General features: G+C 38.5%; 2 protein-coding genes across 8 annotated transcripts; one reads left to right on the top strand and one right to left on the bottom strand.

Annotated features, from left to right (window-relative positions):
* Positions 1-18,947: 18,947 nt before the first annotated feature.
* On the bottom strand, positions 18,948-94,363 carry nck2a (NCK adaptor protein 2a). Of its 5 annotated transcripts, XM_067410396.1 has the most exons (5): positions 81,498-81,739; positions 76,202-76,370; positions 36,339-36,580; positions 22,299-23,089; positions 18,950-20,718 (listed from the first exon to the last, which is right to left on the bottom strand). In XM_067410396.1, exons 3-5 carry the CDS (start codon positions 36,562-36,564, stop codon positions 20,524-20,526), a joined length of 1,212 nt encoding a protein of 403 aa, XP_067266497.1. In that variant the 5' UTR covers positions 36,565-36,580; positions 76,202-76,370; positions 81,498-81,739; the 3' UTR covers positions 18,950-20,523. The 5 variants fall into 5 exon arrangements, with proteins under 5 accessions (XP_067266499.1, XP_067266497.1, XP_067266498.1 ...); XM_067410397.1 differs by lacking the exon at positions 76,202-76,370; XM_067410395.1 differs by lacking the exon at positions 81,498-81,739 and having other exon boundaries at positions 76,202-78,005.
* Positions 94,364-117,368: 23,005 nt separating this feature from the next.
* On the top strand, positions 117,369-131,671 carry fhl2a (four and a half LIM domains 2a). Of its 3 annotated transcripts, none has more exons than XM_067410023.1 (6): positions 117,369-117,489; positions 124,153-124,329; positions 125,526-125,700; positions 127,723-127,892; positions 128,224-128,410; positions 130,896-131,631. In XM_067410023.1, exons 2-6 carry the CDS (start codon positions 124,174-124,176, stop codon positions 131,045-131,047), a joined length of 840 nt encoding a protein of 279 aa, XP_067266124.1. In that variant the 5' UTR covers positions 117,369-117,489; positions 124,153-124,173; the 3' UTR covers positions 131,048-131,631. The 3 variants fall into 3 exon arrangements, with proteins under 3 accessions (XP_067266124.1, XP_067266125.1, XP_067266126.1); XM_067410024.1 differs by lacking the exon at positions 117,369-117,489 and adding an exon at positions 121,759-121,917; XM_067410025.1 differs by lacking the exon at positions 117,369-117,489 and having other exon boundaries at positions 124,159-124,329; positions 130,896-131,671.
* The last annotated feature ends 2,609 nt before the right edge of the window (positions 131,672-134,280 follow it).

The following is a 134,280-nucleotide window of genomic DNA, read 5'->3' as shown; positions in this document are numbered from 1 at the left end:
CTGTCTGACAAATCATCCAGAGAGAAAACCTCGCCAATCACACATCTATTCAAACAGTGCATGTGAATGAGGATTGTGGATAGTTTTTTACATGGTGATCCAACCTTGAAAATCTAAAAGAAAACAAAAGAATATTCATGTTAGATGACAACCTATCCACAAAATAGGTGTGACAACTGTCCTGTACAGAATGGCAAAATCAGGGCATCAAAGTGGTAATCAGTGCATGGGCTAAAAGAGATTTTCAATACAGAATATGTGTGCAGGTGAGAAAGTGCAATCTCTAGACAATGAATAATTCAAACAAACAATAAGAAAAGAACAGGAATATTAAAGAAAGAAAAAGAAATCAGACAAATTTATTTAGCTGTAACAGTTGCCAAACGGTAAGTTTCATTGTTGTCGTTGCAACATATTGTTGCTTCCATTCTCGTTTTTAAGCCTGTTCACACCAAGAATGATAACCATTATAACTAAATGTTTTATCATTATAAATAAGATGGTAATGAGATGATAGATGAAAAATGCACAAAAACAAAGAAAAATACACTAGTGTTGTCACGATACCAAAATTTTGACTTCGATACGATACCCAACTTAAATATCACAATACCGATACTTAAACGATACTATGGCAAAAACCAAAAACAGCAGGAAAATTAAATAAATAACATAATTCAGAACTTCTTTCTTCACCAGTGTGCAGGCTGATAATTCTGGATTTGAGCTTCATTGGCATGAATTTACAGATTTAATATAATTTTTAATGTTTATTATTTTCATGCTCAAAAACTTCAAAACCATTCAAAGTTCCAAGTTCCTTTTAGGGTCCCTCTGCACTCTGAGTCACAGGGTCCCAGTCAGGGCCTGAGAGGCTATGGTGATGAGTCCTGGGAGTGTAGCTGTTACCATCATTTGAGAAAGGAGTGCCCTTATGAACAGGGAAAATAGAGGGGGCGAGTAAAGAAAGCCAAATGCTCACCCCCCTCATGATTATACAGTTCAGTGTTTCTCACAGCGAACAGGTGGCTTGATCTGTGACTTGTTGGTAGATACAGAAGCACAGATTTATGTAGTATCTTAGGAATTTTGGCAAAAACCAACAAAGGGAGGTTCTGAATTGGCTCCCTATTTAGGGAAGGTGTCTGTAGCTGATGGTGGACAAATGAACATCTTGGGGAAGTGGTCAACTGTATGTCAGATAGAGATGTTGGCTCTGGCCACAGATTTTTTAGTAGCCAATATATCCTTGCAGGAAATAATTTTGGGCTCTGATTTCCTGATGAAATTTGGTGCAGTAATTGACTTGAGTGCACAATGTTGTACCTTAATGGGAATGTGTCTGCCTTTACGTGTGGATAATGTAAATGATAAGACCAGGACTTGTATCAGTAAAGGAGGATATGATTGTCTCTCCAAGAAGTTAGGTTATAATTAATGGTAATGTTGAAGAGGTGGGGCTAGAGTGTAAAGAAGGGATGTTGGAAGGGTTGATAGATTGGTTACTGATGTCTTGGTGGCTCGTTTGTTATGTAGAGTGGAAAAAGAGGTGTTGCCACTAAGGTTCATTAATTTAACAAGTGATGGACTTACATTAAGAAGAGGGATGATATTGTAACCCTGTGTACTGGTGTTCAGATAGTAGATAGTGCAGTTACTACCCCAATATCACTCAAAGACTCTGGAGCAGCCATGGACAGCAGAAGTACTGTTGCAATATCTGGGGTTGCATAACAGGGATTTGGAACCAACATAAATACAAGTAATCCAAAAGTAACTATCTCTCTGTTTTTTAGTAAGGATGACACAGATCTAGGGCAGACCCATAAGCCTCCATCAAATTCACACGGCTGATGCGAAACCCATTAAAATGGCTCCTTGTTGGGTACCACTCCATCTGCAACATGAGGTGGTACACCATGTGAAGCAGATGCAGGAAAGTGGCATTATACGGCCATCATGCAGTCCTTGGGCCACCCCTGTTGTTCCGGTGAGAAAAAAGATGGCGGGTTGTAATTTTGTGTTGACTATTGAAAATTAAATGATGTCACTAGAAAGGATGTGTATCCCCTTCCAGGCTTCGATGGCGCATTAGATAGTCTAACCCACGTGCAGTGGTTTTTCTACTCTGGACTTGGCCAGTGGTTACTGGTAGGTGGAAGTGGACCCTAAAGATTGGCCCAAGACTGCATTTATAACAAGACAGGGGTTATTCAAATTTAATGTTCTTCCTTTTGGTTTATCCAATAGTTAGCTCCAATTTCCATTTTTATCCAGACTCCCAACACCTTTTCATCCAATGCAAGTGATTCTGGGATAAGGGCTCTTTTGTCACAGGAAGTAGTGGTCATGTTCACAAAGTATTTTAAACATGTCCTATTAGGGAAATTGTTATTGTTGCGAACACATAACTCTCTTCGGTGGTTACATAATTTTCAGGGGTGAAACAATTGACTGCCTTACAATATACGATTGTTCGTCAACCTGGTAAGGACCATACTAATGCAGATGCATTGTCAAGGTTGCCTGCTTATTTAGGGGATGCCATTGTTACCTATGATAGCCAGGTAGAAGTTAAAATAAGTTTGTGCTTTGGAACAGGGGGAGATATTGGATCAAGAAGTAAGTAGGGAGGAAGGAGAGAAGAGAAGAGAAGAGAGAATAATCTAACAATAGCCCAACATAGTGATTCAGAGCTGAGTTTGTTGTTAAAACTGAAGAATCAGGGAGGTAGTAGACGGGATATTATGAACTTTACTTATCCATCCTTTAAAAAGTATGCCTTGGTTTAGGAACAGATACAGGTCCAGGGGCAGAGGTTAGTGAGGGTGTTACCCTCCAAACTAGCTTTGAGTGCTGAGACTCAACTTATTATTCCACAGTCTATGGTGCCAGATATTTTAGGGCTGTTGCATAATACATCTACTGGAGCACATTGAGAGTGCAAAACTTACAAGGAAAGGTGGGAAATCATTTTTATTGGCCGGGTGAAGCATAAATGTCAGGAATGTTCTGAGTGTGCAGTTCATAAAGAGATTGGTCCAGCCCCCTGTGTCTCCCTTATTCCGTTTGAACGAGTTGCATTTGACATATAAGGTTCCCTTCCTAAGACCATTTAAAAACAAATATGTTTTGGTGGTAGGGGATTATCTGTGGACAGAGGCATATCCACTCCCTAACCAGGAAGCAAAAACAGTAGCCAGAGTTTTTGTAGAGGAGTGGGTTTATCGTTATGGAACCCCTATAAGCCTACAATCTGACGAAGGTTGGAATTTTGAACCAGATTTATTTGGGGAATTGTGCCGATTGCTATATATTTATAAGACAATGACATCTCCATACCAGCCTCAGTCAGAAGGTACGATTGAGAGGTTTAACCATACTGTGCTGTCTATGCTGTCTTTTTATGTAGATGATAATCAGCAGAACGGGGATGTCCTGCTGCCCTATGTGATGATGGCATATAGGAGTAGTGTTCATATGGGATTTTACCCCATTCTGTTTGGCCAAGAGATGGTTTTGCCCATTGATGTAATGATAGGTGTAGTTGGTCAGGAGAGTGTCACAACTGTGAATGAATATGTGGAGAGAGTAGCTGAAAGTCTTTCTACAGTGGTAGGAGCAGTGAAAAATCACCAGGCTAGAGCATCAGAACGTCAAAAGCGTTTTGATTTTAAAGCCAAATTTCATTATTATTCAGTGGGTGAGCTGGTGTGGTTAAAGAATAAGACCAGAAAAAAGGGTGTGAGTCCAAAACTGCAGAAATGGTTTGAGTCCATATAGAATTTTGGAAAGGGTATCTGTATTGAATACAGCCATGCATTCCTTCTATGGTTGCAGAGTCTTGGGGTAGCCATACTGGGAGCAGAGCAGATCAGGAGACTACGCCTAGCCAGACCACCTTGAGAAAAGAAAGGGGTCCACACTTTGGGTCTAGCTGGGTTTTCCGACAGTCATGGCCACCTCATCTTCCTGCGATAGATTCACATTCACCTGCTCTCTCCATGACCACTGAGAGGTCTCAGCCAGTGGTTTCACCTGCTCCAATTGGGTTGTCTGTTCCACCTGTGCCACCTTCTGTTGGGGGCCTACTTCTGTTGCAGCTCTCTGTTGAAGCTGAGGTTTCTCATTCTCCTGCTACAATTCCAATCATTGAGGTGCCTTGCTCCTCCTGTGTTTCCTGATACAGCTGGGGTGTCCCTCTTATCTGCTGCACCCACTGAATCTGAGGGGGCTTACAAGAGTGATTTGCCTGTGGCTGTGGCGCAGCTGTCTCCACCAGCCTTGTCTACAGTAGGACAAATGTCCCTGCCTTTGGACTCTGGGGCCCCGGAATTTACAAAAGGCCATAGTATAGAGGGGGGTCGACCTGTATGGACAAGAAAACCCACTGTGTGGTTTTAAGGATAATGTTGGAACTGCTTAGGGACTCGAGGACAAGCCGATGTAATGAACCTGAAGGGCACTGCATGACATCACCCATTGTGACAAACACAGGAGTAGCATGCTAGGTGAGCACACCTGTGGACAATAAATAATAATATGGTTTTAAAAGGGGGAGGGGACGACAAAGAAGGCTTCTTCTGATAATGTTTTGGTAAAGACACTGCAGTGTTCTTGGGTAAATAATAGGGGGTCATTTTGTGGAGTGTCGTCGGATACGAACAGGGACATCCAAAATTATTTTATTCATTCAATGATATGTGTATTGTCAGTTGTGCTCAGTTGCGTGTGATTATGTCCCTTTAAATGTGCTGGTTATCATGTATAGGACAAGGGATTTATTCTAAGAGGTTTCTAATGAAGTGTGCTGTGTATATGATATCTTACACAAAGTTTGAACGCTTATTGGGTTCCTTTTTAATGTGTCCACTGTAGAATGAAATTAAATAACCAGTGTATGTAATCAGGATACCAAAGAGTGAAAATGCCACAAGGCTGCTATTATTCTTAATACAGTTTATGTTCTTTGTTGATAAGTCTGCTCTTGAGCGTGCATTAATTGCTCCCTCTGGACCTTACCTGGTTATTTCATTTCATTCCACATTTATTTGTATAGATATTTTCACAATACATATAATTTCAAAACAGCTTTACAGAAAATGTACATCAACATTTCAATAGGGTAATCTGTTATCAGAGATGACTGTGTCCAACTTATGTAATTTCAGAATGTACATATGCATATCATGCAGTTAGCTAACAATGTACTAATTTAAGGCAGGAACAATGAGCTCAGTGAAGTAATGAATACATGTTAACAATGATTAGGATATACGGCAGAATTTGCATTGGTGCATGCTGGTCCAGAATTTGTGCCAACTCAAGTCCTTGCAGAGGTTGGGGTCATTTCTTCACAGATGTTGAGGCATCTGAAGTCTTCATAAGAAGCTGGATCCAAACTGGAGCTGATGTAGGCTACTCTCTAGTCACCTCGGGATGGTCATCCCGAGATAAAACAGAAAAGCAAATGGAGAATAATTAGCGTAGCTGCTGTTCATAACATCAAGCAAAGGTAGTCATGTGCATTTGATCTGATATAACTGGAGTACAATGATATGAGATGCATTATGCGAATGCTCGGCAAAAGAGATGAGTCTTTAATCTAGATTTAAACTGGGTGAGCGAGTCTGAGCCCCGAACATTATCAAGAAGATTCCAGAGTTTAGGAGTAAAATGTGAAAACAATCTCCCTCCTTTAGTGGACTTAGATATCCTAGGTAGCCTACTACTAGAAGCCCAGAGATTTGTGATCCTAAAGAGTGTGATGGATTGTATGGTGATAGAAGATTAGTTAAATACACAGGAGATAGACAAACATAGCTTACACAATCTTTGATCATATTCCAAATTAGGAAGTCATATTGCAGCCAAAGATAATTTATGACCAATGCAATGAATGAACCGTTCATGAGTGATTCATCACTCCCACCCATCCAATTGTCCAGTGCTGCTTATACAGAATTATACGTTATTAGATGTTTGAAACAATCACACAAAAAACAACTTTGTATTATCAATTTTTATTTTATAGTATGTATGCAGTTTACAGATGCAGAAAAGTGCCTAGATATTAAAAGTGTGTTATGTCATTACTGCTCATTATCACACTACAATACAAGATTACTTGTCAAATAAATAAATTAAATCATTTTAGTTCATGTGCAGAGATTGATACATGCAGTAAAAATGACTCCAATAATCCTGAAAATAGGTGGTTAGTTCACCCAATTAAAATTGTCATCATTTACTCACCTGTGAGTTTCTTTCTTCTGTTGAACATAAAAGAAGATATTTTGAAGAATGTTGGTAACCAAACCATTTCGGTGCCCGTTGACTTCAATTGTATGGATAAAAACAATGAGACATTTCTCAAAATATCTTCATTTATGTTCAACAGAAGAAAGTCATATTTGGAATGACATAGGGGTCAGTAAATGATGACAGAATTTTAATTTTTATGTATTAACCTTTAAGATAAATGTTAAAGTGTGCCCCCTAAAAGCACAAATGGCCCCTGCCACATATCATTAAGGCTGCATACTGCAAACAGTTTAACAGTACCACAAACTTCAGTTACAACAAATGTCACAGGATCTGCAGTATGTCAATAGATAGGATAAGCTGCAAAGATTCTGATAATAATTTAGATGTCTCCGAAGTTTCTGACATAAAAATGAATAAATATTCCACAAGCTGATGATAATGGATGTTGTTTAGATAAGAAGGTGCTTGACAGTGTCTAAGACAGATGAAATAGAAATAGGTTTAAAATTATGAAAAACGGGGTATACGGTCTGAAAAGACAGGCAAAGAGCATGGTTTTATTTTTCTGCTTTACTCTGCTGTCTGATAGTGACATCCACTGGTGAACTGCATACATGGCATGCATATTTTTAAACTGAAAGGACGTTCAGCGCCATTGCCTGTGCTTTCTTTTCTCATCATAACACCTGCTAATTGATACGCACACACACATATATAAGGCCAAATTGTGATGGCTAGACGACTGGGTCAGAGCATCTCCAAAATTGCAACTCTTGTGGGGTGTTCCCGGTCTGCAGTGGTCAGTATCTATCAAAAGTATCTATCAAAAGTGGTCCAAGGAAGGAACAGTGGTGAAACAGTGACGAACTACTGTAGCTCAAATTGCTCAAGAAGTTATTGCTGGTCCTGATAGAAAGAATATACAGTGCATCGCAGTTTGTTGCGTATGGGGCTGCATAGCCGCAGACCAGTCAGGATGCCCATGCTGACATCTGTCCACTGCCGAAACAGCCAACAGTGGGCACGTGAGCATCAGAACTGGACCACGGAGCAATGGAAGAAGGTGGCATGGTTTGATGAATCACGTTTTCTTTTACATCACATGGATGGCCGGGTGCGTGTGTGTTGCTTACCTGGGCAACACATGGCACCAGGATACATTATGGGAAGCCAGCGGAGGCAGCGTGATGCTTTGGGCAATGTTCTGCTGGGAAACCTTGGGTCCTGCCATCCATGTGGATGTTACTTTGACACGTACCACCTACCTAAGACCATGTACACCCTTTCATGGAAACGGTATTCCCTGGTGGCTGTGACCTCTTTCAGCAGGATAATACGCCCTCCCACAAAGCAAAAATGGTTCAGGAATGGTTTGAGGAGCACAACAACGAGTCTGAGGTGTTGACTTGGCCTCCAAATTCTAAATCCAATCCAATCGAGCATCTGTGGGATGTGCTGAACAAACACCTCGCAACTTACAGGACCTAAAGGATCTAAATTCAGCAATTACTCTTTACTTAGAAGACATGTTAGGGTTCTTCAGAAATATAATGTTCCAGCAAGTCTGCTTGATCAATTACCAAAGAAGCATGTCAAAATTATTCAAGAAAGTAAGATTTTCTTATCAAAGTGATAAAATGAGTTGAAAAAATTAGTACACCATCCTGAAAGTTACTAAATAAAACTAAATAATTTGTATCTGGTGTTTTTTTGTTGTTGTTGTTGTTTTTTTTAGCAACAGGTAAGTATGTTGAACCAAAACATTTAAAGAGAAGAAATTTCTTGACAATTAAAAGTGTTATATAGCCCACTAAATCATTCTCAGACTTAATGCTGACAACAATGGAACCACTTGGGAGAGAACTATCAGGAGACTTATTTCTTAGCACAAAAGAGGACAGTGGTACAAGAGGATAACCAAATCATTGTTTTAAGTGTGAAAATAGAGCAAAATTATTCATCATTAGCCTTCATTTTAAGCTTTCATTTAGTGATGAGGGATTTTTTTTGCTAGACAAAGAGCAGGAGAAATACCAAGCGAGTGTCTCAGAGCCAGCAAAAACTATGAAAATAGTGAATGTGTATCTCACAGAGTAAGATGCAGCCTGCAGAAGTGACATGCATGGTTGTTGTTCACACTGGAACTACCCAAGGCACAATAAAGTCAGTTAGCCATTTCCAAAGCCCATCTTTACAAAATATAGATTCTGGGAATCAATACTCTGGTCTCATGAGACCAAATCAATCATTTTGGATCTAACAGCATCCAAAATGTTATGGTGTTGCTAGAGGAGGAGTACAGTGAGAAGTGTCTGGTTCCCACAGTAAAGTTCAGTGGTAGTAAAGCTCTTATATAGGGATGCATGAGTGCTGAAGGAGTGAGGGAGATGTGCTTTATCAATTCTGTCATGAATTCCCACAACACTGTGTAATTTAATACACAAACTTGAAACGGAAGATGTTACCCTTTCCTCATTCCCTGCAGACTTTTTTTTTCAACATGACAATGATGATATGCATTCTCCCAAGGTGAAAAACCTTCTCTGGACATGTATTGCACTCAATCTTAACACTCTTCAGCACCTGTGGGGGATTCTGTAGAGACAAGTTGAGCAACACTCCCCATTGAAGAGCAGGTTATCGTCCAGGATTTAAACAGGACAGATGTGACAATTTGTCATGAACTTGTACACTCTGTGCCAAGAAGGGTCAGAGCAGTATTTTTAAAATGATGGAGGGCTTACTAAGTACAAAAATTTTATACATTCATTTAATTAAATCTAGAGTGTACTCATTTCAATTCATGAATTGTATTAATGGTCATTTAGAAAATACATCTTTACATATATATATATATATATATATATATATATATATATATATATATATATATATATATATATATATATATATATATATATATATATAAATTATGTCCTCAATACAGAACACAGTACCTCAATGCTGGATCTAAACGATTCATATATGCACCATAACTTTTTTTTTTTTTTTTTTTTTTTACTATGTACATACAGTGGAAAGAAGAATATAATAACATTGCTCAATAACATTCAGACAAATAGTTTTTTTTTTTTTTTTTAATCCGGCCATCTGCTCTGTGAAGGGTCAAGCTTAAGGGGTCATTCCTTGTATTCTGTGTCTTTGGGCTATTATAAAATATAGGAAATCTAACTCATTTTTTAAAATAAGTTTTTGATAGGGTGATGTAAAACATTTGAAAAATTTTGGTCAAGCTCTGCAAAATTAATTTAGTCATTTATTAAACAAAATAAATGAAATGGAAGATCAAAAAATGTCCACCCTATTAGGGACAAATGAAAAAGTGTTTCAAATACTTTTGATTCTAATTCATGGGCACATTTTAGACAACTCTTTGTCCCTTTAAAAGCAAATCAATTAATAAATTATAAGAAAATATAAATAATGTGTATGAATTACTTACTTTCTCACAAACGCATCATTTTACATTTTTCAATTTCAGATACAAATGACTAAAAGGCATTTTTGCTTACTTTTAAAGTACTGTATTATCGATACTACAGTAAATTTTTATTGTCACTTAATTATTAGTATGTTTTTTTGTTGATTTTATGAAATTATTCTAAAAAGACTGCATAACAGGGTGGGCAAGTGGCATAAAGGATGGACGATTTTCTGTCTCTCAAATACAACCAGTTACAGTACAGTCCAAAAGTTTGGAACCACTAAGATTTTTAATGTTTTTAAAAGAAGTTCCCTTTCAGTCGGTCACGTTTGACATACGTCAGTAGTGACCGACGAATTGGGATATCGCTTAGAGAGCCCTATCAGCTTCGTGTAAACTAAAACAAGCCAATGGAATTGGCGTGCGATATTTGCATAATGCGCACCGCCCCCGACAGGTGTATATAAATAGGAAGCAGATGCAATCGCACTCTTTCGCTTCGGAGCCATTCAGTGGTGTCCTGTTTAAGAAGACTGTTTTGTGTGAACTAAACTGCCTCGAAGAGGATTCACAGCAAGCCGTGTGTGCCGGTGTAACGGTGCTACAGCGAGGTCGCGAGCTCCCGAGGATCCGAGCTATAGCTCTCAACTGCTGTTTTCACAGCACACGCCTAGAGTGAAGTGTGTGTTGCGATTTGGGCCGGTTCCTCGGTGTGTCCAGGGAGTGGTGTACCTGGCACATCGCGTCACTCCCTGTGTGCTTCAGCACGAGCGAGTTGACTGTTTTCCCCTTCTAAAAGGGGACAGTATGTCATTTCGTCTGTGCGTTAATGGGTGCGGTCGTTCCCTGGTCCCTGCTGATGGGCACAATCGTTGCATCTCGTGTTTGGGCATTCTGCACGCTGAAGCAGCTTTTGTGGATGGTTCATGTTCCCATTGCGGGAACATGACTATCGCGGTGCTGAGGTCGAGACTCTCCTTCCTGAAGTCTCAGGAAGCAGGGGTCCCCTCCCCTGTGCCCCGTTCGACCGTTTTTTCCGGCCCGGGCCGGAATGACGGTTCGGCGGTGTATAGGAAGGGTGACCCGAGGATTACGGTCAGGGCTTCCCCGCCGAGCGGAAACGCTCCTCGGGCCCCTGCCGCCTCATCAGCACCGCAACCCATCGTGCCACCGTTGGTTTCCGCTGGGCCCTCTACGGACTGTCCAGCCGTTACCTTTGGTGCACCGGCGGCGGATCGGATGTCGATCGCTGCATCGGAAGGTGAGCCTGAGTCCTCGGGGGAGGAAGATTCGGACGCGCTGCCGCCCGGGACGGTAGCGTTGCCCGAGTCGGATCCCGAACTCACGGCTGTGCTCTCCCGGGCTGCCTTGTGCATCGGGCTTGAGTGGAACCCTCCACCCTGTCCCGGCCCATCTCGGTTGGACGATTGGTACTTGGGGGGGGTCGCGCTGGTCAAACCCAGCGTCCCGCCCCAATGCCTTTCTTCCCGGAAGTACACGATGAGGTGACCAGGTCTTGGCAAGCTCCGTATAGGGCTCGTACAGGGCTTGGTCCCTTGTCCACCTTCACCTCCCTGGACAGCGGGGAAGCCAGGGGATACGCGAGGATCCCGCCAGTCGAGCGGTCTGTTGCGATGCAGTTGTGTCCAACGGCCGCTGGCTGGCGCAGTGAGCCGCGTCTCCCGTCCCGGGCCTGTAAATTCTCAGCCGGTCTGACTGAGAAAGCTTACAGTGCCTGATGCCACACGATGGCCCTTTTGCAGGTCTATCAGGCAAAAGCGCTGTCGCAGATGCCCCAGGAAGGTCCTGACCAACAGCTGCTTGGGGAGCTGTGCGCTGCCACTGACCTTGCCCTCCGGGCAACGAAGGTGACAGCGCGTTCTGTTGGCCAGGCGATGTCTACTCTGGTAGTCCAGCAACGCCACCTCTGGCTGACCTTGGCAGACATGAGGGAGACCGACAAACATCGGTACCTGGATTCCCCCGTGTCTCCGGTCGGCCTTTTCGGCGACGCGGTGGAGAGCTGTGCCCAACAGTTCTCCGCTGCACAGAAGCAGGCTGAGGCTATCAGACATGTCATGCCACGGCGGTCCGCTGCTGCCTCCACCCAGCCGCCCGTGGCTCAGCCTCAGCCCGCTCGTCGCCGAGGGCCCCCGCCTGCGTCTTCCTCCGCCCCTGCTAAGTCGGCAAAGCAGCAGCCTACACCAGCCAAACAGCAGGGTGCCGGTCGCGGACGTGGTGCCCAGCCCGTCTCTGCCAAGCCAGGTGGCAAGCGGTCGGGGAAAACTCGGCCCTGAGACGGGCGACCTGGAGCGGAAGGTTCCTGCCCTTTGGGAGTGTATTCCATCTGCTCTCCCACCCCCGGAGGAGGGCCGGGGGGATTTTGTGGCGTCTGTCCATCTACCGCCGCTGGCTCTCCGGAGTCCAGCAGTACCCACTTTGCCACAAAAAGAGCAGTTTCCTCAAACTCCAGGTCACAAGAGGGCGCGTTTGCCAGTGTGCCAGGCCCCGCCTCGCCACTCGCAACCCCCTCCCATTCCGCCAGTAGGCGGCAGTGTGATGGCGCAGACCGCGTCCCGTGCGCCGTCTCCCATTCGCACTGCTGCCTCGCAGAGTCCGACCTCACTCCGGGCCGCTCCCATGCCGTCCGAGTCGGGTCCCTCTCTGCCTTGCTGCCCCACCCCCGGTGCGTCTGTGGTGCCTTTGGTCCCGCTGGCTCGGAGTCTGGAGGCGTGGATCACGCTTCCCAGCCCGTCCCGCTGGCTCATTCGCACCATCAGACTCGGCTATGCAATTCAGTTCGCCCGGCGTCCCCCGGTTTTCAGGGGTGTCCACTTCACTCATGTGTCGTTGGACAGTGCACCTGTTCTCCGGGCGGAGATTGCTGTCCTACTGGCGAAGGATGCAATCGAGCCGGTCCCTCCAGCCGATATGAAGTCGGGGTTCTACAGCCCCTACTTCATTGTACCGAAAAAGGGCGGTGGGCTACGGCCAATCCTGGACCGTCCCCAGGATTGGTTTGCAGCAACAGACCTGAAGGACGTGTACTTTCATGTCTCGATTCTGCCTCGACACAGACCCTTTCTAGAAAAAGAAAACCGGTCTGCGTTCGAGGGTCGGACATGTCAGTACAAAGTCCTACCCGACATGGTTTTAGCTCCCAGCCGGTTGGGTCTTCGGGTCAACTGGGACAAGAGCAAACTCGCCCCCGGGCAGAGGATCTCTTATCTCGGTCTCGAGCTAGACTCGGTCGCACGGACTGCGCGTCTCACCGAGGCGCGCGTCCAGTCGGTGTTGAACTGCCTGAGCTCACTCAAGCGCAGGACAGCGGCTCCACTGAAAGATTTTCAGAGGCTCCTGGGGCATATGGCATCTGCAGCCGCGGTCACGCCGCTCAGATTGCTTCATTTGAGACCGCTTCAACACTGGCTCCGCGGCCGGGTCCTGAGATGGGCTTGGCAGTGCGGCACGCTCCGTGTCCCCGTGACACCGAGCTGCCGTCGCACCCTTGTCTGGTGGTCGGACCCTTCGTTCCTGCGGGCCGGAGTACCCCTCGAACGAGTGTCCAGGCATGCTGTGGTCTCCACAGATGCCTCTGCCACGGGATGGGGGGCCACTTACAACGGGCATGCAGTGGCAGGTCTTTGGAAGGGGCCTCAGCTGCATTGGCATATCAATTGCCTCGAGTTGCTAGCGGTTCGTCTTGCGCTGGCCCGCTTCAAGAAGCTGTTGTCAGGCAAGCACGTTCTAGTCCGCTCAGACAGCACTGCAGCCGTTGCGTACATCAACCGTCAAGGTGGTCTACGCTTCCGTCGCATGTCGCAACTCGCCCGCCATCTCTTGTTGTGGAGTCAGAAGTATCTGAGGTCCCTTCGGGCCACTCGTGTCTCAGGTGTGCTCAACCGTGCAGCCGACGAGCTGTCACGGCAGCATCCACTTGCGGGCGAGTGGCGGCTCCACCCCCAGGCGGTCCAGCTGATTTGGCAGCATTTCGGCGAGGCCCAGGTAGACCTGTTTGCCTCCCCAGAAACTGCCCACTGCCAGTGGTTTTATTCCCTGACCGGCGGCACGCTCGGCACGGATGCCCTGGCACACAGCTGGCCCCCGGGTCTGCGCAAATATGCGTTTCCCCCAGTGAGCCTTCTCGCACAACTCCTGTGCAAGGTCAGGGAGGACGGGGAGCAGGTTCTGTTAGTGGCTCCGTACTGGCCCACTCGGACCTGGTTCTCAGACCTCATTCTCCTTGCGACAGCCCCTCCCTGGCCGATTCCTCTGAGGAAGGACCTCCTGACTCAGAGACGGGGCACCCTGTGGCACCCGCGTCCCGAACTATGGAACCTCCACGTGTGGTCCCTGGACGGGATGTGGAGGTTCTGAGTGATCTCCCGCAAGCGGTCGTAGACACCATCACTTCCGCTAGAGCTCCTTCCACTAGGAGTCTCTACGCATTGAAGTGGAACCTGTTCGTCGATGGTGCGCCTCTCGCCGAGAGGACCCCCGATCATGTTCGGTCAGATCCGTGCTTTCCTTCCTGCAAGATGGGTTGGAGCGAAGGCTGTCTCCCTCCACCCTCAAGGTGTATGTTGCCGATATCGCCGCACATCACCACGCAGTTGAGGGTAAGTCCCTGGGGAAACACGATCTGATCGTTAGGTTCCTGAGGGGGGCCAGGAGACTGAATCCTCCTTGCCCTTCCTCCGTACCCTCTTGGGATTTGACCCTGGTTCTCACAGCTCTCCGGGGTCATCCCTTTGAGCCTTTGCAATCAGTCGACCTGAAACTAATGTCTCTTAAGACGGTTCTTCTGGTTGCATTGGCTTCCCTGAAGAGGGTTGGGGATCTGCATGCATTTTCGGTCGACGAAACGTGCCTAGAATTCGGGCCCGGTGATTCTCACGTTATCCTGAGACCCCGGCCTGGATACGTGCCCAAGGTTCCTACCACTCCCTTCAGAGATCAGGTAGTGAACCTGCAAGCGCTGCCCTCGGAGGAGGCAGACCCAGCCCTAGCTTTGCTCTGTCCCGTCCGCGCTCTGCGCGTTTACGTGGACAGAACGCGAAGCTTCAGGACCTCAGATCAGCTCTTCATCTGTTACGGAGGCCAGCAGAAGGGAAAGGCTGTCTCCAAGCAGAGGATGGCCCACTGGATAGTGGGTGCCATCGCCTTGGCGTACAAATCCCAGGGCGTGCCTTGCCCGCTCGGGTTGAGAGCCCACTCCACCAGAGGGGTGGCCTCTTCCTGGGCGCTGGCTCATGGCGCCTCGCTGACAGATATCTGTAGAGCTGCGGGCTGGGCGACACCTAACACGTTCGCTAGGTTTTATAGCCTACGTGTAGAGCCAGTATCTTCACGTGTACTCGCATCCACTAGTCGGTAGACGTGTTGTACCCACTCTAAGTGTCGGCTTGCAATGCCATTCCCGCCACTGGCCGGATACGTGCATACTTTCACTCCAGTCGTGTTCCCCGCTTGGCGAACCCTGTCGAGTTCCTCCGCCTCCCCCTTCGGCTCGGACATTGCGGAGTGTCTGATGCCAGGCCTACATCCGTCGCTGACGCTGTCTGTTGGCTGGGGCCCATATGTCGTGACCCCTCTACGTGAGCGGTCCCATATGTGTAATTATCCACGGTTTAAAACTCCCTACGGGCCGAGTCCGTGTCTTTCCCTTAGCAGAGCCAGCTCTGTTGTCACCTGTCAGATGAGTCTCCCCCTACCAGGTGGAGCCATCCCAGGGACTCCATATGTGTACTGCCCCCCGGGCCAGTCCATATGTGTATTCCCACGTAAACTCCTCCCCCATTGGGTAGGTAGTGGTCTCCGCAGCGTCCCTTACGGGTTCGCTTCCCCAGTGTAGTCTAGTTTACTTAGTGGGTAGTGGTTAGACAGCAGTAGACTCTCTCGGTGTAAGCTCGCCCCCTTCACCGCCAGCCGGTGCTATGGGCGGCTGAGCTTGCGCTGGGCACTGGAAGGGGTTTCGTAACTGTGGCGCTTTAGTTGGGATCCCAATTCGTCGGTCACTACTGACGTACGTCGAACGTGACCGACTGAAAGGGAGCGTCTTGGTTACGTATGTAAACCCTCGTTCCCTGAAGGAGGGAACCGAGACGTACGTCCCGTCGCCACAGTTTCTGTACCCTCGCTGTAGCGCGGACACCAGTTGTCTCCTCAGCGAAAAACAGAGTGCGATTGCATCTGCTTCCTATTTATATACACCTGTCGGGGGCGGTGCGCATTATGCAAATATCGCATGCCAATTCCATTGGCTTGTTTTAGTTTACACGAAGCTGATAGGGCTCTCTAAGCGATATCCCAATTCGTCGGTCACTACTGACGTACGTCTCCGTTCCCTCCTTCAGGGAACGAGGGTTACATACGTAACCGAGACGTTTCGTCTGCTCACCAAGGCTACATTTATTTAATTAAAAATACAGTAAAAACAGTAATATTGTGAAATATTATTACAATTTAAAATAACTGTTTTCTATTTGAATATATTTCACAAAGTAATTTATTCCTGTGATGCAAAGCTGAATTTTCAGCATCATTACTCCAGTCTTCAGTGTCACATGATCCTTCAGAAATCATTCTAATATGCTGATTTGCTGCTCAAGAAACATTTAATGTGTACAATTGTACAAAATATTTGTGTACAATATTTTTTTTCAGGATTATTTGATTAATAGAAAGTTCAAAAGAACAGTGTTTATCTGAAATCTAATCTTTTGTAACATTATAAATGTCTTTACTGCCACTTTTGATTGATTTAATGCATCCTTGCTGAATAAAAGTATTCATTTCTTTAATTTCTTTTCAAAAAAATAAAAATAAAAATTCTTACTGACCCCAAACTTTTGACCGGTAGTGTATAATGCTACAGAAGCTTTGTATTTCAGATCAATGCTGTTCTTTAGAACTTTCTGTTCATCAAGGAATCCTGAAAAAAAAGTACACAACTGTTTTCAACATTGAAAATGATCATAAATGTTTATTGAGCAGCAAATCAGCATATTAGAATGATTTCTGAAGGATCATGTGACACTGAAGACTGGAGTAATGATGCTGAAAATTCAGCTTTGCATCACAGGAATAAATTACTTTGTCAAATATATTTAAATAGTACACAGTTATTTTAAATTGTAATAATATTTCACAATATTACTGTTTTTTACTGTATTTTTAATTAAATAAATGTAGCCTTGGTGAGCAGATGAAACTTCTTTTAAAAACATTAAAAATCTTAGTGGTTCCAAACATGGTGACCACCGACATGGTGGATTTCAGCGGGCAATTTGAGCATCCAGCAGTTCCTCTGTGCGTCATTACGTCACGTCCGTAAACAGAAAGGAAGAATGAGTCCGTCCAGGCTAGTCAGTTGTGAGGATGCTGCTTGTAGCGGATCATTTATAGCTTTTTCAAACAGCAGCTTAAATAATTAAACATATAATTTTGATGGCGGATTGTAACCCAGAAAGATCCAAATGACAATCATCAGTGACAACTGGAGATTCAGCCGTAGTCAAAAAGCAAAAGACTTTGGACTGTGGAGTGGCTACAGAAATTGAAATCTACAGGTAACGCTAATACACACATAGTCACACAATGCTGATGTTGTTAACATTAACAATTTGAGAACAATATAACAGCAATAATAATTTGCACGGTTTGGCATGATCCGAGCTAAGCGATCGTTAGATTTAATCATCATTGGCAGCATGATTTATTGTAAGCCTAATGCTTTTCCCCTCAGTTGGTCAGAACAAAATGTTACTTACTTGTTCAGATGATATTTTCCAGTGAAAATTCTTATATTGGTCATACTTTCAAGACGTAAAATCTGTGATTCTGAAGTTCAGTATCCACACCGGTGCGAGTGCGACACTGACAGCAAGCATTTAAGCCGCCTTTCCACTGCACACGACAAACGACAGCCGTTGGACCGGAAGTCATTCGTTTCCAATGGAGAGTAGTACGGGGGCTGCGTGAAGTTCCGATCATATGCGAATGCGGAAATTTCGGATCCGATTTGAGCTTCAGATGCGTTGAAATATTTGAACTTCTGCGGCTAGACCGTATGCGACCGGCCGACCGGATATGATGTACTCTAGTCAAAACGATGAGCACGAAGTTAGAATTACCAATATTTTAACACTTTAACGTTATTATATAAACACTATTTCTTTAAAATGGTGGTTATCAATAATTATGTAAAACAAAAAAAGATATTTTATGATTATTAAATAAATTTTTACGTTGAAGCTCTATAAAATCTACTAGTATGTTTTTATTTCAAATGTATTGAGGGTCATTTGCTTTGTATGGATATATTCATACATGCATTAACGTTACATTCATTAAAATCGTTCAGTTTACCATGGTGGTTGCTTGGGTTGGAATAAGCCGAGGGTAACGGTTGCTTCACTACCAATTTCTAAGTTCCGTGCGACTGCCGCTAGGGGGCGAAATGCGACAATCGGATGCGAATGTCGTGTGCAGTGGAAAGGCGGCTTAGATTCATCCGCGCTGACGAGCTGTGCCAAGGCACAACACACGCACCGATGACTATTCCGCATATGACTGCAATTGCAGGTTTCAAACAAGAGATGGCGACAAAGAGGAAAAATCGCGGACAGCAGCTTTAACAATCACTGTGTACACTTAGATTCCACTCTGTTAGTTTTTCTGACTTTACAGAGTGGACATTCTGCCCTAAGATCAAACACTGCACCATGCCTGATCAAAAAAAAAAAAAAAAAAAAAAAAAATTTTTTACATAGGCTAACATAGGTGTTTGTAATAAAGAACTGCATCTTTAAATTTGTAATTTTAAAACTATGATTTTTCTACTAACTTTTTTTTTTTTTTTCATTTTCCCTCAACAGAGTGGATATACTAAGGTTGACCACATCAAATTTGAAATATAAAATTGGTAAAACAGACAATTATTTTGAATTACTTGGGAAAGTAAATTATTTTTTCTAACTTTCATTTAAAGGGTAAGTAGTCAATAATAACAGGGTGGACAATAAATTAAGAGACAAGGTAAAAACTTTTATTATAATTGCTAAACTAAATTTAATCATTTAAAATAATTTATACATTAGAGAGAATATTTACTTGTCAGTATAATAAATGGAAATCACCTATAGTAAATGCTTTATTTATCATGAAATTGGGATACACAGGGAACATGGATACATATGGTGGTGCAAAATGCTGTAAAATGTCCCAAATTATTATTATTTTTCAACTTCATATGGTCTGAAAAGACTGGCAAGGAGCATTGTTTTAGTTTTCTGCTTTACTCTGCTTTCTGATAGTGACATCTACTGGTGAACTGCACACATGACATGCAGATTTTTAAACCATGAATTTATTATAATTTATTATCTATATATTCTCTGCACCATAAAAATCAGTATTGCTGGAAAAATTAGAAAAGAAAGCACAGGCAACCGCTGAACATCCTTTTACGTTATTCTGCAAAACTTTTATTGAACAAAAGTATTTCAATTCTCACCACACTGTCCTCAATACAGTACCATAATGCTGGATCTAAACGATTCATATATGCACCATATCTTTTTTCTTTTTTTAATATATATATATGTACATACAGTGGAAAGAGGAATTAAATAACATTGCTCAATAACATTCAGACAAATAGATTTTTTTTAAAAAAAATCTGAAAACCGCTTGACCAACACACTTATTGGTAAACATAGTAATTGACAAAAGTACAGAAATAAAATCATATTTTTGTTTTATTACTCTTGAATTAGTGTTCACAATCAACTATGTGTTACTGAGAGCAGAGAAGACATGTTGGTGAGGTGCAATAAGACATCAATAGTAGCAGAACTGGAAGTGGGTGGCACATTTGGTTGAAAGGACACACATTCAAACTCTCTTCTGGTCTACAGAAACTACTCTCTCTTAGAAGCTACAATCTCTTGGTTTATCCCTGTCTCCTTTGACACCTCTTATAACTGCGGCATTTATCTCCCTTTATGAAGAACCCTGATTCTGAAGAAACCCTGAAGTGACTCTGATCCAAGAGAAATACCTGTATGTTCGCATTGTAAGAGCAGAGAAGTCCAAACACTGCCTTCATGAATGCTGGACGGACTGTAGATGCAAGAACAGTGTCTTTAAAGGCTCAGAGGATGGGACAGCACCGCTTTATTTCAGGGTGAAACCTGACATTCGAACTATTGGTTTGGATTTGGATTCAACCAGTGTGAACACAAAGAAATGTTACGTGGCCGTTGGATGAGCACTACGAATGGAGACAAACCATCTGTTTGGAACCAAAATATTCTCCTCTGCTAATTCAGTACAAGACCTACAATTGTACATACTGTAATGCTTTTTTGGGCAAATAAATGTAAACCAATATAATGTGGGTTGAGGTTGTGGATTAACCAGCAATAGGAAGAGCAGAGGAACAGCTGTCCAAAGGCTGCAAGAGAGTTCTACAGATGTTGCTTAGTGAAGATGGCATTTTGTCTGTCTTTACTAAAACCTCCAAGGTGGCTGGAAATCGCTTAAAAAAAACAAACAAAACAGAACACATATCAAGGATGGAATCTCTTTTTAAAAGAATGATAAAGTTGCTACTGCTCCCTACTAGAGTGGAGGCGATGCAGGGCTCTGAAATGTCAAAGAGTCCTTGAAGTTGCTTGGGAAAGGAGCCTATATTCATCCTCTTTAGTAAAGTCAGTGGAGTGTGCAGGAAGAGAAAAAAAGAAAGACAAGTAGGAAACGGAGGTGCACGGGGGGGAGAGGTAATGTCCGTTGAAACAGTGGCAGATTCAGGCAAGGGGCTTGACAAGGTAGAGTTTGTCTCCTTGCTCACTGGTGAAGATGGGCGCTTTCTTGTAGTGCTCTACAAGCTCATCCATACTGCTAAAACGCCGCTGACCGATGCAGTACACTGCGTCCAGCAGCTGCACCTTGAAGTGCTTGTTCTTCCCAACAGCCTTCAGAGAAATGGAGAAATCACTGGGCTGGAAAACAACAGAGAGATATATTGGTGGGATTAATGTTGCCGCTGCTTTCCCATGCTTAAACACCAGATGGCAGCATTGATTAAAATGAAATAAGGCCACATCACTGCTGAAATAGGACAGGCAAGAGAACTTGATTCAAGATCTCATTAATGAAATAAAAATAACCAAGAGAGGGACATTTTGCTATATTGTACTATGGCATGATTTTAAAAATCTAACATGCAGAAAACTATGGCATATATTGAAAATTTTTGCAAAAACAGCTTTGTTAATTATAATTGGAGCGATTAAGTTTCTCTTGTTGCTACGATCCCCTCACATCTGGTTGCCAAGAAATATTGTAACTTGAAGCATGAATATTGAATTCAAATGACATTCAAATGACAAAGGCCACAGGTGTGTGCAATACAGTTGCAATCAACATTATTCAACCCCCTTAACCTGCAAGACATTTTGCTGCTGAGAACATTTTATGAAAACAATTCATCAAAGTCATCAGTAAACTATTATACAAAGTTTTTAATACACATTTGAGTAGTTCTGAGAATGTAAAGTTGATGAAAAAAAAAAAAAAAAAAAAAAAAAAAAAAATCAAACTGGCTCTAAACTTTCGACACCCTCCAATAAACACAAAATGTGACTTTTGGGAGGGTGAATAATTTTGTGCACGCAATTTTAGAGCCAGTTTGATTTTTTTCATATTTCATCAACTTTACATTCTCAGAACTACTCAAATGTGTATTGATAAATTTTGTATAATAGTTTACTGATGCCTTTGATGAATTGTTTTCATAAAATTTTGTTCTCAGCAGCAAAATATCTTGCAGGTTAAGGGGGTTGAATAATTTTGATTGCAACTATATATATATATATATATATATATATATATATATATATATATATATATATATATATAGTGTTACATATAGGGCAGATTTATTCATTTATTCATTTGTTATGATTAATTCATTTATTCATTTATTCATTTGTTATGATTAAATGTAATTATGATTAATGATTAATTGTATCTTTTCACAAAAAGTTTCAAAGAAAAAAATACAAGATTAGATTACCAGATACCAGATTATCAAACAGGGTATGCAATATTGTATAAACAGTTTTGGAATGAATTTTTAACTAAAAATATGTGTAATATGTACAATGAATATATTGTATTACATTATATATACTGTATGTAATATGTGATATGACATTTGTGCAAAATTTTGGTCATACTGTCCACCCCTACACAATTTGTCTTATGGTAAGTGAAAGTCTCGATGGAATTCAAAGAAGTTGCGCAAGTTTCATGGTTTATTCAGCACTGTCCAAATTGGTCTGTCGTCAAACAATACAGTCAGTGGGATGTGGGAATAAACTGATTCACTCTCCTGTGGGTCGACAAATAATTGGTTCACACCATGCGGTTCAATTGGCTAGAGTCTTTTTTTTTTTTACTTTGGTTTCCCATAAATTACAAAACTAAAAAAATAAGGCTGCATTACTATGAAAGGTTGTTCCAACAGGTAGTTTGGCATACAGATGTGAGCGAACTGTTCAAAATCGGTTGAACTTACCGATGACTCGCTGTCCCGTATCAGAAAGTCCCCTTCTGCTCCTCTCTCATTAAGCGCACACTCTGCTTGGTGCCGTGTCACGTTACCATAGTACCAATCCTTTCCAGCAAATTTGCCTGTACGTGAGGGCACTGTGTGACTGATGTGAGGCGAGCCATGACTTGACCCTAAGCTCTTTGCTACTGGTCCATCACTGAGCACTACCACATAGTTCTTGGGCACAAGGCCGACCATGCCGCGGCTGTTTTTACACCTCCACCACTCAGGGTCATTCTCTGGCTTTTCCAAAACCTCCATAGTCTCACCCTTCTCAAAGTTCAGTTCCTCCTCTGTAACTGAGCTGAAAGGGTACAGAGTCTGGACCACATGCAGAACGGAGCTCCCGGAGCCTCCTGGCCGGCCGTTGGCCATAGCCGCCCCTTGGCCCACCTTCAAAGACCGGAAGCCCCCCAACGTGTCACTAAAGACCCCGTCATGGTCTGCGTATCCCACCTCCTCTTGGACATAGTTGGATGGAAACCAACCAACACGGCCGGCATGGCTGCCCCTCCACCAGCCGTCACTGCACTTTTCCATGACGACCACCCTCTCCCCTTTAATGAGGTTGAGTTCATCTTCACGCTCAGCTGCATAAGAGAACTTCACCAGTGCGGGAATGTTCAGGTCATAGATCCGCTCGGCCCCGCCCCCTCCACCTCCTCCTGCGCTGCCATTGGATGGGTATTCTGCCTCTGTGCTGGGTGTGGGAGATGGATCACGAGCACTGGTCTTCCTTTTCGTTTTTCCCAGGCCTGAGAGGAATAGAAAGAGGCAGAACAGTAAGGAAGTGAAAATCTTGAAGAAAGCTGTCAAAACTAGGGGTGTAACGGTACACGTGTTCGTACCGAACCGTTTCGGTACAGGGCATATGTGTACCGAAGCATTACATTGCAACATTGTAGCCTAACCACTAATAATCGCAATAAGCTCTGCGTTTTGTTACTTTCGATAAGAAACAAAGTGTCTTCCTTCAAATTCTGTACACAAAAACACGAAATTCAAAGTGGACGCGATCATCTCTTGGAGTGGCATTTAATAGACAGAGCCGTAGATCACTGACAATCTACGCAATATCACGTTCATTATCGAAGGCGATTCATCTGTGATATGAACGCGATATTGTGTGGCTTGTCAGTGATCTACGGCTCTCTCTATTTGAAAGCAGGTGATGGCGATTTAGCGGTAATCAGGGAACCGGCTTTACTGACGAAATGCGCGTGACAATCGCATGCGATATATCGCCCAGCCCTAACCGTTACACCCCTATTCAAAACAGAAAAAAACCTAGTGATTCATTTGAGTCTAGGCAGATCATTGATATGATGATAAACAGATGATATGCCTTTCTATTGCAATGTACTTGCTGGTTGCAAACACAACAATAAACATTTAGTGTGACTAGAAAGACACTTAGTGAATGGTTCTTTCGAATTAATCGGTCACAAAGACAAAAAGAAAATTTATTGGTTGCCATTATTTGCCAATATGTTGGTGAAGCGAGTGGTGCAGAAATCACAGACTTCTTTAAATTCTTTACGATTTCCATTCCTACTCTCCAATGAACCGCAGACTGCCAAGTACCCTTAAGTTCCCTGATGTCTTAAAGCATTACATTTTCTCCTACTATAGAAAAATGCCGCCACTTCAGGGCAAATAGAAGCTGATCTACTCAAGACTAGGGATCTGACAGAGAAGGCTGTGTTAAAGGCCAAGGAAGAAAGTAAACACTTGAGTCCTTAGGGGTGCATTGGGAACCATGGAAGAAAAGAGAGATTAAGGATTACAGACATTCAAATTCAGCTTTAAAGAGAAATGAGATTACTATGATCTGGTTATCTAACATAGGAACCTAAGAAACAGACAATGGTTTGAGCACAGATCATAAAGACATACAAGTACACCACTATCACAAAAAATAAATAAATAAAATAAAATACAAAATAAAATAAAAGTGAAATCTTGTACAGATTATGCTTAATAACTACAGATAAATTGGTATGAAAATTTCATATTGATTATAGTGACAAATGATCACGGTTATTGATATTGTCACGGTATTTTTAAAATATGCTGGAAATATTCAAAAAGTACTGATACACACTGGAACATATTTCAAATATGGTTTTAATGAAAATTAAAATATGAAATGGTAATACTAAATGTCGGGAATTTTATTGTGGTTTATCGTCAAACCGGTAACTGTTTCATCCCTATTAATAACCAATGTGCAAGATTAAAATCTGGTGTTCTTTTATATAGGATAGAGTTGTCAAATGTACTGACTTCGGTTCCAATCAGTTCTGAAATTTTAAAAAAATTGAAGCTTTGAGCGCTGTTGAGCAGCTTCGTAAACACCTCTGATATGTCATCGGATATGTCTGTGATTGGCACAATGATCAATTCACAGGAGCGTTTGAAAGAGCAAGGAAGTGTTTGAATTTAAAAGAGTTTTGAAAGCGGGAACATTTGACATTTCAAAGCAGGCGTCTATCAGCGGACTGGTCCACGATAGACGCCCGCTATCAAACGCTCCAATGTGTATGTGTAAGCGCTTGGTGAAGAGCATCATTGATGACTATTTACAACGTTTTTGAAGCGTTGATCATTGAAGCCAATCACAGACATATCCGATGAGCGCGTCAATACAATGGCCAATCAGAGGTTTTTACGAATCCGTGCTCAAAGCATCACATTTTTTTAATTCCGGTACCGACGTGGTACCGAAGTCAGTACTTCTGACAAATCTAACATAGGAAAGGTCAAAAATTGTTCTAGCAAAACCAGACCAGTGCACATAGTAGTGTTGTCACGGTACCAAAATTCCAGTAGTCAGTACCGATACCATGAAAATTTTACGGTTCTCGGTACCAATTTCGGTACCACAGCAAAATCTGTTGGAATTATTTTTTAATTTATTATTTAATTTTTTGGTTTTTATTTATTTATTTATTTATTATTTTTATAAAATAATAAATAAATTATTATTTATTTATTATATTATTTATTATCATTTTCAGACTGTGTTAAATAGAAATTGACGTGCAAGCAAAAAGGTTTCTGCCTTACGGTGATAATAACTTTAGCACAGTAAAGAATGCGAATAGCCTATAATAGACCTAAATGCGAACGAAAGAAAGAAACGTTTATAATTCCATGCATGAGTGAAGATTTGGGAAAATAAACAGAGATTCCATGTTCAATGGAATATTGTTATATTCTCTGCTAATCGGGTGACCAGATCGCGATTCGCAAAACAGAATACAAAGCTTAAATTTATGGACTTACATCTCTCTCTCTCATTCGGCATTAACCAAAATGTTTCCATGGCTGCGATGTCACATTTAATTGCTAACCTATTATTTCTTCTGTAAACACAGCTTTGTGCTTCACTCGTGTCATATTTACATAAATACTGCCACAGTCCTATCAGTGGGTACCGAATATACTCGGATTCTCGGTACTACCGGTACTACAGAAATGCTGGTATCGTCACATTTTCAAAATTTCAGTACCGACTTGGTACCGAAGTACCGGTACTTTTGACAACACTAGCACATAGGTATTTGCCCATTTTACAATTCTGCTCTATATATAAACACAATCACCAGGATTCTTGCTGCCTATTCAATGTGTGCATGTCTTGTGCATATTTTGGTGACAAAACTGGAGAAAAGCCTTACGATTTAAAAATGTTGTTGTTTGGTTTTTTCAATGAGCTGATTTTTTTCCGTTATCAGTGTTTCGTTGTACATGTCAATACATTTATTCTCTAAATGCCACTGAAACAGACAGGTACCCTGCTGTATCCCAAGTAGGGCCCTGGTTTGCATCTCAGTGTCCTGATAAGGCAGCCAAAAATAAGCCCTCTCGCTTGTTTCCAGGTAACAGAGGAGCTCTGCCACCGTCTTCTCTACTGATCCCTTGTGGACACGTACAACACATAATCAAAATCTTCATTTGTGTGCATGACATGTGCACGTTCAGTGTGCGGTCACTGCAAACAGAGTACATAGTGTAGTGAGGTGTGGATATTTTGAGCTGAGGCCTAGTAACTCCTTGCATATTCCTAACCCTAGCTGTCTATGAGCAACTCAGTCGGAATGGGCCTCCCAAGCAACCGGGGCAGTATGCTGGAGCTGCTATGTACTGATAAGACAGGGAAAGGGGCAAGGAGAAGACACTTTAAAAAAAAAAAAAAAAAAATCACTTTTACAAGGTGTATAACATGTTTAACATAAATGTGTGTCGGCAGTGTGTGTACACAACCACTCTATAATGATAAAAAATCCACCCACTCCTCATTTTTTAATCCCCATATATTATAAGCAGTGTCTCAGAACAAGGCATTTGCAGATTCTGGGCAAAGTGACGTCACTTTGCACAGGCCCCACCAACGACTGCTGGCGGACTCGCATAGACCTCACCCTGAGCAAGTTGTACACTGTCCGCCATTTTATCCAGGCGGGAGCAGCTGTAGCAACAACAATGTCTAGATGTCTAGTAATCAACTCCGGTGTTTTGTTGTTGGATGTAAGAGTGGACATAAGTCTTCTTGTACTCCCAGAGCTGCTGAAGACGCAGTGGATTCGTTTTGTTTTTGAAGAGAATGCGCCCCACATACCAAAATTCTTTTATGTTTGTGCGAATTTTGCACCTGACTGCTTTGTGAACGAGGGTCAATACAAAGGGATGACAGAAAACAGGTTTTGCTAAAAAGTTGTTACGCGAGGATGGATCAGAACCAGTTGTTCATGATTCAGCTTATAGTCTCCGGAGCGATACTGGTTACGACAGTAAAGAAAGGTAGAGCGAGCACTTTATAACATTTCATCTGAGTTGTTTTATGGATAAAAAGTTTATCAGTTTATTAAGCACCCCTGGAAAAGGCATAAGGTCTGTATATATTTGTTTACTGTCAGTGTTTTTGTGTAATTCGCTGTGTATGTTGATGATAATTAAAGGGAGAGAGAGTTTATGGATAAGACTTTAATGCGCACTTCTTGTACTGTGTTTTATTCAGCTCTTACTGTGATTTTCTACAGTGAAAACAGATGCTTCATCTTTTGTGTGAAGTACAATAAATGTCATAAAACTAAAAGTTTTGGCCATCATTCAGACAGGGGCCGCTACAACAGGCTTGTACTAATAGTGGATAAAAGCAAGATGACAACATAATTTATAACCGTAATTAAACTAAACTATACCTGTTCTATCTCCATGCAGCATATATTCTCTTCCTCTGCAGGCATCATTGTCCGACTCCGGTTCGAACTGAACACCGCTGAACACTGCAGTGCATGAGATTGTCCGGTTTGTTTGTTTGCTGCATGAGCTCTTGAAGCCCCACCCTCCTCTTGAAAGGGGGCATTTGCATTAAAAAGGACAGACACAAAAACAGTATATTTTTGCTCACCCCCAAAAGTGGCAAATTTAACATGCTATAAAAATTATCTGTGGGGTACTTTGACCTAAAACTTCACATGCACATTCTAGGGACATCAGAGACTTATTTTACATCTTGTAAAAAGGGGCATAATAGGTGCCCATAAAATAAACTGACAAGAGAAAGAAGTCAATTTGGCAAGTGATGCACAGAATAACAGAACATTTGATGTCTGTCACAATTTTCTAGGAGCCTATCAAATGAACTGAAAAGCTTTCACACATGCATCCATGTGTGCTTGCACACACATATACACAAACATCTCTTGCACGGGAGTCATATGTGTGAAGACAACAAAAGAAAGAAGCAGCCCCATTTTCCATTAGTCCTCAACTCCTGGGTCCTTGACCACTGAAGTACACTTAACAGGTAATTCCCCTAGGGATGTCAGTCTCACACCACACTGCACATTTACCTGGAAATACCTTTACCAAAGGCTTTCTGAGGTGAGAATTAACTGGAAACAATTCCTAACTTTAAAGTAAGATATATCAACCCTTTGCAGTCTGGAATAGGGATTGGCTTGAGCACCTGACTACTCTGAAGTGAATACAATAATCAATCATGATATGAAGTTATTAACGTGAATTAAAATTTGAGCAAATGTAGTTGTTCTTACTGATACTATACATGTTTATTTGGGAATGAGAGTTTCAAAGAACTTTCAGACCCTGTTTACACCTGGTTTAAAGATGTGTTTTGGGCAATCAGATCACAAGTAGATGAGGGAGACACATTTACACCTTTTATCCATATCTTTTGTCCACCTTCAACCACTTCTGTCCTGATTTCTTTGAGGGGATGGTCTATACCATTTGCGTGTTACAAATCAGGAATGGTGAGAGAACATTGTGCTTGGTACATTTTTCATCTTCAAACCAAGCTTGGGTCTTCAGTCGACAAAGTGTAAATCCCGTCTGGCTAGCATGCTTCCCATCATGTTTATGCATTAGGTCAGTAGGTGGAGAGAAGGTGGACATGAGCATCTACACTATGAAAGCAAGCTGGTCGAATGAGTTTGACTACCTCTGGAAAAGGTTGAAAGTGGACAAGCTCAAAACTTCTTAGACCCCGTTTAAACCTGTATGTGTCACGATCACCGTCAGTTCCTGTCACTTCCCGGACTCCAATTCCCATCATCCCCCTCAGCCAGTCACATGCTCATACTCCACACCATCACCTATCGCCATATACAGCTTTGCACATCACTTGGACTATAAAGGACTGTCACACACACCACCTCACCACGAAGTCTTGTTTACCTTGTGTGCAATTCCGAGCGTTTATATCTTGTCTGCCTGTAGTTACCGTTCCTGTCTGTTACCCGTTATTGACCCGTTGCTGCCTGTCCTGACCCTTGCCTTGTCTGCTGTTCTGTGAATGCTATCTGCCTGCCTCGATCCACTGCCTGTACCCTGACTACGATTCTGCCTGTACGACCACGCTTACTTCTGTAATAAAGCTTGCAGATGGATCTTACTTTGAGTCCCGCTTTGTTACAATATGTAGCATTGTCCACTTGTCATCTGATCGACCAAAACACATCTCCAGGTGTAAACAGGGCCCCAGCTCCTTGTGTCACTTTTATACATGCCCTGGCATTGACAATATTTTTAGATGTCAGGAAATGTCTGTTTAAACTATCCAAACGCTCGTCTGATAATATAATGGATGGAAATAGTTGCTAAGATAGGATTGGTCAGTAACTTTTTATCACGAGGCCTAACAAAGTGTCAATTAGCATTAGTGCTCTAAACAGTGACTTTCAGTTTGGAGTAGTAACAGTATTCAAATCTCTATGATGGGGGAGTGACCTGGACTGCAAACAAGAACAGTTAGAAGTTAATCTTCCAGTTCAAAGGGAGCACAAACTTTTTCCCTATACTGGAACTCTGAGACTGTGTTGGCTGATAGTGGTATGAACTTCTGAGGCTCGTTCTGACAGGGAACGAATGCTGCAACACAAACAGAACAAAGACCTTTTGGGAAATCTCGAAATAGAAGCACGTCCCACCACCAGTGACAAATACGTGAGAGGAACGCCTGAGAAGGTGTAAAAAAAGGAGGAGAAAGAAGACAGAAAAATCTATGAAAAGTCTTTGAGGTGAAAATGTGAAACCTTTTTTCAAAAGTCCCAGAGAAGTATGAAGCTGTTGATTTGAGCAGAGGAGATTTAAAGAGCTGATCTGGTCCATCTCAAATGACAAAAACATGGCACACCAAACTACTGCAAGTAATACAATAACAAAAACTCCCTCATGGCCGTTCCAACACATTCATTTTAACACAGGCATATTCATACCCCATTCCACAAAGGCACTCACACAACTGTACACACACAAAGCCCTGATTTCTGCTTTTCTCTTTTTTATTTAACTCACATTTCCAGAAATCAATCACCCCTTTCTCTTTAACCTTTACACCTTCGGTTTATGGTACGTCTTCTGTCCAATATAAAATGGACTTCTTAGCAGGCAAAATCATCCAACCATCAAAGCTGCAATAATGGTGCTCCCCCTACCATTATGCTGTCCATTAAGCTCCATACCACAATACTACCCAAATCTCTCTTCATTAAATTAACTCTCCATCTATGTGATTAGCTTGGAACTTAACCCACAGTAAACCTGCAAACTCCATTCCTGCCTCTATTATGGAAATAAAATGTTGCAGATTAAGAATGTTTTTAGACAGGGAGACTGTTCATATCTTAGCACATCTCAACATCCACATAATGCAGTATTGATATTTTAGAAGGTGATAGAATCCCCAAAAGTGTCAGAAAAAAGGAATAAGATAAAATAAATGTAGGAAAATAAAAAGGGCAATACTTATGTCAAAAGTACTAGCAAGTCAATACTAAAGCCTGTCCTAATGTGGTTTTAATGTAAACACAGTGGGTTGTTCAAATGCTGAACTTAACTCTTTGAAGTCTACGAGACCCTAGGGCAGGGCTATTCAACTGGCGGCCCGCCAATAATCTTCATCCGGCCCGAGGGCACCCCAACCTACCTCCTCCTCCTTTCCTGGCAGTGCGGCTAAATTTGGTTAGATACTGCAGTGGCGTCTGCAGCTGTAAGGCTATATACACACTGTTCGTACCATTCACGTTCCTCCGACTGACCTGAGAAACGTTTTTGTGTGAATATTTCAGCGGTTATTATGTGTGTCCGTATTTCTCTCGTATTTCTCTCGACTGAACCAGCAGCAGCGATACCAATCATTTGTGAATTATTCATTCTTTTGGTTCGATTCTTTTCCGTGAACTGGCCAAACATGCTTGCATAACTATCTGAAACGATTTGGATTTGTTTGGACCGCTCTGTCACTGAATCATCTGAAGTGGTTTCTCGGTCAGTAACAACAAATACAGAACAAATAGCGCTGTTTTCAGGTGTTTCACTAGTTATATAATATTTGGTATATAATACTGGTAATATTTTCATTTAAGCCTATAATAATAATAATTCTTACTAATAAGAACCCCCCACATCTTTCAAAGCATATTTATCTATTAACAGCCACTTACAGTAAAAGTAGCTGTATGCACCAGTCAAGCAACTTCAATGGAAATGATAGACCTTTTCGGTTAAGCTAATGTTACTGGATTGGGCTAGTTTGGGATACCCAAACAAATGGAGATATTAGCACCACAGAGCTACATTCTTTGCACTTTTTTTTGTTCTCTTCATGGAATGATTTATTAGGAAATGCCAATTCACAGCACAACTCTCATGAGATGCAAGTGGAATGATGTTAAGTGTGTGTGAGTTCTGAAACTCAGAGGTGCCAGGAGGAAGTGTGTGTGAGTGTACGCTGACAGTTCTTTAGCGAGATCCTCTGATCTTCAAAGAGTGACAGGTTTTGAGTTCAACAGGATGGAGGGAGGGTTTTAGTGCAGGTATCCGTGACAACCACCAATCAGAGGTCCCATGTGGCCTCTCAGTGGGAATTAATTCCCAATGCAGTATTAACTTAGAAGGTCACTGCCGCATATTCATGACCTTCCTCTTGGTTTACAAGTAAATGGTCCCCTGTTATCTTTGTTTCACAGATTATGGGGGAAATACTAATGTAATTATAACATTTCACAAATTAAAACAAAAAATAAAAATAAGTCACTTCCACTGTGCTGATCCATGTCTACTGTTCATTATCCCAAGCTGAATGTTTTGCTGTGGATAAACAGTTTAAATCTGAATGAGGAGTCTCATTTCAACACTTGCCTAACCTGCTTTAACAATTCTCCACTGAACCTGCCTGGAATTCACACGCATTCACTCATACACAATAGAACACAATGGGAAGGAAGCAGGTAAAATGTAACACTGTTTTCATGAAAGCTGAATGATAGCCTACTCCAGTTTCATTGGCTGTCACAGGGATCCGCATGGGGAAAATGCATTGCGTTTAACAACTTCAGTAGCTATTAAACCTCTCCACGTCTCTACCCCCCACAGCAAAGGAGGCATTATCGATTCACTGCTTCCTGTTGTTCAAAGCTCATTAACAAAATAACAAAATGTTATTTAGAGCTCATTAACTCTTGGTAATCACATATGGGATGAACAAAAGCATAGACGGGCATAAGCAAGCTCTAATGGAAAGATTTCAGGGAAAGATTTTTTTTAAATCTTTCAGGAAAACTTTAAAAAAACATAAAAATACAATGGTCAGTGCAGTGTGGATGGTATCTTAAAGGGTTAGTTCATCCAAAAATGAAATTTATGTTATTAAGTACTCACCCTCCTGTCGTTCCACACTTGTAAGACCTTTATTCATTTTCGGAACACATTAAGATATTTAGTTGTTCCCTTTAAAGAACAAGCTAGTAGATGTGACATCTCCACAGCAGAAAAAGAAAATGTCCGGTGTCAGGAGACAACATGGCGTGTCACATGGCAGTTCAATTACACTTGTTGATGTTTTGCTCTCCCTCTGTGGATGGAATGTTTGAATCGCTTGTTGAAGCCGTGTACGGAGAGACATTGTGCACCTAACCTGATGTAAACGGAGACTGATGGTAAACCAGTCGTGCTAGGGAAAGTGTAAGTGTAAATCTCTTTTGCTACTGTTTATTTTTATGGGATGTTGTAAATTCAATTGTTATTTTGTTTTTGTGCTAATTATATTTAATTTATTTGTATTTAGGGGTGGGATTTTTCGCCATTGCCGGCTAAAACTCTATGGGTCAAAACATGGTCCAGAAGCGCAGGCATTTTCTCTGGGCCAAGGCTCATTTAAAATGGACTGTGGAAAACTGTTCTGTGGTCAGACTAATCAAAATTTGAAGTTCTTTTTGGAAAACTGGGACACCATGTCATCCGAACTAAAGAGGACAAGGACAACCCAAGTTGTTATCAGCGCTCAGTTCAGAAGCCTGCATCTCTGAAGGTATGGGGTTGCATGAGTGCGTGTGGCATGGGCAGCTTACACATCTGGAAAGGCACCGTCAATGCTGAAAGGTATATCCAAGTTCTAGAACAACATATGCTCCCATCCAGACGTCGTCTCTTTCATTTTCCAACATGACAATGCCAGACCACATACTGCATCAATTACAACATCATGGCTGCATAGAAGAATGATCCAGGTACTGAAATGGCCAGCCTGCTGTCCAGATCTTTCACCCATAGAAAACATTTGGTGCATCATAAAGAGGAAGATGCGACAAAGAAGACCTACATTTACATTTACATTTAGTCATTTAGCAGACGCTTTTATCCAAAGCGACTTACAAATGAGAGAAGTAGAATCAATTAAATCAACATGAGAACAACAGTATGTAAGTGCTGAGTGAAGTCACAGTTATGTCAGTAAAGTGCTCATAGCGATTTTTTTTTTTTTTTTTTTAAATAAATAAATACACAGATAGGAGAAGAATATTAGTCAAGGTAAGTGCTACTACTACTGGGTCAAGTGCTGACGAAAAAGATACGTCTTTAGCATTTTTTTGAAAATGGCTAGAGACTCAGCTGCTCAGATAGAGCGTGGCAGGTCATTCCACCAGCCAGGAACAGTCCCGGAGAAGGTCCGTGAGAGTGATTTTGTGCCCCTATGTGATGGCACCACAAGGCGCCGTTCACTTGCAGAACGCAGGTTTCTGGAGGGCGCGTAAGTCTGAAGTAGTGAGTTAAGGTATAGCGGTGCAGAGCCAGCTGTCGTTCTGTAAGCAAACATCAGAGCCTTGAATTGGATGCGAGCAGCTACTGGCAGCCAGTGCAGACTGATGAAGAGAGGAGTGACGTGCGCTCTCTTCGGTTCGTTGAAGACCAGTCTTGCTGCAGCATTCTGGATCAGTTGCAGAGGCTTGATAGTGCATGCTGGAAGGCCAGCCAAGAGAGCCTAAGACAGTCAAGCAACTAGAAGCCTGTATTACACAAGAATGGGACAACATTCCTATTCCTAAACTTGAGCAACTTGTCTCCTCAGTCCCCAGACGTTTGCAGACTGTTATAAAAAGTAGAGGGGATGCCACACAGTGGAAAACATGGCCTTGTTCCAACTTTGAGATGTGTTGATGCCATGAAATTTAAAATCAACTTATTTTCCCCTTAAAATGATACATTTTCTCAGTTTAAACTAACTATGTTGTATTCTGAATAAAATATTGAAATTTGAAACTTCCACATCATTGCATTCCTTTTTTATTCACAATTAGTACGGTGTCCCAAATTTTTTGGAATCAGGTTTGTATGTTAAACGGACTGAGGAGTTATGAATTTGTAAATGCTCTGTATGTTTTGTTTATTTGCTATGTTTGGATTTATTGTTGTACTGATGGAATATGTGTATGGGTATTATCAACTTTGTACTGCACTTATTGAATATGTGAATATATGTTTTACTTGCTTTGGGTTGTGAAGGGTCATTTGAATATATGAAAAAACAAACTAAACTAAACTAAAGAGACAGGATATGATAGGGATCATACAAATTGGTGAGGACCTTTATTAAATTCCTATGAGACGGTTTAATTTATGATCATTTAAAATTTGTCTGGATGCTCTGCCAGACTGGCACCCCTCTTGGTACACACTAAACCATCATGAACGAAGGTCTTACGGGTGTGGAACGACACAAGGGTGAGTACTTAATGACAGAAATTTCAGTTTTGGGTGAACTACCCCTTTAAATAAAACAAAATGCAAGATCTTTTAAAGTTTTCCATATTCTCTTTCCAAACTTTCCAGGTTACATTCTCAACCAGTACCCCTGAATTCATTTTCCCCATTTGCAGCATATGGAAATGGGAACACTCTGGCCTAGAACTCGGGCGTTTCTTGAGCAGGGCAGAAATTGGGATGTACTGCAGCAAGAAATCCATTAATCCTCACACACCTGTAGTGTCTTACCTAAATGTAGGTCCTGAGACAGCCCATGGGAGAACTGATGGAAAACTTGCACTTTTGAAAAAATATTGACTAGTTATGGCAAATATGAAATAAAACTAAGCAAGAGAATACAATATATAAAAAGCATCTCTGAATATTTACGAATAAAAAGTATAATATATCAATCTTTGAGGTCTAAACTGTATAGTGTAACTGAGTATTGGGGATTTTGCTAATGGACAGCAGGGGGCTCCTGACTTCCAGTGTCAGCCCCTAGGGCCACATTAATCTTAAACATGAGATACATTTTTAAACAGTGATAATTGTCAATTACATCATTTTCATGGATCCTATCTTTAAAAAAAAAAAAAAAAAACATAAATCATCAAAAACTTCAGGCAAGCGATTGTGCAGATGCTTCACTTGCTTTTGGTGTTGTGACACATTAAGATGTTTGATTAGAATGAATGAAGGCCCTGCACACTGATTTTAGATCAAAGTACCTAAACAATAAATTAATTCATTTTTATAAAGCATAGCACATGCAATCAAGGGCACTCCACTGGTTCAGTTGCTTCCTAAATCCCAGTGTTTGTTTTGTGTTGTTGGCTCGTGCACAACTCGCTGCAAAAAAACGTCAGTCCCAAGAGTCTTCCTTAGTGCCTAGAGATAACAGATTGAGCGTTAAAGGCATGAAGCTCTGGAGGCGTGTGGGGGAAGTAGGGCATGGCAACTGTGAGGGTGTTTCATACACGTCATCTCCTACTGAAGGAGTACGAGGTCTAGAACTGCAAAAGCTCTTCAGTATGACATTTAGATCAAAACAACACAATTTAGCTAATGAGCTAACCAATCATAAGTAGAACCTTAAATCTGACTGGTCTCCTTTGCAAAAACTGAGGATGTTAGCCATGAAAATGAATGCTGTTAAATTCAAAACGGAACCAAAAAAAAAAAAGAAGGTAAGCAAACCTTGCAATTGTCAGATTTTGCTGATTTGACATGTTGTGGACATGTGGACACGTAAACGTGGGAAACAGTTCTGGACATTTTTCTGTTTTCTCCCTACTTGAGTAGATATTCTACTTCCCTAAATAAAAAATAGCTTCCTCAGGGTGTTGCCAAGATGGCTGCCGAATGAACCAATTTGCCTTAAAGGGACTTTGCTAGTTCGGCAGGACTGTGAACTGGTAAAGTGCTTCACTGAACTGTGAGATGTCTTACCAAGCGTATCCTTCAGGTTCTTCACAAGTGAGGTTTTCTTTAGACTGTTCTTGCGCTCTACGTAATTAGAGGGGACGTAGCCGGTGCGGTTGGATGCGTTGCGGACTCTCCACCAGGTCTTGGAATCATCCAGCAACCACAGGCGCTCGTTCTTCCGGATGTCCAGTTCCTGGTCTTGCTGAGCTGTGTAGTCCCACTTGGCTATAACAATCACCTCCTCTGTCATCTTTCATCGAGTACCACTGCCAAGAGAGAGAGAGAAAGAAATAAAATATGGCAGAAGAGCTAACTCCATATACTGACCAAATATAACATTCATTATGTTCCAAGGAAAATGTACAGATAAGATTGAAAACCCTTACATAGGTCTGGACAATCTCTTGCAGCAAGACAGTAAGTCAAGCCTCTATGACAAATGCATGACTCAGACAAGAGACAGACATGATTACATATGCTCTATTTAACACATCTTAATCGGCAGGTGAGCTCACACTCCCTCCAGCCAACCCATATACCAGAGGGAGGGAGGGCGTGAAGAGCAGGAGAAAAGACATGACAGACTGGAGGAGTCAAGAATCAAAAGGGAGTTTGGATGATACAGAAATACTTTAGTTCAACAGAAAATGACACAAATAGCAAGTCATTTACAGGTTCATTTCCTTGAAAAGTGTAAATACTTTGGCTTTGTGGTGCAATCAAAACATTGCTCTGTTTGAGAATCCCAAACAGCGTTTCCCATACAATGATGTAACTCGCCAAAGTACAATTAATTGTTGGAGAAATTAACTAGCTAGTCACAACCGTTTCCTGAAATTGTAGTAACTTCGAACCATCTGTTCAAATCATATTCACTTTTGACAAACTTGTCACAGAATGAAATATTATATATATATAATATGAAAAAAATGAAAGTATTTGTGTATTTAAGTCCATTTATAAGCACAGGTCGAGAACTGTAGTTCCAACCACACAACTTTGTGATGCTATTTGCAAATATTAATATTAAAAAAAAAGGTAGAATTGCTGAACTATGTTGCCAATGATGGAACTTGTGACCATAGTTGGCCAACAATGCTTTTGCCAGCTTGATACACCAACAGAAGCTAGCAGAAAAGGTAAACTTGTTTGATAACATTATTTTTTATAATTCCATTTGTTGACATTAGTGGAAAAAAATGAGACATAACCTCAAGTTTAGATGCGATAAATCATGATAAACTGACAATATTAATATCAGCAAACAATAACCATACATTTTGGATATTTGGCTCCCTTTGACTAACAAGGTACAAATTCTTACTCTGGTGAATTTTTGGTGAATATAATTATTCATTTGATTCCAACAGTAACATGTATGCATTATATCACATTATGGCATTATATCAGACAGCATGTTCTGTTCTGTTCTGTTCAGTCTTGACCATTAAAAAACCCATATTGGTTGACAGCTAAAAATGATATGCATCCTCATTCCATTAAACAGTGAGACTGGATATATCTAAATATACTGTAGCTAACAACAGCACTGACAAGCCTAAAAAACAAAGCAAACAATGAATCTGAAAACGTATAAAGAGAGTGTGAGTACTAAAAGCAAGTGATAAAGGGAAAGCAATATAGGCAGAGAAGTGCTTTCCCTCAGAGTCGCGAAGGTTAAGCCACTTAATCCATGCCATTGGTCTCATTAAATAAAGAGCTAAACCTTCAAACAGAAAAGCCATTAAAAATGACTGAGACTGTCAAAGGCTGAGCAGAAGTTTTCAAAATACATAGAGTGTTCTTGTTCCTCTGAGCAAAATGACAGAAATGATAGTAGGCAATTGCTAAACCCATAAATGAATAAGTAGGCGGGTTTATTGGCATGGCCAATTTTAAACGGCTTGCCTGAGACTTGAGAGAGAGAGAGTTGCCGAAGGATTAAATATGCACTGAATAGTAATGGTCTGATTAAGTATTGATGGTGTTTCAGGAAAGCGCACTTAAAGCTCTGTGCTCCTGCTGAGAGAGGCTTCAGGCACGGCCAGTCAAATGCACAATCGTTAGAAGGAAAGGGCAGACCTAGTGAGTTTGAGAGTGTATGAGCATGTGGGTGTGTATGTTTGAGCAACAGCTTTCATTTCACGCTTTGCCTACAATGCACAAGTGATGCAGATCCCATAAGCAAAGCTTTCTGGTTTCTGACTGCTGTTGTGAGTCTATTCTTTTCTACACTTTTACCAAACTACCTAGTTAGTCCTTTAGTGTTTGTTTACGAATGTTATTCTCCTGGTACACTTACAGGGTTATCATGAAAGCAATAAGACCCTAGGCAGCACACCAACTGACCACCCACACAACGTCCACTGACCATCTGATGCATATTGCATACAAAACTTGCAAGTACTGCACAATTGTTCAAACTCCACATAAAAACTAAACAAATTGTGGTTCAGATGGTCTCTTTCTATCTAAAAGGGAGGTTCTTGGCAAGAACCTTATGCCCAAGTCTGGCTACACAAGACTAATTTGAACTTTGAATTATGGGCTTTAAACTCAAATGCAGATAAACACACCACACTCAGAGAGTTCAGTTTACCATTTCATTTGATAAAAAAAAAAAAAAAAAACTATTGTCATATCATATACATACAGAAACTCAAAGGTCTTCACTACAACCTGTCAAAATAGAAGTTAGGTTTAACTTGAAGAAATTGTGACAGAAACACAGTAGAATGTTTTTAATAATAATAATAATAATAATAATAATAATAATAATAATAATAAAATTATTAAATTGTTAATGTTTTTTTTTTTTGCCTTCACTAGATTACCACCTTTTTTTGATGATAAATTTGTATCAAATCATAAATCTAGAAGAAGAACAAACAACCAAACAACAAAATTCTGAAAAAAATAGTGTCTTATATTTAAAAATAAATAAATAATTAAATTGTTGATGTTTTATGAATTCAATTGATTAGACATGATATTTAATTAAAAATTTTATGAAACCATTAAAACAGAATCAAGAAAATGCTAAACTGAAAACATGGAATATGGAAAAAAATAAAACAATTTGGGAAAAAATAAAATGGATTTCACAGAGCCCTAAAAATGTATTTTTTCTTTTCGTTAAACTTTTTATAAATTATTTTGTATTTTTGTATTTTTTTTTTGTGATTTCAATTAATTAGACATTTTTTTTAATTACTAACATTTAATTTAAACATTAAAACAGATTACACAAAAATAAAAAAATAAAATAAAAAATTCACAAGGCCCTATTCTACCTTTGTTTTATTTCTTTAATGAGGCGGCAATTCTAATATTAACACCCATCACACCTCAGCACATAACTCTAAAAGACGCCTTCCACACACAATTACGCCACATAAAGGATTTCATTACCTCTGGTGAGATGAGTATCCGTGCTGGCTGTATTTCATAAATGCAAATATGGCAGCTCAAAGGCAGAGCTCGTTTTCTTTAAAAGTGGTCGTTAAATGACAGTTCAATTAAGAAAGAGGCTGGCTAAGACAGCGCAGCAGCTGGATAGAAATGTCCCCACGCTTTAAATGAGTCATTCCACTTTGCTGGCTGCGAGCTTCAGGTTCAGAAGGTTACCAGAAGTGTGACCTCACTCGTCATGTTTCAGTACAGGGTGGGAAAGAGAGCCACGGGGTACGAGGAGCTGCTAAACGAGATTCTCTATCATGCAAACAGAGGGGAGGATAGGAGATAAAGGCGGGGAGAGCAGGCCGAAGCTAGTCACTGAACACTGTCAAAGAATGCAGACAGGTAGAGATGGAAAGATGGAATTGACATTGTCAATTGAATTGGCAATACTAAAATGAGTAAAAATGATTTGGTAACGTTAGGGCTGTGACGTTCAGCATGACAACCGTGGCAGTGAAGTTGACAGCGGTAGTGTGACGTGTATATATATATATATATATATATATATATATATATATATATATATATATGTATATATATATATATATATATATATATATATATATAAAATCTCAAAGGTCACGTTACAGGTGCGAAACACTTCTGATTGGAATCTGGTGGACAGCCTTATTAGTCGAATGATTTTGTTGAACCTCTCATCTGAATTTGATTGATAGATAGATAAATAAATACACAGATTATATTTAGAAGTTATAGCTATACGGAAGTTATTTAACAAATTATGTGTTAAAAAACCTTTTACCACTTTATGTCTGAAATGCCAGCTGCATTTAACAGTAGCACGTTATCATCCAGGTCAGATACCAGCATTTGCAATGGTTTTTAATCACCAGCACAACTCATAACCCAGCATGACAAGAAATTACTAAATGTGGAAGAATAAATGGCGCTGCATTGAGAACAGATATCAGAACAACTGCCACATTCTTCAAAACAGCACAGAAATGATAATGATAATAACAATGATAATGTTTGCTCTACCATCTGCTGAGATAACAAAATCAACAACACGGTTTGAAAAAAAAGCTTGTTTGTAGAAAATAAAATGTGTGACAGATTTATGTATATCAGCTTCTGATTTAATCATACATCTACTAATTAAACACTGCACTGCTAACATCATGTATTGTTTCTACAGAATCATGGTTATCATGTTGGAGGACGCTGTTAAAGGTCGCCGTCCATCTCTTTTCCCTCTCTCCTCTTCAGAGAACCGAGGATGTCTCTGTCCCGGCAACGCGGTGATAGATGACACTCATTTCACTAATCGGAGCCCCACCCCCTGTAATATCCACACAGCTTAGCCCACCTCCTTCATAATCAAGGCTGTTAAGAAGAACGATGGCTCTGCCGCGGGAAAGCAGATCAATCCTCACGGCTCAGCGTTCACTCAGATGCCGGAAAGCTGCTTGGTAATGATCAATCTCACCCCGCTCAATGTCAGCTTACGCTCACTTACACAGACACACAGGAGAAGCCTTTTAACCAAGAAGAGACAATTAGCCGGGTTATAAACATTTCTCACCACACGCAGAAAAACAGTCATACTCCAATTCAGACCTGCAAAGTGAGTCTGTCTTGCATCCGGCAGCCGTGACGTCTAGTGTACAATGTCCAAGAACAGAAGGAAGGCCACTCTCTGACCTTGAATTGATCTATCCTCGGCCAAGATGTGTTCCCATAGTCCAGACGCACTTAGCACTCTGAGCCCTGCTCTCATGGGATTGAAAGCATTTAATACGACTAATACATCCGCTAGGCAAACATCCAGCTAACATTCTCTTAACCCAACTAAACATCTCTCACACGCAAAGCAGTTGTCAAATATCTGCCTAAAATATATTCACTGCATTTTTTTTTAAAAATAAAGCTTCTAAAAAGGTGATTTTGTGTCTTAGTGTGAAGTACATTTTCCCTCTATAATAAACCTTTTGTCCAATGTAAATGTTCCAAACATATCAATGGTTCTTCATGGAACTATAGATACCAATAAAGAACCTCTATGCTCAATATCTAACCAAATAAAATAAAATGAATGGAAGATTTAAATTCTATTATAATAATGGTGAAGGACTAGTTTAAAAGAAGCCAGATTCGTACTCATTTTTAGTAATTGACTAATCCAACCTGTGCTTTGGATTTTAATTATGCTTTGTATTGGGACATTAAAGACACAATTGCTCTGTTTGCTGTGGAGTCAAGAAATATGCAAACATGATTAAAACATGAATTGAGCCGAAAGTACAGAATGTCACATTTTATTATTGGCTGTTTCAACACATGTTTTACTAACTAAGAAGAACAGCACTTTTGTTTCATCCATCTAATGTGAGCATAAGTATTGCGACAATTTAACTTAAAGCAAATGTACAAGTTTAAAAGCTAATATTAGTTGCAAATCCCTTGCATGCATTCACAGCAGTGAGTCTACAACCCATAGAACCATCACCAGACTCTTGGATTCATCCTTTGAAATGCTTTTCCAAGCCTTTAATGCAACCATTTTCAACTGTTGTTTGTTTTGGAGAGTTTCTGCCTTTAGTCTACTCTTCAGCTGGTGAAATGCATGTTCAGTAGGTTTTAAATCTGGAGACTGGTTTGGCCAATCTAAGACTTTTTCTTTCCCCTCAACTCCTTGACTGAGTTGGCAGAGTATTTTGGATCACTGTCCTTCCAATATGAAACACTTCCCAGTGAGTCTGGTGGCATTTTCTTGAACATTGGTAGCCAAGATTGTTTTGTACACTTCTGAATTCATTCTGTTGCCGCCAAAGTTCATTAAGTCATCAATAAAGATGAGTGAGCCTGTTACAGAGGCAGCCATGCATGTCCATGCCATGACATACTTCTTCCATGCTTTAACGATGAAGTTGTATGCTGTGGATCATTTGCAGTTCCCTTTTTCTTCTCCACACTTTTGCATTCCCATCACTTTGATAAAAGGTAAATCTTTTTCTCGTCTGTCCATAAAACTCTGTTCCATCTTGCTCTGTGGCCTCTGTAATTCTGCTGTTGAAGTCTACTGTGAACAGTAGATTGAGAGACATTATGGAGACTTTTTTTAGGGTTTTTCACAGCTTTTATGATATGTTTGTCATCAACTGCTGTTGTTCTCAGCTGACCTAGTCAATGTCGGTTGCTGAACTCGCAGGTGATTTCTTCCTTTTTCAGTATATCTCAAACTGTTGATTTTGCTATGCCCAATGTTTGTGCTATAGCTCTAACTGAGTTCCTCTTTTCTTTTAGCATCAAATTTTTTTGCTTTTCTCTCAAAGTCAGCTCCCTCATCTTCATCCTGGCTTAAGGCTCCGGTATACTTCAAACGAAATCGAAGAACGAACTCATGTGACATCATTTCGAACAAAATCAGGCCAAAAAGAAGTTTGTTTAGTGTTCTTTTTGGAAGTTCGAAATGGCTTGCCAAAGCGAACTTTCAGGAAAAGTTTGCTTCAGCTGCAAAACACCTTCGTACTACCATTGGTCTGTGACGATAACGTAATAGGAGGTGTGCACTGAGGCTCCGCCTTCAATCGAGTGGGTCGCGGCTTTGAGTCATTTCGTGTGTTGAATTAATTGAGGTAAGAGCTCAACGGGTGAAAACATGAACACACTGGACAGCCACTTTATAGTACAAAATGAAGTTGTGCTTATAAAAAAAAAATGAGGCACTAACACTGTTTTTCATGTTTTTTCATATTTACATATTCATATAACCGTCGTTCTCAGCGGTGTGGGCGGCGTCAGATGTTCGTTTACAGTATATCGCTGGTCGCGCATTTCGAACTTCGTTTTACCCCTAAACGAAGAACAAAAAAGAAGTTTGTTTGAAGTATACCGGGGCAAGACTCAGAATGCAGAAGCAATGTAATATGATTGATACTACAAATTCCCTGCCTTTAATATGTGAAAAATTAATGCAACAGGACACAGCTGATCATTTAGAAACACCTGTGAGCCAATTGTTCCAATATTTATCACATTAGATAAAGGGATGCAACTTTTCTTATTTGGTAAAACATGTATGTACTTTTGCCTCATATTTTAATCAGAGAAATTTTGTCTTACTGTGCCAATACTATGGAGGGCACTGTGTGTGTGTTTTTGTGATTTATGAGGACACAAATTTGTATAATGATATGGGTATTACACTGGTATTACCATGTAAACATGAAAAATGAGGACATTTCATGAGTCCTCATTTTTAAAATAGCTTTAAAAACATAGTAAACAATGCTTTATTAAAAATGTAAAAATGCAGAATGTTTTCTGTGATGGGTTTAGGGGTAGGGGGATAGAATGTACAGTTTGTACAGTATAAAAACCATTACGCCTATGGAACGTCCTCACTTTGATAGCAAAACATTTGTTTTAGAGAAAAGCCTATCTACGCACCAGAGGTGCTGCTATAATCTCTATATACAATGCATATTTTTTTTTTTTTTTTTTAAATCATGCTTTTTGCACTGCCAAATAAATGAAAGTCAAAGTCAAGTCATTCTCTTTAATGTCTTAATTGTTTGTACTAGAAAGCGATGAGATGACAACAAATGGTTAACAAATGGAAAACTTTGCTTCAGTTTCCTGCTGAGAAAAGAAAGAAAGAATAAGAACAAGGAGAAAGAGAGCACAAGAGAATGCAAGAAAGAGTATGTCATAGATGTAGCCTTACTTTCCCAAAATCCAGCTGGCCTGGCCTTCCCCCTCAAGTGGGAATTTTGAGTGAGAATTAAAGAAAGGGTTCTGTCCAGCTGAATCAGCACTCTATATAGACTCTCTCGAGCTCTTTAACAAGCATAAAACACTGGGAAGAGTGGAAAAGAGGGAGCACAAGGAAAAAGAGGGGGAAAAAAAGAAGGCCCACCAGATTGTTCAGTAGAGAGAGGTTAAGAATGAATCTACCAGTCATCTATTTTACGCTTTCCTGACCTCTTTTGGATTCCTGTCATGTCTGTAGCAACAGTGGACTGCCTCATTCATCTCCCTTCAGCAAACATCTCTGGCACTAATACAGCCGCATTCAGAACCGTCCAAACAGGTTCAAGAATTAAGCTAATGTGGTGGAGTTTGGAGAAGGGGGCCGAGTAAATTTGGCCTGGTATGAAAGAGTTAAAAACTTTAAAAGGCAAGGACGTGTGTTTTCCCATTGCTGGTGTTAATGATTAGTCTGAACCAGCAGTAAACTCAACGCACACCTCTACCAGCGAATGATCTTTCACACACACCGACCAGGCTGTTCTGATCTCACTAACACAAGAAATTACATCATACAAGAGTGAGAAATGGACAAGCAGCTTAAAATAGAAAGTGGCGAGAAGGAATCAAGTTTGACAGTGACATGGCGAGAGATTTCAAACCGGTTATTTGTGAAAATGAGAGACTAGGAAGATGATGAAACGGCAGTAGACTGTTAACAGTAGTTATGCTAAAGCATGACTTGAGATATTTTACACATAGACAAAGCAACTACTTCAATATGCATTCAAATATCTCCCAATATGAAAGCTATCTCAGGCTTGTAACCATCTCTTAGCTCTGTATCGTGCTTGAAGGAAAATTTAGTCTTTATTTGCATATTGAGAGAGTAATTTGATTATGGTTGCACTTATTGTTTGCACTTAATATGAAATCACTCATGAAATCACACAGGAGAGAAGCCAGTTGAGTTTGTGGCAAAAACCTTTTACAGTGCTTGAGTATTATTGTTTTTTACTGCATATGATAATCCAGAAAGCAGAACTGAAACGATATTCATTACTAGATGATTAGTTAAAACATTTCAAATGCACCTGCAGACTATTTCGTCATTGAGGATTTCTTAAAAATACTGTGTAAAAATCTCATCGCGTTCTCATGAACTCAATCTCGTGTCTCGTCTCGTGAGCTAACAGTCTCGTCACACCCCTACCAACAGTTTGTAGGTTTGTACGCAGACCCTACAAAAACATACAAATTCAAATGAATTCGCAACCAGTTCTACAAAATGTAAAAGTCACAAATTGTCATGAGAGTGTGTTTATCTTACAGTATCAGCAAATCTGAGTTAAAATACTATTTATTGATATATGATACTGATCTAAAATTTTGATTGGTGCACCACTAATTCAATTCAATAAATTCAATTTAATATTATTTATAAAGCACATTTAAAATCAGCCTGAGCTGGCCAAAGTGCTGTACATAGAGTTAGAAAGAAAAGGAAAAAGAAGAACATGAATACAAAAGAATGCATACAAATTACCAAGAATTAAAAGCACAGGAAAAAAGATGCGTTTTTAACATAGATTTAAATTCGGCAAACCTAGAAGCAGTTCTGACTGGTAGTGGCAAGCTATTCCACAGCTTAGGGCCCGCTACTGTGAAAGCTCAGTCTCCCTTGCGTCGCAGACGAGATCGTTGTGCCAGCAAAAGATGACCATTTTGGGATCTAAGTGATCTGGATCAAATCTGATATATTTTTGGGAGCTAAATTATTGAGAGCTTTGTAAACGAAAATCTTGTTATTCGTTTACATAGCTCTCAATAATTTAGCTCCCAAATATCCATCTGATTTGATACTAATATTTATGACTCACCAGTTCTGTTACAAATTTATCACATTTGTTGTTTCAGCTGATATCCAAAGCAAATAAAAAGCATCCTAAAGTCCAAACTCCAGTACAGTGGGCTGTGTTTGCGTTGTAATGTCTGTACTGTAATGTCTCTGATGAGGTTAGCGGTTGCTCCTCTTCAGTAAGCAATAAAAGAAAATTAATGATGTTTGACTGTTTGGTGACGTCATCCATGAAGCTGTCACGCAAAAGCATAAAGCTAATGGTGAACAGATTCCCAGTGAGGTCCCACTCTCCTTACAAACATTTTATCACAATGGAAAAACTAAATTTCAGTGACTGACTGAACCACATTACTGAGCAAAACCTTTAGAAAAAGCTACAGCACATTTCTTTCAGCATGTTCCAAGATGATGTGATTGCACACTTTTCTTACAAATAGTAACCTTGTTTGTGTCTCAACCAAATCAGGACTGTTTCTGTCATCACTTTGCATAATGAGAATGATCTGAATTAAGACTGTGAAAAAGCACGGAGAGCTAGTTTGTCTTTGATGTCATTCCTCTACATTATTCCAGCAATGCTTTTTTCCACAAATGAATTCAGCATTGTTTAGCAAACAATCTTTCCATTGTTCAACATGCGTCTCAGACCTCTGAGTAATAATCTAAAGAACCCGCTGATCCTGAAATGACCCCTGAACCCTGACATATAAAGAAAAAACCCACACAAATATGCACCAGTCATAAAAACATCTGGACTTGCATTTGAATACTATTGAAGTTCTAAAAACCATCAAACATAATCTAATTTATTCAAAATCTATGAATAAATATTATGCATTGTAGGCATGTGAAAAATTACCTAAAGAAGTTGATTTTCAACTGGTTTGGATGTGGAACCCACATTTTCTCATGGTCATTAAGCCACGACCCAAATTTTTAGGAATCCAAATCAAGCAAATTTATTTCTCAAAAATCGTTGACACACACACTCACACACACACAAGTAACGTCCCACTTCACTTAACATATACATAAATTGTAAGAATATCACTAATACGGATGAACAAACAGTATTTTAAGTTAAGGCTATTAAATAGCAGTCCCAGATTTGTTTACCTCATCTGACCGCAGATACTGAATTGGGCAACACGTTTTATCCTCAGAGCTTTAACGCATGTCTTTGAAAATAAAAGTCTCCCATCAGAAAGAAATTTGGTATTTCATTTTTTGTTGTGGTTGATTCTTTGACTGCACACTCGCAATCCATTCATATCGGTCATGCGACCCACTTTTGGGTCGCAACTCACCAGTTGAGAAACCCTGACGTAAAGAAACTCAACAATTAGGCTGGTTTTGAGTTCACCTGACCTAGATGAGACAAGTTTCTTATGAGTGTTTATCAGGGGAGGAACAGAATGCAGTATGTCTTGACACACATTTTTAACAGTCAAATAATTTTTAACTTGACAAGGCATTTAAAATACGCAAGATGCATCAAAAAACAATGCTAATAAAGGCCACACCTCCAAAAAATCTAAAACTAACCACCTTTAAAAATCGACTAGTCAGTTTTTTGGATGACATGTTGACCAGCTTGACCCATCCCTTATGCATTTGTTTAAAAAAAAATGTTCACCAGACTAATAATGACACCAATTCTGTGCTTGTATGACCACGCAGACTATAAAACAAAAACATATAAAGGCCCCATGAAACTGATTATTAAAAGTGGGGTCAGATTAGCAAAATTTCACTAGCAAAAAAGCTCCATGTCTACTGTTAACAGTGTGTGTACACAGAAGCCACTTTCAAACCAAGCAGCTTTCTGTTGGTCAGCACAGCAAATTAGCGTGAAATCTGTGTGGGGAAATCTTTCGCCCTCACTTGAATTCCAGATTGTGTGATTTGAAATGTCCTGGAAATTGTCCATGAAAATTTACAAAACAACAGTAAATGTGACCACACCTTAAGAGGGAATTTGTCAAGGTTAAGATAACAATTAAACATCAGTCACTTGTTTCTTGGGATACACATGAACACTGCCATTTCTTACGCCACACAGGAATGTGGGTAACCTCCATCCATGTCATAGGTCTGACAGCTCTCACGCTCATCTAGTCAGGACAGATAACCGTGCAACACGGATCTCCTTTCCCGCGCTAAGCATTCTCACTCAGCTTTTTTATTTCTTCCTCCTCTCCTTCCTAAGAGTATGGGCTATTGTTTGCAGGTTTCCATGGTTGCAGTGGCCAAACCCTCTCTGTGGCCAGGGACAGACAGGCGGACGGGTGCCTGGAGCTGAACAGAGAGAGAAGACTGAGCCCACACAAACTGAAACAAAAGCGTTTGCCATGCCCAGCACACAAGAGATGCACCGAACAGGTGGTCCTGAATGGCAAATCGCATAGTTTGGAGTCCTTTTCCAAAATGCTTGCTCGCTTTCCAAAAATCAGGAATACAGTTAATCATTTATTTTCTTATCAGTGCTGTGAAAAATGAGGGATATTTAGGGGTGGGTGTTATAAGCATATATATTATATATATATATATATATATATATATATATATATATATATATATATATATATATATATATATATATATATAATGATATGAGTAATTTCAAATGACAGTTATGGCGCGATATATCAACCAGTTAATTTTGCTGGAAATTCAATGGAGAAAAAAAAAAAGCTACCATTCAAAAGGTTGTCATCATCAGTTGGATTATTTGAAAGAAGTACCTTATGCTCACCAAGGCTGCATTTATTTGAACAAAAGTACAGTAAAATTACCATTAATTACAATATTATTAGAATTTAAAATAACACTTTCCTATTTTATTTTATAACGTAATTTTCCAGTAATGACATCAGTCTTCAGTGTCACATGACCCTCCAGAAATCATATGATCTAATATGCTGATTTCATGCATTTCTTATCAAGTTATGTTGCTTAATATTTTTGTAGAAACGGTAACCGTTTTTTTTCCAAGATTCTTTGTTAAAGGAACACTCCACTTTTTTTGAAAATGAGTGCAATGATATTACTTAGCGTCTCTCACAAACGTCTCCATGATTGCAAGGCACGTTCCCTGTGCAAGCAGGGGCTCACAGGCGCTGCGTAATATCATTGCACTGCTGCAGCCATGGAACGGCAGCAAAGTTCCTTGATTATTACGCCTGAATGAGAGTATAGTTCCTAGCCATATCAGCCTAGAAAATCACAACTTTTCATTTTCTGTCGGTCTTAGTACACGATTTAACTACAGAAGAGTCAAGTTTTAAATAGGAAAAATATCAAAACTCTTTGGTCATTTTTAAGCACAATGCTAACGGCCTAATCAGATTCAATGAACTATGCTAAGCTATGCTAAAAGTGGTACCGCCAGAACCGGAGATTGGCTGAATGGATTCGAAAACGGTAAAACTCAACTGTTTAACTCTAGGGGAGTTGGAAAATGAGCCTATTTTCAAAAAAAGTGGAGTGTTCCTTTAAATAGAAAGTTAAGGCGAGACACCCCAGGTGAATAGGGTAAAAAAAGTAACTAGTAGATATCACCATACTTCGCCAGCTAATTGATTACATTAAAAACTGCAAACATTTTTTGTATTACAAGTTTTCTAAAATGTAATGTTTAAATATGCAAATGAGACGTTATCAAATTAAATATTCGCTAATTTGCATACATTTCTACAACAAAAATCTGAATATTGGATGACGTCAGGTTCACAGTTCTCGTTTAATTTTCTGGACGTATTAAATTCAAAGGTTTTTACAGAGGGAATTTTGGATATCTCTTTTTATCACTCCATAAATCAGAAAATACTAAAATATATATATTTTCACCATTTTTTTTAGGAATAAAATGCTGTATAAAATCAGGCAAATTATATATCAACAAATCCCACTTTAAAAACCTTCAGAAAATAGATAGGAATAAAACTATAAAGTTAGGTGTATGTAAGTTCTGCTGAAGTGGAGATTTCTGACTCAGAGCAGGAGAAAAAACTCATTTTGAGAAAACGGCCTTTAAAGATATTTACTGTAATTGAAATCTATAGATGCATATAGATAAAGTGCTATAAAATATGCACTTAAAAGTGTATTTTGGATGTTTTCTTTCCACCAGTCTGAAAAAAACACTTTATGAAAAGCCAAAAAGTGCAAAATCTCAAAATTGACAGGTGCCTGAAAAAAACAGTGTTTTTGCCTGTAGTGTCTCCCCTTAAAAAGAACACTAATTTATTTGAAATGCAAATCTTTTGTAACATTATAAAATGTCCATATTAAATTTTGAACATGAATAGTGTATATATGATACCATACTTTAAAACAAGACAACAAGATGACACTCACTTTCCCTTATTCTTCTTGCCTCCTGGTTTTGCTCTTCTGGGATTCCTGCACTTCCTTCAAACGACTCATAATTCCCTCTCATGCTGCTTGTTTGGTTGGTTGCTCCTCAGAGTGAGGTTATTTCTTTTCCTGTTTGTGAGCTCAACAATATTCCCACTACATGCACTAACAAACCGGAAAGAAGTGATACACTGAGAATAAAAGCTTTGAAGTGTTACCCACTTATGATCTCTGTCTTCTCCCTATAGAAACAATATTGTATGGTTTATTCACAGAAAATGCCACAGTGAGGTCAAAGCCCACATTTGTGGGAACACTTGCTCTACGGCATGTTATCTCTTTCAGCTCCATTATTGGGGTCACATATCACACAACAGGCAGGATATTGTCTAAGGTCTACAAGCCCACCCTGTTCTACAACCCAGCGCTGACAAGCACTACAACTGATTCCTTATCTGTTACAATTAAACACTGCATAGTTCGAAAAACGGTCCACAAATGTGCTACTGTCAACTTCAACTGATCTAGAAAACCAACTGCGCTCAAGCTACATTAAACATCCTTTTTCAGAAGAGCATTTGGTATGTATTGCAAATTCAGCTCAGAGATTCTTCCCTCCCTGTGGTGTTTATTTCCTCAGTAGTTTAAAGTCGCTAATCAAATCATCCCGATGCATCGCCCCAGGGTGTTTTCCATGTGAATCTGAATGGAATCCATCAGTCTGAGTACTGTTGCCTTCGACAAAGATGAGGTTGAACACAGACATTTCACAAAGGTTAAGAAACAACATGCTGCCTTTCAAAATAAATAAATAAAAAAATCTGTTTTACATACAAAGCTAAGGGCGCCTACACACTAGTTTACACTGCATCAAAGAATGCTAAGAATCCATTGATTTCAAAGGGGATGGTGTGTTACAACGACATTGAGGAAGAACAAAGGTTTGCAACCAAACATTGAGGAAATTTTAACTTTGCTGCAACATTTAGTGACATAAGCATACATTAACCACTAAGAGGCAGGTCCAACTTTAAAGGGGTCATGACATGAGAAATCAAATTTGCCTTGATCTTCTGACATATAAACAGGTATTTGTACATCCTTCAAGTTAGCTTAAAATGTCGTCATTATAAATAAAGCATTTATTTAAAGGTACAATTTGTGATATTTTTTTCCGCTAGAGGTCGCTAGAAGCCTTTTCAAAACAAAGGCGTAGTTTGATGACGCCAAGTTTTAGAGCGGAAACTTGGGACATGTGGTCTCCATATCAACGGACGGTGCAAAAGAATAGGGATTGGAGTCTGGAAGAACTTATGTTCGTGGATGCGATTATTAACGTTACTGTAGTATGAAGCAGAGCAGGACCGAGTGTTGCGGGAGCTGAACGAGGAGCTGGAGCGATTGATCAACACACGCCTCACGAGCAGCGGGACTTTTATTATGACACAGTCGCCGGCGCCGCTTCCGCTTTTCCGGTCATGAGTTTACGGGAGCTGTCATTGTCGACAGAACAAGCGGCAGATGGTAAACAGTAATTATGTTCCATAAATAAGTAACACAATCCACCATAAAACGTGCAAGAAGTAAATAAGGAACTGCTTGAAGCAAGCTAGTGGTTTGCTGGACGCTAGACACTACTTCCGCATTTGTCCACGGCACTGTTGTCATGTGGTTTCTACGTCAGTAAAGGCGGTAACAAAGGTAACTGACGTCATTGACAGGCGACTGCACTGCCCCGTGTCACTGTTTAGAATGGGAATTTTCTCATGATTTACAAGTAGTTGAAAACATTAGAGATATTGTTTGTAATCAGCTGGACAAAATATATAACACTAGGCTAGTGGTTTTTGGATATTTTACTGCAAAAATTTTACATATTGTACCTTTAAAGGGTTAGTTTCTGACATCCCTACACACTTGAGTCTGCTGACAACAGGACAAATGGAAGAGTGAAAGAACGTTTGCTTTGATGCGTCCATTTTAAATGGCTTGTTTGGATCTCTGTACAGACTTCAGAAAGATCCTTGTTGGAAACATGTGGATGGTTTATTTTAATGGAGTCTCAGATCAGATAATAAGTTTGTTCAGAGCATTTTGTTTTGTAAACAGTGTAATGGAGTGTTCGCAACAAAAAACTTTTGTTTACAGATGAAGAAGTCATCTGTAATGGATCTGACAGCAGCTGCATCACAAACCACGATTTCATAATGCTTAGTCTGGTTTTATATATATATATATATATATAGTAAGATTCAGTAAGATTTTTTTGCAAGCCTGCATTTATTTGATTAAAAATACAAAAAAAAAACCAGTAATATTGTGAAATATTATTCCAATTTAAAACAGCTGTTTTCTATGTCAATATACAGTAAAGTGTAATTTATTGCTGTGATCAAAGATGAATTTTCAGCATCATTACTCCAGTCTTCAGTGTCACATGATCCTTCAAAAATCATTCTAATATGATGATTTGCTGCTCAAGAAACATTTATGATTATTATCAATGTTGAAAACAGTTATTTACATTTTTATTTAATGATGCTATGATGAATAGAAAGTTCAAAAGAACAGCATTTGTCTGAAATCTAAATCTTTTGTAACATTAAACACTACCGTTCAAAAGTTTGGGGTCAGTAAGAATTTTAATTTTATTTTTGGGGGATAGAAATAAAATTAATCAATACTTTTATTCATCAAAGATAAGTTAAACTGATCAAAAGTTACAGTAAAGACAATTATAATGTTAGAGAATATTCTATTTTAAATAAATGCTGTTCTTTTGAACTTTCTATTCATCGAAAAAAAAATTGTACACAACTGTTTTCAACATTAATAATAATAATAATCAATGTTTCTTGAGCATGAAATCATCATATTAGATTGATTTCTGAAGGATCATGTGACACTGAAGACTAAAGTATGACAAACTGGATGTAGGTCAGCTATGCTTTAAGAAATCCAGTTCGCAGTTTTCCTGCCCTTCCAAATCAAATCAAATCAAATCAAATCATATACATTATTTATAGTAAAATACTCTATAAGAGTTTTGTCTAGTGTGTAACAATCACACGCAAGACTTGGGTTGATGGTTTCATTCAGAGAATGAACATCCTTCAGCATTTACAGTCCGGGAGGTCTTATGTTCACCGTAGGCCTGCAGTAAATCTGATCATACCAAACTGAAGTGCTGCAAATCTTCACGATACAATCTCCAAGTATTCCTGCTGTGATCAAAAGTACATTTGAGGAACCAAGCATGCCAGCAATGCCCTGCAGCAACGCATGCATAATAAACAGACATGTAGAACAGCCCATGTAAAAAACATACCATTAACTCACCCACAGTGTCATCACAAAACAGGTACGGACAAAAATACAAAAGGCCCTTCAGCAAAGAGAGCCATTTACAGAAAGGGCAGGATGTCACAGGTTTCTGGTGTCTCATTACCTGCTCATCTCCCTTGTGCAAGGGTTTGACCTTGCCTCCGCTACAGGGCAGGCCTCTGACAAGCGCTCTTCGTGACTTCCACAGCGCCAGAGGCTAACCAGCGTTCACTAACCCGCATGGCTCTCAGCTACAGTTACACTGCGCACAAATGCAGCGCTACAGAAGGGGCTTTGGCACCTGTCAAAACAAACATGCCCAGCACACATGTCCGCTGAGTCAAACCAGAAGAGATCTCAGTCAAGCCGCACAATGAATTCATTTACGAGATATCCAAGCCCGCCCACAAAATTAGCCCCCTTTACCCCTCACAAATGCTTGGCTTGGCTCTATCTGTTCATAGTGTCCTGCATAAGCAATTATGATAATGTATATAGTAAGATAAGTATTATGTCAAATAAATTTGAGCTGAATGAGAAATTACTAAAAATGTGCATATGGGCTGGGGAAAATTGACAAAAAAGCACCATAAAAGTATCATAAAATGGTACATATGCACTATATTTAAGTATTCTGAAGCTATTCAACAGCATTGTGTAAAGAACAGATTGAAAGGGTTAGTTCACCCAAAAATGAAAATTCTGTCATTAATTACTCACCCTCATGTCGTTCCACACCCGTAAGACCTTCGTTCATCTTCAGAACACAAATTAAGATATTATTGATAAAATCCAATGGCTCAGTGTGGCCTCCATTGCCAGCAAGATAATTAACACTTTCAATGCACAGAAAGCTACTAAAAGACATATTTAAATCAGTTCATGTGTCTGCAGTGGTTCAACCTTAATATTATAAAGTGACGAGAATATTTTGTGTGCGCCAAAAAAAATAAAATAAAAAATAGCGACTTTATTCAACAATATCTAGTGATGGGCGATTTCAAAACACTGCATAATGAAGCTTTGAAGCTTTAAAGATCTTTTGTTTTGAATCAGTGGTTCGGAGCACTTATCAAACTGCCAAAGTCACGCCCCCCAGTGGTGAACCATTGAAAAACACTTATGACGTAACGAAGCCTCATTTACTGAAATCATGTGATTTTGGCAGTTTGATACACTCTCCGAACCACTGATTCGAAACAAAAGATTCACAAAGCTTTGAAGCTTTACAAATTAAAAGCGTTAATTACCTTGCTCTCTATGGAGGCCTCACTGAGCCATCGGATTTCATCAAAAATATCTTAATGTGTGTTCTGAAAACGAACTAAGGTCTTATGGGTGTGGAACGACATGAGGGTGAGTAATTAATGACAGAATTTTCATTTTTGGGTGAACTAACCCTTTAACAGAAGTAGTAATTCATGAAAAAAAATCATTTTAAATTTTAGTTGTTGTGTGTTTTTGACTCTTTTTTTAAATGTCTATATCAAGTTGTAGTTTTTAGTTTTAGTTATTTTAATATTTCAACAAACTAAAAATGAAAATGAGAAATACTGCCTTGGGAACTAGCTGAAATAGAATAAATGCATGTTTTTTAACATTTAATTTCAGTTAATGTTTATTTTATTTCAAGTAATGATTTTTTCCCTGAAAAAAATAAAAATAAATTATAATTAAAAGTTTTAGGTTTAGTTAACAACAATATCCCTAGGTCATTCTATCTTAATGTCTGTTCCAATTCCAACATCAACCGACATCAATAGATAGCTGAAGTTTCTATATTTCATGAATTTGGATTTTTCATTTCAAATATTAGATTAGGAGGAAAGGAGGGAGAGGGAGCGAGAAAGGGGGAGAGAGAGAGAGAGAGAGAGAGAGAGAGAGAGAGAGAGAGAGAGAGAGAGAGAGAGAGAGAGAGAGAGAGAGATTTCTACATTTTATTTGTGAGTGAATTGCAAATATCAGCATTATAAGTCACAATGTTCTCTAGACATCAATATTAGTGTCGGCCATTAAAAATCAAATCATGAGGTGCCTAAAATATCACGTAAATGAGGGCCAAAAAAAGGCTGTCATAGAGCTTACTGGAGAAGTGTTTCTCTCTGAAGCTTTAGAAACCACGAATGCCAGAATTTCCTCACAACCTTTGGCACTAGGCTGCAATTTTTGCATCTTGGGATTACATGTATGAATTCCAAACTAAGACTTCTACAGACACAAATGAGATGCAAATGAATGTAACTGTATGGCAGCCCTAACTAGACTGTCCTGAAAATATACTTCAGGCTCTCCGTGTGTGAGTGTGTGTGTGAGTGTGTGTGTGAGATCCAGCTGCTTCCACGGGGACAACTAATGACTCACTCTTTGCCCCAGCGGCGATGTATTCACAGCATACTTCCATACGGCTCTCACGGATACACAGATTATATATGCTCCCACACACACGCTAAAACAAACATATATCTCTCACAGCTCTAAATCAGAACAGACACACATCTTCCCACACACACAGTAAAAAACCTGTGGTTTATTATACATACATGAGTACAAAAAAAATAGGATACCTGCGTTCCAAAGTCGGAGCATTAACAAACATTCAAAGCGACACATGCCTACAGATCCGTCTCATTTCTATGTGTGCATATGATACAAGGGGGGAGATGGCAGCTAAACAGACAGCAGTGATCAAACATGGAGCTTCAAAATCGAGCACAAGATTACGAGCACACGCTCTGGGGATGGAGACGAACGAGAGCCCACATCTGTGAGAGCCAGAGAAGAATTCATTCACGAAGATTGAAGGCATAGCTCTCTCCGACTGAGGTAATGAAAAAGGGCTTGTGAACAAGAGGCTTCTGGCTGGGAGAAAGGGGCTTGTCAGGAATGAGAGAGGAGAAGATGTTTTCCGGAGCCTGGCGTGATCATGGCGGTGCTGTAATAGGCCTACAGCCATAAATCTCAATCTATATCTAAAAGCAGCACTACACACACACACATACGCACATTCACACACACAGTTACATCTTTATTACGCTACACTGTGACTCTTGGGGAAGCAAGACACTATAAAAAGAAAGAAATGGACCACTTGTATTAAAATTAATGGGAGTAATCACAACACTTAAAGAGATAGTTCACCCAAAAATTAATGAAAATTACTCATCCTCATGTCGTTCCAAAGAGATTGTAAAACTAATCCATATGAATGTAGTGGTTTAGTCCAAATTTTCTGAATATTTCTTTATATGATGAACAGATTTAATTTAGGATTTTATTCACAAATAAACATTGATCAACGAACATAAAAAAAAGCTCAACCGAACCTGCTTGACGTGCGAGAACAAACTCTTGCTGAAGCTCAAAACGTGCTGCGTAACACGAGAATCAACCTCATTGGTTCTCGCATGCGTTAGGAAGCAAACATGCTTGAGCTTCCGTTTACCACAACTGATGTGTGAGCTGATGAATGTTTATGTGAATAAAAGCTTAAATTCAATCTGTTACAATCTGTAAAATGTAATTACATTTTAAAAAATAATAATATAATTTAATTTAATAATATTTCACAATATTACTGTTTGTACTATATATTTGATCAAATAAATGCAGCCTTGGTGAGCATAAGATATCTGACCAACCCCAAACTTTGAATGGTAAAGGCCTTTGCACAGAGTCCGATGCGTATTAATGAATGTGATCACAAAAAAAAAAAAAAATAAAAAAAAAAATAAAATCACAAAACAATACAAAATGAAGTCTTCAAGCAGCACTGAGCACGATTAGTTGTCTCCTCTCTTATTAAAAAGAGAAAAAGAAAGAGGAAATATTGGGTCCATTCAATCCCGAGATTGCATAGAGAGAAAGGAGAATTCACCTCATCAAGGAGCTGCGGGATTATCCGAGCGTTTCAAAGATTACTTCAGGATGTCAGTGGCTCTGTTTGATGCTTTACTACTGACACAATCTGTCTTTATATTCCGTCTCTTTGTATTCCTCACGTTGTTTGTCATTCAGTGCTGCTGTTTTGTGCTGTAGACGACGTGGATCAACTTGTCAGATGGCATTCTGGATTTTTGCGTTCGCGTACGGTGGCTCTGAATTGTCAAAACGTCTCTCAAAATGCGTGCCACGGATGCGAAAAACGCAGAAAATCGAACCTGATCCGAATATTTTTTTTGACGGACGAAAGTTTCGGAGGCAGTGTGCAAACGCGATTGACATAACATGAGGTTGAATTTATTTTTTAACGTGCGAAAGTTTCGCATGCGAATTTCGGACTCAGTGTGCAATGACCTTAACATGTACTTCATTTGTAAAGAATTTAAAGGGGACATATCATGAAAATCTGAATTTTTCCATGTTTAAGTGCTATAATCGGGTCCCCAGTGCATTCACCAACCCAGAAAACGTGAAAAAGACAACCCAGTAACTTTATTTTGGCAAGCCTTTCTCTGCAAGCATGTGAAAAATACGAGCCGCTCAGATTTCGCTCCCTTTGTGACGTAGGAAGGGGATCTTATTTTAATTTTACTGCCCCTTAATCAGCACATTTCCACCCACGGCACCAGCATTTTGTTTTCGCAAGCAGAAACGTTGTACCAGTTCTAATGCCATGGCAAAAGTTCAAGCAAGGAATGCTAACTGTTCTGTCATTGGCTGCACAGACGAGCACAGAACACTATATAGAGTCTCTTTAGCTTGGATAGACTGCAGGTTGACCCTGGCAAGCTCGATTGCTAAAAAGGAGCGTTTTTGTCCGAGTGATATTTTGGAAAAAATATCCGACCATTCACAGCATTTGATAGCAATCATAAACTTTAGCCTGGTGTGTATTGCTCTGTTTGGCAAACAGATACACTATGTATAGTGGGCGTCCATACGGGTTTTGCACAAAAGATTAACATGACGGCACATGCTAGTCGATTACTTGAATCAACTCCACAGTCAGCAACTACATAAATTTATCCTCTAACCATTCAAAAAATGTCCAGTTGCATTCTGAAAGTCTCTCCATCAGTGTCCGACTCTGGTTTGAACAATGTAAGGCTGAACACTGTTACTGATAATCATGAGATTCTCCAGCTTTGTTGTTGTTGCACAACCAAAGCGTGAGCTGTTAAAGCTCCATCCTCTTCTGGAAAGCGGGCAGGGAGCAGCAGCTCATTTGCATTTAAAGGGACACACACAAAAATGGCATGTTTCTACTCACACCCAAATAGGTGCAAATTTGGCAATCTATAATAAATGGCACATTCTGGGGACACCAGAGACTTGTATTACATTTTGTGAAAAGGGGCATAATAGGTCCCCTTTAATTCATTGGATTATTGAAAAATAAGCACATAGTTATGGAATATCTAACATTTTTTAGATTGAAATTCCAGCAAAAATAACTATTTTCACATGCTGAAAACAGCTACAAGATTTTCATACCACCCACCCCTCTGGAAACCTATTAAACTCAGAGTAAATAAAGCTTAACTAGAATTGGTGTGAAATTCAGAGGCGTCGAGGAATCCCTTCAGATCAACAACTTCCAAGATAAAGCACTCAGTCGTGAACTTTCTGATGACTCGTATGTGGTGTACCGCAGCTGCTCTGTTTGGCCTCTGCCCAATTAAACCCCTGTGTGATATGATCAGTGGTACCATAAACCCCCTTGAACTGGTGAGTTTGGCTCCCTCTTCATCTTCGCTCCATATGCAGGTCTCTCGTGGCACATGGTGCAGACAGCAGTACATATCTGCTCATTTCATTCCATCACAGTCCCACTGAGACATCCATATGGAGGGTCTCTCACGTCTTCCTCTCTTCCTCATTACTACATGTACAGCACACCCCAGTTGGAGCGTGTCGGGCATAATCCGAGGCTGTAATCAGACATGTGGGTAATTTCTTTAATAGGTTAGCCTGGGTTCTACATCTCCCTCTCTCTCATAGAGTAATCCAGAGAGAGCTTCGACAATAACCCTCGAATATCATCAGTATGCATAGAGACTGAACCAGAGGACGATGGAATATTCATGTTTTCCTAATAACCAGATGGGAAGAATTAATCAAATCACTCTATAATTTATTAATGCGATCACTTTAAGGCGGGTTATTGGCTGGAAAAAATGCATGCAATGTAAATGTATGCGATGTATGTTCAACCTCAGGGAGTTTCGGGACTCTCTGGTGACTATCTTGCTCATAAAATTATATTTTTTTGCTCATAAAACTTTCTATTTGGTACCAAGTTGATACTTAAAATATATATCTATGTATTACGATACTGGAGAAAGACTATAAGACTAGTCATCTGGCATGCTTTTTATGGGGATTATTCTTTACATAAGACATGTCCTGTATTTACATAAATACAGCTAGAAGGAATTTTCTACTGTCACACACACACACACACACACACTACCGTTAAAAAATTTGTGGTTGGTAAGATTTTTAAAATGTTTTTGAAATAAGTATCTAATGCCCATTAAGGCTGCAATTTTTTGATAGAAAAAATACAGTAAAAATAAATATTACTACTATTTAAATTGCTGTTTTCTACGGAAGAGGATTAGGGCCAAGCAATAATAAAAAAATAAAACCATCTCGAGATTAAAGTTGTTAAATTTATTAATAATAACAACTTACTATAATAATAACTTAATAACTAAATAAACTCATTAAATTACGAGAAAAAACTCGTTAAATTTCAAGAAAAAAGTCGAGAAAATGTTGAGAATAAAGTCATTAAATTACGAGAAAAAAGTCGTTAGATTATGAGAATTCGTTAAATTATGAGAAAAAAGTAGTTAAATTGAGAAAAAAAAGCTGAGATAAAATGTTGAGAATAAAGTCATTAAATTACGAGAAAAAAAGTTGTTAAATTATGAGAACAAATTTAATGACTTTTTTCTCATAATTTAATGAGTATGAGAACAAATTTGTAATTTAACGAATTTGTTCTCGTAACTTTTTTCTCATAATTTAATGAATATATCTGAAAATGTAATTTATTCCTGTAATCACAATTCAAAGTTCAGCATTTATTTGAAATAGAAATCATTCGTAACAATATAAATGTATTTACTGTCACTTTTGATTAATGCGTCCATGCTGGAAAGTATTAATTTAAATAAATAAATTAATTTGAATGGTAGTGTAGATGTACTAACAAGTAACTGCTTTCCAGCACTATTTCACTTGATTTAGTTTGAAAAATACAAATTGTTTTTTGCTCTGGTATCAAATATTGAGGATTGTGAAATTGTGCTGGTGCTGGTATCAACTACCAAAGTTTTGAAAAGTTTTAATTTAAATAAATAAATAAATTTGAATGGTAGTGTAGATGTACTAACAAGTAACTGCTTTCCAGCACTATTTCACTTGATTTAGTTTGAAAAATACAAATTGTTTTTTGCTCTGGTATCAAATATTGAGGATTGTGAAATTGTGCTGGTGCTGGTATCAACTACCAAAGTTTTGAAAAGTTTTAATTTAAATAAATAAATAAATTTGAATGGTAGTGTAGATGTACTAACAAGTAACTGCTTTCCAGCACTATTTCACTTGATTTAGTTTGAAAAATACAAATTGTTTTTTGCTCTGGTATCAAATATTGAGGATTGTGAAATTGTGCTGGTGCTGGTATCAACTACCAAAGTTTTGATATTGCAAAGGAAAAGACACTAACTTTAATAAGTAAAGAAAGTAAAGAAGGTTGATTGGTATTCTGAAAAGAAAAAACTTCACAGATGGAAGATGTCAACATCTCAAAAAGAGAAACCGTACATAACCACAGGACCGTTCTTGTAGATACAGTAGACTGTCAATAGTGTAAGGCTCTTTTATGCAAACACAACTCTACAGATGTGCATATGGAGCAGACGTTAATGAGCCGTCCGATGTGAAGTGCTGTTTACCCACACTGAATGTGTCCTTCACCTTCCCTTTGTACTATAGAGTTCCCTCTCTGTTCACTGCTGAATTATTCCCTTTGATGCACCTAAACACACACACGCATACACATATATAGAGTGTGCAGACCTGTCACAGGCACCTCTGCTCTTTTTCACAGTTAGACCTCAGGCTCTGCATCTCTGAATCATGTGTTCATGTTCATGTGTTCATCAGTGCATGATCAGATCACTTGACCATGAATAATGTTTATCAAGCCTTCAAGTGCATTTACAATCGAAGTGCATTTTTAAATTTTTAGATACATGCTTTCTAAAATCACAATAGGTAAGCAAAAAGCTTTTTTGTATATAGTATATAGTATTTACGACTCTTTTCAGCCTTTAGCCATTGCCTACAATGTGTTGGATAAGTAACTCACTTCCATTAAACATTTGAATTCTTGCACCCAAGAACAATACAAGTTGACGCCATTATGACTGAAAGTTTACTAAGAAGTATTTCCTACTGTAACGGTATGTGTATTCGTACTGAACGGTTCACGAGGCAAATTCCAAAGGAAGTGATCATCCCTATGTGAGCAGGGCACGCTTGTGCCGTATGTAGCCGTTTGGAATGCACTTGGCAAAGGGAGCGGCGTAATATCCTCATTATCTTCAGCTGACTGCAGACTGGAAGTGGCCCTGGACAGCAGCATGCCAAAGACAGCAACATAGTTCAACACTTCTGTTTGTTTGAGTATCCATTATCATTAAAGGTTCACCCAAAAATGAAAATTCTGTCATTTATTACTTACCGTCATGCCGTTCCACACCCGTAAGACCTTCGTTCATCTTCGGAACACAAATTAAGATATTTTAGTTGAAATCTGATGGCTCCATGAGGCCTGCATAGGAAGCAATAACATTTCCTCTCTTAAGATCCATTAATGTACTAAAAACATATTTAATTAACATATTTAAACATATTTTATTCATGTGACTACAGTGGTTCAATATTAATATTATTATAATGCGACAAGAATATTTTTGGTGCGCCAAAAAAATAAAAACAAAATAACGACTTTAGTGATAGCGATTTCAAAACACTGCTTCAGGAAGCTTCGGAGCATAATGAATCAGTGTATCGCATCAGCGGTTCAGAGCGCCAAAGTCATGTGATTTCAGCAGTTTGGCGGTCTGACACGCAATCCGAATCAATTCGACACAGAAGAATCATTGTGCTCCGAAGCTTCCTGAAGTAGTGTTTTGAAATCGGCCATCACTAAATAAGTTTGTTTAATTTGTCTAAATTTGTTTTTTTTTTTTGGCGCACCGAAAATATTCTCATCACTTTATAATATTAATATTGAACCACTGTACTCACATGAACTGATTTAAATATGTTTTTAGTACCTTTATGGATCTTGAGAGAGGAAGTGTCATTGCTGGCTATGCAGGCCTCACTGAGTCATCGGATTTCAACAAAATATCTTAATTTGTGTTCCAAAGATTAACAAAGGACTTACGGGTGTGGAACGTCATGAGGGTGAGTAATTAATGACATTATCTTCATTTTTGTGTGAACTAATCCTAACCAATAGTCTTTAGCTATCTGTATTTGACCAAGTCAGGCAGAGTGTTCAGGAAAAGTATTTTTCATATGATACAAATTAAACACATTATCAAATCTTATTAAATGTTAATTTTTTTAGTATCACATTAATGTTTTTTATTTAAATATTGTTTAAGCAATTGATAAATAAGAATGGCAGGGTGGTTCTGTCGTTAATAACCTACCCTCGATTTTCAAACATATATGACTTTCTTTTGTGTAACAAGGGTTTAAACTGACAGCCTCAGTGACCTTCAGTTTCAGTGCATCTTTTATCAGCATAATGAAAGCGAACGGTGACTAAAGCTGTCACTCTGCTAAACATCTCCTTTTGTGTTCCATGAAAGAGGAAAGTCATGGTTTTAGATAACATGAGGGAGAGTATGATGACACAATCTTCTGTTTTTGACTGAACTTTACAGTCAAGTCCTTTCCACATGACTTCATCAGGGTCTTACCCAACATTTCAACACAATCATCCTGCAAATAGTCATGCAAATGGAAGGGTGACACGGTTTCGACATTGTGCTGTATGATAGTATTAATGATAATCACATAAAAAGCTAAAATTGCTCGAAATTTGAATACGCAGTAGCATTAGATGAACAATGACAGGAATGATGTGAAAGAGTCTTTAGTCTCCTCCAAAGCAGCCTAGATTCATCAAATGAAAATTCAGGCACATAGTCCTCCATTTACACATCAGCTACATGACAGCTCCACTTTAAACGGAATAGAGTTTTTCCCCTTCATTTTTCCTTGATTGAGCAAATCACAGGGGAAGTAGGCTCTGAAAACTCACTCACCCTGTGAAACTACAACTCGTGAACAAATGACTGGCATTCACAAGCCTTTTAAAAGCGAACCCCTCCTCACCTGCCCAACGTATCTCTTCTCAGCTACCTCCACTACTATACGACCCTCATCCAAAAATAGAACGTTTTTACAAGAACTAGGATGACAGCACGCTGCGACGGGAATGAGGCAATTAGATCTAAAACAAGAGAAGGTGTGCTTAAAGACATGTTTAAATACTCAGAACCAAAGAGACACGAATGAAAGAACACAGTGATATATTTAGAAACCAAAGTACTGTGAAGTTATCACAGAGACAAATAAAATCGGTTTCTAAGCTCCGCTGTGACAATGAAGATAGGACTTCAAAAAGCACAGCTGAGATATGTGCACTTGTCAGAGCAGAGATGCCGTTAAGTGAATACTACAGCACTTACCCTGTAGCTATCAGTGAGAAGCATTCATGGAGACAGATGCAGCGCGTCTGTCCAAAGTATATATAGACATCACTTGGTCGAGAGCCAAAGTTCAGATGATAAAATGTACCTAAGGATTGTGGCTGCATCTCAAATTTGTACTATTCTGATAAGAATCTATTATGATGATTATTAGAACAATTTGTTTATTTAATGCAAGGAATAATCAACAGCTCTTAAAGCACTTTAAAGCATCTTTCGCATTTAAATTACTATCACACACTCAGCAGATGACCGAGGAACCGTCTCACCAGCATATAACTGATTTCAGATGCTCTCCTCAGGCACCTGGGATCACTAACAGCTAAAACTTCCTGATTAAAGAACAGTTTCTTCTAAACAGCTGTTAGGTGTCTCAAGTTTATTTGATTGTATTTGTTGTATTTTATATCCAACTGTTCAACTATCCAGCTTTTGCCTTGAGATCAAGGTTTTATTTTAGGTTCTAAATAGTACATAATAGTGTTTTCATGACACTGGAATTTCCAATTTGTTATATTTTTTCGATAATTTGGGTAACTTGGTTGTAATAGCTTACACACAGCACAGGGAGGCTTTATTTGAATTGCTGAACTACATTTCCAAAAAAAAAAAAAAAAAAAAAAAAATACAAGTAAAGAGTCAGTAATAAAATAAGAATAAATTACAAATGATGGCACAAATAAATACAATATAATAAAGAGACATGAAATAAACATGGCTTTAAGTTTTTCAGATGGGTCTAACGGTATTCAGGTAAGAAATACTACAGAAATTAAAGTAAATCAAATGTAAAATAACACTAGATGGTTTTAATTAAATACAGATTAATGTTTGCAATTAAAGCAGCAAGTGATTTTCTCTTTTTGTTCTTTGATTAACATGACAGACAGCAGCAGGTTTATTAGGCTGCTGTCACTTTAAGAGCTTATGTACGAATCAAATATAAAGTTACACAACATGCGTTTTCTTTCAATTATTTTACGGTACAAAACTCACTGTATTTACCTGAATTCTTGGCAAGATGAGCATTTTGACATTTGACCGCTTAAATGCAATAAGTCAATTTGTTTCTTGCAAGCTGTTTGACAGGTGGCTTTATGAGAGCACCACTTATATAAGGGGCTTTCGCACCAGAGGAACCTTTTCGCAGTTCCTAGAACTATTGGCTGAAGTACCCGGAGTTTGCTGCGCTCGCACCGCAGGAACTAGAAACTATTTTAGTTCTAGGAACTCCTTCTGGGGTAACTAAATTAACTCCTACTTAGGGTTGCAAAATTCTTGGAATTTTTAAAGCTGGAAACTTTCCATGGGAATTAATGGGAATATATGGGAATTAACGGGAATATATGGGAATAAACAGGGAATTTGCTAAATTGAAGGTTAGCCTATAACAGGGTACTTAGTTTGAAAAAAACATATTGCAGCATAATTTTGGTTAAAAACAACCAGATTTAATGCAATTTCACTTGAATTTTTACCCACCACATTCCTCAATCATATTCACACAGCACACTACTTACTGCAGGGCTATTGAGGCCACATCCGCTACATGCACTGTGCATTCCCCCAGTCCATAACATGCAAATTTGATCAAAAATACAGAAAAAAAAAAAACAGTAATATTGTGAAATGTATATATAATTTAAAATAATGGTTTTATATATTAAAATATAATTTATTTGTGATACAAAGCTGAACTTTTAGCATCATTTCTCAAGTCCTCAGTGTCACATGAACCTTCAGAAATCATTTTAATATGCTGATTTGATATGTTATTATCAATGTTGGAAACAGTTGTGCTGCTTAATATTTTTTATAACCTGTGATACTTTTTTTTTTCAGGATTCTTTGATGAATTCAAATTTAAAGAACAGCATTTATTTAAAATATAAATATTTTGTAACAATATACACTATCGTTCAAAATTTTGGGGTCAGTATTTTTTTCTTTCTTTCTTTAAAAAAAAAAGTATTTCTATTAAATAATATTTGCTTTATTCAGCAAGGACGTGTGAAATTGATAAAAAAGTGATCAATGTATCATCAATGAATCCTGAAAAAAAAATATCACAGGTTCAAAAAAATATTAAGCAGCACAACTGTTTCCAACATTGATAATAACGAATCAAATCAGCATATTAAAATGATTTCTGAAGAATCATGTGACACTGAAATAAATAACATAATTGCTGCAATAAAAAAAAAAATTTTTTTACATATTTACTAAATTAGAATTCATTGAATGCTAAATAAATAACTTATTTCATGTTATGACCAAACAAAAATATTTATATTTATGTTTTTATATGATACATTTTATATAAATATTATAAATTTATATAAGTTCCCAAAATTTCAAATTAATTCCCATAAATTCCTGTTAGGTTTTCAAATTGGAATATTTCCAAAATTCCCCAGGCTAAGTTCCCATGGAAAGTTTCCGGAAATTTACCAGAAACTTTCCGCCCTCTTTTGCAACCCTACTGCTACTTCACAGTAGGGTCTAAATCAGCACTATAGGAACTATCAGTGACGTGAGTGCAGTTGATTGGTCAAACGCATGTCAAACACAGGCACAGGGCATTTTTTAAAAAGCTGTGTAAACATATTTACTTCACAACCGAGGAAAACAGCGATAACGGCATTCACCTGTTGTCTGCATGGTTGCGTGTTCTTTTCTCCACCTCGATACTGAAAGTTGCCATAGGAGATTTTTGCAATTTTTGCTCTTTCAGTTGCGTAAATTATATGTTTACATTCCATCTCTGTTATCATGAAAACCCACGACACACAACAAACACAGCTCAGATCATGGCGTCTTCCATACACCAGTTTTTACCATTAAGGAAAAATTAGTTCCCGGGGAACTATCCAAGTGGCTAGTTCCTAGAACTATTCAGTGCGAAAGCCCCTATAGATAAGTGGTGCACACGTTTTTGGTGTGAGCGCGAAACCTGTGGGAATGATTAAAATTATGCGCAATACAAGCACTATTCAACCAGAGAGAATGAGACGAGTGAGTGAGAAGAGGCGGGTGTGTGTCAATTCGCCGAGAAGAGAGAGTGAGAAAACGCAGCTGGAATCAGTGTATCAATACTGCAGAAAAGGAGTATTTGGAACCATTTCAGATATTTCAGTATCGATACATATCAAAATATCAATATTTTTGGATATAATATAATATAATAAACAATATTTAAATACTAATAATAGTAAGGAATAGCTTGGCTTTAGAAAAATTATGCTTTTTATCAATTTCAAAACTAAACAAAACAGCCCCTGTAAAAACTATTCAACTAAAATTATTATGTATAAATTGTTTATTATTTTTATTGTTGACACTGTCAACTATTCATTTTGGCCATACAGAGCGCTACACTTTAAGATCACAAGCGTTTGATGTTACAGAAGTACCATTTTTGGTAAATTAGCACGCCTTTTCCCTTCCTACGGCTGAATATGGAAAAATGATGGGGCTTTTAGGGCGAAGGGCAAAGGTTAATGATTTCGCCTAACTGATGCTTGAAGGTCAGCGCATTGGCAGTGCATCTAGCACAGTGGCAGAGAAAAGGCTAAGTCACAGATTCTGGCAGGGGACTACCGCATCCCACAATGCAACAGTGTGTTAGTGTCACTATGGCCCTTCCATGCTGCCTGACGGGGGACGAGCTTAAAAGGGTGGTGGGTCATTACGTAACCTCTATCTGTTATCGTGACAGAGCAGGCAGTTCTGGAGAGCGAGGTTAGGGTCCAGAGGAAAGACAGGAAGTTTTTTTGCTTAGAGCAGATCGTGTTCTGGGCTCCTGAAGGGCAAAGCCTGGCAGCGTGTCCATGCACAGCATATGTCATGCCGAGTCAAAACAGCACTTACGGCTGAGACAGCAAAAAAAAAAAAAAAAAAGCCTTCCTGCACCTCCCTCTACCTCCACCTATCCATCTACCTTTCCATCCATCACTCAAAATCCAGAACAGGGCTGCAAACTTAAATAAATGACTAGGGAGCCACCAGCTTCTACAACGCAGCTTTTTTTTTATCTGCCAGCAGGACTTGACATTAACTTTTATTGCTCATCATCCACTGTGGCTAGTGGTTTTCCAAAGTCACTCAGCATTTTCACTGGCCACAATTTTGACATCGATACCATGGGGAAAAAATTGAAATAGGCTAATAAAAAGATTACAATTGAAAAATGTATATTATATAAAATTCAACCCACCAAAGTGGCTAGTAGGAGTGACTGCTTTCCACGCCACTGCTGAAATCCACCCGCATTTGGCGGGTGTTAAGGTCAAGCCCTGTCTGCCAGTATAATCTCTCGATAAAGTTGGCTGTTCGCAAGTGATTCAGTGCAAAGCTTCTTATTCAACCCTTTAATAACAGACACTGCTGCTGCGATTAATGAACAATAGCGAAAAATGGCAGATGGAGCAATAATAACTGACATGGTTCTTGATATCATATTTTTAATGATATTTGTATATTGTCTTTCTAAATGTTTTGTTAGCATGTTGCTAATGTACTATTAAATGTGGTTAAAGTTACCATAATTTATTTCTGTATTCACGGAGACAAGAGCCGTCGCTATTTTCATTTTTAAACACTTGCAGTCTGTATAATTCATAAACACAACTTCATTCTTTATAAATCTCTCCAACAGTGTGTAATGTTAGCTTTAGCCAGTTAGCCACGGAGCACCATCAAACTCATTCAGAATCAAATGTAAACATCCAAATAAATACCATACTCACACGATCTGATGTATGCATGCAGTATGCATGACGAACACTTTGTAAAGATCCATTTTGAGGGTTATATTAGCTGTGTGAACTTTGTTTATGCTGTTTAAAACAAGCGCAAGCTCCTGGGGCGGGTAGCGTGAGGAATTAAAGGGGCCGCAGCCTGAATCTGTGCATTTCTAATTATGCCCCAAAATAGGCAGTTAAAAAAAAATGTATTCAAAAAATCTATGGGGTATTTTGAGCTGAGACTTCACAGACACATTCAGGGGACACCTAAGACTTATATTACATCTTGTAAAAACATGTTCGATGGCACCTTTAAAAGATTTTCAAAAAAGGTAGACTAATCGAGGAAAATCAATAGATTATTCGATTGAAAAAAATAATCAGCCTTAAATATTAGGTATAATATGTCTTGCTTTATTTTCTAAAGCAAACATACCGGGAAAATGACTCATGGTACAGACAGCTGTGAACTCAGTAACAGCTCTGAATGTTTCATAAGAGTCATTTGTTAACAAATCAAATGACTCGCAGTCGCAATGTGTTCATTGAACATGAAAGTTGCAGAATATTGGTGAAGGAAACATGGATACACACTCTAAAGATCAACTAGTGTAACTAAACAACTTTTAGCACAACCTCTGATTTATTTATAAATAAAGATTTATAAGATTTATAAAAGAACAGTATGAATAATGGATATTCATTTTGAGATTTGCTTACTTTTAACAGTGTTAATAGTAATTAATAGTGTTTAAAAGAATAACTTTGCGTGTGATAAGACGACAGTAAAAGATCATCTGAATGAAATTTATATCCAAATTGTTGTCACCACCTATTGGCACTTATGCTACCATTTTCGTTGCAGTCTAGAGCCCGGCAGAGACATTCATCCACACTCATCCCTCACTATCTCAGTCTATCAATATGTACTACTGAGAGTCTGTCCTTGGCTTATGTTGGCTCTCCTTCTGGGTCTCAATTTCCATCTTTATCTTCCCGCAGATGATGTCATTGTAAAGCCATGTGCCAACTAAACAAGGGCTGGCAAGGGACAGGATTGTGGGATTTTGGAGCACAGAGCACTAATAAGTATTCTCACATCCCTCTGTTCACTGCATGTCCTCTTCTGTTGACATCAACTCAGCACAGCAATGGCTTAGGCAATGAAACAGAACTTCAATTACACACTCATCTGGTTTGGCCCGAGAGGTTTTAGGGCAGAGAGGACACTCACGCTATGATTGTTCGCTGTGTCCCCCTCAAAATTTCCCGCTTAGCTTGGGGGAGCATTGCAGCTGTCACAGGCCTCTATTCCCATTGCCTAATAAGCCAGTAATGCAAAAATCTCTATATAAAAACCCTTTGCCAACCAAATGTCTGTGATGGTTGAGGGAGTCTTTTTATTAGAAGCAGCACCCAATAATTACCATTCCACTTCACTGAGTACCGGCTCAAGCAATTAATGTGTCATCCAATTAGCCCACCAGGAGATCCGTAAAGAGCCCACCATTGTTAGCATGCAGATGACTCAAACCCAGGTGACGCTCAACATTTGCTCAACATTAAGTTAGCCTACAACTTAATGTATGCGTTTCAGTTTATTAACTTAACACAAAACCCTCATTCAGGGTGCTTTCAATAAAGTTAGAACCACCTCTTCAGTTTTAAAACACTCCGCACCTCCGCACATAGTGAGTGAACTAGGAAATTTTACCAGCCATGAAACTTTATTTTGCATTTTCATTTAAATAAATAAATACATTTTTAAAATGATTTTTGAAGAAATAATACGTTTATTCAACAATGACAGATCAAATTGAACAAAAGTGACAGTAAAGACATTTTTAATGTTACAAATGATAAAATTTTGAACTTTCTGTTCAAAAATGATTCATGAAAGAAATGTATCACCATGAAAATATATTAGGCAGCACAGCTGTTTTCAACACTGATAATAAAAAATGTTTCTTAAGCTGCAAATCAGAACATTAGAATTATTTCTGAAGGATCATGTGACACTAGATATGTTTCCATCCAAAGTTGCAAATTTAACTTATGCGCAAAATTGGAATTTCGCATAAAACATATGTGAATAAAAAGGGCCGTTTACGTCCCATGTGTTTAAGAGAACAAAATCGTTACTTCCTGGGAAAGTGGCGCAAAATACAGTATCTGTAATAAAAATGTGAGTTCATGCAATCGGGGTTCAAACTGTGGCTCTTTTTTCCAACATACCTTCTGATGTTCATTCATGTTCATTTCATACTGTAACTAGCAGTAAAGCGGAAGAGATGATCAGTTCATGTGCGCTTGAACTCAGGAGCTACAGTGATCTGTCACGCCACATTAAAGAGTGCCAAAACAGTATTTATCATTTGAAAACTGAGGCTTTGTTTCATATCAGAAGTAACAAAGCACAAAACTTATTGTGATTTATTGAATGGGAGGTACCCTTAATTGTTCATTCATCAACTGAAACAGCATAGACTTAAAAATTGATTCTTGGGATTTAAGAATTGATATAGATTCTTCAAAATGATTAAAATCGAGAAACTGGTATTTTTAAACGCAGCTCTAATTATGAGATATGATACATTTCAGTAAAGCCGAGTTCAAACTGCACGATTTTAGCCCCGATTTTGGCTCGCCGACAGGTTTTGAGAAATCGCCGACAAATGTCCGAAATCACAAGCAAATCGGTGCTCGTTCACGCAAGTGACAATCACGCAGTGTGAATGAGCAAAGACGTGATCTGAGAGAATCGCCGACGAGTCGCCGACGCCTGTGAGATATTTGGCATGCTAAATATCTGGACCTGACAGCGATTCAAAATCCTGCTGTGTGAAAAGTGTTCTGACTGAAAACTACATCGTCGATGACTGACAGCCAATAAGAGAGCAAGATACAGAGCAGCGGGGAGTTCAAGGAGGAGTTATAGACCACAATATCAGCAAGCATGGCTTCGTTTCAGATAAACATTACAATTCTATCAAACAGAAACAAAGCACAAACATTTGCTTGACCATCCGCAAAAGCAGCACGTTGAAAAGGTTAACATTTACCTCAAACTCTTATTGCAAAACACACAATCCTTGTTCCTCGCATCTCCCCAACCATTTCCTCCTCCATATTCTTCTTTTCTTTTTCTTGTTTTCGCTGCAAATCAGCGCACAGGCAGTTTATATCGCGTTGTTTCCTTGTCACATCTCGTGTGTGTTTGGTTGTGAAACATAGTATGCGTGCCAGACAGAGTTGTCGGCGATTCTTCTTATTAAAAAGTCATGCAGTTTGAAACCTTCTGTCGCCGATCCATTGTGCAGTTTGAACACAGCAGTGACTGAATTCTGGCTAAGATAGCCATGCAGTGTGAAAAGAACAGTGACCCGACTACTTTGAAAATAATGCAGTCTGAACTCGGCTTAAGTGGCACTTTTTCTTTCCATCCCATGTGTTTAAGAGAACAAAATCGTCACTTCCTGGGAAACTGGTACAAAATATCTGTAATAAAACTGTGAGTTCCTGCACTCAGGGTTGAAACTGTGGCTCTTTTTTTCCTACATCATAAAAGACACACAGACGAAACAATATACGCAGTCATGCCTGGTGTTTGTAAATATATACATATACATAAAACAACATTTGAGATGCTGTGCAATTCTGGCCAGTCCAGTTATCCAGTCTCATCCACTGAGGCAAAGTCACGAGAGTTTTTTTGTTGCACGTCGAGCAATTTGTTCGGCAAATGCGTTTCCACTGTAGTTTTTGCGCATGTCTTACTGGATAAAAACTTTACCTGCCTCAATTAAGTGGATACGTTTTTTATGCACTTTTTTTTCTTTGACATTTTCATCTAGCATTTTTTCGAATGTGATATCCCAAAATGTACATCAAAATAGATGGATGGAAACATGGCTACTGAAGAATTGAGTAATGGCTGCTGAAAATTCAGCTTTGCCATTACATAGTGTAGTGTATTGTAGTACTTTTTGGCAATTTAATTGTTTTGCCCTTTTTTCCTTGTATATGTGTCAGAAAGTGCAGCTCACCAAGTCATAGCATCATATGCAAGCTAGTCTAAGTCTATTCTCAGTCTCTCTGTTAGAAGACATTCAATCCATTACAGATGTTTTTTAGTTGATGGTTTGTATGTCTTTGATTTCAATCACTTGAGGATTAGACTATAAGCAATAATTGAGATCATTTTGACAGTTCCATGTAAAGTACGAATTATGTTGCACTAAATTGCCAAAGCATTTATTTGCATCTGCAGAGTGTTCATTTTGGACTCACTCTGACAGCATAATGCAAAAAAAAAAAAAAAAAGTAAAGTAAAGAGCTGGGGAAATAATAACAGCACAGGAATGTGACACTCAACCAAATGGACAAACATGCTCTTGTACAGGAAATGGTTGGGTCAGAGTGCACATCATTTCCTCTGTAAACAGAGGGATGCATTTCAGAAATGGCTTACAGAATGTGATGGACAGCAATTGAAAAAAGAAAGTTTGTGAAATGCAAAGAGGATTCTTTCCTGCAAACAAGTCTAATGATGCAGCCTGAAAATCAGTTCAGTTTCTTTGCTCTATCAAATCGCAGTACAAAATATTTCACCTCTGGGAACCAAACTGGCTCTCCATCTGCTTCATGAAGTTTTCACTCAAAATGAACAAAAGGTCAATGGTCTCCAAATTATAGGATGAAATATTGGAATGTTCTTATAAACTCTTCTTAATTGGAGTAAAATGTATGGAGTAAAACCTGGAACTTATGCAGTTTGATATTAATGGTACTGTTGTTTGTGATGATAGTACTGCAGCCTCAAGAAAATTGCATCATGTAATTATATATAATTATATGTAATGTATATTTTGTACACAGATTTTATTGGAGACCACAAGATCTTCTTCAAATTGACAGTTTTGTATCCTTTGGTACATTTACTGTATGGTGTGGACCTACCCTGATGTCAACAATAAAAAAAAAAATCTTGCAGCTATGGACTTTATACATATGCATACTAGTGATGCACCAAAATGATTTTTTTTTTTTTTTTTACCAGAAAAAAACAAAATTAAAGTTTTTATTTAGCCAAAAAGCAAAACAGACAATAAAGTTTAATACTCATTAATTAATTAAAATTTATTTATTAATCAACACTCAAGTACAAATGGAATTGTAAACAAACATTAAAGGTGCCCTAGAATTGAAAATTGAATTTACCTTGGCATAGTTAAATAATTACAGTTCTGTACATGGAAATGACATACAGTGAGTCTCAATCACCATTGTTTCCTCCTTCTTATGTAAATTGGATTTGTGCAAAAGACCTCTGAAGAACAGGCGAATCTCAACATAACACCAACTGTGAAGCAACAGTCGGGATCATTAATATGTACGCCCCCAACTTTTGCATATACCAGCCCATGATCAAGGCACTAGACAAGCCAGTATTAACGTCTGGATCTGTGCACAGCCGAATCAACAGACTTTATGCAGGTAAGCAAGAAAGGACAAAAGCAAAAATGGCAGATGGAGCAATAATAACTGACTAATAGTAAAGCAGAAGAGATGATCAGTTCATGTGCGCTCCACGCTGCCGCTTCGCTTGAACTGAGGCGCTACAGCAATCTGTCACGCAACATTAAAGACTGGCAAAATAGTATTTATTGTTTAAATTTTGTAGTAAAATTGACAGAATTTAAAAGCTGAGGCTTTGTTTCATATCAGAAGTGATTTATTGGATGGGAGGTACCCTAAATTGTTTATTCATCAACTGAAAAAGCATAGATTAAAAGATTGACTCTGCGGCGCTCGTTCACGGAAGTCTATGAAGTTTAGAGGAGATTCGCTAGCAGAAGGCTTGTCCACTCCTGACAGGAAAATGGAAATATTTGTATGACTTTCTAACATTTACAGATGGAGAATAAACCGGTAAAATGTAAGTTATGTGCCACATCACAAATGCATTAAACAGCGCAAGTATCTGTCAGCACACGTATCTGTCAGACTCATAGCATCTGACAAGGCAAGCTGCTGTAAACTATATCTTAATCTTATGAGTTGGGCTGTTTTTAAAGCCCTTAATATTAAGGGTGTCTCATGTTTAGGACAAACTGCATTATGCATTTGTGTGCACGAAATATGTAACCTATGGTACATGAATATGCAATGGTATGCATGAATGTTGTATCAAAATTTCCTGTAGATGGTGCGAACAATGCATTATCATGGTTAGTGGTTGGCTAAATGTCTGAAAGGTTAGATTAGAAAAGGTAGTCTCTTCCAAACTAAAAAGCTAATACAAAAGCCAAGCCCTTTTAAGCGCACCGCTTAATAATAATGACAGTATGACTGAGTGTGCATGGGCCATAAAAGCTTTACTCATTAACCCGTGCTTGTCCACACCCTTAACACAATGCTAATAGTTATAAGGAAGTAATTTGAGCGAGTTTGTTTTATTAAGCTCTTAGGTTTGTAACCGTGTATGTGTGAGCACATGTACAAATAAATAATATGCTAACATACCACACCGCCCAGGCTCCAGTCACACAAAACAAACAGGAGAGTTGGCAACAGCCCAAGACTCTCGTCTCCGCAGTGCAAGTTCAGGTCAGGTCGTTCCTGTTGCTTGTCTCTCTGCCATTCATACTCATTTTTTCCATTCTCATTTATACTTACTGCATTGAGGTTCACAGAGATTAACCCCTCGGCATCCAATCTGTTACATCCATCAAAGCTGCGGCCCATGCTCGCATTCACAGCCGAACAGTTCCAGGTTTGCCAACTGATGCTTTGGTGTTTAATCTCCAAGGCTAGAACTGCAATTCAAAGCTGTCTGAAAACACATCTAAAGACACCATAGGAAAACTTCTCATCATAAATCTTAAAAAAAAAAAAAAAAAAGCACTGATGCATGTATTTTTCCCCTTGTAGAAAATCAAGGAAAATTCCCACCAACAACGACCAAGCTGGATTCTCCATTTGAGGCGGAAGGCCAGGCCAGAGTGTGAGGCAATTATGGATGTGCAAAACTACATGGTCAATGACATAGTCCATGATAAAGAAAAGGAAAAATCTTTTTATTTCAGTGAATCTGTACAAAAGTGGTCCTTTGAAGGCTTTCAGAGTGTTTTTTATACCATGCTAACTGTCTAAAAGCAAAAGACTCAAATCTCTTTTATCCTCTTTAGTCGACCGGTTGATGGACGACAACTAGTTGACTACCCTGACCCATGCCTAGAGGCAATGGCCCAAGCACCCCTGGCATCGGTCCAACAAACACACAACATAGCTTCATCAGCAAATACCTTAATGTGCTTCCATGAAAGAGTGAGAGGCAAAGCATGTGTGTTTCTCACATTTTGCACAGTCAGCTGACATGCAATTCACACTGCAGCATAACCAGGGCAGGGCCAGTGGACTCAGTGCAGGGGTAATAACACAAAGCGGTGGGCTCATGGGGTCCACAAATGGGACATGAACAAAGGGTCTTAACAGTTTAACTTAGATCCGACACACACATCTCCAGACATTCTACAGCACACTTACGGACCGCTCTACAGCACACTTATAGATGCATATTGCAGACAAAAATGGCAGGAACTGCCTGAATTATCTGGTATCTAATCCCTGTCTAGCAGGGCTTCTGTGGAAAAACAAGGCAACATTTGACAACCTTTGCAAGGTTAAATCATTAATAATCAAAGTTTGTTTGAAAAATCTCTGAAATGTACAGAGAAAAAAAAGGCACCTGTGGATGACAGAACTTTACAGTAAAAATATGGTAGCAACATTTTAGGTTTTACAGACTGAACTTAAATTGAAAGTAAATTTATAATATAATATATATGTAACGAAGGCAGGACTCAAAGTAAGATCCAACTGCAGCGTTTTATTAGAAGTGAGCGTGGTCGTTCAGGCAGGGTCAAACAGGAACAAACAGGAGCAATAAGGAACAGGCAGAGTCGTAGTCAGGGTACAGGCAAGGATCGAGGCAGGCAGCAATGGGTCGTAAAACAGGAATCAGGCAAAATCAATCACAGACAGGCAAACAGGATACAAGGAAACGCTCAGAAATGTGACACAAGTGACAACAAGACTTCGCGATCAGGTGATGAGTGTGTGAGTCTTTTATGGTCCAGGTAATGCATGGCAGCTGGATGTGGTGATTAGTGTAGTGATTGGTGGAGTGAGTGCAGGTGATTGGCAGAGAGGATTATGGGGAATGTAGTCCAGGAAGTGACAGGAACTGACTGTGATTGTGACATAACGCCCCCCTCCCGGAAGGCGCGTCCTCGCGGCGTAAAAGGAACAGCTAGGGAGGGAGGGTGGGTGCATTGGAGACCTGCATGCAGACAGGAACGGGGTCCCCAATGCAGGTCCAGGAACTCGGGCAACCATGGCGAGTCCGGAGTGTCGGAAAGCCACGGCGGGTCAGGTGGCTCGGGCGGCCACGGCAGGTAAGGTGGCCTGGGTAGCCACGGCAGGTCAGGCGGCTTGGGTGACCACGGCAGGTCAGGCGGCTTGGGTGACCACGGCAGGTCAGGCGGCTTGGGTGACCACGGCAGGTCAGGCGGCTTGGGTGACCACGGCAGGTCAGGCGGCTTGGGTGACCACGGCAGGTCAGGCGGCTTGGGTGACCACGGCAGGTCAGGCGGCTTGGGTGACCACGGCGGGTCAGGGTCCATAAATGGCCAGAATAGTTCAAAGGCCGATGACGGCAGTGGCCGAGCAGGGTCCCCTCCCACAAGCTCCCCACCCCTAGGTATACTGCCCCCCCCAAAAAAGTTCTTGGGGATTTCAGCGGGGTCCGTAGCGGGCTCGTGGGCAAGGAGTTTGGGTGGCGTCGGCAGCAGGGCAGACGTATCAGGGTGAGCGGCCAGCTCGGTGACGGCCTCCGTGGCCGTATCAAGGAGAGCAGACAGCTCCGAGACGGCAGCGGGCTCGGGCTGCTCCGGGACGGCAGCGGGCTCGGGCTGCTCCGGGACGGCAGCGGGCTCGGGCTGCTCCGGGACGGCAGCGGGCTCGGGCTGCTCCGGGACGGCAGCGGGCTCGGGCTGCTCCGGGACGGCAGCGGGCTCGGGCTGCTCCGGGACGGCAGCGGGCTCGGGCTGCTCCGGGACGGCAGCGGGCTCGGGCTGCTCCGGGACGGCAATAGAGCTTGAGTTCCTCAAAGCACGTAGGACAGCCAAGACATAAAAGGTGAGAACAGCCCTCTGGGCCAAGACAGGACTGACCAGGAGAGCAGGCTGTGCTGGAGCGGACTCACTGGCTGGAGCGGACTCAATGGCTGAAACAACCCCTGCATCCTTGAGCACCGCAGGGGCGGCCATCTTGCCCGTGGGCACTGGCAAAGCAGCCATTTCGTCCATCGCGTCCAGGGTGCTTAAGTCCACTGCAATAGGCGAACGAGAGTCCATAGCAACCGGCGAGCTTGAGAGCGTTGAAACCGGCGAGCTTGAGAGCGTTGAAACCGGCGAGCTTGAGAGCGTTGAAACCGGCGAGCTTGAGAGCGCTGAAACCGGCGAGCTTGAGAGCGCTGAAACCGGCGAGCTTGAGAGCGCTGAAACCGGCGAGCTTGAGAGCGCTGAAACCGGCGAGCTTGAGAGCGCTGAAACCGGCGAGCTTGAGAGCGCTGAAACCGGCGAGCTTGAGAGCGCTGAAACCGGCGAGCTTGAGAGCGCTGAAACCGGCGAGCTTGAGAGCGCTGAAACCGGCGAGCTTGAGAGCGCTGAAACCGGCGAGCTTGAGAGCGCTGAAACCGGCGAGCTTGAGAGCGTTGCGGCCGGCGGGCTTGAGTGCGAAGCGGCCGGCGGGCTTGAGTGCGAAGCGGCCGGCGGGCTTGAGTGCGAAGCGGCCGGCGGGCTTGAGTGCGAAGCGGCCGGCGGGCTTGAGTGCGAAGCGGCCGGCGGGCTTGAGTGCGAAGCGGCCGGCGGGCTTGAGTGCGAAGCGGCCGGCGGGCTTGAGTGCGAAGCGGCCGGCGGGCTTGAGTGCGAAGCGGCCGGCTGGCTTGAGTGCGAAGCGGCCACCGGGTTTGAGAGCGAAGCGGCCACCGGGCTTGAGAGCGAAGCGGCCGACGGAGACTTGGGAATGCCAGCTGCTCGGACTGAAATCAACGGTGGATCGGTCACACTGGAACGCAACACTCTCCGCTCCCGGACTGATCTAGAGACCTGACGTGACTCTGGGTGATCAGCGGCGACGTGACTTTGCTCTGGGCGATCAGCGAAGGCGTGACGTTGCTCTGGGCGATCAGCGAAGGCGTGACGTTGCTCTGGGCGATCAGCGAAGGCGTGACGTTGCTCTGGGCGATCAGTGCTGACTTGACTTGGTGTTGTTATTGTGGTGACCGCCATTTTGTGAGTGTCATCTGGCGAGGCGGCCATTACATGATCTACCATGGTGTCGCATTCCTCCGCGACCCCCACAGTAAACAGAGAACCAACAGTCAATAATGCATAATCCAGAAAGCAAGTAAGTGATGAACGCGGTCCCTCTTGTCTAAGTTTATCCTGGAGGGGTTGATTAATGCCATCGCAGAAAAAGTCTATAAGTGCACAGTCAGGCCAGTCTGCATAATAGGCAATATCCAGAAACTTCTGAATGTGGTCCTCCAGGGTACTATTACCTTGACGAAGGCGGATGAGACGTATAGCTGGGTCCATGTTGAGGCTGGAAACGCTTGTGGAAGCTGCTGGATCGTAGATGGCGAAGTCTTCTGTAACGAAGGCAGGACTCAGAGTAAGATCCAACTGCAGCGTTTTATTAGAAGTGAGCGTGGTCGTTCAGGCAGGGTCAAACAGGAACAAACAGGAGCAATAAGGAACAGGCAGAGTCGTAGTCAGGGTACAGGCAAGGATCGAGGCAGGCAGCAATGGGTCGTAAAACAGGAATCAGGCAAAATCAATCACAGACAGGCAAACAGGATACAAGGAAACGCTCAGAAATGTGACACAAGTGACAACAAGACTTCGCGATCAGGTGATGAGTGTGTGAGTCTTTTATGGTCCAGGTAATGCATGGCAGCTGGATGTGGTGATTAGTGTAGTGATTGGTGGAGTGAGTGCAGGTGATTGGCAGAGAGGATTATGGGGAATGTAGTCCAGGAAGTGACAGGAACTGACTGTGATTGTGACAATATAATATAATGACAACCACAATAAAACATGTGGTAATGAAAAAGCCACATGATGAATCCAAGATCATCACAAGTTGCTTTTCAACAATCTGACGCAAATACTAAAATATAGAAGATGCATACAGTGTCACGCACACAAATACAAAACACAGTCATGGTAACACGCATGACACTAAAATTATGCAATAAACATTGATTTAATAACATAAGATGTAACATAAACCCCTAATGTACATAAGTGATAAGAAAAAAACTAAGATGAAACAATTATTTAAATGTAAAAAAAAAAAAAAAAAAAAAAAAAAAAAAAACATCAACTGAAGTGTTACGCAAGAAATTCTGGGAATGTCAGTTTAAAGCCTTTCACTGAAAATTATAAGATTCATTTAAAAAAAAAAAAAAACTACATTTTACAGCCTTTTTACTGTTAAATTACATTAAATGTCCCATTAGTTCATTAGTTTTTCACTGTATATAGTAAGGAAACACTGTTCACTGTTTCAAGGTTTTTACTGTAGCATTTTTAAAGTCTTTAAACATTAAAATTATGATAATTTTTACAGTGCAGATTTTCCCATTTTATATAAATAAAGCACATAAAGTCAAAGGCAACTGTGTATGGTTTGAGTCTAAATTAGTGATTTGCAGAATAAGCTGCAAAGTGGACCAGATTTCATGCCAACAGACACAACTAAACGGGTCATGTACCCGGATTTGTTTTTTAAATTAAAAGCAGTCAACTAAACATAATAGAGGCATCGAAAAGCATTGAAAATGTACATCTAAATTCTACTGCTGGGGTCACAATGTTAAGCTTTAAAAAGCACCGTCTCTTACCATGAGTGACCTCGCAGATTATTACTCCCAGAAGAAAAAGAAAAGGGGGCAAACTGTGGAGAAAAAAAAACTGAAGAAAAGAGAAAGTAAGATAAAAGAAGAGATAATGGGATTGTCTATCAGGCTCCGTCACAGTTTCTAAGAAATTGGGTAAGAGTTCAAGCAGTATTGTCTTACAAAAGAACTACTGGAGGAGAAATTTCACAGAAACCGTGGCACTGCAGAAGTACAACCTCACCCATGTTCAAAGTTCACTTACGAGAGAGAACAGGTCCGGAGTTGGAAAATAGCTATAGGATCACGTAACTCTTGATGTAAATACAGCTTAACGCGTCCTACTCTACATCCGTTCCCTGAACTAAAAGAATAGGGAAGATAAGGAAAGACTCCGGGTATCAAATTCACATTATGATGTATATATGTCTGCCTTCCAAGAAGGGATTCAGGCATCCTCAGAAAGTTTGCTATGGTTTTCTTAATATGCATGAGTGCGTTTATTGTATAGGGAACAGGACTGAGCTACAGCAGATATTAGATATTAATGATATATTCATTATTTGTAATGATTTTTAAAGGTGCCCTAGAATTAAAAATTGAATTTATATTGGCATAGTTAAATAACAAGAGTTCAGTACATGGAAATGACATACAGTGAGTTTCAAACTCCATTGTTTCCTCCTTCTTATATAAATCAAATTTGTTTAAAAGACCTTCAAAGAACAGGCGAATCTCAACATAACACCGACTGTTACGTAACATTTGGGGTGTACGCCCCCAATATTTGCATATGCCAGCTCATGTTCCCAACATTATGAATGGCATTAGACAAGGGCAGAACGTCTGGATGTGCACAGCTGAATCGTCAGACTAGGTAAGCAAGCAAGGACAATAGCGAAAAATGGCAGATGGAGCAATAATAACTGACATGATCCATGATAACATGATATTTTTAGTGATATTTGTAAATTGTCTTTATAAATGTTTCATTAGCATGTTGCTAATGTAGGCTACTGTTGGTTAAAGTTACCATCGTTTCTTACTGTATTCACGGAGACAAGAGCCGTCGCTATTTTCATTTTTAAACACTTGCAGTCTGTATAATTCATAAACACAACTTCATTCTTTATAAATCTCTCCAACAGTGTGTAATGTTAGCTTTAGCCACGGAGTACTATCAAACTCATTCAGAATCAAATGTAAACATCCAAATAAATACTATACTCACATGACCCGAAGCATGCATGCAGCATACATGACGAACATCTTGTAAAGATCCATTTGAGGGTTATATTATCTGTGTGAACTTTATAAATGCACTGTATTATAGAGTCGCGAGCTCGATGGGCAGGGAGCACGAGAATTAAAGGGCCAGCAGCCCCTGAATCTGTGCATAGTTAATGATGCCCCAAAATAGGCAGTTAAAAAAATTATTTAAAAAAATCTATGTGGTATTTTAAGCTGAAACTTCACAGACACATTCAGGGGACACCTTAGACTTATATTACATCTTGTAAAAAAAAACGTTCGATGGCACCTTTAATAAGCTTTTTATTTGGCCATTATTAATAATGCCTGTATAGATGGGCTAGTTCCATGCCTGCTCCTTTGCTCATAATTTCTGAGTATGAAAGTGCCATAAAGGAAATAATTTTCTTTTCTTTCAGGCAACTAATAGACTCAAAGTTGTTTTAAAAAGTAACAGTAAAGGCATTTATAATGTTTAAAAAGTCTTCTATTTTAAGTAAATGCTGTTCTATTGAACTTTCTATTCAAACGAAAACCTGAAAAATGTATCACGGTTTCCACAAAAATATTAACAGCAGCACAACCTTTCAACATTGATAATAAAAAACGTTTCTTGAGCAGAAAATCAGCATATTAGAATGATATCTGATGGATGATATCATAGTCTCCAATCGGCCAAGCTTCCAAGGGAAAACATGAGAGATACTTTCCATTAATTTTAACCAATCAAGAATTTGATTGAGATTTGGGAAACTCTCTGATTGATGGATCTCACACCGGGTCCCAGGGGGTCATAATAAATGCAATTCTATCTTTATATTTAGCGCCTACCAAAAAAAAAATAAAATATGGGGAGCGGGTGCCTATGAATTATGTGACACTGAAGACCAGTGTAATGGCTGCAGAAAATTCAGGTTTTCCATCACAGGAAAAATGTGTTTAAAATATATTCAAATAGAAAACTTTCATTTTCAATTGTAATACTATTTAATCAAATAAATGAAGTCTTGGTGAGACAAAAAGGCTTGCCAACCCTAAAAAGACCTAACAGGACCTCAGCAACAACACCGAGAAAAACACAACTGTTTATTAGGAGATGCCAAACACAATTGGATTCAAACAAGCAGAAAATCAAGTTAATTAAATTAACTGGAGCAACAGCCACCAACGCTGCTCCAAACAAACCCTCTGACAAAACAAAGCAGCAAACATTGAACAAACAGATTCAAGACTTGACAGTGAAAGCACATAAAGCTCAACTTCCCACTGGTACATCTTTGTTTTGTGTGTGAGTTTCTCATGTGAACTCCCCTGCTTCCTCTCTCTTTTTTCCTCCTTTCCTTCTATCTCTCACCCTCCCTCTAGCTCAATCTCCTGTCTCTTCTTCTATGTGGTTGACAGCACAAATTTGTGGTCATGACCTTTATCTCAGAGGCTGACTGTGAATGCTCAGGCCTTGGGCTGTGGAGCTCTGAAGCAGTCACAGATATCCCCACACAGTGCCTGGTCACCTACTCACAGAAAATTAACCTCACTGTCTCCAACATCTGGCAATGGTCAACATTTATTTCAACACATCTATCCATGTTCTGGCTGCTAAAACACGTGATATACAAGAATTTCTGCTGATTAAAGGATTAGTTGACTTTCAAATGAAACTCCAAGCTTTACTCACCCTCAAGCCATCCTAGGTGTATATGACTTTCTTCTTTCTGATGAACACAATCAGAGAAATATTAATAAAATCCGAGCTTTGTAATGACAGTGAGTGGGATCAACGAGTATGAGCTGAAGAAAGTGCTTCCATCCACATCCATCCATCATAAACATATTCCACAAGGCTCCAGGGGGTTAATAAAGGCATTCTGAAGCAAAGCAATACATTTATGCACAAAAATATCCATATTTAACAAGTTATGAAGTAAAATATCTAGCTTCCGCCAGACCGCCTTCCGTATTCTTCAGAAAGCTTACGCTGTATGTCCTACACCTTCCCTATTCAACTTACGGAAAAAACGGAACTGGCACCGCGTTCGTTTCGTAAGTTAAATAGGGAAGGTGTAGGACATACAGCGTAAGCTTTTTGAAGAATACGGAAGGCGGTCTGGCGGAAGCACTTGCAAGGCGATCATTTGTGTTTATAAAGCATATACATTTTTATTTAAATAAAAAAAAATGACAGATCGTTTTGCTAGATAAAACCCTTATTCCTCGTCTGGTATCGTTTAAAGTAGGGCTGTGCGATATGACGATATGTATCGTTACCACGGAAAAAAAAATTCTATCGTTAAATTTCTATCAATTTTGCTATATTGAATATATCATAGTATGTAAATATATTGCACTATTTACACTTCGGAGTGATGAAATGCATGAATGAGAATATAAAGAGTGGGACGTGCTTGATGTTAAAAGAGTTATTAAGCGGAATATATCCTGAAAAGGAACTCGGTGCAGCACTCGTGCTGACTGCTACGTGCATGAAACCTGCCTCTCTCAGAAGGTGGTTGCGAATTAAAGACATGCTCGATGTTAAAGTGTATTAAGCACAATAATTAGGGGGTGGGCGATATACTGGTAGACAAGATTAGCCGGTAGAAATTTGTTAAATGGTAGAGATTTTGGACAATTGTCTCTGTCGCGTGAGGTTGCTATGCTGCGCAGTCACAAAAGCTTATAATTTGCATGAGTTTTTAAGCATTGAGGTTTAAAAACAAGTGATTTTAAAAAGTTTAAGTGCAATTAGCAGTGAAAGACAACTCGTTTCAGCATATGTACACGCTCTCTGAAGAGACTGTTTCTCAGTGCTGTCTGAGAGATGCGCGACATGAGCCACTGCTCATAGAGCACACGAGGACTGAACTAAGTGCTTTCTGATGTATAATTGGGCTTGAACGGTTAAATACACATACCTATGTGTCAAAGCGACCACGTATTTGCAAATAACAGAGCCATTTATGTTTTAAGTGAAGGTACATTTGAGAAGGCTCGAGTTCCAAATATACCTGTTAATCAATCAAAAAAAAGAGAAAATCTCTCACTGCTTGCTTTTGTAACTTTAATAAGAATAAAAGTATATTTAATTTACACAGTAAAGACTATACATTGTTTTTTATACCTTTGATTGCTTTATACATTTTCTAGCTCCTGAAGTTTTCTCATGTAGGTATATTTTGTCTGTCTTTGTTCTATTGTAGTTTGTTTTCTTTCTTTATCACAGTTTGTCTTCAGTAAGCTTGAGAGTTTTACATTTTTTTAAATTATATTGACATTGATGATAATCATGAGATTTCAATGAAATGAAAAATTTTAATATCATAATCTTATTTAAAGGTGCCATCGAACTAGGGCTGACCAATATATCGCATGTGATTGTCACGCGCATTTTGTCAGTAAAGCCGGTTCCCTGATTGCCGCTAAATCGCCATCACCTGCTTTCAGATGGAGCGGCATTTAATAGACAGAGCCGTAGTTCACTGACAAGCCCCGCAATATCGCGTTCATATCGCAGATGAATCGCCTTCGATAATGAACGCAATATTGCATGGCTTGTCAGTGAACTACGGCTCTGTCTATTAAATGCGTGTGACAATCGCATGCGATATATCGGTCAGCCCTACATCGAACGTTTTTTTACAAAATGTAATACAAGTCTAAGGTGTCCCCTGAATGTGTCTGAAGTTGCAGCTCAAAATACCCAATAGATTATTTTTAATTAATTTTTTTAACTGCCTATTTTGAGGCATAATTAGAAATGCGCCGATTCATGCTGCGGCCCCTTTAAATCGCGCACTCTCCGCCCCCTCCTGAGCTCTCAACTCTATCACTGCATAAACAAAGTTCACACAGCTAATATAACCTTCAAAATGGATCTTTACAAAGTGTTCGTCATGCAACATGTCTAAATGCGTAAGTATGGTATTTATTTGGATGTTTACATTTGATTCTGAATAAGTTTGAGGCTGTGCTCCGTGGTTAACGGCTAATGCTACACTGTTGGAGAGATTTATAAAGATTGAAGTTGTGTTTATGAATTATACAGACTGCAAGTGTTTAAAAATGAAAATAGAGACGGCTCTTGTCTCCGTGAATACAGTAATAAATTATGGTAACTTTAACCACATTTAACAGTAGATTAGCAACATGCTAACGAAACATTTAGAAATACAATTTACAAATATCACTAAAAATATCATGTAATCAATGATCATGTCAGTTATTATAACTCCATCTGTCATTTTTCGCTATTGTTCTTGCTTGCTTACCTAGTCTGATGATTCAGCTGTGCACAGATCTAGATGTTAATACTGGCTGCCCTTGTGTAATGCCTTGAACATGAGCTGGCATATGCAAATATTGGGGCGTACACCCCGACTGTTTCGTAACGGTGTTATGTTGAGATTCGCCTGTTCTTCGGAGGTCTTTTAAACAAATGAGATTTATATAAGAAGGAGGAAACAATGGAGTTTGAGACTCACTGTATGTCATTTCCATGTACTGAAGTCTTGTTATTCAACTATGCCGAGGTAAATTCAATTTTCAATTTGATGGTACCTTTAAAGCAAAAATAACTATATTGTAATATATATCATTATTATCGTGATATAAAATTACTCATATTGTGATATAAGATTTTGGTCATATCACCCAGCCCTAGTTTAAAGCCCTTTGAAGCTGCATTGAAACTGTTATTTTGACCTTCAACCATTTCGATGCCATTGAAGTCCACTATTAGGAGAATAATCCTGGAATGTTTTCATCAAAAACCTTCATTTCTTTTCGACTGAAGAAAGAAGGACATGGACATCTTGGATGACATGGGAGTGAGTAAATTACCAGGAAATTTTAATTTGAAAGTAAACTAATAATTTAAAAGAATTTAATATGAATTTGAACCGTCATTTAACGTTAGTACATTGTTCTACTTTATTTTCTATTGCCATATCCGACCGAACTACAAGCTTTCCACCGATGTTTGTGAAAAAGGAATGTGCACTTGACAAGCTCCCTATGCCACTGCACGCTCAATCCACTCTCTGTGTTTCGCATCAGCTCGTGCACACCAGCTATATAATAGGGCTGGGACAATAAATCGATGTATCATGAATCGAGAAATGATTCTGGATCGATTCAGATTTTTTCTAAATGTATCACCATTCTCTCTGAATCACCATAGGTGCATCCCTATTTAAAATACATGCAGGTCAGCCATCAGACAAAGGAACTCAAATTCCCATGACTTCTAGTTACACCTTAGCCTGCGTTCTGTTCTTCTGCACAGTCCTGTCTGAGTGAGGGGGAGGGCAGGAGAAGGCTCTGAATCAGCAGGGGAGAGGGGCAAGCAGGGCCCAAATCTGCTGCTCACTCTGAGCTGCAATGAAGCACTTAGAGGTGGTGTTGAATTTCACACTCCTGCCCTGTCCAGTGCAGAATGGCCATTTCACTGAGGAAATTCAAAACCAGCCATGCAGTTAAGAGCAGGCGACCCTTAATTACAGCCCAAGAAGCCCTTCACATGGTGTTTATGACTGGAAAATGAATTAATAATCAGTTCAGTATGCATGGCAATAGGGTGCTAAAGAGCAGGGCTGAATCTGTTGTGTCAGATCAATCATGCTCATCCCAAGCAGAAGGGATCCATCTGTGTACTTTTAAGAAGACGAGTGTGAGTGTGCATGTATGTGTGTGTGTAAGAGAGAGAGAGCGCATATATATTACACCGAGTGATGACAGCAGAAAGATTAGGTCTGATATCTGCTAGTATGAGAAAACACAATCACCTTGCTGGAGCATCTGATGGAGTGACATGATAGAGGTGCATCCTTATGTCCACGGACCACCCGGACTCAGTTCACTGGCCAACCAGATGCATATTGTTCAGAAAACTGGAAAGCACTTACAACGATCTCAGGAGGATCCAATCAGATTGGCTGAGAAGTTATCAATCTGCTAGGTAACAAACTAGGTAAATTTTTGAAAATTAATGAAATTCTATTAATTTATTTATTAAAATTATTTGAATACCTATTCTATAATGTGTATGTTTTTAATTTTAAAAAATAAATATTTATTTTTTATTTTTATTTTATTTTTTTCGGGGGACATAATGTCAATTATGTCAGGGTTAAACAACTCTCCTGATAACACAATGAAGAAAAAAATAAATAAAAACAAAAATAGTAATTCAGTAGTCTGGCATTATACTTTATTATTACTTAAATATACTACAAAGTTTTATACTACAAATATACTACTACTTCAAAACTTTTGTCTGTCAAATCAAAGTCATGTGGTGCAACCAACATGCAAAAAATTACAGGAAATTATATCATAGACCCTGACTGTGTGTCAAGGTCAGTAAGTTATTTAAAAATATCATAGTCACTTAAAATATCAAAGGTTATGGCAAGGTTAATTCAGTTTGGAATGTCAAATGGTGCAACCTGCCAAAACACTTCTTAAGATTAATAATTATTAATAATTAATAAACATTAAAACTAGGGCTGCAAGGATACTGGGGAAAAAAACTGCATTGCGATATTTTGTTTTGCTGCGATATATATTAATATATAATGGATTAATAATAGCTCTATTAAGATAGAATTAATCTTTCTAGAATGATTGGGGTGATTTTGTAGGGGAGTCAATCTTCATAGAAAATAAACAAATTACAAGCACAGTCAACAGTGCTTTATGTTTTTCAGTTAAGTCTAACAGTATTCAGGAATAGAAATGGAATAATCAGATGTAAAATAACACTGCATAGTCTTCACTGTATAAATTAAATATAATTCATCTTTGTTTAAGCTAAAAAAAAAAAAAAAAAAAGCATTTCTCTTTGTATTTTGTTGTTTGATAAACATTAATGACACAGACAGCAGCAGGTATATTAGGCTGCTGTCACTTTAAGAGCTAATGCACTGATCCAAAATAATGAAACACATCCCTTTTCTTTCTCTATTGTTTACATTCACGTAAGCCATAAACAACTACGTTTACGATGATACTTGGCAAGACGGCCATGACAAGACCTAAAAAAACATTCAAAAGATAAACTTCGCAATTAATCCGTGAATCATGTGCATTTCGAACCGTGGTGTCGGCCGATCAACTAAAATCTCTATACTTGACATTGCACATCACGATATAGATGCTAAAATGATATATCGTGCAGCCCTAATTCAAACAAAAGCGCGACTGGCAAAATTAATGCTGGCAAGTCATAATTCTGGATAGAGGAAGTCTGACATAAAAAAAAAAAAATAAAAAAAAGTGATAAGAGGATAGATGGAAGAAGCAGCCAGGACTGTAATCCAGCAAAGACAGAACAAAGCCACAAAGAGAAAGATGCTCTATGCCGCTATACAAGTCTGAGATAGTCCCTGGAAAGCTTGTGAAAGGAAGAAGTTCAGCCAAAGGACAAAGTCTAGTTCAATTTTCCAGTGAGTTTTCACACAATGTACAGCTCCTCAGTAAAATCTCCTTAACTGCTAATAGTTACTCATGAGAACATTCCCCATGGTCAACAAACATCGTTCCCTTAATGAAAACACAATTAACCAAACAATGCCCTTGTTAAATAAATTGCCCTGTCTAAATAGATGCCACCGCAACAGCACTGAACACCCAGAATGCAACCCACACAAACTAAGTATGCATGGAAAACAAAGCTAAAAGATGAGCAATCACCTTTGTCTTTTATGAGACTTTTGTCAAAGATACACACCAGCAAACACAGTTTAAATGCTGTAAAATCATCCAACACAATCTAATGGAAATTCATGACTATTTTACATTTTGGAGAATTGGTGGCTAATTCATATTAATTTGTACAATCTTACTCATGAAATTCGCTTATGACTCAGTGATGGTTATGTTTAGGGGTGGATCTTTATGTTTTTTCCTTAATATCTTGTTTTTGTACGATTCACATTGTACAAATTCATACGAAAACACCACTCCGTATAATAGTTATGTTTCCCTGTGAGATCACTAGATTAGATCTTCATACGCTGTCATCTTTCATAGTGGCTTTGCATGCACTGAATATTCCATGAGGGGGAAAAAAAAAAAAGGATTTTTTTTTGCCGATTTAGAGGAACAGTCTCTGGAATAGTGGTGTATGATCGTTTTCACAGTCAAATCTCTTTAGCCTCCACATATGACCTATAAAAAAACAGTGCTAAAGAAAAAAAAAATCATAAACAGCCCTTTAATCCCATTCAACCAGAGGAGCGACACATTGTAGGACCAGTGTGTGATGCACAGAATAAATCCTCTTTCTTACCAGAGACACGCCAACCAATTCAGTTCCATCATTGCTAAATCAGCTGCATGCATAATGGCCGCTTGAGATTACAAATGATTATGGTAAAAATAACAAAACTCCAGCCTGACCTTTAACCGTCATCTGTGCGCTCTATTAGAGATGGGAAGTCTGTCTCTAGGGCCGGCAATCTGGGCCTTCTCTCTCTTTTATGAAGGCTCTTATTTTGGGAAAGATTAAAATTTGCTGTAGAACGGCACGTCACAAAAAAGCAATTTCCAGCTCCAAACCACAAACTCTGCTGTGACGTGATGTTACAGATGTGAGCCTTTCCCTCCCAACACAACCTAAATTTATGGATCTGAGACAATGACACATGGGGGTTTTTATTCATACCATCCAGATCCATTCCACAGCTTTAGATGGCGGGTTTAAAATAGGGTAATTTCACAAAAACATGAACATTTACTATACAAACTGACAACATTTTAGCGGACATCCACCCAGCAAGGGAAAACGGGTAGCCTTAACCACCAGTATGTGATAAATCAATACATTTACAGAATACTACACCACAAACTATCCGTGGCTACACCGAATACTTGCAAGACTCGGCCAAATCCATAAACACTATAATTACAGCCTTTTATAGAAAGTTAAAGTACATTTAGGTCAAAGTTCTGAGGGAGCCAGTTGCAGAGATGTTGGCGTAAGCCAGCTGAAAGACGCAGAAAACACTTGCCTTGCAAGATTTCTAAGCCGGACGCAATTACCAACAAGCGCAAACTATAATTTCAAACAAATCATGTCTGGAACTCCAAAACCAAACATGTCTCTAATTGACTGATTCATCTGCAAATCACACGTACAGCATATCTGAACAAGGGCTGACAGCACTAATAGATTTATTATCTCTTGCATTAACAGACTGTAACTTAATAAGAGGCAAAAAAAAAAAACAGCAGAAATGATGGTGGACTCCATAATTTGGAGACTGTGGTGGACATACACATCACAACTTACACTAAAAGCATGGCAAAGCTCAGATGGAGGGAAACGCTTTGACTGAACAGTCTTTTGTTTGGAGACTGGTGGCTGGTACTGACAGAGTACCGTGTGCACAGCACATTCCAGAGCCTCGGTCCAGAAAACAGCACATTTGTAAATGAGATCAGTAAAAAGAGAGCTTGGGATATTTTTAGACCGTTTCAGCACTAAAAGACAGATTCAGATCCCCCCCTTTGGTCACAGAGATAAAAGAAAGAGAACACCGTGATGACAGCGTTGTATTTAAATTTTAAATAGAAAAGTTCCCAAACTATATAAGCAATGAATTCCCAAGCCTTTTACATTCAAATCATTTTATAAACATTTTTGGGTTTTCCTTGCCTTTAGGATCCTAATTATGACAGAATTTGCCTGGTGCATTACGTAAGCTCTATTATGTTGTCTTTCATTGCGCAATGACAAGACACTACGTGACACTAACATGAGTTTTGTAATAGAAAACACAACCAGAGCTGTTACCGCATTCAGTCGTCATGCCTAAGATTCCACATACCTGTCACTGCAAGGCAACACACTACAGATCACGACTCGTGAAAGAAACGTCAGTAGTAGGTGTGATCAGAGTGAAACTTCAAACCGGTTGAAACCGAAAATCTTCATATCATGCATTCAAATCGATATAACTCAGACAAGAAATCCTACATATGTTGAAACACAGATGGTTTTGGTATTTTGTGAAGGTGATGGGAATATCACACAAGTATAAGCAGCTTTTTCAATCCTCTAAGGATGTTTCTTCTTGAGAAACTATAAAAATAGGATTATTGTCTTCAAAGTAGTCCAGTATTTGAGCCACTTACACCATGTAAGCCGAGCAGGAGAAATCCTGGTGTAAAATTCAATTATCATAATGCTGGGAAGTATGCAAGTACCGACAGTCTGTGAAAGGGAGATGGAAAGGGATACGGTGTCAAGAACCTTACCATAAATGTAGAAAATCCGAAACATCTGTAAATCACATGATGCTTCATGTTTACTTTATGCAAAGAAACAATTTTAAACTAACTCCAGCAACCAGACAGTGTATTAAATTAACTAAATCTTTCTCTGGGGCCAACATTTTCAAACAATCTTTAACTGTGTCGTAAAATCAACTAAGTACGCATTTTCGTTTGCCATTATAGTTTTTTAAGCGATGCCGAGACTGACTGTGTGTACTTCGCTGTATAATCAAAACCCAGCTATTACTGAACTTTAACCCCATTTGCTAGCCTATATGTCCAAAAGCAGAAATGTGACTGTTATTAAATTCATAAATACTGTTTCTGTTTTGGGTCAGTTTCATATCGTATACAATTTCAATGGATTTGGACCCTAAACAGAAATAATGTCAACTTTTTTTTTTCATTTAGGATGTTTAATGTTTGAATTTTTGTTTACAGTTCCCATGAGATTGGGAAAAAAAGTCATGAAGTAAATGTTAAGTATGTTTGAGCTATTAAAACAGATCACGAGGATTAAATACCATTGAATCCAATCACACATCGCATCAAGATCCAAGTTTCATTCACTTCCAAAGAAGCGCTTCTTGCCATGCTAATTCATTCAAAGCACTTTCGCCTCAGTGAATTACATGTACATATAAACAATAAACAACGATATAGATAATTGTCCCTTAAGGCACTGGACATATGAGTCAGGGAAAGCTGTTGTTTTACAATGTGGAATGACTCCATGGCGCGTGCACACAACATGTAGAGAATGACAATGGACATTCCCAGCAGCCAGCCATCATTTCATTCTTTCTCTAATATGACGCCTCAAAACAAACATTAACCAAAGGCGACATTTAAACTGTAGCTACTATCAATCAACAGATGATCCTCACTCTTACACGATGTGTCAAATCCAGCAACTTTAAGGAGGCGGTTGGGTTCTCTATTGTGGCAACAGAGCTGGTAGAGACAAAAGACGAGCGCGAGAAAGACAATCACTCAAAGTGCTCCTGTTTCTTTCTCATTTTGCACTGCAACATATACACTGTTCCTCTCGATATAGACGCAATATTCATATAGACGCGTTACTGGTCACAGTTTTTGCCAGGAAAGCACACCAAGGCAACTTTAAGCGAGCCTTTATTACTCTAGTTGACATTTTAGTGTGTTCTTCTTCTTACCTTGCAGTAACTCCTGACAGATCGGGCTTTAGGACAAGCAGAAAACACGCTCTGTTTGCAGACTTGGTTTGGTAGGACGATACGTGGCGAATGTAAATCCGTTTCGGCGAGTTTTTGTCCGTGGGCCCAGGCTGCTGCTCTCTCTAACCCTCGGTCTGTTCAACCTCTCGCTCTCAGCCAGCGCGAGTCAATGCTCGGGTGACGTCACTGCTGCCATGGCACAGCGCGAGCGAGGAGGGAGGCGCGAGAGCTCTGGGGGTGCTGCTGCTGATGATGATGGTGGTGGTGGTGATGGAGGGGCTGCTCGAATATTGAAACACTTTACAGTAGCCTATATCAAACAATAATGAAGTATGGGAAAGTTTAGAAGCCTGTGGAAGTTGATATGAAAGCAGTGCCCTCATGTAATACATTGCAATACATTTGAATTGAAAGTGAAAGATGCATGGGCCAACTAAACGTACAATTATATTTTACAATAAATTAAAAGTATCAGTAATATAGTTGAAGGTTTAAATTATCAGGTGGTATGACTTGCACTATCTTAACTACATAATAAATAAATTATTTAGGGGCTCTCCAAAAACAAATGCAAAAGGGGTCCCCCTAGTTATTTTTATAGTTTCCCTGTACATTTTATATGTATATTTCCCTGATCCTGAATATATATATATATATATATATATATATATATATATATATATATATATATATATATATATATATATATATATATATATCGGCCAATAAAAGCATTTTCATGCAATATCGACTAATGGCTGATATTTTAAAAACAACCAATAGTCAAGGCCTATATATCCTGTTAATCAATAGAGGGCAGGAAACTGCACTGAATTTGGGCTTTGTGTAAAGAAAATGCTAAGAAACCAGTTTGAAGTCCAATAATAATAGTAATTATATGAATTAATAACATTCAGAAAGTTAAGAAATATTAATTTAATCTTCAGAATTTAGTTAGTGTGTTAATATTAATTTAAGTAATGTGTTTATGTTCATAACTGATAGCAGTTACTCATCAAAAGTTGATGAAATGGAGAGAATAAAGTTTTTATTTGCATTTCTTTCAAAATATAATACTTAAAAATATAATGATTAATTATTAATTATAATAAAAAAATCATTATTTTAAAATAAAGTATAAAAGGTGGAACCAGCAAACTATTGGTATCGGTATATTGGTAGATATCACTGTGAATAATCAGCTATCGGTGGAGAAATTTAGTATCGGTGTATTTCTAATATATATATACAGTACAGTCCAAAAGTTTGGAACCACTAAGATTTTTAATGTTTTTAAAATAAGTTTCGTCTGCTCACCAAGGCTACATTTATTTAATTAAAAATACAATAAAAACAGTAATATTGTGAAATATTATTACAATTTAAAATAACTGTGTACTATTTAAATATATTTGACAAAGTAATTTATTCCTGTGATGCAAAGCTGAATTTTCAGCATCATTACTCCAGTCTTCAGTGTCACATGATCCTTCAGAAATCATTCTAATATGCTGATTTGCTGCTCAATAAACATTTATGATTATTTTCAATATTGAAAACAGTTGTGTACTTTTTTTTCAGGATTCCTTGATGAATAGAAAGTTCAAAAGAACAGCATTGATCTGAAATACAAAGCTTCTGTAGCATTATACACTACCGTTCAAAAGTTTGGGGTCAGTAAGAATTTTTATTTTTTTGAAAAGAAATTAAAGAAATGAATACGTTTATTCAGCAAGGATGCATTAAATCAATCAAAAGTGGCAGTAAAGACATTTATAATGTTACAAAAGATTAGATTTCAGATAAACACTGTTCTTTTGAACTTTCTATTCATCAAATAATCCTGAAAAAAATATTGTACACAAATATTTTGTACAATTTTACACATTAAATGTTTATATATATATATGATGCCATAGTGATAGCCATAGAAGAACCAAAACTTTTTTTTTCTGTGTGAAAGAACATTTTAATAATCTAAAAAAGAAAATAAATAAAAAATAAAAATATAATATATACTATAAAGCATGTACTCTACCAAAACAGAGAAAAGGATACTTGGATGTTTCACAGGCTTTACAAGTCCTTCATGATACAAAATTTGACATTGACATTCATTCTACTATTTCCCTTAAAGCTTTTAGTGAACGCTGTAAATGTTTTCAGCACTGTATCATTGCACTGAACATTTTTACTTACTAGAACTATCATATCTGCTGCCAAAACCTGACGGGAACTGCAGACTACACTGTAGTAAAATGTCATCCCCTCGTTGTCACATGAAAGAATGAGTAAGTCTGATTCACCACAGAGATTTTTATAGTTTCAGGAGATGGGGAAAAACACATATTTATTGGATTTTGATGAGAGTTTCTCTCAGGCTGGAGAATGGTGTTTTATTGGCTCAATAAGTGATTGCAATGCAATGAGTGTTTCATCAGAGTAGTTATCTACAGAGTACTGTGGTAGTTTAATCATGCTTCTTTCCTTTAGTTTGATTAAATCATGTATAAAACAAGTGTTCATTGTGAAAATTTAAGATTAATGATGCTTAATAATATAAACTGTGCAAAGGATGGGCAGTTTAGGGAACTACCTGAAACTAGTAATGTAATATCCAGCAACACACAATGTCAGCTTGAGTCACTTGAGTCACTCACAAATGAATCACTTATGCAAAATTACCTGCCACTTAGTGGAATCGAGTCAAATTAAGTAGATGCCAACATGGACAAATCACTGGATATGTCTACAAAACACGATATGATTATCTAAACTAATGTATTTATACAGCATCTGTGTCTCTGTATCCCCGTGAGCTGAGCTAGTCTGCTGTGTTGTGCATTCAGGAATCATGCCTAATCCTGTGTTTGAAGAACATTCCTTGTGATCCTCTGCATGTTACAGACTGAAAACATGGAGAAAGGCATTTGTGTCTGGAACATTCTTATTAAATCTTATTTGTTTCTTACCTGTTTTATTTATGTATGACTGACAAATATGCATCAAATTAAGTTTGTTAGTTTGTTGGTCTCACTTTATATTAGGTGTCTTTAACTACTGTCTACTAACATTTAAATTAATCATTTGGTACAATTCACTTATTGTTTACATGCATGTTTTTACATTGTACTTATTTAAAAAATTACCTGCATGTAATTACAGCTGTAATTAATTTCTGAAATTACATCTATAATTATATAGTTGACCTTCCCTTACACTTAACCCACCCTTAAACTCAAAAAACCCTTAAAACTTTATGTTAAAACTGTGTAATTCAAATGGCCAGAAATGTTATGCAATTCAAATATAAATCTTACATTTTAGTGTGTGTGTGTGTGTGTGTGTGTGTATACAGTTGCAAGAATATGTGAACCACTTGCAGAATCTGTGAAAATGTGAATCATTTTAACAAAATAAGAGAGATCATACAAAATGCATGTTATTTTTTTATTTAGTACTGTCCCGAGTAAAATATTTTACATAAAAGATGTTTATAAATAGTCAACAATAAAAAAAAATATATATATATATATAAAATTTATTAAAAGTATTTGAACCATTTGAACCAACTGAGGGACTCAAACACAACTATTAAAAAAGGTTCAAACATTCACTGATGCTCCAGAAGGAAACATGATGCATTTTGAATTTGAAGATCAAGGTAAATTGTACTTAATTTGTCTCTGGGAAACATGTGAGCATCTTCTGTGAGTAGCTTCCGATTGGCAGTACTAAATGAAAAAAAAATAAAAAAAAATAGATATTTAAACAAAATAAGACAAATTTGTACATCTTCATCTTGTTCAAAAGTTTTCACCTCCTGGTTCTTAATGCATCATTTTTTCTTCTTGAGCATCAGTGAATGTTTGAACCTTTTTTAATAGTGGTGTTTGAGTCCCTTAATTGTCCTCAGAGTGAAAAGACGGATCTCAAAATCATTCAGTCACTGCTGGAAAGGGTTCAAATATGAAAGAAATGCTTGAAAACTGAAGAATCTGCAGGAGGATTTTTCTGAAGAACAGAGCTCAGTTTAACTGCTCAGAACAAACAAGAGACTCATGAACAACCATCACAAAACATAAAAACAGTCGTAGATCATCAGGTAACCACAGTATTAAGAATCAATGGTTCACATACTTTTGAACGCCCCAAATATTTGAATAAATTCTGCTATTTTTTTTTTTCTTGTCAACTATAAACATCTTTTATGTAAAATATCTTACTCATTTCAGTACTAAATAAAAAATAACATGCATTTTGTATGATCTCTCTTATTTTGTTAAAATTATTCACATTTTCACAGATTCTGCAAGTGGTTCACATACTTTTTCTTGCAGCTGTATATATACACACACACATGGCATGGACTCTGCAAGACCCCTGAAGATGTCCTGTGGTATCTGGCACCAAGACGTTAGCAGCAGATCCTTCAAGTCCTGTAGGTTGTGAGGTGGATCCAGCAATTGGCCTGAGATCTGAGGAATTTGGAGACCAGGGCAACACCTTGAACTCTTCATCAGGTATGTGGCACTTGACAAATGGATGTCCACATGAATGGCCAGAGAGTTTACCAGCAGAACATTGCATCACACTCCCTCCACCGGCTTGTCATTGTCCCACAGTGTATCCTGGTGCTGTCACTTCCTTGGTTGTCCATGTTATGTAAAAGAAAACGTGACTCATTAGAACAGGCGACCTTCTTCCTCAGGTCCAGTTCTGATACTCACGTACCCATTGTTGACGCTTTCGACGGTGGACAGGGGTCATCACAAGCACTCCGATTGGTCTGCGGCTACGCAGCCCTATAGGTGGCAGAGTGTGACGCACTGTGTTGAGACACATTCCTCCCATTACCATTAAAATTTTGTGTGACTTGTGCCACAATAGACCTTCTGTTGGCTCGTACCCGACGGGATAGCCTTCCTTGCTCTCATGCATTAATGAGCCTTGGGCACCCAACACCCTGTCACCGGTTTGTGTTTTGTAAATTCTCCCCACTGCTGACCAGGAGCAACCCAGAAGCCTTGACATTTCAGAGATACTCTGACCCAGTCACCTTGCCATAACAATTTGACCCTTGTCAAAGTTGCTCAGATCTTTATTCCTGCCCATTTCACCTGCATCCAACACAACTCACAAATCATGTGAGGCCATGTTGCCTTTTTTAAACAATTATTGCTGTATACCTACTAACTATTTTAAAAAGGAAATAGTATGCAGTATGCAGTGTATGTGCAGTAATCAGTAAGTAGTGAGCTAATATTCCATTCTGACAACAGGCTATGAATATTACAGTGTTTCATCAGCAGGCCACAGCTGCATCTGAGCTACTACAGCCTTGCGCATCGTATTTATTAAACTAGCCTGCATAAACAGGTTACTGTATGTGCTGTTTCAGCAAACATTGGTGAGCCCCCTAAGAACACTGATGGCAAGCTGAATGTAATAACTACTCGATTTTACTGAAACTGCTAAGAAAAAAGATAATGAAGGCCCTGTCATGTAACAGTCACAGCATGCATGATCAATTCTGCTTACAATCTTACTACAGTAACATTTACTGCTATGAAGTATATATATATATATATATATATATATATATATATATATATATATATATATATATATATATATATATATATATATATATATATATATATATATAGGCTCTGCAGTGTTTTCAAGTCTGTTTGATGGCCATTTAATGATAGTGTAACAGCATAAGTTTACCAACAAAGAATGACAATGGCTCGACCTCAAATAGAAAATCAATTTCAATAATAGAAGTGGTTTGGATGTTGTCGTTCCTCTAATGGGAAGACAACAAAGTAATTGAGGTCAATTATCCAGTGTTTTCTCTGTGTGATGAATTATTGGGCTGTGCAGAAGCAAAGTAATTCAAGTGACAAAGTAAACTGATTAATGGGATCATTTGCGGATTTGGAAAGAGGGCATTTCTCACAATTAAGACCCATTAAATGCAGTCACGGTTAATTGTTTTGAATGAACTTCAATTTAAATGCTACTTTTGTTTGTTAACATCTACAGGTGGTATAATGACTGTTTAAGCAGTTTATATGCTTAAGTGTAGGTCTTTCTACAAAATGCATCCCTGTTCATGGAAAGGAAAGGTGACAGGATTAGATACACTTGCTCTGCATCCACACAAAATTCATTTTCATCGTAACGACTGTTTCCATTAGTCACGAACTCGGTGTGCAAAAAGCTGCTCTCAGGCAGCAGGGGATTATGGGAATTGGGGAGAATATTAAGGGAGATTGGTGTCCAGTCAACATTAACTGAGAAGTCAACAAGACAAATATCATTGTGGAGAATAAAACTAGAGATTAGATTTTAGACTCACTGAAACATATCGATTATAATATCAACGTACCCCTCTGTTGACGTGACATGGGCGATTTTTTTTTAATGTTTTAGCGCCCCTAAGTGATTCATGATGGTATTGCAGCATGCAATTGCACCAACAGAGGGAGCTTTTAGTTGTGACCACAGACACAACTAAATTTAACCTCCTCTTTGAAGGGGGAAATATGTGCTTTATTTTATTTGCATAATGGCAGATAATGTGTCTTTGTTGTGTGAGATTTGGTTAAGCTGTGCTGTAGTCTTATAAATAGACTGGAGCTAGACTGACTGAAACAAAACCAGCCTTGACTGTAACAGCTGACAAAGACTGTGTTCCTCTCCAATTTGGACAAAGCCATAGAATTAAATTATGTGTTTTAGAACATAATGATGAAGAATTAAAGACCAAAAAATTAATTCAGGAATGCCAGTGTTTTTAATTCATGAACTCACATATGCTTCTTGTTTACCTGGGGTAATGCCAGTGTCAAATTATTGATAGGAATCATTTAGGTACTTTCCTTGTCCAGCCTCTGGACTCTTGAAAACAACAACAACAACAACCCTTGAACAGTAATGCTACTGACTGTGGCACATTCTGATAATTAAAAATGATTTTGAATGTCAGTATTTTATTTACAAACCCGATTCCAAAAAAGTTGGGACACTGTACAAATTGTGAATAAAAACAGAATGCAATGATGTGGAAGATTTCAATATTTTATTCAGAATACAACATAGATGACAAATCAAATGTTTAAAATGAGAAAATATGTTTTTTAAGGGAAAAATAAGTTGATTTAAAATTTCATGGCATCAACACCTCTCAAAAAAGTTGGGACAAGGCCATGTTTACCACTGTGTGGCATCACATCTTCTGTTTATAACAGTCTGCAAACGTCTGGGGACTGAGGAGACAAGTTGCTGAAGTTTAGGAATAGGAATGTTGTCCCATTCTTGTCTAATACAGGCTTCTAGTTGCTCAACTATCTTAGGTCTTCTTTGTCACATCTTCCTCTTTATGATGCGCCAAATGTTTTCTATGGGTGAAAGATCTGGACTGCAGGCTGACCATTTCAGTTCCCAGATCCTTCTTCTACGCAGCCATGATGTTGTAATTGATGCAGTATGTGGTCTGGCATTGTCATGTTGGAAAATGAAAGAGACGATGTCTGGATGGGAGCATATGTTGTTCTAGAACTTGGATATACCTTTCAGCATTGACGGTGCCTTTCCAGATGTGTAAGCTGCCCATGCCACACGCACTCATGCAACCCCATACCATCAGAGATGCAGGCTTCTGAACTGAGCGCTGATAACAACTTGGGTTGTCCTTGTCCTCTTTAGTCCGGATGACATGGCGTCCCAGTTTTCCAAAAAAAACCTTCAAATTTTGATTCGTCTGTCCACAGAACAGTTTTCCACTTTGCCACAGTCCATTTTAAATGAGCCTTGGCCCAGAGAAAAACACCTGCGCTTCTGGATCATGTTTAGATGTGGCTTGTTTTTTGACCTATAGAGTTTTAGCCGGCAACGGCGAATGGCACGGTGGATTGTGTTCACGACAATGTTATCTGAAAGTATTCCTGAGCCCATGTTGTGATTTCCAGTAGAGTAGCATTCCTGTATGTGATGCAGTGCCGTCTAAGGGCCCGAAGATCACGGGCATCCAGTATGGTTTTCCGGCCTTGACCCTTACGCACAGAGATTGTTCCAGATTCTCTGAATCTTTGGATGATATTATGCACTGTAGATGATGATTACTCCAAACTCTTTGCAATTTTTCTCTGAGAAACTCCTTTCTGATATTGCTCCACTATTTTTCACCGCAGCATTGGGGGAATTGGTGATCTTCTGCCCATCTTTACTTCTGAGAGACACTGCCACTCTGAGAGGCTCGTTTTATACCCATTCATGTTGAAATTAACATAAGTTGAAATTGGTCATCCAGCTGTTCCTTATATGTACACTTAACTTTTCCGGCCTCTTATTGCTACTTTATTGGAATGTGTAGCTCTCCTGAAATCCAAAATGAGCCAATATTTGGCATGACATTTCAAAATGTCTTACTTTCAACATTTGATATGTTATCTATATTCTATTGTGAATAAAATATAAGTTTATGAGATTTGTAAATTATTGCATTCCTTTTTTATTCACAATTTGTACAGTGTCCCAACTTTTTTGGAATCGGGTTTGTTATTTATTTGTATTTTGGTCTACTGAATGCCGCAATAGGTAAAACCATCAGTTATACTGCCCAAAACCTGCTGCTTGCTGTTCTTTTGAGCTGATTGTCTGGCCAAAGTCAATTTTCATCCCAAAGTTGTTTTTTCCCTGGATGGACCTCAGCCAATGTCTATTCTTGTGAACTTTAATATCATTTAAACAGCTATTGCATTAATATACCTCTTTGAAAGCCTTAAATTGTTCTTAAATTGTAAAAGAGAATCACAAGGATTCATAAAGACAGAGCACCATATTGTTATCCTTTAATCACCAGCACACCATTCATGATTCATGTACCTGATTTTCTCTCCACATTGTCTGTAAGAACTGACAGGATGGTGTCAGTCACATATTTCTTAAGAGAGTTGTTTAAACTACCAGTCATGTTTTTCTCTTTTCGGCTAGGATTCACCTGTTTCTTTCTACTTTCACATGGAAGAATGCTGCATTTATGGGTAAAGGGAAAATTAAAAACAGGGACACTTTGCACCCTTGGAGACAGCTGAATGGGGTTGTTCAACAAAGCCCAGACAAGGAGAAGTGAAGTGAATGTCTGTCTCCATGGCAGTCACTTTGTTAACACTGTACAAAAAAAAAAAAAAAAAAAAACACTATTGAACTAGTGAACTATTGTAGCTGATGCATAATTACTGTAGTAAAAGTATCTGTGCAAAAAACATGACAAATAAGTTAACTGTACAATTAATTATGAAATAATATTAAATAGAGGGCTATAAGATTAAAAATAATTTAATGCTAAATACATTTGAGTGGATGCAACCAGTGTTGGGGAAAGTTACTTTTAAAAGTAATGACATTTTTTTTGGCCAGCTTCTACGTCAGCATCATGCGCATGCAGCTCATGTGATCAGCCTCAGCCAATACTGAGCTGGCGTTCAGACGTAAACACGGAAGCTCTGCACTGCCTTCACTGTGCCAACTGCGTAGGAGACTGACAGGAAAGAGGAAAAATTGTTGAATAAAGTAGTAATTTTTGTTTTGTTTTTGCGCACAAAAAGCATTCTTGTTGCTTTGTAACATTAAGGTTGAACCACTGTAGTCGCATGGACTATTTTAACTGTCTTTACTACTTTTCTGGACCTTGAGTGTGGTATCTTGATTTGTGTTCAGAAGATGAATGAAGGTCTTACGGGTGTGGAACGACATGAGGGTGAGTAATTTATGATAGAAATTTCATTTTTGGGTGAACTAACCCTTTAAAGGATTAGTTCACTTTCAAATTAAATTTTCCTGGTAATTTACTCACCCCCATGTCATCCAAGATGTTCATGTCCTTCTTTCTTCAGTCGAAAAGAAATTTAGGTTTTTGATGAAAACATTCCAGGATTATTCTCCTTATAGTGGACTTCAATGGCCTCCAAACAGTTGAAGGTCAAAATTACAATTTCAGTGCAGCTTCAAAGGGCTTTAAACGATACCAGACAAGGAATAAGGGTCTTATCTAGCGAAACGATCGGTCATTTTCCAAAAAATTTAAATGTATATGCTTTATATAAACAAATGATCGCCTTCCAAGTGGTTCCGCCAAAACTGCACTTTCGTATTCTTCAAAAAGCTTACGCTGTATGTCCTACGCCTTCCCTATTCTACTTACGGAAAAAAATGGAACTGGTGCTGATAGATGAAGATTTGATTTTCCTGGCAAAAACATCCTTCTTCACATAAAATTAAGTCTACACAGGCTTTCATAGACAGGAAGTCGGGGAAGGTTTCGTTACAAGCTGTTCACATTTGCAAAAAAAGCAATTAATACATACAATTCTTACAAATAGCCCCTTTAATGGTAGCTTTGTTTTGTTCATTTGGAAAAATTGTGACACTTTAACACAAGTTAACTACATTAGTTAACATTAACAATGAACAATTCTTCTACAACATTTATTAATCTTAGTTAATGATAGGCCTAATTTTAGCATGTACTAAAACATTTTTAAAAGAAAAACATTGGTAAAATAATAAATGCACTGTGGACTAAAATGGACATGGCCATTTTTATTAACTAACATTAAAGGTGCCATTGAACGTTTTTTTTTTTACAAGATGTAATATAAGTCTAAGGTGTCCCCTGAATGTGTCTGTGAAGTTTCAGCTCAAAGTACCCCATAGTTTTTTTTTTATTAATTTTTTTAACTGCCTATTTTGGGACATAATTAGAAATGCGCCGATTCATGCTGCGCCCCCTTTAAATGCTTGCGCTCTCCACCCCTGGAGCTCGCGCTTGCCTTAAACAACATAAACAAAGTTCACACAGCTAATATAACCCTCAAATTTATCTTGTATGCATCGGATTATGTGAGTATTGTATTTATTTGGATGTTACATTTGATTCTGAATGAATTTGAGGTTTTGCTCCGAGGCTAATGGCTAATGCTACACTGTTGGAGAGATTTATAAAGAATGAAGTTGTGTTTATGAATTGTACAGACTGCAAGTGTTTAAAAATGAAAATAGTGTCGGCTCTTGTCTCCGTGAATACAGTAAGAAATGATGGTAACTTTAACAACATTTAACAGTACATAAGCTGTTAAACATTTAGAAAGACAATTCACAAATATCACTAAAAATATCATGATATCATGGATCATGTCAGTTATTATCGCTCCATCTGCCATTTTTCGCTATTGTTCTTGCTTGCTTACCTAGTCTAATGATTCAGCTGTGCACAGATCCAGACGTTAATACTGGCTGCCCTTGAATAATGCATTGAACATGGGCTGGCATATGCAAATATTGGGGCGTACTCCCCGACTGTTACGTAACAGTCAGTGTTATGTTGAGATTCGCCTGTTCTTTGGAGGTCTTTTAAACAAATGAGATTTATATAAGAAGAAGGAAACAATGAGACTCACTGTATGTCTTTTCCATGTACTGAACTCTTGTTATTTAACTATGAGGTAAATTCAATTTTTAATTCTAGGGCACCTTTAACAAAGGCTAATAAAGGCTGTAATTGTATTGATCATTCTTGTTAGTTACTGCATTAACTAATATTATCAAATAAGACCTTATTGTAAAGTATTACTGGACAAATTAACTGAATAGCCATAATCTTTCTGCAAGCTCTTCTGTAAAATAGAAAAAAAAGTGTTAATTCAGTATTCATTGAATAAAGTAATTAAAATTGTGAGAGCAGATGCTATGACAAATATGGTAATCTCCATCCACAGACTTCTGTGAGATTGAAGTATGAGATCAGTACTCAGTCAATCTATACATTAGAGCGTAGCATCTGGAAGTCCAAACATGCACATTTACTGTGAAGCTTTTTCAAACAAGTGCACGCTATGCATTATTTGTATACATTTTGTCACATATTGAAAATAATGAAAATAAAAATATCATCATTATTCCCTCAAGGTTTGTCAAAGTATGTATGGGCTGTGCAATGGTAGTTAGACACTGGTCTATTACACTGATACTGATACTCCATGTGGGTCGTGCGTATAGGCAGTGGTTTCGTATTGTGTAACAGACAGTAATGATGATGACGTTGGTACTGATGATGTTGATATGATGAATGATGCATTTTCAAAACATACAAGTCAAGATGATGACAAGGGATAATTATGTCTGCCTAAATACATCTCCAGAATTAGAGCTTATTCCAAAGTAATTCCAAAAATGTAAAATGGTATGAGGATCTTCTCTAATGGAGGATTTTTTAAAAATAATTTAATAAATTAAAATTTATATAATACTGCTACTGCTACTACTACTACTACTAATAATAATAATAAGTACCAATAAAGTACTAAAATCAATGTTTTAATAGCACAGCAGCTTCTTAAAATTATATTTACAGTCATCTCTAACAGTTGTTTAAAATAAATACACATTTTTAGAATAATAATAATAATCGAGTGCCATAAAGTCCAAAAAAATCAATGTTTTATCAGCATTGTGAACTAAGTATTTTGTGAAAGACAGCTTCTTACATGTACATGCATATGATGAGTAAATAATTTTCCAAATCATTGCATCAGCAGAGACTATGAGTGATTATATAAAAGCTTGTTCCACAAAGTCAGCATTTCTGAATTCCGTCCAGCAGCCGCTAGTTTTAATGATAGAACTGGTGGGTGAGTTTGACAGGAACGACAGAGCAATGAACTCTTTTGATATCTGGAGCAGTTGGCTTTTCCCCCTCAGTCTCTAATCATAGTGGAGGGTTTTGCGGGGATCCTTGTCCATGGTCCAGGCCCCTTTGTGTTTAAATGCTCAGCCCCAGCTGTCTCCACCTCAGCAGTGCTAGATAAACACTAGAGAGACAGACTAACCCCCCTGCACTATTAATAAAGAAGATCAAATCGCTCCGGTAGGACTGGATGAAAGAAGACAGCTTTGTTCCAAAAACCTTAAAGTCTGTCTAATGCCTAGATATGCTGCTTTTTTACGACAGCATCATAGCTGGCCATTTGTTGCTAATTTATGGCTAAGTTTTTTGGTTGAATCTTAAAATAATCTCAAGGTCATTGTTCATTTGACACAAAAACATCCTGGACATTTCCATGGATGAAGTGAACTACAGAACCCTGGAGGAGAGCCTGGAGTGAAATCAGTGTATCCTAAAGCCTACTCCCTAAAATAACCATCTCTGCTAGGATACCAGGCAGCACAAACATGCAGCAAATATCCACTGGGCTTTAGAGGCCTGGGCACAATGCATGGCCAAGGGAATCCAGATTTTACTTTCGTCAGAGTGAAGAAACATGAGCTTCTGCATGGTCACGCAATTTGAACTGAATTTTACAAACTTATGAATCGAGCGCCCTTTTGAAAACCCACTAAGATCAGAGCTACATTGTCTGCAGCAATAACAGCAAAGGCTATATGCAAATTTAATTCATTCAATTACTGAAATAAAATCAAATATGAGTCATGACCTATAAACTTTAAGGTTAGTGATGCTGATGATTTTACAGTACAGTTTATAACATTAGGCTGATAAAGAACAGCACCTCCAAAATTTAATTTCAGTACAAACTAAGCTCTGAATGGGTCAGGACAGCAGACTCTATTATTTTGTACAGTGTTCTTACAAAATAAAAAAAAGAGACATGCGTATTACAAAGTATCCAATTGTCATACTTAAGTAAAATACCTTTATGGAAACTGACTCATGTAAAGGTAAAGGAGCTCAATAGAAAAATACTTAAGTAGATGTTTTAAAGTGGCTAAAAAAAAAAAAAATGCTGGGTTAAAAACAACCCAAGTTGGGTTGAAAATGGACAAACCCAGCAGTTGGGTTAAATGTTTGCCCGCAATGTGCTGGGCAGTTTGATTTAGCCCAACTATTGTTTATATTAATTAAACATATTAATAAGTGCTCATTTCTAACATACGTTGGGTTCATTTTAAGCAAGCAATACAGTCATTTTTTAAACTATGGTTGAGTTAAATAAAACTACCCAGCAGGTTGGGCAAACATTTAACCCAACCGCTGGGTTTAAACAACTCAGTTGCTGAGTTTGTCCATTTTCAACCCAATGTGGGTTGTTTTTAACCCAACATTTTTTTAGAGTATAGTGGTGGTAGTTTTAAAACTACTTGAATATCAAAAGTACATGTAAATTTTTATAAAAATTGTTTGTATTAGTGGCAGCCTGGCTGAGTGGTGGGTTGACAGAATTGTCGTCTTTTACCCATCTTCATTCCTGAATTCCGGTTTCAACAGGAAGTCCACACAGGAAAGAAAAATCACATCCAGGAAACCATTTAATTTTGTAAAACACAGCCTGAAGTAACTCATTACTTTTGTAAAATGGAAATAAGTTTTGTAAAAAAAAAAAAAAAAAACACACAACAACACTTAGGACTAAAGGACCATTTACCAACAAATTTCTGACAGTAGTCAATCTCATAATTTGGCAAAACTGAGATAATTCATATGTTTTTGATGTCATACTTGTGTATTTTATTAACATTAAATAAAAAATTATACATCTTCAATATAAACAAAAAACGGCTGTAGCACTGTACCATAGTGCAGTTAGAGTTGTTACGGCAGTAGATGGAGACAAGTGACTGTCTTTATGAGTGAGTCATTGAATCATTCACTCATCAGATTCTTTCCACAATGTTCCTGTCACAAACAGAAGAGGACAGACGAGGTAAGTGATAATATACAGTTCTTTATTGCAGGTAAACGTGAGCAGAGAAGGAACACAACAGGCAGGGATGTTAGAAGCAGGATAGTTTGACTTGAACTTAGCTGGAAAGTCACGGACTTTCTGATACAGGTGGCATGGTGGTGAAGCAGGCAGACAAACAGGGAACAGGATGACGAAGACAAGGACCAGGATCAGGATCAACAGGTAAGCACTCAGGTGAGTATGGGTGAGTCTGTAGTCAGGTGACAGGACCAAACACTGAAGTGAAGGGAGTGGTCACTTATAAAGGGTGACTTGATGATGGTGAACAGGTGCAGGTGGTCAGAATACCGGGGATAGTGAACGAATGGGCGGATCTGGTGCTGATAGCTGGGTAGATGGTGTTGCTGACTCTGTGACAGTTCCATTGTACCATCACTTTTTGTAACTTTTTGTTTTTTTCAAGTCCTTAAAGTAGTCCTGTCAGCTTTGTGCATAGCACAATGTTGCTGAATTCGTATTTACATTAATTGATATATATTGATTGACAATAGATATGCTTCAATACAAGCCTGTTGGGTTGGAGGTTCCAATGAGTAACAGATTCATATTAAACTGTGAGAAGTTATCTGTCTTACGCCAAGATTTTGCTTTGTTGAGTCTGTTTGTGCTGGCATACTGAGGAGAGTAGCAGTCTTTTGTAATGTTACCTTCAGGCTGGTAAGCCTGTCTTAACCCTGCCATGGAATGAGACGCTATGAATAGACTCATCAGTGCTGGAGGCAAGATTGGGAGATTGAGCGAGGCCCGGTCTGGAGGAGACTCATTGGAAAGGGTTGTTGATCTCTTGTTATGCAGAGGATATGTGTTTGTTAGGAATGAAATGTAGAGGGGTTTGCCTAATGGAAAAAGATGTCATTAGAGCATAGCTTGTTGATTCAGTGGCTTGGGTATGACAGATTTATGGATGTCAGAAAGATGAGATGATTAGGAAGAGAAAAAACAACCCAGTATGGCTTCCCTTTAAGCTTACTATCTGCACTTACAATTTCAAAGACAATACACTCTTTGTAATATGAAATGTAAAACACGTAGAAACCCGCTATTGATAACTTAAACAACTATTTATATGCGATTAAACCGATTTATCCAGGGCAAAACTACTTTTGAAATGCACCCTGCAAAATCTCAGGTCTACAGAACTACAAGTACAAGGTGGCAGTGTTTTTGATAAAAAAAAATAAACCTTTGTTCCTTCAAGATAAAAGTTGATTTGTGTAAAATATGGCTCCTTCTTCTAAGGTTTTCGCATGAGAAGAATAAGGAAGGGTAAAAGAAAAGTAAATTAGATCAGACAAACATAGGACTCTCTTTTCCTACGTCTATGAAACAACCTAGTGAAGAATGCTGAATTAAGGACAACCATCTGACTTAAATTTCCTGCCCTTCCAAACAGTTCAGTGTTTACCTTACACAGCCTCTCCTCAAATGACATCTTCCTTGAAATCATACATAAACATCTACTTTTGACTAATTCGCTCCACTACCTTGGTTTTATTGCTCCATACGATTGAATTCACTATTCTCTACATTAGTCCACTAATATAGTTCATTTGAGGGAGTGAATAAAAACAAGTGAGTAAATTCGAACACCGAGTGTGCTGGAAGGGCTGCCACTTGTTTCATAATTATTTGAAACGTGGCTGCTCCAATAGTAAGATGATAAGATTTATCTTGAACTCTGTTATGGAAACTATGCTTAAACCTTAATTAAACTATTTAATAAACAATTAAAAAGAAATTGATACCTGTATGACACACTGGAACCACATTGGACAGGCAGTTTGGAAAATGGATGGATGATTCATCTGCGGGCAGCATCTTCAAGGTCAGATGCGGGAATCTATTCAATGCGTGACTCTCACATTGCATAATGGGTATTCTCTAGCTGCTGAGCGTACATCAGTTGTACACTCATTATTGTGGGTCACTGTGGGATTGAATGAGTTCACTCGATAATGTCCACATATTTCTGTCGAGTGGGTGCTAGTGAGTGGTGGAACTTCATTCACTGTCTGTGCTGCAGAAGAAAACATGACTAGCCCCACTCTGGACCCAGAGTCCAGCCAGCCATCAACGATATCCGCTTTTCCATGGTCGGGCCAGTGCGAGCCAGGGCTAACAATGTGCCATGCGAGGCCAATAGCCTTGGACCTCAAGCACCGAGGCCTAAATCAAGTTGCATTTCCGCTGTTGGGCCAGTAGCCCCACAGCACTACCCTAAAACCTGCCCTTAGCATGCCTCCACAGAACAATGTCACATGACCTCACTATTTTACCAGCTGATTGAAAACAAGCTAGATCACGAACTAAACATGACAGATGCAAGCGTTTGGTCTTTAACATTCTTTTGACCAATGTTTTACAAAAAAAAAAATGTTACAGTGACAGTAATTTATTAATTTGTGTCAGAAGTGCATTGGTATTTACCATTTCACAAAAAAGAGAACACATACAGTACCTATTCAGTTTCACCTGCTTCCATTTATTTGCTATCACAGGAATACACAAAACAACTCCATTAAGGTTTTTAAAACAAAAGGCTTACACATTTAGAAAAATATTTAAAAATATCATATGTTTATGTCACATTTCTGAGCATTTCTATTAGTCCGGTATCAACAAAGGCACAGGGAAAAGACAGATAAAACATTAAACCAAATAAATACACGATTATGATCATATATGACTTGTCCACGTTCCTCAAGCAGTCTGTGATATTATCCATAAATGTGTGTATTTATCATCGCAGTGATTAGCATAAGTATATTTCCTCATACGGTGATCAGAATATCCATCACATCAAGGAAGTTATTTCAAACACTCGCTGGTGTCTAAAAGTGAGTTTTGAGCTGATTTTTTTTTTTTTTTGTTAAATTGAATTTTTTTAATTGTTTAAGTTAGCTGGTTGCCTGGGAAATGAGCAGCGGTGTTGACCGTTTGCTGACTCAGGTAAACTCCACCTCTGTTCATGGTCACTCTTTAAGCCCCAGTCGGCCCGCTTTGGACCAAGGTATTCGGTGAGCCCTGACGAGGCCCAATCAAGCCCCCAGAAGTTGAAACCCGACTGGCCCTGGCATGCACTAGCATGCTCACCTTTGGCCCGACAGTGGAAACACGGCTAATGCCCATCACAGACTTCATGCCTGAGCCTGCCACGGAGAAAAGCTCCAGAGCCAATGCCTAAGCCATACTTTGCCCCGGAGCCTGAGCCCAACAGTATGTTGGACCAGGTGCATGAACCAGCAACATCGTTCATGGCAGCGGGTCTCCTCATGGAGTTTGAGAGAATGGATTGTAGTCTTGCCCATACTTTCACTGCCGAGGGTGAGCTTAGCCGGTCCTCTGTAGAGCTATTTGAGGAAGAAGAAGAGGCTATTCCCCTCTTGATGCCGCTGGTCCCACCCAGCTCCAAGTCTCCTGCGTCTGCTCTGGTCCCACCCAGCTCTAAGTCTCCATCTTCTTTGATGGTCCCTCCCAGCTCTAAGTCTCCTTCATCACATCCTTTCAATAAATTCAAATTACTGATGGTCCCACTTAGCCTCCCTCTCCTGCCTCCTCTACCTAAGACAGTCAGTTGCTCGACCCTGCCTCAGCTGGCTCCTTTCAGTTCATTGGCTCCTCCATTCTGATGTGTGGATCCACCTCAGGTATTCCGGTCTCCAGCTCCATCTTGGTAAGTGGATCCCCTGGCTCCCCCTCAGACCACCAAACCCGTAACTCCACCTCAGCCCATTGTCCTTACGACTCCGACATCCCTTCCGCTCCAGCAGGCTCCTTTATCCCTCCGGCTCCACCTTGGTCAGTCGTCGCTCTGCCTACACCATGGATTTCCAGGCCTTCAGCTGCATCTCGTCCCTCCACCCCTTCGCTTTGTTGGGCTTCTCTCTCCCTCTGGCTCCACCTTGGTTCTTGGCCCCACCGGCTGCTCCTTAGTTCTCCGGCACCCAGGCACCACCTTGGCCGTTTGTCACTGTGGCTCTGCCTTGGCCTCCAGGACTTCTAGTGTCGCCCGGTCTCATATAAACATATTAATTAGTTTTTCAGCCACAGAGAAAGATAACATGGTGTGCAGTGCAATGTTTCTGAGATGAAAAACTGTATTCTAGACATAAGAAGCAAATGGTAAATTTGTATCAAATATCACACCAAGATTTTTCAATTTAGTTTGAAACTCCAGAGCAGAGCCATTCACATTTACGGTTAAAGAACTAGCTTATCTGAAAAGGTGAATGTTAAACATTAACGCCAGGGAATATAACCACTCTGCATATGAAACTCAAGCTGGATGGCTTGTAATAGCTTAAGCTTTGAGATGACAGATGTGTAGGGTCTTTGCTGTCATTAGTCCATCTGTTGCTGTGATGATGAGATGACTTCCCAAACTCCACACTTGCATCCTATTGAATATCATCCGCAATCATTTTTTTTTCTACAAGAGAGGGAGTCCCCAACTGATACATCTTATATTTTATCAGTATTAAATATCAAAGCTACTAATAAATCAACTCAGACGCATAGATTTCTAAAATAATGTACAGTAGCAGAGCTGGAAGGGATCCAAAGTTCCATGGATCAGGATCACTCCATAACTGAAAGAGAAAGATAAGGAGGGGGATGGGGTGGGGGGTGCATGATTAGAAAGCAGAGAGGTGAAGAGTGAGAGATGGAAAGGTGCAAAAAATAGCTCCACAATATTCTCAGAAACCAAACAGAGGGTCTGTTATCAGGACTCATGGAAAACATCCTTAACACAATCCCCTAAAGTGACAGAGAGGGAGAGAGGGACAGAGGGCAAGATTTAGGATGAAAGTGTATGGTATTAAGTGGAATGAGAGATATTTCTTGAAAGAACACTTTTCATTGAATATATAGAGTGGGCCCAAAAAGCCACACTTAAATAAGTATCAATTGTATTGTAAGTGGAATCTGCAAACAAATAATGCTGACTTTTTATTTTTTATTTTTTTTTGCATTTGCATTTGCAGCTGCAGCTAACCAACTGTATCTAGCATGCTAATTCAATGGGATGTGTGAAGTCAGTTCTCCATAAGTTCAGAGTAACCACAGATGTCAACCAAAAGTGTCCAAATACTTAATTTTAAAATATATATTCAAACAATTTATTTTTAATATTTTTTTTACTCAAATTGTAATTTTTCATGTTTTTATTTGTTTGTTTGTTTGTTTGTTTGTTTGAAATTATGTTTTATTGTGAAGTTTAATTGAGAAGTTATTGTGCTGGTCATACATTTTTGTAAAAGGGACGGTTCACCCCAAAATAAAAATTCTGTCATCATTTACTCACCCTCATGACATCCCATAAGATTTTTTTTCTTCTGTGGAACATAAATTGTTTAATTACTAGAGTTACTAAAATCCAATTTGACAATGTTGATATGTTTGGTCTTGGCAGAATAGATCAGCTACACGACACGCTGCTGTGAGCAAGTAAGACATGCTGCTGCTGTACAATATAGCTACATGAATTACCCATACAGATCTATACAAGTGGAGTGCACTGCAACTGCTACAGCAAATATTTTATTATTATTATTATTATTATTATTATTATTTATTTTTTTTTTTTTTCATAAGAAACTCAATTAGGTTTGGAACTTCAGTTTGACTTAGTGTGTCATGGTTAGCATGTGGTTAATCTAACAAAGATGATGCATGGCACAGAATGACAGAATATTTATTAAAACATTTACCAAACATTAACATGAACTGAGGAAAACTGAGAGCTTAAATACACAAGAAAAGATCATTAATGAGATGAGGAACAGGTGAGGAATAATCAGAAACCATGACATCTATAATGATGAACTAGAACATTGGCTGCGTCCCAAAACCTAGGTAGCTGTCTTGCTGCCTCGCTATCTTATAAGAGAATGACTTGGACGGCAGCATTTGTGCATGAAGGCACCTCACGAAATTGATTTCGGACAGACTTCTGAGGCAGCGTAACAGTTTAATGATCTACAGCAATATAGCGTGAGATTTGGTGAGAACTAAACAAATATTTAATTACTACAGTAGTAATTTCTCGATAGAAATGATATAAAATTGAAATATGTTGATCAAAATTGTACATTTACACACAAACTGAGCAGCAAAGTCAACTTTTTGACGCCATCTTTATTTTTCTAGCTCAACTGTCACAGATTGGAAAGCACAGGATTGTGGGATATCAAAGGCAGCTAAGGATACATCTATGCTTCCTTCAAAAATCGATCAGATGAAGATATCTCATGAGAGAGGAAGTGAAGCTAACATTGGATTCGGACGTGCCTTGATGCCTTACTACCTTGAAATATGTCCTCGGAAGGCAGAATTTTCCAGTTTTCGGATGCAGCCACAGGCAAGACAGTGACAAAGTAAACCAGGAATTAAACATGACATGACTGTGACAGTGTCCAAATACTTTTTGGGGCTACTGTATATACAGTATATGTGTTGTTGTATCCTGACTACTCTACTGAAAGTACATCTTGCATTCTTTTTGAATTTAATAATAATAATAAAACATGCACTTAAGTTGGCATGAACTCCACAAGATCCATTAAGTCCTAATATGATTTAAGAATGTCCCAAAGAGCGTCTTGTGCTTCATTGTAAGCAAAAAAAGAGGAAAAAAAGTCCTTGTACAAATGAGGTTAAATGTCAAGTGTCACAAATTTGTTTGCATTTGATAAGAGACCAGGGTAACACTTTAGTATAGGGAACTCATATTCACTATTAACTATGACTTTCCCCTCAGTAAACTCCTAATTTACTGCTTATTAATAGTTCTACATCATTTAGGATTAAGGGATGTATAATATGGTCATGCTGAATAAGGCATTAATATGTGCTTTATAAGTAGTAATAAACAGCCAGTATTCAGGCTAATAAGCAGCTAGTTAAAAGTGATAACTATTCATCATACTGAAGTGTTACATAGACCAGATTTAAGTAAAATGGTTTAAAAATTCATTCCACAAGCACTTACTTTTAAATGGGCTTTAAACATGTGAATAAACCTTTCATCAGACTTCTTTTAAAAACTGATTTAAAGAATCATAACCAAAGGCGGTTACACTTAATTTCAATGGTCCACTTTGTTTGTCATTAGAGTATTAACAGACTCTTAGTAGAGTTAGGGTTAGGTTTTAGGGTTAGGGTTAGTAGAAATAAATTGATATGTACTTGCAATGTTACTTATAAACAGTAGAATGTCTGTTGGGGAGAATCAAAATCAACACTCTTAAAAATAAAGGTTCCAAAAGGTTTTTTTGCAGTGACATCCAGTGTTTGTCCTGTTGTCGATAGGGGCGCAACTTTAGCAAACGCTACTATGGGTCATATTTCATGCATTAAAATGAAAGTGTCCCATTGTCGATAGGGGCGCTACTTTAGGTTGTATTTCAGGGAAGTGAAAATCGACCTATATGGGCGTATTGGTTGGAAGACATGTTGGTTACGCAGCATGTTTGAGCTTCCAGAAAATGTTCTGTTTGTTCGCTGATCAATGTTTATATGTGAATAAAAGCCTATATTATATCTGTTCATTATATAAAGCGATTGAGTCTCTTCAGAAAATTTGGACTAGACTGCTCAAATCATATGGATTAGTTTTACGATCTTTTAATGAACTTTTTGAAGTATCAAAGTGGTCTGTCTATAAAGCTCTCAGATTTCATCAAAAAGATTTTCGTTTGCATTCTGAAGATGAACAAAAATCTTACGGTTTAAAGGCAACTCAAACACATAAGAATGTGTTTTGTCATATGAAAACAGTTTCACTAACAATAGCAGAAAAAAAGAGCTAGTGCAAGAGAGGAGGTCTGTAAACATTCCCCAAGATGTTTGTTTGCTCTGGCTCCCTTCTCTCTCACAAATGCTTGAGGGGAAGAAATGAAGTGAGGGAATAGCAGGCATGAAGTGCAGTCGCTTTTTACATCCTAAATCATAAACTAAATTCAGTTTATTGTACTAAGCAAAACACATTTTTGTGAAGTCTATGCTTAAAGAAATTGACAACGGAGTAAGACAATTACATTTAATTCAAGATATATTAACTGAAAATGAGTCTTAATATCATCATACCGTTTTGCTTTTCAACCATGCTTCAGGGATAGATTTTTTTTTTTTTTTTTTTTTTTACCAATTATTTATTCATATTTTTTAATAGAATTATATATTTTTAAATGTATTTCAACATGAATGTTATTATCAAAAAACAAAATGAGGCCTTAAAAGGACGCAGGACTGAAGAAGTAAGAGAGAATATATATGTGTGTGTGACTGCATACAGAGATGGGTTTTATCTTCTGTGGTGGTGCTTTCGGAGTTGCTGTGCTGTATTTATAGCTCTTCTTGATAGAAAAAGCCTGCCCAAACCCCACCACTCCAATTAGTCACCCCATAGGTGGAGTAATTTAATAGAACATACAGCCCCAGCCGAAAGCCACCAAGCTCAGTCTGACCAGACTCTTCACACAGACAGACAGCTTTTCTCTTGAGGTAAGAGCCACAGACGCTTGTGTCTATACATGAGATTACTAACACCAAACCTCACTGCTACTCTCCATCACTTTACTCCATTTACTTTTTAACACTTTAGTGTTAAATGGTCTATTAGACATTCTACCAACTATACGTACATTTGCAACAATGTCAGTGTCACAATGTACAATGTCAACTAACTCTCATTAAAGTATTAGTGGACTGTCTGCTTAATGTTTGCTAATACCTTATTTTGATGGTCCCCAACAGACATTCTACTAACTATAAGTAACTTTGCAAATACATGTCAACTTATTCTACTTACCTAAACCCTAACACTTAACCCAAACCTAACTAATACTCTAATGAGAGTTAGTTAATATGTAGTTGACAAGTTACGTATAGTTAGTAGATAGTTAGTATATAGTATGTCTAAAGTGGGCCATCGAAATAAAGTGTAACCCAAATAATATAATATATGTCTGCGGTCTTGTTCTTTATGATTTTTGTAACTGTTAAGTGAATATGTTGCATCTTTGAATATGAATATGTTGTGAATATGTGTTCTCTTTGTTACAGTGTAATTATACATTAAGTAATGAGTAACATTAATGAGCTACATGTATTTACTATAGGGTTAGGTTTAGGGTTAGATGCATATAATTTTGCATAATATATAATTACATTTAACAAGCATTCTAAAATAAAGTGTTACCTTCCTCGTATGTTTACCAAGGCTGCATTTATTTGATTCAAAATACAGTAAAAGCAGTAATATTGTGAAATATTATTATGGTTCAAAACATCTTCGTTTTCAGTATGAATATATTTTAAAATGTAATTTATTCATGTGATTGCAAAGCTAAATTTCAGCAGCCATTACTCCAGTCTTTAGTGTCTCATAATTGAAAACAGTTGAGCTGCTTAATATTTTTGTTTTAAGATTCTTTGATGAACAGAAGGTTCAAAAGAACACCATTTATTTAAAATATAATTTTTTTGTAATGTTATAAATGTCTTAACTGTCCATTTTCATCAATTTAATGCATCCTTGATTGATAAAAGTATTATTTTTTTCCAAAAAATAAATGCAAAATAAAATAATAATATGCATGTACTCACCACAATTTAATCTACTATCAAACATCTGCAACAGTTAAGAATTCGTCTCACAGTGGCTTGGTGTTGTGTTAACAGGTTACCATAGCCATTGTATATGACACCCTATAAAGTCTGACAGCTATAAGTCCCTCTTAAAGCATTTATGGAGAAGATAAAAGACATTTATAGAGTCATGATGGGTGGTCAGAATCTTTCCATGGATATGGATAGTGCTGGAGCAGGAATGGGGTGTGAAGGTTGTGGGGATGTGGGACGTGAACACAAGGTCTAAGTCTCAGTAGGGTTAGTCTTCCATCCACCTGTCTGCAATCTCTTTTTAGTGTTGTCTGAAAGCATTCCATCTATCTTTCAGATCTCCGCTATACTTTTAATTAGCATTGTGTGTGATATGTTTATGTGATGGCACTTGGAAATGTCTCCAAAGACAGCTGAGGATTATAAAAGGAAAGATTAGACAAATACCAAATCATGCCCAAGAGAGGAGACCTTGTTAGAGGAGATCTGTTTCAAGTGTGCTGGTGACAACATTTCAAAAAACAAAAGCTTATTAGCTTAAAAGAGGGTTTTATGATATATCAAGAATGACTCAGGCTGACTTTGACATTTATAAGCTTTAACATACTTCACCCCAAAAATGTTGTTCCAAAAGTGCATACATTTCTTTGTTCTGCTGTACACAAAGAAATATATTTGGAAGAATGTTTGTAACCAAGCAGATCTCGATCCCATTAACTACCATTGTGTTTTTTTTTTTTTTTTTTTTTCCTATATGGTGGGCGAGATCTGTTTGGTTACCAACATTCTTCCAAATATCTTCCTTTGTGTTCAGCAGAACAAAGAAATTCTCATACAGGTTTGGAACAACTTGAGGGGGAGTAAATTATGACAGAATTTTCATTTTTTTGGTGAACTATCCGTTTAAGCTTAATTTTTGAATTGAATTATTATAATGTTACCACCAAACTCGAACATAGATTTAATAGGGTAGGTGCAGGAAATCACAGTGAGGATTCTTGATGTAAACTATACAGAGAAGACATGAGAGGAGGGGAAAGTGGGCCCCATTCCTGAGACAGTTTTAATATGGTCAATAAAGACAAATAAGATTAGAATAACAAGATTTCCTTTGACAATGTAAGAGGAAACTGTAGTAGATGAAAATTTAATTATTTAGAGATACTGCATGATATTTTATGAATAAAAAATCTTTCTCTCCAAACAATGTTTTCTTTTGTTGGCTTTAGCGCATCAGTGTCGTTGCACATTAGTGGGATCATGACATTCCAAATCAAGAATTATTGAATCACATAAACCTTAATTATCTTTTTTCTATTATCTTGAGTCTAAACCCTTTTTGGTTGTTAGACAACCTTTTTGGTTACACTTTAATTTTCGATAGTCCACTTTAGACATTCTACTATCTATAAGTAACTTTGTAACTACATGTCAATTAACTCTCATTAATTTGCAACTAGATATCAACTAACTCTCACTAGTGTTAGTAGACTACTAGGTTAGGGTTAGTATAAGTTGATGTACTTGCAAAGTTATTGTCCGGATATTGTCTGTTAGGGGAGCATCAATATAGTGTTAAAAAGAGTGTTAGCAGATATTAAGCAGACAGTCAGCTAATAATACTCTAATGACTAGTAGTTGACATGTAGTTACAAAGTTACTAGTAGAAATTTCATCAAAATAAAGTGTTACCTTACATTTTAGATAAGTCTAAGGCAAAAGTGTTTCCAAATATAGCCCTGGATTAAACAGCTTACAGAAGTGCCTTAAAATGACTTGAAATGATTTATTGAAATGAAAATAAGATATAGAGTTCCCACAGTCTTGGGAAAGTTGGTCCTAAATTTAAAGGGGTGATTTGTAGACCTGGAAATGTCATGCAAAATAAGAAAATCTTAAAACACCACAGGTATTTTTATAATCAATGTACCTTTTACTATAGTTGTTCCACGCTTTAAAATTTTGAATTATAGATTATATAATTGTATATGTATAAGAGTTAAAAATATTCCTTAAAGTCACCATGAAATAAAATGGCATTTTTTAATTTCTTTTTTTAATGTAATATTGCAGTAGCCTATTTATTATGAAGGATTTATCCATGCATTTTATATATATATATATATATATATATATATATATATATATATATATATATATATATATATATATATTTAATAATTATCATTATTATTATTATTATTATTATTATTATTATTTTATTTATTTATTTTAATGTGCCCTCATAATCTTTAATCAAAATCTTCTCCTCCCTCTTGCATCAACATCTCTTCTCTTCTCTGATGACATGTTTACTGGCTTGAGGGCGGGACAACCTGTCACTCACATGACATCACAGCAATTGCAAACCACAACCATCCAATCAATTCCCCATGGGTAAAATCAAGTCCCATCCTACATTTTTTTCTTGTTTGAGAAGCTGTTACACTCAGATTGATGTAGGGTGGGACTCGAGTATCGCACACTCTAAAAAAATGCTAGGTTGTTCAACTTTTATAGTTAAATTTTTAACTCAACTGTTGGGTTTGTCCATATTTGACCCAAACATGGGTTGAAACAACCCAGCATTTTTTTTCATGCCGAAACCATAAAAACCGAAAAAGCATTTCAACAAACTTTGCCTAAACACTACAAAACAGTGATATTTTAGTTTATGTATGGTCTGTATCAAAAGTAAAATGTTTATATAAAGCAATATAAACATTTAGTGACAATATTCAACAGAATATTATTGTAAAAATGTCTTGACCAGTCACTGTCAAGCTCGTGCTTAGAGCCTCAGACAACTAATTTCCACGAGAAAATATGGTCAGAATAACCTGCATGCTATTTTGATAGTGTGAAAAGACGTAGAAGGAACCTAATGGAAAGAATTGAGATGGCTTGCCAGTTGGATGGAGAAAGGGAGAAAGCCTGAAGAAGTGAGACAGCAGAAAAGGGCAAGACAAACAGGAAGCAGAGGAGGGGGGAGTGAAGGACTGACTGTGCAAGTCAAAGAATTTTCTTAGAAGGATTTTAAGCAAGAGAGCGTGCTTCTCCTGGTTTCCATCTGCTGCCTTTTATGGTAAAACTGTTGAGGGGGATTTGGTGTGGTAGTGAAGCCCTGGCCGGACGTGGGCTCACACACTCACAACGGGATAGCAGGGGGCTGAGAAGTAGGGAGACAGCGTGCGCGGGACACTAGGGACCCCTGAGGCGGTGGCACAGAGTGAGGCGGCACGCAGCATCACAGGGCTCATGGGAACAATACGCAGAGAGGGTTAACAGGTCCAGGACTCTGACAGCTGCGTGAGTAGATGGCATTCTGTTATCAAGAATAATTTAATCAGAATCAGAATCTCTCTGTCATAAAAACTCTTCAAAGATACATTCTGGAAACCAAAGGTTCTTTGAACGGGTTGCTTTTAGATCAGTTTTAGAATCAGACTTATCTGGCCTATTACAGGAAAGATGGATTATTATCAGAAAAAGTCCAATCATAGTAATGTTTATAGGTGATCACATCCATGCCAGCACAGACACATTTACACACGCACACACTAACACACGCTGATACACAATATAATTGCTGAAAGCTGGAGGTGAGATAACAGGCTGGTTACGATGGTATGATGTAGTACACTGTGGAATTCCAGTGTGTTCCATCCAACACAACTGATGCCTCACTGTTGCCCATGCAGTGAGTCTTTCTTTCTTTCTTTCTTTCTTTCTTTCTTTCTTTCTTTCTTTCTTTCTTTCTTTCTTTCTTTCTTTCTTTCTTTCTTTCTTTCTTTCTTTCTTTCTTTCTTTCTTTCTTTCTTTCCTTCCTTTCTACACTCTAAAAACTGCTGGGTTAAAAACAACCCAAGTTGGGTTGAAAATGGACAAACCCAGCAATTGGGTTGTTTTAACCCAGTGGTTGGGTTAAATGTTTGCCCAACCTGCTGGGTAGTTTTATTTAACTCAACTGTTGTATAAAAATTATTGTATTGCTTGCTTAAAATGAACCCAAAATATGCTGGAAATTAACATTTATCAATATGTTTAATAAATGAGCATTTATTAATAAGATAATTAATAATAAACAATAAACATTTATTAAACTGCTTAATAATGAATGTACACCTTTTGATTATTATTGTTGCCTCTAGTAATTATGTCTGATTTTTAATTTCTCACCTATTTTGGATTCATTTTAAGCCAGACATATAGTCATTTTTAATCAGTAGTTGGGTTAAATAAAACTACCCAGCAGGTTGGGCAAACATTTAACCCAACCACTGGTTTAAAACAACCCAATGCTGGGTTTGTCCATTTTCAACCCAACTTGCTTTTAACCAAACATTTTTTAGAGTGTACCTTCCTTCCTTCCTTCCTTTTCAAATATGTCTTTCAGAATTTTTGTATGAACATGAATCATATAAATTTATGTGGGCTACAAAAGTCAGAGACCACTAATAAAATTGGCTATAATATTGTAAATTATCTATATTACATTATCGTCATAACAAATTGGAGTAAGAATTTGAATTGGAAAAATAACATTTATTTATTTATTTATTTATTTTCTTTAATGGGTGGGTTTTTTTTTTTATTATTAACTAAAACTAAAACCTTTAAAAAACATTTCTAATAATTAACTGAAATAAAATAAATTAAAATAATTACCCTTAAACTTATTTTAGCTAGTTGCCAAGGCAAAATTTCTCGTTTTCGTTTAGTTGAAGTACTAAAATAAATAAAACTAAAAACTAAACCTTACCAAAAACTCTATAGATATATTAAAAAATATATAAAAATGAAAAAAAACACAACAAAATTACTAAAACTTTAACTAAAGGCAAAATGAAAACAGAAAATATAAAAATAAAATTGAATTAAAAATATTAACCAAAATACCTGGATGTAATTAATCTACAATTACACTGTTACAATTACACAATTACCTTCGCTTACACCTTAACCCTTAAACCACCCTTAAACCTAACCAGACCATCAACCCTGTCCCTAAACCTACCCGTATCCCACCTCAATAGCAGCGAAAGTGTTTTGTAATATAACATTAACACATTAAGTACATTGTACCTAACATTTTTTTTAATGTAAGAACATGGTAGTTAAAGACATAATATAAAGAGTGTGACCAATGATTCTAAAAGAACACTGCTTTAATGTTTCATGAATTCCACAAGTAAATCCTGATGATCATGTTCTCCAGCATGATTTGAGAATGATCCAAAAAGCATTTCGTGCTTCAGTGGAAGCAAGAACATCTGGAAATGATTTACTCACTTTATTAGTGACCTAAAAATAGCGCAGAATCGAATATACTTGTACATCTTAGTCATAATATTTATTTGTTGTAAATATATCAAAAAACTGAAACATTTATTTACAGGTTTCCATTTTCAAGGTGGCTTCTCTGAATATCTCAATAGTTTATAATGGTTTGAACCAAATAAATATTATGTCAACACAGATTACAATCATCTTTTCAGAAGGTCTAGCATTTTCTCACATCTCCTCAAACTCTCTCCATCACAGGATTGAAAGGCTGAAGTAAAGATGACTGAGCGATATGACTGCCACTACTGTAAGGAGTCTCTGTTTGGGAAGAAGTATGTTCTTCGTGAGGAAAACCCATACTGTGTGAAGTGCTATGAGAGCCTCTACTCCAATACCTGTGAGGAGTGCAAGAAACCCATCGGCTGCAACAGCAGGGTAACATTAGTTAAAGTACCATATATGAAGTTGCACAAAACCAGCCGATCAGATTAGAGCTTGCAGATCGAGAAAATGCTTTCCAGTGTTGTCAGCAAATGTGGGAGGTCTATACGACCCAGTGTTAAGAGCGAGGCATTACAAGTAACTGAGCTATGTAATCAGATTACTTTTCAAGTAACTAGTAAACATAACGCATTACTTTTGAATTTACAACAAATTATCTGAGATACTTTTTCAAATAAGTAATGCTAGTTACTTTGTTAACCCATTTATTGACTGACAGCTCTCCTGTCCCCATGTTGAGAGAAATCGGCATTGTGTGCGCTGTGCAAACATGATGCTTATTGTAAAGGCCCGTTCACACCAAGAACGATAACTATATTTGCGTCCACACCAACGCACGATAACAGTCTGTTTATTCTAAGCTCACGCGCTTCGGTTGCAAAATGTCTACAACATGTTTTTGCAGTTCTTGTTGCATTTACACGGCTTTAACCAGCAGATGTCCTAGAGTAATCGATCTAACAGTGAATTTAGCTGCCGAAGTTGATATAGTGGAATAAAAACAACGCCTAGTCTTTTCACTGCAGCTTCAAACAGTGTTGTCGAAACTAGCGCTGAATACCTGAGGTAATTTTTATGTTACATTGTTTGCTAGCCTGGCATTATGATCTCATCATTAATACTTCACACCTTTTATTCTGAGGGTTTGACTGATTGTTTTCCATATATCAGTTTTCTTTAAAGTATCCATTAAAAAGGGGGTTTTACTTGTCAAACAGTGGTGGATTTTTCTGGACCTCTGTGATTAACTTCTCCGCAATGTCGTCTGCTGTTTTAAATGTGCAAGCCTTTAAATTAGAATGGATTCTGATTGGCTGACAGTGTTTTATTGTTCAGCTGGAAAAAAAAAAATTCTGAAAGTGATCCCAACATTTCTCTTTATCGTCATCGTTTTAGTTGTGGTGTGAACAGTGCTATTCTTTTATATTTAGAACGATTTTTAAAACTATATTGTTATCTTTATAGTTATCGTTCTTGGTGTACACGGGCCTCAATTCTAGACTAAATGTGAGCAGGCATTTACTCAATTGCACAAAAACAGATTCAGTGTAGTGAAATGCAAACACTGGTACAACCATATCTCTATTTCAACCAGAATTGTCATCAAAGTGCGTCTTTTGCTGCTTTAGGATCTATCCTACAAGGACCGTCACTGGCATGAGGACTGTTTCCACTGCTTCCAGTGCAAGCGCTCACTGGTAGACAAGCCCTTCTCCACTAAAGATGAGCAGCTGCTGTGCACCGAGTGCTATTCTAATGAGTATTCCTCCAAATGCCATGAATGCAAGAAGACCATTATGCCTGGTAAGAGATTCTTCACCGTGGGAGGAACGTTCAACTATTACCTCATATCAGTAGATGTTTTCTTTTATACTCAGCACTGCCATAAAATCATATTTCATTCAGAACCACATTCTTTCCATTGAAGCAAATGAAAACTGCTTCCTTTCACACAGAGTCGATCTTTACCTAGATCTTGTGAAGAAAGAATAACTGTCATAATACAGATATATTACAGACCCATCATGACGCCAAAGCAATAGATTAAGTGATCTGCACACTGGTAATAAATATTCATTGATAAATCCTCAAAGACAGGTCCTCGTGATCATTTAAAAGTCTTGCACTCTCATTAACCCATTACGTTTTATGATCAACCACCCCTTTTATCATATTGAGCAGTCAAAATGAATAGATGGAACCAAGGATAGATTGAGTATATGTGTAGCTATTTTTGGTGTTTAATTAGTGTACATTCCTGTGGAATGATCCAGCTCTCACTGAGTGAAACTTAATATTTTAAGTGTGGAGCACATGGATTTAAAAGATACAAGCCAGACTCTTTAAAACAATGAAACTCTGTGCTGTCTCTGTTTACACTGCACCACTGCTGGTATTTATTGAGCTTTCATCTGGATGTGTTGCAAGAGATTTATGCTTCATCTCAAGCCTTTTTAACAGCTCAACTTTGCTGTTATGTTACAGTTGAAATGGCTGTAGTAATGTAATCCTGTTAATAATTCAATATCCATTATCTGTGTTTGATATCTGAATCCGATTAGAATATACAGTATATAAAAACTCTCTATTATGTTTCAAATCAATGTTTGTTTTTTACTGTATATAGAATTTGTTCATGTAGAATTTGGTATTAAATCTACTTTTTCATATTTGTAATTTTACTGTATTCAAGAAAAAATAAAATACAAAAATAGGCAATAAGCCATTTAAATGTGACCAAATGCCCACTTATGCAAACAAGCAGAACAGATAAAAAAAAAAAAATAAGAAAATAAATAAATAAATAAAAAGTCCACATGTTTGAATGAATTCATAAATACTCATTTACATTTACCCATATAAAGTGACTTGAACTTATATTTGTCTACACATACACTACTTCAACTTTTATTAAAGAGATAGTTCATCCGAAAATGAAAATTTTTTCATCATATACTCACTCTGAACCTGTTTCAAACCGGTATACATTTCTTTGTTCTGCTGTACGCAAAGGAAGACATTTAGAAAAATGTTTCCCAGCCAGCAACATAGCGTGGCCCAGATTCGGCCCACATCTGGTACATGTGGATTACACGCGGACCAGATGTGGGCCGGATCTGGGCCGACACTATGTTGCTGGCAGGGTTGTAACCAAGTAAATCTTACCTCCCATTGATTACCATAGTGGGAACAAACAAACAAACAAACAAACAAAAAAATACTATGGCAGTCAATGGGAAGTGAGATTTGCTATTCTTCCAAATATCTTCCTTTGTGTACAGCAGAACAACAACAACAACAAAAAATACTGATATGTAACAACTTAAAGGGGAATTTTCATTTTTGGTTTACTTATCCCTTTAAAGAAAGATTAATTAAATTGACAAAAATGACAGTCAAGACATTTATAATGTAAATACTTCTCTCTTAAATCTCCTATTCATCAAAGATCAAAACATTAAGCAGTTTTCAACATTTCTAATAATAATAATGTTTCTTAAGCACACAATCAGTGTATTAGAATGATTTCTGAAGGATCATGTGACACTGAAGACTGGAGTAATGATGCTGAAAATTCAGCTTTACTGAATTTACAATTTTACAATTAAATGCAGCCCACTCAAACGGTAAAACGGTAGTGTACGTTACAAAATACCTCATCTAGATGTTAGAATTGCATGTAATTATGAGAGCATAGAAAGTATCTAATTATCTGCAACATGACCTGATATTTGGACAAGAACTTACATCTACAAACTTCCTCCTCTCTTCATAAGCAGAATGTTGTTGTATTTGGGATAAGATGGCTCTCTTCCTCTCCCTCAGGCTCCAGGAAGATGGAGCATAAAGGAAACAGCTGGCATGAGACCTGCTTTACCTGCCAGCGCTGCCAGCAGCCAATTGGCACCAAGAGCTTCATCCCCAAAGACAACCATAACTATTGCGTGCCCTGCTACGAAAAGCAGTTTGCCATGCAATGTGTTCACTGCAAGAAGGTAGATTCCACAGTTGAAGGAAAACTAAAACAAGCTTTTCAATGTTTTACTAAGCTACAAGAAGTTCATATACACTTGCATTAAACTTTTTAAGACTCCAGAAACTCTTTAAGCATAAAGGGCTGCTCAGAATGTAATATTAGATTACCGAATAGTGTGCACTACATTCTATACATCGACCACTTTTCATTGTGAGATACAATATTTCATGCATGTTAGCTGTATATTGCACTTTTGAGTTTCAGTATTCTATGCATACAGATAATCTGCATACTGTATACCGCAGAAAAGGGGTAGTATGCTATTCCGATCAGATTCCTTCTCTGTCTAGCCCATCACTACTGGCGGTGTGACGTACCATGACCAGCCCTGGCATAAGGACTGTTTCCTGTGCACTGGCTGTAAGCAGCAGCTGTCTGGCCAGCGCTTCACCTCTCGTGATGACTTTGCCTACTGCCTCAACTGCTTCTGCAACTTGTATGCCAAGAAATGTGCCTCCTGCACCACCCCCATCAGTGGTATGTACAAATACACTGTGTCCGAAATCAAATACTTCCCTACTATATAGTATGCGAAAATGGTACGCCAAAAAGAGCGGTATGTCCAAATCCATAGTATTCGAAAAACAGTAGGCGAAAAGTCCCCGAATGACCTACTACTTCCGGAGAGATTCTGAAGTGTGCATACAATGGACACTTTACTATCCTATGAGGCCATGGGAGGGGATTTATCAACCTGACACTGGTAGGTCACATGACAGTAACAACATGGCGGATGTAGTACGTCTGGATTTCATTACTACCCATTCATACTATATAGAATGTACTTTTTTAACGGCCACAAAGTAAATTCAAATGTAGTACGTTCTCAGACAGTACGTGATTTTGGATGCAGCGATAGTCATATGCAAAATATATTTGCCCATGTGATGTCACAGATCCTACAATATCCAAACAAGCCATTTTTGGAGCTAGATTAAATAAATGCTTTGTTTATAATGAGGGGGACATTTTAAGCTATGAAACTTGCATGATGTTTTAATGGTACAAAGACCTGTCAAAAGATCAAGGACATTTTTATTTCTCATGTCATGACCCATTTAAAAATTAAAAACTAGAAAAGTTGCCTTGATAACTAAGGCCCTGTTCACACCTGGTATTTGGGATGCGTTTTGGTCGATCGGATCACAAGTAGACGAGGTACCAGTTTACACCTGGTGTTTTAATCCTTCTCTTTTGTCCACTTTCAACCACTTCTGTCCTGATTTCTTCGAGGGGAGGGTCTATATGGGCGGGTAAATGTGTGGGTTTTTTCAGATCATTCGATCTAATGGACAAAATGGCATGCGCAATTTCTCTAACAATACACAGATCCAATACACTGATCTGATATTCTCCAAACTGTTTATGTTCACTTTAGACAACCAACTGTACTTTACTCGCCATAGCAAGTTTAGTTGAAGTTTACTTTTTGGTGTTTATGTCTTTTAGTTTTTGCTTTTAAATGTCTATATAGTTTTTTTTATTATTATTTCTATTTTAGTTAGTTTAATACATCAGGTTAAGCTAAAGCTTGGAAACTAGATGAAAGAAAATATGTTTACATTTATTTTTTTTATTTCAGTTACCGTTCATTTCAAGTAATGAAGATTTTTTTATGGTTTTAGTTTTAGTTAAAATAAATTAGTTTTGTGTCAAATAATGTTCTTACTCTTTCCTTCCTGTGACAGATGATACAGTAGTTTACTATGAATTAAACAGAAATTAAATTAAATACAGTTTATTGTGTAGCTAAACAAAATAACAATAATTACCAGGAAAAAATAATAATTATAAACCATCCCGAAATATACCGTGACTACACAGGCTACTCATAAGGGAGATAAAATATGCATTCTTACAACCGTTTAAAACATATTACCATATAAACATTGTCATAATTCATCAATATTAGTTTATAAGCAATCGATTGGCATAAATGTACGCTATTCATTAATTGCGACGCAATTTGAAGTGCTGCTGCTCGAGCCTGTAGAGTGTGCAATAACGCCGCTTTTCCCGCGGTTAGATCAGCACGTTACACTTCAAATGTGTGCATCTTCCACACAGGACAGCAGTCCTGACTGGATATCTTCCCAAATCGTCCCTCTCTATCATTTTTGTCTCATTTTTATTCGTTGACGAAAATTAGAGTAGATTTTAGTCATAGTTATAGTCATTCAAAACGCATTTTAATTAGTTATGGTCTCGTTTTGTCTGTGAAAAAATGTCATTGACGAAAATTATGATGAAAATTATTCGTCAACGAAATTAACACTGATGTGTGTGTGTTAGAAATCAGGAATGGTGAGAGAACATTGTGCTTGGTAAATTTTTCCTCTTCAAACCAAACTTGGGTCAAAGTTTAAATCCCGTAGGCTATGGCAAGCACGCTTCCCATCATGTTTATGAATTAAATCTGTAGGCGGTCTTTTGTGGCTGTTCGAACACATTTAAACACATGAGCGTCTAAAGCAATCTGGTCTAATGTGTTTTTGACTACCTATGGAAGTGGTTGAAAGTGGAAAAGTTAAGAAATTTGAGACCCCATTTACATCTTTATTTAGCATTGTCCACTTGTGATTCAAACGACCAAAACACATCTTAATACCAGGTGTAAACAGGGCCCAACTGAAGTAAAATAAGTCTGAGCTGAAGTAGTAAGACTAAAATAAACTAAAATAAAAATAAATTCAATCTAAATAGAACCATTTACAAAAATGAATAAAATGGCAAAAGTACATAATGAACTGGACCAGAATGTTCCCCAAAGTTGCAAAACTCACCCAAAATTCCTCACCTTGTTCTTCCAATTCAACATCCTGTGGCACATGGCCAATTCAGATTCTAAAGAAACTTAAATTCTGAATTTTTCTCAACCCTGTTTCAAAGAGCTCAAAAAGCTCAGAACACAACTACATCTGCTTGTTGCTGGTACTCATAACATGTTTGTCATCGCACACAGGACTTGGAGGAAGCAAGTACATCTCCTTTGAGGAACGCCAGTGGCACAACGACTGTTTCAACTGCAAGAAGTGCTCTGTGTCTCTGGTGGGCAGAGGTTTCCTCACCGAGAGAGATGACATCCTGTGTCCCGAGTGTGGCAAAGACATCTGAAAGCATGGCTGGAAAAAAAATCAAGCATGCACAACGCTTAAAATGTTTAAAACCAAAGCATTGGAAAAGCATGAAACAGTGTGAGCAATGAATATATTTAGGTACTATAAGATTATAATAGTTTATGAGTAGAGGCAGATTTTGTTTATTTCAAGAGAGTTATTTGAGCTTGCTTTAACTTGAAGACTGAAGAAAGAATTGGTTCTAGAGAATAAGCTGTAGATGAAAATAATACACATCATTATCTCTTTGCAATGTCTGACTGGCTCTCGGATGTGTTGCGTAACCCATGTCTTAACTTGCAAAAAAAGTATGTTGGCCTTTTTGTGCATCTAACAGTTATACATGAAATCTAAACAGTAATGCAAAATCAATAAAACTTACTACAAAAAAAAAAAAAAAAAAAAAAGATTTTGTTTTTCTCATGAATGAAGTAAACTATTTGCACTAGCAAGCACTCAATACATAAACAATAATATAAGACAATAGGGCCACCTAGTGTTGAACAATGCAAACCAACATGAACCGTCTTATATGTTATATTCAGTTTATCAGTCATGGTGTGAAGCTTTTTATGTAAAGGTTTATGATTAAATGCTTGAAATTAGTTTTGCAGTCAAATGCAAATTGTCTAGGTATGAATTTCTTGGAGTTTGAGTAGATTGTGAAGGAAATGCAGTCAACCTAGTGTCCAGTATACATGGAAACTCTTTCAATTTTTAATATAAAAGCAGTGTAAAAGCATCCCAGGGTGCACCTCATGAGTAAATGTCCAGAAAGAGTACAGCTGGAACCTAGAAAAGGGTGATCCAGAAGCCAATAATTCATACATTTGTATCCTTTTATAGTTCTGATGACATCACTATTTTTAGCATCTTAGAATAAAAGTAAAAACATAAGAAGACTTGTACAAACTTTTGACAGGTAGTGCATTTTGTAATGGTGGGATTTGTTTATAGGAATTCAGGAAAACTCTCAAACAGTGGGAAGGAGATAAGTTAAGCTTTCAATGTCTGCACCGTAGTGATGAGTGAGAGAATGAGTGAGCTGATCGAGCGAGTGTGTGCTGACAAGAGTGAAAGAACAAAGTAAAGTTCTCTGATCTCTGACTGTAGATAAACTACAAAGAACGAGACAATGGTGAAAAGGACATTTTAACCATTGCTGTCTCCATAGTCATTGTTTCCTTCTGCCTAAGCCTGGATCTAGAATAACTAGGACTGTGCACCACTCAGAATCAGAATATATTTTATATTAAATTCGTTAAAAATTAAAAATTAATTTGAATGTAATTGTCATTCGAAATTATACCATGATTCAAAAGTTTGGAGACAGTAAGATTTATTTAAAGAAACTTCTCAGGTTACTCATGTAAAACCATGGTTCCCTTCCCACAGCGCCCTCTGGGGGATGCAGCGCGAGTTCCCATTCAAAAGGAAACTAAAACTTTTACTTAGCAAGGCCGCATTAAAGGTGCCGAAGAACATGTTTTCAAAAGATGTAATATCAGTCTTAAGTGTCCCCTGATTGTGTCTGTGAAGTTTCAGCTCAAAATACCCCATAGTTTTTTTTTTTTTATTATTAATTTTTTTAACTGCCTATCATTATAAATGCGCCGATTCAGGGTACGCGGCCCCTTTAAATCTCGTGCTCCACGCCCCAAGAGCTCGTGCTTGCCTTAAACAACATAAACAAAGTTCACACTTTTGACTTATATAACCCTCAAAATGGATCTTTACAAAGTGTTCGTCATGCAGCATGTCTAATCGCGTAAGTACGGTATTTATTTGGATGTTTACATTTGAATCTGAATGAGTTTGAGGCTATGCTCCGTGGCTAAAGATAACATTACACACTGTTGGAGAGATTTATAAAGAATGAAGTTGTGTTTATGAATTATACAGACTGCAAGTGTTTAAAAAATGAACATAATGACAGTCTTGTCTCCGTGAATACAGTAAGAAACGATGGTAACTTTAACCACATTTAACAGTACATTAGCAACATGCTAACGAAACATTTAGAAAGACAATTTACAAATATCACTAAAAATATCATGATATCATGGATCATGTCAGTTATTATTGCTTCATCTGCCATTTTTCGCTATTGTTCTTGCTTGCTTACCTAGTCTGATGATTCAGCTGTGCACAGATCCAGACGTTAATACTGGCTGCCCTTGTGTAATGCCTTGAACATGGGCTGGCATATGCAAATATTGGGGGCGTACATATTAATGATCCCGACTGTTACGTAACAGTCGGTGTCATGTTGAGATTCGCCTGTTCTTCAGAGGTCTTTTAAACAAATGAGATTTACATAAGAAGGAGGAAAAAATGGAGTTTGAGACTCACTGTATGTCATTTCCATGTACTGAACTCTTGTTATTTAACTATGCCAAGATAAATTCAATTTTTGAATTTAGGGCACCTTTAAATTGATCAAAAGTGACAGTAAAGACATTTATAATATTAAAAAAAAAATTTTTTTATTTCAAATAAATGCTGTTATTTTAAACTTCATATTCATCCAAAAAATCCAGAAAAAAGTATAATGGTTTCCACAAAAATATAAACTGTTTTCAACATAGATAATAATAAAAACAAATGTTTATTTAGATAACTGCAGTGAACTTGCATGCTGATTTTCTTCAACCTTTCTCATCAGAAGACGCTCCTGTCGAGGTGTTAACTTCCGTGGACGACCTGGACGTCTCTGTGAGATGGGTACAGTTCCATCTTTTCTGCTACAGTATTCTGACTGATAAGTAAAGCTTTGCTGATCTTCTTGTAGCCTTCAGCTTTCTGGTGTAAAGAAATTATTTTCTTTCTCATGTCTTGTGACATTTCTCTTCCATGTGGTGCCATTGCTGACAGCATGAAATGGGAAGGGGTTTTAACACCCTTTTATAGTCAACTGTCTGCTGGACACCTGTGTAATGAATAATTAGACTCACCTGTGGTTGAATTCTTGTTAAATTAGACATTTGTAGTCTAAAATTTAGCTTTGCTCCAGAGACATTCAGTGGGGTGTACTCATTTTTGCATCACCCTAATTTGAGTAAAACAAAGTTTTTGTGTGTGTCCCTTTAAATGCAAATGAGCTGCTGCTCCCGCTGCTTTCCAAAAGAGGGTGGAGCTTTCAGTTTCTCAACAACAACAAAGCTGGAGAATCTCACGCAGCCAAAATGACGATTGTCAGTAACGATGTTCAGCCTTACATTGTTCAAACCG

This window comes from Chanodichthys erythropterus, chromosome 14, assembly GCF_024489055.1.
Source record: "Chanodichthys erythropterus isolate Z2021 chromosome 14, ASM2448905v1, whole genome shotgun sequence".
Classification (NCBI taxonomy): Eukaryota; Metazoa; Chordata; class Actinopteri; order Cypriniformes; family Xenocyprididae; genus Chanodichthys; species Chanodichthys erythropterus.
Note: the sequence above shows the minus strand (reverse complement) of the source record. Positions and strands in the feature narration are given on the sequence as shown.

What these genes read in the sequence shown, in the direction of transcription:
- nck2a (XM_067410394.1), bottom strand. Translation starts at nt 36,564, where the DNA reads ATGACAGAGGAGGTGATTGTTATAGCCAAGTGGGACTACACAGCTCAG. An exon ending in GAACCTGAAGGATACGCTTG is followed by an intron (nt 23,090 to 36,338) that starts GTAAGACATCTC and finishes TATTCCTCTCAG; the next exon opens with GCCTGGGAAAAACGAAAAGG. An exon ending in TACGGGACAGCGAGTCATCG is followed by an intron (nt 20,719 to 22,298) that starts GTAAGTTCAACC and finishes GTTGTTTTCCAG; the next exon opens with CCCAGTGATTTCTCCATTTC.
- fhl2a (XM_067410025.1), top strand. Translation starts at nt 124,174, where the DNA reads ATGACTGAGCGATATGACTGCCACTACTGTAAGGAGTCTCTGTTTGGG. An exon ending in CAAGAAGACCATTATGCCTG is followed by an intron (nt 125,701 to 127,722) that starts GTAAGAGATTCT and finishes CCTCTCCCTCAG; the next exon opens with GCTCCAGGAAGATGGAGCAT. An exon ending in AATGTGTTCACTGCAAGAAG is followed by an intron (nt 127,893 to 128,223) that starts GTAGATTCCACA and finishes TTCTCTGTCTAG; the next exon opens with CCCATCACTACTGGCGGTGT.